Source organism: Nycticebus coucang, chromosome 5 (genome assembly GCF_027406575.1).
Source record: "Nycticebus coucang isolate mNycCou1 chromosome 5, mNycCou1.pri, whole genome shotgun sequence".
Classification (NCBI taxonomy): Eukaryota; Metazoa; Chordata; class Mammalia; order Primates; family Lorisidae; genus Nycticebus; species Nycticebus coucang.
Genome location: NC_069784.1, coordinates 55300905 through 55443911, shown reverse-complemented (window position 1 = coordinate 55443911; position 143007 = coordinate 55300905). Strand labels below are relative to the sequence as shown.

At 44.0% G+C, this 143007-nt stretch overlaps 3 protein-coding genes across 9 annotated transcripts; 2 read left to right on the top strand and 1 right to left on the bottom strand.

Annotated features, from left to right (window-relative positions):
* The first annotated feature begins 15117 nt into the window (after positions 1 to 15117).
* On the top strand, positions 15118 to 15640 carry LOC128586410 (thioredoxin-like). Its single transcript, XM_053592216.1, has one exon. The coding sequence runs from the start codon at positions 15164 to 15166 to the stop codon at positions 15500 to 15502; it is 339 nt and encodes a 112-aa protein (XP_053448191.1). The 5' UTR covers positions 15118 to 15163; the 3' UTR covers positions 15503 to 15640.
* Positions 15641 to 61479: 45839 nt separating this feature from the next.
* Positions 61480 to 126225, top strand: POGZ (pogo transposable element derived with ZNF domain). Of its 6 annotated transcripts, none has more exons than XM_053591958.1 (19): positions 61480 to 61779; positions 81012 to 81136; positions 82230 to 82388; positions 97113 to 97288; positions 98608 to 98716; positions 100165 to 100455; positions 100537 to 100755; positions 104196 to 104302; positions 104952 to 105289; positions 105620 to 105774; positions 116738 to 116838; positions 117444 to 117590; positions 120544 to 120678; positions 120792 to 120964; positions 121129 to 121269; positions 121715 to 121771; positions 121973 to 122085; positions 122353 to 122377; positions 122518 to 126225. In XM_053591958.1, exons 2-19 carry the CDS (start codon positions 81013 to 81015, stop codon positions 124184 to 124186), a joined length of 4239 nt encoding a protein of 1412 aa, XP_053447933.1. In that variant the 5' UTR covers positions 61480 to 61779; position 81012; the 3' UTR covers positions 124187 to 126225. The 6 variants fall into 6 exon arrangements, with proteins under 6 accessions (XP_053447933.1, XP_053447935.1, XP_053447938.1 ...); XM_053591960.1 differs by having other exon boundaries at positions 61550 to 61779; positions 100564 to 100755; XM_053591959.1 differs by lacking the exon at positions 61480 to 61779 and adding an exon at positions 67814 to 67909.
* A 2657-nt stretch (positions 126226 to 128882) lies between these two features.
* Positions 128883 to 131195, bottom strand: PSMB4 (proteasome 20S subunit beta 4). Of its 2 annotated transcripts, none has more exons than XM_053591967.1 (7): positions 131009 to 131195; positions 130613 to 130819; positions 130201 to 130347; positions 129959 to 130040; positions 129386 to 129580; positions 129195 to 129283; positions 128883 to 128998 (listed from the first exon to the last, which is right to left on the bottom strand). In XM_053591967.1, the coding sequence occupies exons 1-7, from the start codon at positions 131146 to 131148 to the stop codon at positions 128986 to 128988; spliced, it is 873 nt and encodes a 290-aa protein (XP_053447942.1). In that variant the 5' UTR covers positions 131149 to 131195; the 3' UTR covers positions 128883 to 128985. The 2 variants fall into 2 exon arrangements, with proteins under 2 accessions (XP_053447942.1, XP_053447943.1); XM_053591968.1 differs by having other exon boundaries at positions 129464 to 129580.
* Between the last annotated feature and the right edge of the window lie 11812 nt (positions 131196 to 143007).

Sequence of the window (143007 nt, the reverse complement as noted above, 5' to 3'; positions counted from 1 at the left end):
GGTGTAGAGACTGCCAATTCACCACTGCTCTCATCTCCCGAGCTCGCTCATGCTCGTTAGGAGAGCTAAATCCCTCCCCATGCCCTTTTCACCAAGGTGTTCCTTTATTGAGCCATAGAGGTGTTTCTTAGAACTCTTACTCCTCCTAGCCCTAGGCTATACGGGCTGCTACAATTGTGTTGCAGGCACCCAGCCAATTCTTGTTGAGTGAAGGTCAAATGCCTGAATTGCCATAGCAATAGGGGAAAGAATAGACTGGCTCAGCGAAGTGTGTGTGCTAGAATCAGTTCTAAGAGGCCAGAGCCCTACCAAAAATGTTTCTTCCATAGGAGGCCCAGAGAACTTCATTTACCTATACCATCAGGAATGTGCTGGTGAGAGAAGTACCAGCATCACCAAGAAGCTCAGTGGTGGCTTTCTCCCGCAGGCCAGAGTTGTCAGGAGAGGAGGCTGCACAGGCTTGGCTCTTTAATAGCAACTAGGTGGTGGAGTCCGGAAGCGATAGAGTCTAAGCAATAGCGGAGCTCTTAAGCACTAGAAGCCTGAGGACGGGATTTACAATCATCCTAGTGACTGGCAAGGTCAGAGTGACAGCCAAGGGGGCTGGACAGGAAGGGTTGTGTGGATGATTATTAGAACGGGGCATCCCTAAGGGCAAAATAGTCGGTTAGTCAAAGCAAGAATATTGTTGGATATAGGGAATCAAAAGAAAGCAAGAATGGATGAGCATGGACATAAGGGTGGAGGCGCCCATAAAAAAGCATATTCCTTGTCTGGTTCCTGGACCTGAGTTAGTTTTCAGGCCTAAAACTCATTGACTATAGAGATGGACAGGCCCCCAAAGACTGGCAACACTATGGTAAGTATATGCTGTAATGATTCCCAGCCCTTCCCAAAAGGGACTAGTAACTACTTACTCAGGTGAATATACACCTGAGCATTTACAGGACTGTTAAACACAGGATTGAATTGACACTGATACCTGGACACCCAAATGTCATCTTTCCCTCCGCTGTTGGAGCAGGTAATAGAATCCTAGCCAAAGTCCAGCTTGTAGCAGATCCACCCATCTCTTAAGCAGTCTGGATTTTCAGGACACCTGCAGAACACTGGTTTGATCCATCACAGCAATGGCATCATGCCTGGCAGATAATCCCTCACATGTCAGTAAAGTTTTTAGGAAGACAGTGCTTAAGAGTCATGGCAGGACATCATTCTAAAGTAAAAAACAGCTTGCTGCATCTTGCAGCCCCTGCCACAAGGAAGGGACCAGAGTACCTGGTGGGTCTCTTCAGTTCTGAAGGCAACACTTCCCACACCAGAAACACTCCTCTGACAAATATACTGGGTGGCACAAAAGATGGCCAGCCCTGAGTGGCACATGGAGCAGGAAAGGAATAACCCCATTTACTATCACTCCCACTGACCAACTGGGGGACTTTGTGCTTTCTCTTCATGCATGCTGGGCTCTGCAGGGTTAGAAATTCTGATCCCTAAAGGGCCATTGTCTTTCTAGCTACGGTCACATTGAATTATATGCTAGGGCTGCCACTTGGAAGCTTTGAAGTCATTGTACATAGAGATCACCAGGCAGGAAGAGACATTACCACGTTGTCGGGATTCACTGATGCTGACCAGAAGAGGCAGGTCTGCAGTTGTAGAGTTGGAGTGGGGAGGAATGTATATGGTGACTCTCTTGGGCATTTCTTGGTATTACTTTGCTTAGTTCTGATCAAGAATGGATAAGTGCAACGGCTAAGTGCCTCAGTCACCCCAGCATTAGGCAAGCCCCTGAGACTAGTAGAAGTGGTAGCTGAGGGCAGTGGATCCAGAATGGAAGGGAACATGAGTACCGGGGACAGCCCTGAGACCAGCTGCAGAAATGGGGGCTGTATAGTATACCACCAACCTGCCTCACTGAACTCTTTTTTTTTTTTTTTTTTGAGACTGAGTCACCCCTGGTAGAGTGCTGTGGTGTCACAGCTCACCGCAACCTCAAACTTGTGGGCTCAAGCGATTCTCTTGCCTCTGCCTCCCAAGTAGCTGGATCTACAGACGTCCGCCACAATGCCTGGCTATTTTTAGAGACAGGTCTCTTTCTGGCTCAGACTAGTCCCCAACCAGTGAGCTCAGACAATCTGCCTGCCTCGGCCTCCCAGAGTGCTAGGATTACAGGCGTGAGCCACTGTGCCTGGCCCCTCACCAAACTTTTTAACAGGAAGAGAGGCCCATATGAACCCTTAACAGTTACGCATGGAGAACTGAACCCATGTGACACTGGGGGGGTGCTGTGGTAATGGAGGTGCCCTGCGTGAATTCCCTTCCAGGAAGAACTTTCTGTTCAGCTGCCAGGAGTGCAGTTACCTCACAGCATCCAACTGCAGCAACTTCGGGATTCACTATTATGTTCAAGTTCAGACTACACACTTCCCAGGTAGCCCTCAGATGATGATTGAGCATGGTGTTCAGACTACAGCCTGGCCATTCCTGCTCAACATGGGACTCCTTTGCCCTAGACCTCCCCACTACATTGACTGAAACTTTGTCAGATCTGCACCATGACATAGGCTCTCCTTGCTCAGTCCTGTTTCCGCTGCCCTTTATCATTTTCTTTTAAGATTTTTTTTTTTTTTTTGAGACAGAGTTTCATTTTGTCGCCCTCAGTAGAATTCTGTGGCATTACAGCTCACAGCAACTTCCAACTTCTGGGCTTAGGCAATTCTCTTGCCTCAGCCTCCCAAGTAGCTGGGTCTACAGACGCTCACCACAATGCCCTGCTATTTTTGTTGCAGTTGCCACTGCTGTTTTAGTTGACCAGGATGGCTTCGAACCCGCTACCCTTGGTTGGTATATGGGGCCAGCGCTCTACCCACTGAGCCACAGGTGCTGCCAAGACTTTTGTTTTTTTGAGACAGAGTTACCCAGGCTTGAGTGCTATGGCATCATAGCTCATAGCAACCTCAAACTCCTGGGTCCAAGCAATTGTCCTCCCTCAGCCTCTCAAGTAGCTGGGACTACAGGTGCCTGCCACAATGCCTGGCTAGGTTTTCTATTTTTAGTAGAGATGGGGTCTCTCTCTTGCTCAAGCTGGTCTCTCCAACTCCTGAGCTCAAGCGATCCACCTGCTTTGGCCTACCAGAGTGCAGGATTATAGGCATAAGCCACCATGCCCAGCCATCCTCTCCCTTTATCTTTCACAGGCATTTTCCCCAATTTCTTCCAGTCCTAACTTTGTCTCAGCATCTGCGTCTCAGAGAACCCTACACATCGGGTAATAAAATAATGTTAAACAGAAAAAATTAAAATTACATATATGTATATATACATGTGTGTACACACACAATACATAAACTTTTTTTTTTTTTCAGAGACAGTCTCACTTTATTGCCCTCAGTACAGTGCTGTGGTGTCACACAGCTCACAGCAACTTTCAACTCCTGAGCTTAGGAGATTCTCTTGCCTCAGCCTCCAGAGCAATTGGAATGACAGGTGCCAGCCAGAACGCCTGGCTATTTTTAGAGACAACGCCTCACTCTGGCTCAGGCTGGTCTCGAACCCATGAGCTCAGGCAATTCACCCACCTCAGCCTCCCAAGTGCCAGGTTTTTTTTTTTTTTGAGACAGAGCCTCAAGCTGTCGCCCCGGGTAGAGTGCTATGCCATCACAGCTCACAGCAACCTCCAACTCCTGGGCTCAGTCTCTTGCCTCAGTCTCCCAAGTAGCTGGGACTATAGGCACCCGCCACAATGCCTGGCTATTATTATTTTGTTGTTGTTGTTGCAGTTTGGCAAGGGCCGGGTTTGAACCCACCACCCTTGGTATATGGGGCCGGCACCCTACCCACTGAGACACAGGTGCTGCCCATGCCCAGCTATTTTTTGTTGCAGTTGTCATTGTTGTTTAGCTGGCCTGGCCTGGGTTTGAACGTAGGTATATGTGGTTGGCGCCTTAGCTGATTGAGCCACAAGCTCTGAGCCAAGGTATTATTTTTATTATTGACTGAGGTCCCAGATATAAGGAAGTTGGTCAGTGAACAAATCTTTATTATTGTACAATAAAGAGTACCTACTGTGTTCAGGTACCATTTGTATGTATTAGTATTCTTTTTTTTTTGCAGTTTTTGGCTGGGGCGGGGCTTGAACTCACCACCTCTGGCATATGGGGCCGTTGCCCTAACCCTTTGAGCCACAGGTGCCACCCTTGTATTAGTATTCTATGGCTGTTATAACAAATTACCCCATGGGCGGCGCCTGTGGCTCCGTGGGTAGGGCGCCGGCCCCAAATGCCGAGGGTGGAGGGTTCGGCCCCCGCCAAACTGCAACAACAACAAAAAATAGCCTGGCTTTGCAACAGGCGCCCGTAGTCCCAGCTCCTCGGGTGGCTGAGGCAAGAGAATCGCCTAAGTCCAAGAGCTGAAGGTTGCTGTGAGCTGTGATGCCATAATACTCTACCAAGGGCGACAAAGTGAGACTGTCTCTAAAAAAAAAAAAAAATTACCACAAATTTAGTGGCTTAAAACAACACAATTTATGGGCAGTGCCTGTGGCTTAAAGGAGTAGGGCGGTGGCCCCATATACCGCAGGTGGTGGGTTCAAACCCAGCCCCGTCCAAAAACTACAAAGAAAAAACACACAAAAAAAACAAAACAAAAAAACCCACAATTTATTATTTACAGTTCTGGAGGTCAGAAATCCTACAATCAAATTGATAGCAGGTCTTGTGTATTCCTTATGGAAACTCTAGGAGAAAATATAGAACTTTTAAAGATTTTTCTGGAAGGGTGGCTCCTGTGGCTCAGTGAGTAGGGCACCATCCCCATATACCCAGGATGGCGGGTTCCAGTCCGGCCCCAGCCAAACTGCAACAAAAAATAGCTGGGCATTGTGGCAGGCGCCTGTTGTCCCAGTACTCGGGAGGCTGAAACAAGAGAATCACCTAAGCCCAAGAGCTGGAGATTGCTGTGAGCTGTGATGCTACATCACTCTACAGTGGGCGAAATAGTGAGACTCTGTCTCTAAAAAAAAATAGATTTTTCTGGAAAATCCTTCCCTTTTCTAGCATCTAAAATCTTCTTCCTTCCTTCGTTCATGGCCCCTTCTAACTTTGAAGCCAGTAGCATAGCCTTGTTAATGAAGTTAGCAGAGTCTGTCTCTAAACTTTGAGTTCCTATCTAACAAACTGCAACCTACCATAGAAGTATAACCATAAGCCAAGTACCAGCCAATCACAGGCAGCCGACCCATCACACCAAGTCCAAATAAGGGAGGTGCCTTGCTACAGCCAATAAGGTGATTTCTGTACTGTATTTCTGTGTCTGGCCACAAAAGCATGCTGCTCTCACTATCTAGTAGAGCTCTCTGAACCTCTTTTGTTTCAGGGAGGTTCAGAGAGCTGATTCGAGATTCATCCTTTGCTCAAACTTCCAAATTTAATTTTGTCTAAAGTTTTTGTTTGGTTGGTTTTTGAGACAGAGTCTCTGTCACCTGGACTAGAGTGCAGTGGCTTCATCATAGCTCACTGCAACCTCAAATTCCTGGGCTCAAGCCATTGTCCTGCCTCAGTCTCCAGAGTAGCTGGGACTACAGGCTCATGCTGCCACACCTGGCTTTTTTTTTTTTTTTTTATATTTTTTTGTAGAGACAGAGTTTCACTTTATTGCCCTCGGTAGAGTGCCGTGGCGTCACACAGCTCACAGCAACCTCCAACTCCTGGGCTTAGGCGATTCTCCTGCCTCAGCCTCCCGAGTAGCTGGGACCACAGGCGCCCGCCACAACGCCCGGCTATATTTTTGTTGCAGTTTGGCCGGGGCTGGGTTTGAACCCGCCATCCTCGGCATATGGGGCCGGCGCCCTGCTCACTGAGCCACAGGCGCCGCCCCACACCTGGCTTTTTTATTTTTATTTTTGTAGAGACGGGGGTCTTGCTATGTTACTCAGGCTGGTCTTGAACTCCTGGACTTAAGTGATCCTTCTGCCTCCTCTTCTCAAAGTGCTAGAATTACAGGTGCGAGCTGCTGGGCACAGCTTGTATAAAGTTTTTCTTTTTTTTTTTTTCTTTTTTTGTAGAGACAGAGTCTCACTTTATGGCCCTGGGTAGAGTGCCATGGCCTCACACAGCTCACAGCAACCTCCAACTCCTGGGCTCAAGCGATTCTCTTGCCTCAGCCTCCCCAGTAGCTGGGACCACAGGCGCCTGCCACAACGCCCGGCCATCTCTTGGTTGCAGTTTGGCTGGGGCCGGGTTCGAACCCGCCACCCTCGGCATATGGGGCCGGCGCCCCACCGACTGAGCCACAGGTGTCGCCCAAGTTTTTCTTTTGAAAATACCTTCAAATGCCTCTTCCACTCTCTGACCACCGCTTCTATCGGCAAATCTTTTCGGAGGCTTCCTCTTATAAGAATTCTTGTGATTATTTGGGCCCACCTGGATAATCCAGAATGATCTCTCCATCTCACGATCCTCAACTCAATCACATCCGCAAACCCCCCGGGATTAGGGTGTGAACATTTCTGGAAGGACATTATTTTCTATTATTGTGGCAATAGATTCATGAACACAGGTGATTTCTATTCCCATGGAGGTTCTATTCTAATATAGGAGAGACCGGTAATAAAAAGGTAAATTAATACTTTCAGATGGTGATAAATTCTAGATAGGCTTTTTTTTTTTTTTGAGACAGAGTCTCATTATGTCACCCTTGGTAGAGTGCTATGGTGTCACAGCTCCCAGAAACCTTCACCTCTTGGGCTTAAGTGATTCTCTCACCTCAGCCTCCCAAGTAGCTGGAACTACAGGCACCCACCACAATGCCCGACTATGTTTTTGGTTGTAGTTGTCATTATTGTTTGGCAGGCCTGGACTGGATTTGAACCCACCAGCTCTGGTGTATGTGGCTGGAGCCCTAGCCGCTGTTTTATAAAAACATTTTAAAACAGTAACATGATGGTGACTAAGTGGAGAGCGGTCAGGGAAGTCCCTTTGGGAGATGGCTTTTGAGCTAAAGCCTGAATGATTAGAAGTAATGACTGGCAGGCACCCTTAGCTTCATTTCCCTGGAGCTGTTTGGAGATTTTTAGTAAATTTGGGGCCTGTTAGTTCAGGAAGTTAGCTGACTTTTACCCTTTCACTCATGAATGAGCTTTATTAAGCAGACTAGTTCCAGTTTACAAAGTAAATATTGATTGGTAATTCCCATCCTAGGGAGTTTCATCTTTAACTATTCTAAATTTCAAGCTGAGGTCAAGAACTAATACTGTAGGATTAAGAACAATACCCAGCACTGTTTTATGCATATTATCTGGCATGAAGGTCCTAGGACTGCAATTGTGGGACCAAATCGGGAGTAATTTACCAGCCACTTAAATTTAATTCCTTTGGGGGGCGGCGCCTGTGGCTCAGTGAGTAAGGCGCCGGCCCCATATGCCGAGGGTGGTGGGTTCAAGCCCAGCCCCGGCCAAACTGCAACAAAAAAATAGCCGGGTGTTGTGGCAGGCGCCTGTAGTCCCAGCCGCTCGGGAGGCTGAGGCAAGAGAATCGCCTAAGCCCAGGAGTTGGAGGTTGCTGTGGGCTGTGTGATGCCACGGCACTCTACCGAGGGTGATAAAGTGAGACTCTGTCTCTACAAAAAAAAAAAAATTTAATTCCTTTGGAAATAATTTCTAAAAGCTCTTCAGAAAAGTTTACAGTGAACTTTCCTCAGCAAAGGACAAAGAAACCAGGCCCTAGATACTTCTATGTGTGTTGTACTGGTGTCTCACAAGCTTTGTAGCATACTGGGGGGCCCTAGGGTCAACAGAATGGCAGGACAACTGGCTTCCTAACAGAAAGTTGTCTTTCTTTTTGGGCTGTGAAAGGGAGGATTTCCTGTAGATCGAAGTAGACACAGACGGGTCCAGGAGAGTCAACCCGCTAAAGAAAGAATTATAAGAGGGAGGAGCCTGTGGCTCAGTGAGGCGCCGGCCCCATATACCGAGGGTGGTGGGTTCAAACCCAGCCCCAGCCAAACTGCAACAAAAAAATAGCCAGCCGTTGTGGCGGGCGCCTGTAGTCCCAGCTGCTCAGGAGGCTGAGGCAAGAGAATCACGTAAGCCCAAGAGCTGGAGGTTGCTGTGAGCCGTGTGACACCACAGCACTCTACCGAGGGCAGTAAAGTGAGACTCTGTCTCTACAAAAAAAAAAAAAGAAAGAATTATAAGAAGTTTACACAAAGAACATAACAAGGCTGGAGCAGTGGCTCACACCTGTAATCCTAGCACTCTGGGAAGCCCATGTGGGTGGACTGCCTGAGCTCATGATTTCAAGACCAGCCTGGGCCAGAGGTCGAGCAAGACCTCGTCTTTAAAAAAACTAGCTGGTCATCATGGTGGGCACCTATAGTCCCAGCTACTTGGGAGGCTGAAGCAAGAGAATCACTTAAGCCTGAGAGTTTGAGGTCGCTGTGAGGCTGTGATGCCACCACACTCTACCAAGGGCAACATAGCGATACTGTCTCAAAAAGTAAAGAAAGAAAGAGCATTACATTCTCACTCCAGTAAGAAAATAATTTTTCCTCCTCAGTTCTGTCCCCAGGAGAGGAATATACTAGTTTATCTGGGTGTGGCTAGAAATTCTACAATAATTCTCTGTATCTAGTCTCCCTAGTCTCCCTAGGCTGTCCTTGTTTTTCCCAAAATAATTACTTGATTTTTTTTTTTTTTTGCAGTTTTTGGTCTGGGCTGGGTTTTAAACCGCCACCTCCAGCATATGGGGCTTGCGCCCTACTCTGTTGAGCCACAGGCGCCGCCCTTTTTTTTTTTTTGAGACAGTTTCACTATGTCACCCTTGGTAGAGTGCCGTGGTGTCACAGGTCACAGCAACCTCAAACTCTCTGGCTTGAGCGATTCTCTTGCCTCAGCCTCCCTAGTAGCTGGGACTACAGGCGCCCGCCACAACACCCAGCTATTTTTGTTGTTGTTGTTGTTGCAGTTGTCATTGTTGTTTTAGCTGGCCTGGGCCCGGTTTGAACCCTCCAGCCTAGGTGTATGTGGCTGGCACCCTACCCACTGAGCTACGGGCACCACCTAATTACTTGATTTTATTTCAAAATGACTCTCTCTTTGATCACAAAGATGAGTTGGATAAATTTATATATATATGTAAGTAAATAAATTAAATATCCAAATTCTGAGATTACAGACAGTTTCTGTTAAGATTCTTCTTTTCCTTTTGGTAAACAGCTTTATTGAGGTATGGCTGACATACAGTAAACCACACAAATGTGAAGTCTGCAATTTGATAGTTCTGACATGTGTGAAATCTTCACCACAATCTAGATGATGAGCATACCCATCCATGGGGCGGGGGTGGGGTGGGTGAATATACCCTCTCTGAGTTTTGACCTCTTATTATCAGCTCACAAATTTGTACTCTGAGTAATGTGACAAGATGAGTCATTCATAAACATTTTTTTTCTACAAAAGGGGGCAGGAAAGTAAAAACAACTTCCCAGACACTTGGCAGTTAATCAGTAGCTCATTAACCGAAATCATGTCACTACACTGTCACTTTTCTTTCATCATTGTGCACAGGGCTCAGTTGAAATGCAAAGGGCTGGGAAAAGCAGCCAGCTGGTGTCGTAAGCCAGCTCTCAGCTGCCAATATGGAAGCAGGAGGGGATTCTGCCCTCGGTGCCCTAACAGGCCTGCCCTCTGCAGGCCACCCTCAGAGTATCCCATTCAGCTCCACGCTGTCAGGCATGAGTTCCTTCCTTATTTCTAGCTCCTCAGTCTTCCCTGAGGTCTAAGAGGAAGATATACTTACCCCTCATTCTAAGGCCAGTCTCCCTGAGTGTGTAGAATAACTCTCCCTCTTCTCCATCCTTACCGATGCTTGTCACACACCTACCAGGTACTAGGCACCGTTCTAGGCTCTCGAAATACATCAGAAGTCAAAACAGACAATACCTTCTACTTCCATGAGTTTATATCCTAGCAAAGTTGGGAAACTAACAGTTAGAATCTAAGTTTCACCTTCTAAAAGTAACTTGTGAGTTACTTTTCTTCTCCCCATAAACGTGCCTGGAAGAACCTTATCCAAACCATCTTGCAGCTCGTAGCTTTGCTCCTATTTCATTCCTTTCTCTTTGCCACTTCTAAACAGTTTGTACCCAGTGCCTCTGCTCCCCACTTGTTCACACTCTTTCCTTCTTGGGTTCTGACACCTGTAATCTTCCACAGCTCCCACCCCTCCCCTTTCTCCTCCTTGGGTACTTCTGTCCCCTAACTTTCTTTTCCTCTGCCCTGCACTCTTCTCCCTCAGTGGCTCATTTACTCTCATGCTTTCTATTGCCTCCTACGAAAACAGACAACTCTCAAATCTCTACTTCCTTTTTTTTTTTTTCTTGAGACAGAGTCTCATGTTGCCCAGGCTAAAGTGCTGCTGGGGGTGAGCACAGCTCACAGGAACCTCAGACTCCTTGATTCAAGCGATCCCCTTGCCTCAGCCTCCCAAGTAGCTGGGACTGCAGGCTCCTGCCACAACATCCTGCTAAATTTTTTATTTTGTTTATTTTTTTATATTTATTTATTTTTTTCGAAGTCACCACGGTATCAAATTTATTATTCCAATGCCACTAACACAGCTGGAGTTGCTCATGTTCACACCACACAGGACTCCCTGCCTTCTAGAAATTATCTACCCGCTGTTCCTTCCTCCTTTCTAGGGGAAAAAAACCACTACAGGCCATTTGCCTAAATATGCCTCTTTTTTTTTTTTTTTTTTGCAGTTTTTGGCCCGGGGCTGGGCCTGAACCCGCCACCTCCGGCGCCCCACCCCTTTGAGCCACAGGCACCACCCCCAAATTCTTAATGAGTTCATTTAAATTTTTTTAGAACATCTGAGTTTCCCTCTGAAGAAATGGAAAAAAAAAAAGTTGCGTGTCCCATCCCTCCTCCCTCTGCTCCACCGGCCAAATCAGTCCCTATAAAGAGGGCATTTCAGCTGTCCCCCCCCCCCCCCCCCCCCCGCAGGCTGGAAATAAATATCAAAAGAAACGGCATCAAGTGTTAACGTTGAGCGATGGCCCCAGAACCTCTTGGGTGGAGCATCACTGGGTCACGTGGGGACAGTCTCGAGGTGTCTGAGAATGTGAGGACATGCTGCTGTGGTCAAACTGGGTTAATTTGTTTTATTTTAGTAGAGATGGGGTTTTGCTCTTGCTCAGGCTGGTCTTGAACTCCTGAGTGCAAGTGGTCCACCTACCTAAGCCTCCACGAGTGTAGGATTACAGGTGTGAGCCACAGTACCTGACCTCAAATTTCCACTTTTTTTTTTTTTTTTTTTTGTAGAGACAGAGTTTCACTTTATGGTCCTAGGTAGAGTGCCATGGCATCACATAGCTCACAGCAACCTCCAACTCTTGGGCTTGAGTGATTCTCTTGCCTCAGCCTCCCAAGTAGCTGGGACTACAGGTGCCCCCCACAACACCCGGCTATTTTGTTTGTTTTTGCAGTTCGGCTGGGGGCCGGGTTTGAACCCGCCACCCTTGGTATATGGGGCCGGCACCCTACCGACTGAGCCACAGGTGCTGCCCCTCAAATTTCCACTTTCAACACTGACCTCTCATTCATGAGCCAAATATGTGTTTCCAACTTTCTCTAGGACTTCTTCGCTTGTGCTTCTCACTATTAGGACACAGATAAGCCAAGCACATTCACTCCCCAATATTTCAGCACTTCTCAACTTCCCTTCCCTACTTACTATAGCCCCCAATATTAGAAGGAGCAAATCCTTGCTTAGAATAGTACTAGCTGGGGTGGCGCCTGTGGCTCAGTCGGTAAGGCGCCGGTCCCATATACCCAGGGTGGCGGGTTCAAACGCGGCCCCGGCCAAACTGCAACCAAAAAATAGCCGGGCGTTGTGGCGGGCGCCTGTAGTCCCAGCTACTTGGGAGGCTGAGGCAAGAGAATTGCTTAAGCCCAGGAATTGGAGGTTGCTGTGAGCTGTGTGAGGCCACGGCACTCTACCAAGGGCCATAAAGTGAGACTCTGTCTCTACAAAAAAAAAAAAAAAAAAAAGAATAGTACTAGCTGGCTCGGCGCCTGTAGCTCAAGTGGCTAAGGTGCCAGCCACATACACCTGAGCTGGCAGGTTCGAATCCAGCCCAGGCCCGCCAAACAACAATGACGGCTGCAAGCAAAAAATAGACGGGTGTTGTGGTGGGTGCCTGTAGTCCCAGCTGCTTGGGAGGCTGAGACAGGAGAATCGCTTGAGCCCAGGAGTTTGAGCTTACTGTGAGCTGTGATGCCACCTCACTCTACCCAGGGCAAAGCTTGAGGCTCTGTCTCAAAAAAAAAACAAAAACCAAAATAGTACTAGCTACAGAGAACACTTACTGGCTACCCTGAGTAAGGGGAAAATTGAAATAAATAAGTACAAAGCAAGTTTATGGGCATATGTAGGGGTGACCTCAACCTTTGACAAAGACTAGAAAGTAGCATTTGGCTCCAGAGACCTACCATTGCTAGGCTGGTCAGAGACCAAAGATAGCATGTGCAGGACACTTGGAGAAGAGAAGGGTGCCTGACAGCCTCAGAGAAGGGACTGAAGCAGGAGGGAGGAGGAGAGAGAGAGTGTATTCGTGGAAAACACACAAAGTGCTTTCTTCATTCTCTCACTCAACAACGATCAACACAAACAGAAGACTTCCAAGACCAGATGGACCAACAAACAAGCAATCAGATCTGCAGCAGATACCAGCTGGGTGTCCTCAGTTCATTTCCAGCACTATCTACCCGCTTTGGGTTCAATTCATTTGCTGGAGCAGCTTGCAGAACTCCAGGGAACACTTAGGTTTTACAAGTTTATTAGGATATCACAAAGGATACAAGTAGAGACTACAGAAAGTGAGGCATGGGGGAGGGGCACAGAGACTCCATGCCCTCCAGGGGTTCCGCTATCTGGAAGCTCACTGAACCCCATTCTTTGGGGCTCTTTATGGAGACTTCACTGGATAGGCATGATTGAAGCATGGACAACAGTGTCAAAATGTAACTGAACAAAAAGGTCATGATGCATCAAGAAACCCAGCAAGACCTGCCTGCTCAGCCCAGCAAGGCTGCCTACGCAGGTTTTTCTGGCCTCTCTGTGCTGCATTCCTTTCTCCAGGGCATGAGGAGAACCTTCTCCGGAATGAGGGTCTTATGACCTACAATCAGATTAGAGTCCTTCCTTGGGCAGGTGAAAGGAGGCCAGTAGAGAACAGAGAAATTCTATGTTTCCTGAAACCTGCTTCTGACCCTGAAGTGCCCCAACTTTATTCCAAAGGCTTGTAAGAAGGGCTGTGGGAGTCTTGAACCAGGAATTGTGTGTGAAAAAAAATTTATACACACACGCATTTCATAATATCACAGATCTACTCTCAACTACTTGTTTATCCTGTATCTTGGGCATGGCTAACAGCCTGGGCCCGTCAAACAACAATGACAGCTGTCAGATAGGGTTTTACTCCCAATAGTTAGTAAATTGATGTAGGATGACGATGATAAAAAGCAGAAACCCCACTGTTAGAGCCAAGAGGAGCCTAAGAAGAGATTGTAAGAGTAATACATAGTGGTATCCTGGATAGGATCCTGGAGCAGAAAAAGGGTATGATATTAAAAGCTAAGGAGGACTCGGCGCCTGTGGCTCAAGCAGCTAAGGCACCAGCCACATACACCTGAGCTGACGGGTTCGTATCCAGCCCGGCCCATCAAATAACAATGACGGCTGCAACCAAAAAATAGCTGGGCGTTGTGGTGGGCACCTGTAGTCCCAGCTACGTGGGAGGCAGAGGCAAGAGAATCACTTGAGCCCAGGAGTTGGAGATTGTGTGAGCTGTGATGCCATGGCACTCTACCCAGGGTGACAACTTGAGGCTCTGTCTCAAAAAAAAAAAAAAAAAAGCTAAGGAGGCTCGGTACCTGTAGCTCAGGCGGATAGGGCACCAGCCACATACAACGGAGCAAACAGGTTCGAATCCAGCCCCAGCCAAAAAATAGCTGGGTGTTGTGGAGGGTGCCTGTAGTCCCAGCTACTTGGGAGGCGGAGGCAAGAGTATCTCTTAAACCCAGGAGTTGGAGGTTGCCATGAGCTGTGATGCCACTGCACTCTATCCAGGGTGACAGCTTGAGACTCTGTCTCAAAAAAAAAAAAAAAAGAAAGAAAGCTAAGGAAATCTGGTAAACTACAGACATTAGTTAACAGTAATGTGTTCATATAGGTTCAATAACTGTGACAAATGGGGTCAGGCACAGTGGCTCATGCATGTAATCATAGGCCAAGGCAGGTAGATTGCTTAAGCTCACGAGTTCAAGACCAGCCTGAGTAAAATCAAAACCCCATCTCTACTAAAAATAGAAAAACTGAGGCAACTCTCACTTGTGCTCAAGAGTTGAGGTTGCTATGAGCTATGATGCCATGGCACTCTTCCAAGGGCAACAAATTCAGACTCTGTCTCAAAATAATAAAAAATAGGCAGCACCCATAGCTCAGTGGGTAGGGCACTGGCCACAAGCTCCAGGGCTGCCAGGGCCACTGGGTTTGATCCCAGCCAGGGCCTGCTAAAACAAAAAAAAATAGCTGGGCATTATGGTGGGCACCTGTAGTCCCAGCTTCTTGGGAGGCTGAGGCAAAAAATCACTTAAGCCCAAGAGTTTGAGGTTGCTGTGAGTTGTGACGCCATGGCATTCTACCAAGGACGATATAGTGAGACTCTATCTCGATTAAATAAATAAATATGGCTCAGCACCTGTAGCACAGTGGTTATGGCACCAGCCACATACAGTGAGGCTGGCGGGTTCAAACCCAGCCCAGGACTGCTAAACAACAATGACAACTGGGTGGTGCCTGTGGCTCACTGAGTAGGGCACTGGCCCCATATATCCAGGGTGGCAGGTTTGAACCCGGCTCTGGCCAAACTGCAACAAAAAATAGCCAGGTGTTGTGGGGGGCACCTATAGTTCCAGCTACTCGGGAGGCTGAGGCAAGAGAATCGCTTAAGCCCAAGAGTTTGAGGTTGCTGTGAGCTGTGACGTCATGGTACTCCACCCAGGGCGACAAAGTTAGACTCTGTCTCTAAAAAAAAAAACCCAAAACAGAAGCTGGTTCCGGCTCCTTGGATCCGCTCGCATCTGTTCTTACGGTGGTTCATGAGAGCTCCAACAGCCAAGATGGTGAAGCAGATTGAGAGCAAGTTTGCTTTTAAGGAAGACTTGGATGCTGCTGGAGATAAACTTGTAGTAGTTGACTTCTCAGCCACGTGGTGTGGGCCTTGCAAAATGATCAAGCCTTTCTTTCATTCCCTCTCTGAAAAGTATTCCAACGTGGTATTCCTTGAAGTAGATGTGGATGACTGTCAGGACGTAGCTTCAGAGTGTGAAGTCAAATGCATGCCGACTTTCCAGTTTTTTAAAAAGGGACAAAAGGTGGGTGAATTTTCTGGAGCTTATAAGGAAAAGCTTGAAGCCACCATTAATGAATTAGTCTAATCATGTTCTCTGAAAATATAACCAGCCCTTGGCTATTTAAAAATTTTTTTTATTGACAAAAAAGTAAGAAGTATGAAGCCTATATACCAAGTACCATCTGATTACAATGATAATAAAATATCGATTCTACCCTTTTTTTAAAAAAAAAAAACCCAAAACAATAACAACAATGGCAACTGCAACAAAAAAATAGCTGGGTGTTGTGGCGGGTGTCTGTAGTCCCAGTTACTTGGGAGGCTGAGGCAAGAGAATCGCTTAAGTCCAAGAGTTTGAGGTTGTTGTGAGGGGTAACGCCACGGCACTTAAAGGAGGGTGACCTATAGTGAGACTCTGTCTGGGAAAAAATAAAAATAAAAATATAAATATAAAAAATAATTGTGATGGGCGGCGCCTGTGGCTCAGTCGGTAAGGCGCCGGCCCCATAATATCCAGGGTGGCGGGTTCAAACCCGGCCCCGGCCAAACTGCAACCAAAAAAACAGCCGGGCGTTGTGGTGGGCGCCTGTAGTCCCAGCTACTCAGGAGGCTGAGACAAGAGAATCGCTTAAGCCCATGAGTTGGAGGTTGCTGTGAGCTGTGTGAGGCCACGCCACTCTACCGAGGGCCATAAAGTGAGACTCTGTCTCTACAAAAAAAAAAAAAAAAAAATTGTAACAAATGTACCATGCTAGTGTATGATGTTAATAATAGGGGAAACTAGGTCTGAGGGCATACAAGAACCCTCCGGACTATCTTTGCAACTTTTCTGTAAATCTGAAACTATTCTTCAACCTTTCATTAAAGCTGGGTGGCACATGCCTGTAGTCCTAGCTACTTTGGAGCTTTACTTGAGCCCAGGAGTTTGAGGCTGAAGTGCACTATGATTGCTCCTGTGAGTAGCCAATGCATTCCAACTTGGGCGACATAGTGAGATCCCATCTCTAAAAGAAAAAAAAAAAAGATAGATAGATAGATAAATATGTAAATAAAAGCAATAAATGATGAATTCTTTTTTTTTTTTTGGAGACAGAGCCTCACGCTGTCACCTGGGTAGAGTGCTATGACATCACAGCTCACAGCAACCTCCAGTTCCTGGGTTTAAGGGATTCTCTTGCCTCAGCCTCCCAAGGAGCTGGGACTACAGGCGACCACCACAACACCCAGCTATTTTTTGGTTGCAGCTGTCATTGTTGTTTGGCGGGCCCAGGCTGGATTCAAAACCTCCAGCTCAGGTGTATGTGGCTTGCGCCTTAGCTGCTTGAACCACAAGTGTTAAGCCAACGAATTCTTTTTTTTTTTTTTTTTGTAGAGACAGAGTTTCACTTTATTGCCCTCAGTAGAGTGCCGTGGCCTCACACAGCTCACAGCAACCTCCAACTCCTGGGCTTAGACGATTCTCCTGCCTCAGCCTCCCGAGTAGCTGGGACTACAGGCACCCGCCACAATGCCCGGCTATTTTTTTGTTGCAGTTTGGCCGGGGCTGGGTTTGAACCCGCCACCCTCGGTATATGGGGCCGGCGCCCTGCTCACTAAGCCACAGGTGCCGCCCGCCAGCGAATTCTTGACTCTAGAGTTTTGGCTTTTTAAACTCACAGGGAAGGACCTATCACCGGGAGGACCCCTGCTGGAAGAGTCTATTAAGGACACTAATATTATTCCAAAACTTGAAAACACTAGGGTTACTTTTTTTTTTCCCCAGGCTGATAAAAGGGTACAAATGATTAGGTTCCTTTGCTTGCACTTAACATCTTTTGTATGTGCCTGGAAGGATTTGGGTTACTTTGTGATGTCTGCCTTGCCCAGATCCTCTATACCTAAGCTGTTATTGAGTGCTGTTGACTGAAATTTAAAATATCCTTCACCTAGAACTCTTAGTGCATAAAATCAAAAGCTTTATTTCTGTATAGGGAAAAAATGCTGCAATTAGAATCAAAAGACTTATAAGTCAAGGATAATATTTATAACTCATGATAAGCAAAGGGCTAATCTCTTTGTTTGTATAAAGAAATACCAGAGATAAACATCCTAAAAAAAAATAAACAAAGGAGGCTGAGCTTTTCCAGGTGGCTCACACCTGTAATCCTAGCACTCTGAAAGGCTAAGGCAGGATTGCTTAAGCTCAAGAGTTCAAGACCAGCCTGAGCAAGAGCAAGACCCTATCTCTACTGAAAACAAGCATTCTGGTGGGCCCCTGTAGTCCCAGCTAGTCGGGAGTCTGAGGCAAGAGGATCACTTGAGCCCAAGAGTTTGAGGTTGCTATGAGGTATGATGCCACAGCACTCTACCTAGGATAACAAAGTGGGACTGTGTCAGGAAGGGAGGAAGAGAGGGAAGGAGGGAGAGACAGGAGGAAGAGGAAAGGAAGGAAGGAAGGAAGGAAGGGAGGGAGGGAGGGAGGGAGGGAGGAGAGAAAAAAGAAAAGGGAAGAGAAGAAAAGAAAAAAAGAAAAGAAAGGCTAGGCACTTGTGGCTCAAGTGGCTAAGGTGCCAGCCACATACTCCTGAGCTGACGGGTTTGAATCCAACCTGGGCCTGCCAAACAACAATGACGGCTGCAACCAAAAAATAGCCAGGCATTGTGGTGGGTGCCTGTAGTCCCAGCTGCTTGGGAGGTGAAGGCAGGAGACTTGCTTGAGTCCAGGAGTTGTAGGTTGCTGTGAGCTGTGATGCCATAGCACTCTACCCAGGGCAACAGCTTGAGGCAAAGAAAGAAAGAGAGAGAGAGAGAGAGAGAGAGAGAAAGAGAGAGAGAGAGAGAGAAGAAAAGAAAAAAAAAAGAAAGGAAAAATGCCTGGCATGGTGGCTCACCCTGTAATCCCAGCACTGTGGGAGGCCAAGGTGGGTGGATCTCCTGAGCTCACTGGTTTGAGACCAGCCTGAGCCAGAGTGAGACTCCATCTCTAAAAATAGCCAGGCTTGTGGCGGGCGCCTGGAATCCCAGCTACTGGGGAGGCTGAGGCAAGAGAATGGCTTGAGCCAAAGAGTTTGAGGTTGTTCAGGGGTGATACTACAGCACTCTACCGAGAGTGACAAAGTGGGACTCTGTCTCAAAATAAATAAATAAAAATTTAAAAAGAAAAAGAAAGGGGTGGCACCTGTGGCTCAAGGACTAGGGCGCCGGCCTCATATATCAGAAGTGGTAGGTTCAAACCTGGCTCCAGCCAAAAACTACAACCAAATAAATAAATAAATAAAATTTAAAAAAAAAGAAAGAAAGAAAATAAACAAAGTGGTATAATGTACACTATTCAGGTGATTGGGTACACTAACATCCCAGACTTTACCATGTAAAATGTACATATCATTGTAACAGAATTCAGTTTGTACCCCCAAATCTATTAAAATTATTTAAAAAGGAAAAAAGAATGCAAGATTTCATGAAATAAAAATAATTTTAATGGTAAAAATGGCCACACAAAGTGGCTCACACCTGTAATCCCAGCACTCTGGGAGGCCAAGGTGAGAGGATCACTTGAACTCAGGTGTTCAAGAAAAGCCTAAACAAGAGAGAGACCTGGCTTGGTGCCTGTGGCTCAAGCGGCTAAGGCGCCAGCCACATACACCTGAGCTGGTGGGTTCAAATCCAGCCCGGGCCCGCCTAACAACAATGACAGCTGCAACCAAAAAATAGCCAGGCGGGTGCCTATAGTCCCAGCTACTTGGGAGGCGGAGGCAGGAGAATCACTTGAGCCCAGGAGTTGGAGGTTGCTGTGAGCTGTGATGCCACGGCCCTCTACCCAGGGTGACAGCTTGAGGCTCTGTCTCAAAAAAAAAAAGAAAAGAGAGAGAGAGACCTGCCTCTATAAGAAAATAGAAAAAAATTACGCTGACGTTAACTATAATCCTGGCAACTGGGGAGGCTGAGGCAGGAGGATCACTGGAGTCTAGGAGTTGGAGGCTGCAGTGAGTTATAGTGATGTCAGTTCATTCTAGCCGGGGTGATAGAGTGAGGCTTTGTCTCAAAATAATAATAATTATTATCCCAATATTTAAATACAAATTATAAAAAAATGAACTAAAATAAAATACAAATTATAAAAATAAACAAATCCTGATTGGCACCTGTGGCACAGTGGTTATGGTGCTAGCCACATACACCAGGCCTGCTAAACAACAATGACAACCGTGAAAAAGAAAAAAAAAATAGCCGGGCGTTGTGGCTGACGCCTGTAGTCCCAGCTACTTGGGAGGCTGAGGCAGGAGAATTGCCTAAGCCCAAGAGTTGGAGGTTGCTATGAGCTGTGACACCACTGCACTCTACCGAGGGTGACATAGTGAGACTCTGTCTTAAAAATAAAATAAAAGAGGCTCGGCGCCTGTGGCTCAAGCGGCTAAGGTGCCAGCCACATACATCTGAGATGGTGGGTTCAAATCCAGCCCAGGCTGCCAAGCAACAATGATGGCTGCAACCAAAAAATAGCCAGGTGTTGTGGTGGGTGCCTATAGTCCCAGCTACTTGGGAGGCTGAGGCTTGAGCCCAGAAGTGGGAGGTTGCTATGAGCTGTAATGCCATGGCACTCTACCCAGGGTGACAGCTTGAGGCTCTGTCCAAAAAAAAAAAAAAAAAAAAAAATTAAATAAATAAATAAAATAAACAAACCCTTAAGCATCCACTATAAAAAGAAAATGCACAAACACTACAGAGGCAGTTCAAAAAAGAGAACAAGAGGGCAGCGCCTGTGGCTCAAAGGAGTAAGGCGCCAGCCCCATATGCCAGAGGTGGAGGGTTCAAACCCAGCCCTGGCCAAAAATTGCAAAAAAACAAAAAAAAAAAGAGAAGAAGAGGGTGGCGCCTGTGGCTCAATGGGTAGGGCGCTGGCTCCATATAACAAGGGTGGCGGGTTCAAACCCAGCCCCTGCCAAATTGCAATGAAAAAATAGCCCGGCGTGTGGCAGGCGCCAGCTACTCAGGAGGCTGAGGCAAGAGAATCACCTAAGCCCAGGAGTTGGAGGTTGCTGTGAGCTGTGTGACGTCATGGCACTCTACCGAAGGCGATAAAGTGAGACTCTGTCTCTACAAAAGAAAGAAAACAAGAAAGTGAACAACAAATAAATACAGAGAAAACAAATGTTCAGCTTCACACATAATTGAATAGATGCAAATTAAAATGACTACAATGTCACTTTTGCCAATCAGATTGGCAAATTTTTTAAGATTTAGAAATTTCTAGAGTTGAGAAAATAGATGTTCGCAAATATTGGTAGGAGTAAAAATCAGTACAAACTTTTTGTCAAGCAGCAACGCAATAAGTATCATTTGAAATACCAATATCCGGGCGGCGCCTGTGGCTCAGTCGGTAAGGCGCCGGCCCCATATACCGAGGGTGGCAGCTGAACTGCAATCAACTGCAATCAAAAAAATAGCTGGGCGTTGTGGCGGGCACCTGTAGTCCCAGCTACTCAGGAGGCTGAGGCAAGAGAATCGTTTAAGCCCAGGAGTTGGAGGTTGCTGTGAGCCATGTGACGCCACGCCAGGGCACTCTACCGAGGGCCATAAAGTGAGACTCTGTCTCTACAAAAAAAAAAAAGAAATACCAATATCCTTTGACTTGACAATAATTCTACAGCTAATGTAGTATATTAATACTCTGTAATTTCAAGGCATGACAAAATGCATGTGTGTGTCCAAAGATAGTCCTTTCAGCATAATTTCTAAAATCAAACATTTATAAAGAATGTTCATCAACAGGAGATTTAATAAATGACGTGTCTATCCAGTTAAAAAGGAAGAAAGTAATTTTCTACAAAAGAAATAAATGCACAACAGTATGATAAACACACGCACTCACGCACGCATGCATACATATAGGGCTAGCTGCATGATTTGTAGCCCAGTGCAAAATGAAAATGGGGGGCCTGGGCGTGGTGGCTCACACCTGTAATCCTAGCACTCTGGAAGGCCCAGGCAGGTGGATTGCTTGAGCTCATGAGTTTGAGACTGGCCTGAGCAAGAGCAAGACTGTCTCTACTAAAAAAAAAAAAAAAAACTGAGGCAAGAGGATCACTTGAGCCCAAGAGTTTGAGGTTGCTGTGAGCTATGACGCTATGGCACTCTACCAAGGGCAACAAAGTGAGACGCTGTCTCAGAAAAAAAAATGATATGGGGTATGGGGCACTTCATTCAAAAGTTAAGTATTTCTTTTTTTTTTTTTTTTTTTTTTTTTTTTGTAGAGACAGAGTCTCACTTTATGGCCCTCGGTAGAGTGCCGTGGCCTCACACAGCTCACAGCAACCTCCAACTCCTGGGCTTAAGCGATTCTCTTGCCTCAGCCTCCCGAGCAGCTGGGACTACAGGCGCCCGCCACAACGCCTGGCTATTTTTTGGCCGGGGCTGGGTTTGAACCCGCCACCTTCGGCATATGGGGCCCGCGCCTTACTGACTGAGCCACAGGCGCCGCCCCAAAAGTTAAGTATTTCAAGACAGCAGCAACAGCAGCGCACAAAAGCAAACCTGGGGTGGTGCCTGTGGCTCAAGGAGTAGGGCGCCGGTCCCATATGCCGGAGGTGGTGGGTTCAAACCTAGCCCCAGCCAAAAACCACGAAAAAAAAAAAAAAGAAAAGCAAACCTGGAGCCCTTCTGAATTTGTGGCCCTCTGCAACTGCCCAGGTCACAAAACTAGGGAGTTGGCCCTCTGTACTCAGTGGATTCTCATTATTTTCTGATTCCAGATGTGCCAATTTACCTACTCTCTAAGGTTTATTTGTAACTCCCAAATTAATCCTTAAGGTGCTTTCATGGTCATCCACAGATATGCACAGAGCAGTAAAAAGAAATTGAGTACCAAAAGAGTCTAAAAAAGGGAATACTCTACTTTCTGTCTCAGCTCTCACACTGTAAACAAGTGTTTTTTCTCTCTTTCTTTTTGTTTGTTTGTTTCCAGAGACAGAGTCTCACTCTGTGCTCTGGGGTGAATGCTGTGAGTGACATCACAGCTCACAGCAACCTAAAACTCTTGGGTGATTCTCCTGCCTCAGTCTCCTGAGTAGCTGGGACTACAGGCACCAGCCACAACACCCAGATGGTTTTTCTATTTTTAGTAGAGATGGAGTCTCACCCTTGCTCAGGCTGGTCTCAACTCCTGAGCTCAAGCGATCCACCTGTCTTGGCCTCCTAGAGTGCTAGGATTACAGATGCGAACCTTGGCACCTGGTCTCTTTTCTCTCTCTCTGTTTTTTGTTTGTTTTGTTTTGTTATTTTTTTTGGTAAGACAGAGTCTTGCTCTGTCACCCTGGAGTGCACCGGCATCATCATAGCTAGAGCAACCTCAAACTTCCTAAGCTCAAGTAATCCTCCTGCCTCAGCCTCCCAAGTAGCTGGGACTAGAGGGACACACCTAGTGTAAATAATAGGATATTTTTGTCTATTTTTAGTAGAGATGGGGTCTCATTCTTTTCTCCCTGAAACAGGGTCTCACTCTCTTCCCCAGGCTAAAGCACAGTGGTGTCAGTCTAGCTCACAGCAACCTTAAACTCCTGGGTTCAAGGGATCCTCCTGCCTCAGCATCCCTAGTACCTGGAACTACGGTTGTCCACTACAACAACCTGTTTCTTTTTCTTTTTCTTTTTGATGATTTAAAGTTTAATTTTTTTGAAGTATATTATTTATTGAAAGCTGTTAATAAAGCACAAAAATATGTGTAGCTAGGATAATATTGCTTCTAAAAAGCTCCTTTGATTAATTTGTTTCAACTTTGACAATGTAACTAAATCTTTTTTTTTTATTGTTGGGGATTCATTGTATTTTTCTATTTTCAGTAGAGAATGGTTCTCACTCTTGCTTAGGCTGGTCTTGAACTCCTGAGTTCAAGGGATTGTCTGGCTTCAGCCTCCCGGAGTACTGGGGATTACAGGCAGGAGCCACCGGGCTGGGCCACAAGCATCTTTTTCATGGTCTATTTAAATTCTACATTTTTCTTTTCTTTTTCTTGTTTTTTTTTTTTGAGACAGAGTCATCTCACTATGTTGCCCTGGGTAGAGTGCCGTGGCATCAGAGCTCACAGCAACCTCAAACTCTTGGGCTTAGGTGATTCTCTTGCCTTAGCCTCTTGAGTACCTCGGACTACAGAAGCCCACCTGGCTATTTTTTTGTTGCAGTCATCATTGTTGTTTAGCAAGCCCAGGCTGGGTTCAAACCCGCCAGTCTGGGTGTATGTGACTGGCACCCTACCCACTGATCTATGGGTGCCGCCAACAGCTTATGTATTGATCAGTTGAAAATACTATGACCAGAGGCTCACAGGAACCTAACCCTGAATTCTCTCAGGAACAAAGGTTCAATATTTGCTAATTCAGTGTTTGTGGCAACTTTATAAAAAATAGTCAACTCGGCTCAGCACCTATAGCTCAGTGAGTAGGGCTCCAGCCACATACACTGAGGCTGGAGGGTTCTAGCCCAGCCCAGGCCTACTAAACAACAATGACAACTGCAAAAAAAGAATAGCTGGGCCTTGTGGTGGGCACCTGTAGTCCCAGCTACTTGGGAGGCTGAGGCAAGAGAATTGCTTAAGCCCAAGAGTTTGAGGTTGCTGTGAGCTATGATGCCACAGCACTCTACAAAGGGTGATATAGTGATTTCTCTGTTTCAAAAAAAAAAAAAGTACTCAACTCGTGTGTGTGTGTCTTTGTAGAGCCAAAGTACGAGTGGAGAAAAGGGTGGCTCTTGTGGCTCAAAGGAGTAGGGCACTGGCCCCATACGCCAGAGGTGGCGGGTTCAAACCCAGCCCTGGCCAAAAACTGCAAAATAATAATAATAATAAAAGTGGGGAAGAGCCGGGCTCAGTGGCTTAGACCTTTAATCCTAGCACTCTGGGAGGCCGAGGTGGGTGAATCCCCTGAGTTCACTGGTTCGAGGCTAACCTGAGCCAGAGTGAGACCTCCATCTTTAAAAATAGCCAGGCATTGTAGTGGGATCCTGTAGTCCCAGCTACTGGGGAGGCTGAGGCAAGAGAATCGCTTAAGACCAGGAGTTTGAGGTTGCTGTGAGCTATGATGCTATGGTACTCTACCGAGGGCGACTTAGTGAGAGTCTGTCTCAAAAAAAAAAAAAGAAAGGTGGGGAAGAAAAGGGAGACTTTTATTTTTCATTTTATACTTTTATGTTCTACTAATTTTTTTGTCACTCTAAGCATAATCTTATTTCTATTTTCTGAAAATCAATTTAATTTTTTTTCAGACAGAGTCTCACTTATGTCCCCCTCGGTAGAGTGCTATGGCATCACAGCTCACAGCAACATCAAAGTCCTGGGCTGAAGTGATTCTCTTGCCTCAGCTTCCCAAGTAGCTGGGATTACAAGTGCTCTCCACAATGCCTGGCTATTTTTTTGTTGCAGTTGTCATTATTGTTTAGCTGGCCCGGGCTGTGTTTGAACTCGCCACCCTCAGTGTATGTGACTGGTGCGGTAACCACTATGCTATGGGCACCAAGCCTGAAAATGAATTTAAAAGCATATATTTTTCAAATTCCTCTCACCTCCTGCATATCTAATACATTAAATCCTTCCCTTGGGTCTCCCTGCTCTTAGATTCCAACCTGCCCTCACCCTCCACCCAACCTTACTCCAGCTGTGCCAGTTTCTGCCTCTAATCCTGTTGATTTCCAGATTTGGGCCACACTTCTGTGTCTACCCAAATCCTGTCCATTACTTGTAAAAGTTACACTACTTCAGTGAAACCATTCTTAATTCTTTTTTTCTATATTTTTTCCCATTTCTAAACACTTTTTATTTCTTTTTTTGAGAAAAGTCTCTCTCTGCCTCCCAGGCTGGGAATGCTGGAATTCAGAGGTGTCACTGCAACCTCAAACTTCTGTTTTCGTAGAGAGAGGGTATTGTTCTTGCTCAGGCTGATGTCCTGGCCTCAAGCAATCCTCCTCCCTTGGCCTCCCAAAGTACTAGGATACTTTTTTTTTTTTTTTTAGAGACAGAGTCTTATTTTATTGCCCTTGGTAGAGTGCCATGGTATCACAGCTCACAGCAACCTCCAGCTCCTGGGCTTAGGTGATTCTCTTGCCTCAGCCTCCTGAGTAGCTGGGACTACAGGTGCCCACCACAACAGCCAGCTATTTTTTTGCAGTTTGGCTGGGGCCGGGTTTAAACCCACCACCCTCAGTATATGGGGCTGGCACCCTACTCACTGAGCCACAGGCGTTGCCCCCAAAGTACTAGGATTACAGGTGTAAGCCATCACATCTGGCCCCAGTTTTGAATTCTTTTTTCTTTTCTTTGTAGAGACAGAGTCTCACTTTATGGCCCTCGGTAGAGTGCCATGGCCTCACACAGCTCACAGCAACCTCCAACTCCTGGGCTTAAGTGATTCTCTTGCCTCAGCCTCCCGAGTAGCTGGGACTACAGGCGCCCGCCACAACGCCCGGCTACGCCACCCTGAATTCTTTTTTCTTAAGACAGAGTTTCATAAGTGATCCCATCTCAGGCTGGGCAAGGGACTTGAAGAGAAACTTCTCCAAAGAAGACAGGCTCATGGCCTACAGACATATGAAAAAATGCTCATCATCCTTAATCATCAGAGAAATGCAAATCAAAACTACTTTGAGATATCATCTAACTCCAGTAAGATTAGCCCATATCACAAAATCCCAAGACCAGAGATACTGGCGTGGATGTGGAGAAAAGGGCACACTTCTACACTGCTGGTGGGAATGCAAACTAATACGTTCCTCTTGGAAAGATGTTTGGAGAACACTTAGAGATCTAAAAATAGATCTGCCATTCAATCCTATAATTCCTCTACTAGGCATATACCCAGAAGACCATAAATCACATTATAACAAAGATATTTGTACCAGAATGTTTATTGCAGCCCAATTCATAATTGCTAAGTCACAGAAAAAGCCCAAGTGCCCATCGATCCACGAATGGATTAATAAATTGTGGTATATGTACACCATGGAATATTATGCAGCCTTAAAGAAAGATGGAGACTTTACCTCTTTCATGTTTACATGGATGGAGCTGGAACATATTCTTCTTAGTAAAGTATCTCAAGAATGGAAGAAAAAATATCCAATGTACTCAGCCCTACTATGAAACTAATTTATGGCTTTCATATGAAAGCTATAACCCAGTTATAACCTAAGAATATGAGGAAGGGGGAGAGGGAGGGGGAGGGAGGAGGGAGGATGGGTGGAGGGAGGGTGATGGTGGGAACACACCTGCGGTGCATCTTACAAGGGTACATGTGAAACTTAGAATATAGAAATGTAGAATATAAATGTCTTAACACAATAACTAAGAAAATGCCAGGAAGGCTGTTAACCAGTGTGATGAAAATACGTCAAATGGTATATAAAACCAGTGTATGGTGCCCCATGATCGCATTAAGGTACACAGCTGTGATTTAATAATAATAAAAAAAAAGACAGAGTTTCCCTCTGTCACTCTGGATAGAGTGCTGAAGTGTCATAGCTCATAGCAATCTCAGACTTCTTGGCTTAAGCAATCCTCCTGCCTCAACCTCCCAAGTAGCTAGCTAGACTACAGGTGCCCACTACAACCCCTTGCTAGTTTTTCTATTTTTAGTAGAGACAGGGTCTTGCTTTTGCTCAGGCTGGTCTCCAACTCCTGAGCTCAAGGGATCCACCATCCTCAGCCTCCCCTAGCTAGGATTACAGGTGTGAGCCATTGGGCCAGTCCTAATTCTGAATTTTTTTTTTTTTTGAGACAGGGTCTCACTTTGTCACCCTTGGTAGAGTGCTCACAGCTCACAGTCACCTCAAACTCCTGGGCTCAAGCAATTCTCTTGCCTCAACCTCCCACCATAACACCCAGTTATTTTTTTGTTGAACTTGTCATTGTTGTTTAGCAGGACCAGGCCTGGTTTGAATCCATCAGCCCTGGTGTGTGTGGCTGGTACCCTACCATTGAGCTATGGGCACTGAGCCATATATCCATTTTTTAATCTTCTGTTATTATTTTTTATTTCAAAATGCTTTAGTCAAGGCTGTGTGTCCATCACCTTTTGGTGGGGGTTTACCCCTTCTCTATTTCCCCTCACCCCTTCTTGGTTTCCAACAATTTTTACTTCTTTCTGTGCCCATGTGTGCTCATAAAAATCAGTAACAAATTATTACAGACTAAATGTGATATTTCTCTTTCCATTCTTCAGATACTTTACTTAAGACAATGGTCTCTATTTTCATCCAAATTGCTGCAAAAATCATTAAATCATTCCTTTTTATAGCTGAGGATAGCATGGTGTGTGTGTGTGTTGTGTACATTTTGTTATATATTCATGAATTCATAGGCACTTAGGTTGATTCCATATTTAACGCATTTTTGCAATTGTGAATTGTGCTGCAATAAACATTTCAGTACAGGTGTCTTTTGGATAAAATGACTTCTTTTCCTGCAAGTAGATACCCAGTAGTGGGGATTGATGGATTGAATGGTAGCTTTTAATTCTTTGAGAAATCTGGGCCGGGCATGGTGGCTCACGCCTGTAATCCTAGTGCTTTGGGAGGCTGAGGCAGATGGATCACTTAAGCTTATGAGTTCAAGACCACCCTGAGTAAAAGTGAGACCCCATCTCTACTAAAAATGAAAAACTAAGGCAAGAGGATCACTTGAGCCAAGAGTTTGAAGTTGCTGTCAGCTATGACACCATAGCACTCTACCAAGGGCGATAAAGTGAGACTTTGTCTAAAAAAGAACAAATAGAGGTTGTACTAATTTGCAGTCCCAACAATAGTGTATAAGCATTCTTTTCTCTCTGTATCCATCTACTGTTTGGCCAATAAAAGCCATTCTGACAGGAGTAATGTTGCGTGACTGGAGACGTGAAAGAACAGCAGCTGTGCTGTGGGTATAAGCTCGCTCCTGCAATTATTAAGGGTAAACAAGAAACAGACTACATAGTATGGGATGGCGTGTAGCGAAGTTCTTTTTTTTTTTTTTTGTAGAGACAGAGTCTCACTTTATGGCCCTCGGTAGAGTGCCGTGGCCTCACACAGCTCACAGCAACCTCCAACTCCTGGGCTTAAGCGATTCTCTTGCCTCAGCCTCCCGAGTAGCTGGGACTACAGGCGCCCGCCACAACGCCCGGCTATTTTTTGGTTGCAGTTTGGCCGGGGCCGGGTTTGAACCCGCCACCCTCAGTATGTAGGGCCTGCGCCTTACCGACTGAGCCACAGGCACTGCCCTGTAGCAAAGTTCTTTATTCAGGGATTTGATTTTATACACTTATAGTCACGTACACACTTAATCTATCATATGTTAGTTTCACCATTACCTCATTTTACCTATCTGAAATTAACTTGTAAGGAAATATCCTGTTGCCACATCAGCACAATCACTTCTGCAGTACATATCCTCTTCTAGACACTGACTAATCTCTTGGGCAGGTAGGTATCTAAATAAGGATCACAAAGAAGAAAGCAGCCACAGGGGAACAGAGTTAATGGAAGAGTACCTTCAAGCATTCACTCAGTTTACTCAGCATGCAGTAACGACTGTGTCTCTCCTCAGGGCAGAGCACCTATAGACCTCTGACAATATGTTTTTAACATACGTCAACCCTCTGGCCCATATCTCTGAGGAAGGGCGGCATGCCCTTTGGCCTCAGGCTTAACGGGGTGCACAGCTTCAGAGAATTAGCTTGTGGAATTTTAACTCCAGGCAAGCTAACTCTGGGCATGTCCCAGGGGGAACCAGGTCCCTTAAGCCTCTGCAAGAATAGCAAGCCGTTTTAAACTCACACTGAGTTCACTTTGGGTGCTTGATGTAGGATATGTTTATTTCTAAATATTATCCTATAAGTAAGGTGATATTTCCTTGTGTTTTTAATTTGCATTTTCCTGATGATTAGTGACATTGAGCATTTTTTCACATTTGTTGGCCATTTGTCTATTTTTTTTTCTTTGAGACAGAATCCCATTTTGTCACCTAGGTAGAGTGCCATGACATCATAATTTATAGCAACCTCAGACTTGTGGGCTCAAGTGATTCTGTTGCCTCAGCCTCCCAGGTAGCTGGGACTACAGGCACCCACCACAATGCCCAACTATTTTTAGAGATGGGGGTCTTGCTGTAGCTCAGGCTGGTCTTGAGCTCAGGTGATCCATCCATCCAGCCTCCCAGGGTGCTGGGATTATAGGCATGTATCTAGCCTATCTTCTTTTGAAAAGCTTCTGTTCATGTCATTTGCCCACTTTTTTGGGGGGGGGGACAGTCTCACTTTGTTGCCCTCTGTGGAGTGCTGTAGCATCACATCTTACAGCAACCTCTAGCTCTTGGGCTTAGGCGATTCTCTTGCTTCAGCCCCCCAAGTAGCTGGGACTACAGGTGCCTGCCAAAATGCCTGGCTATTTTTTGTTGCAGTTTGCCTGGGGCCAAGTTTGAACCTGCCACCCTCCGTATATGGGGCCGGCGCCCTATTCACTGAGCTACAGGCGCCAACCTGTTTTTTGTTGTTTTTTTTTTGAGACAGAGTCTCAAACTGTCACCCTGGGTAGAGTGCTATGATGTGATAGCTCACAGCAACTTGGGCTCAAGACTAATCTGAGGAAAAGAAAGACCCTGTCTCTACAAAAAATAGATAAAATAGCCAGGTATGGTGGCTCACACCTGTAATACTAGCACTCTGGGAGGCTGAGGCTGGTGGATTGTTTGAGCTCATGCGTTCGAGACCAGCCTAAGCAAAAGCAAGACCCCGTCTTTACTAAAAAAAAAAAAAAAAATAGAAAAACTGAGACAAGAGGATCGCTTGAGTCCAAGAGTTGGAGGTTGCTATGAGCTATGATACCAAGGCACTCTATCCAGGACAACAGCTTAAGACTGTCTCTAAATAAGTAAATAAATGAATAAATTTAAAACAATTTTTTTGAAAAAGTATTTTTTTTGGGCGGCGCCTGTGGCTCAGTGAGTAGGGCGCCAGCCCCATATGCCGAGAGTGGCAGGTTCAAACTCAGCCCCGGCCAAACTGCAATAAAAAAATAGCCAGGTGTTGTGGTGGGCGCCTGTAGTCCCAGCTGCTCGGTAGGCTGAGGCAAGAGAATTGCGTAAGCCCAAGAGTTAGAGATTGCTGTGAGCCGTGTGACGTCATGACACTCTACCCGAGGGCGGTACAGTGAGACTCTGTCTCTACAAAAAAAAAAAAAAAGAAGTATTTCTGTTGTTGGTCCTCACTCTTCAGAATCTCATTTCAAGATAAGATTCTGGGCTCGGCACCTGTGGCTCGAGCGGCTAAGGCACCAGCCACATACACCTGAGATAGTGGGTTCAAATCCAGTCTAGGCCCACCAAACAATAATGATGGCTGCAACCAAAAAATAGCCGGGAGTTGTGGAAGGTGCCTATAGTCCCAGCTACTTGGGAGGTGGAGGCAGGAGAATCACTTGAGCCCAGGAGTTGGAGGTTGCTGTGAGCTGTGACGCCACAGCACTCTACCCAGAGCAACAGCTTGAGTCTCTGTCTCAAAAAAAAAAAAAAGCTGGGCGCGGTGGCTCACGCCTGTAATCCCAACACTGTGGGAGGCTGAGGCGGGAGGATTGCTTGAGCTCAGGAGTTCGAGGCTTGTCTGAACGAGAGTGAGACCCCAACTCGTGAAAAAAATGGAAAAACCCAGCCAGGCGCAGCGGGGAGCGCCTGTAATCCCAGCGGCCCCGGAGGCTGAGGCAGCAGGGTGCCCACAGCCGGAGTCTGAGGTTGCGGTGAGCTCCGACGCCACTGCCCTTTGCTCAGGGCATAGGGTAGAACTCTGCCTCAACAACAACAAAAAAAGATAAGATTCTGCTTGGGAAAAATGTTGGAAGGTTTCTTTTAAGTGATAATAGTATAGTAGAGATGTGTTGATGCTGAGGGGCAGGCTGAGTTTGTGGCGTCCAGGTGGATACATGTAGCAAGACATTTGGAAATGTGAAAGTGACTTAGAGGAACAGATGTTGGACTCATTCTCCTTGACAAGACAGATTGCTGAGTGCTGACAGGATGCGATTTGCAAGAAAACAACAGGGCAGCACCTGTGGCTCAAGGAGTAGGGCGCCAGTCCCATATGCTGGAGGTGGCGGGTTCAAACCCAGCCCCGGCCAAAAAAAAATCACAAAAATAAAATAAAATAAAATAAAACAACAGAGTTTCAAACTTTAGGATCTGGAGGAGGAAGTGAAAAGAGAAAAAAAGTGAAAATGAGCTTCATAGATCAGAGAGGAGGATAGTAAGAACAAAGTCAGTAGTTGACAGCCTAGAGCAGCGGGTCTCAACCTGTGGGTTGCAACCCACAGGAACTGTATTAAAGGGTCGTGGCATTAGGGAGGTTGAGAACCACTGGCCTAAAGTGTTTTTATGAGATTAAGGATACTGGTCACCATTCAGAAAAGAGGTTTTGGCACAGAAGCTGGGAGTTCAGATCAAAGTGAATGAAGAAAAAGTGGGAGAGACTCGGCAAGATGGCGGCCGAGTAACAGCTTCTTGCAACTGGGCACAGTGAGTCTGGGGAGACAAGACTCTAGGCATCTGTGGCAGGTGGGTACTGCCCATAAACATCCCTTTGAGGACACAGGGAGTCAGCAAGAGACTGGACTCCAGGAGGAGGACAAAAGCAGTGGAAAACTGGAGTCATCAAAACCATGGTCCAGAGGCATGGCAACTTAAAGAGCAAGAGAAGGTGAAAGGAAAATGAGGGCAAGGAAACAGATAAAAGAAATCACTCATGAGAAAAAGCAGGAAAATCCTGGCAACATGGAAAACCAGTCCAGAGCAACCCCCCAAGGGACCATGAGGTAGCTACTGCAAAGGATTCCACCTATAAAGAAATGTTAGAAATGACAGAAAGGGAATTCAGAATACAAATGATGAAAACAATGAAGGAAATGATGCAAACAACGAAGGAAACTGCTGATAAAGTGGAAAATAACCAAAAGGAAATCCAAAACAGAAGCGAATAAGAGATTAATGATATGGGGCGGTGCCTGTGGCTCAGTCGGTAAGGCGCCAGCCCCATATACCGAGGGTGGCGGGTTCAAACCCAGCCCCGGCCAAACTGCAACCAAAAAATAGCCAGGCGTTGTGGCGGGCGCCTGTAGTCCCAGCTACTCGGGAGGCTGAGGCAAGAGAATCGCTTAAGCCCAGGAGTTGGAGGTTGCTGTGAGCTGTGTGAGGCCACGGCACTCTACCGAGGGCCATAAAGTGAGACTCTGTCTCTACAAAAAAAAAAAAAAAAGAGATTAATGATATGAAGAATATAGAAAGGATATAGCAAAGCTGAAGGAACTGAAGCAGTCAATTAGGGAAATTAAAGATATAATAGAAAGTATCAACAACAGATTAGACCATGCAGAAGAAAGAATCTCAGAGGTAGAGGACAAAGCTCTTGAGATAACTCAGATAATTAAAGAGGCAGAAAAGAGAGAGAGAAAGCAGAACGTTCACTGACAGAATTATCAGACTTTATGAAACATTCAAACATACAAGTTATATGTATCCCAGAACGGGAAGAAGAATGCCCCAGAGGAATAGAAGCCATACTAGAGAATATTATAAATGAAAAATCCCCAAATATAACTAGATTCTGACACACTCCTTTCAGAGGGACCCCAGGTTGCCTCAACTCTAACAGAGCTTCTCCAAGACACATTGTGATGAACCTGTCCAAAGTCAAGACAAAAGAAAAGATATTGCAAGCTGCCAGGAGTAAGCGCCAATTGACCTACAGGGGCAAATCCATCAGGGTAACTGCAGACTTCTCTAAAAAACTTTTCAGGCCAGAAGACAATGGTCATCTACCTTTAATCTACTTAAACAGAACAATTTCCAGCCCAGAATTCTATATCCTGCTAAGCTAAGCTTTGAAATTGATGGAGAAATCAAATCATTTACTGATATACAAACACTGAGGAAATTCGCCACATCAAGACCAGCTCTACAGGAAACACTTCAACCTGTCTTACACACTGACCATCACAATGGATCAACAGCAAAGTAAGAACTGAGAGATTAAAAGACAGAACCTAACTTCCACACTGGTGCAAAAGATAAAACTAAGCAAGATGAATAGAACACTACCATACTTATCAATTATCTCAATAAATGTTAATGGCTTGAATTCCCCACTGAAGGGGCATAGATTGGCTGACTGGATTAGAAACCACAAGCCATCCATTTGCTGTTTTCAGGAAACACACCTAGCTTCAAAAGACAAATTAAAACTCCAAGTTAAGGATTGGAAGACAATTTTTCAGGCAAACGGAATTCAGAAGAAAAGAGGAGTTGCAATCTCATTTTCAGATACATGTAGATTTAAAGCAAGTAAAGTCAAAAAAGACAAATATGGTCACTTTATATTGGTCAAGGGAAAAATACAATAAGAAGACATTTTTGGGGCGGTGCCTGTGGCTCCAAGGGGAGGGCGCTGGCCCCATATGCCGGAGGTGGTGGGTTCAAACCCAGCCCTGGCCAAAAAACGCAAAAAAAAAAAAAAAAAAAGAAGACATTTCAGGGCGGCGCCTGTTGCTCAGTCGGTAAGGCGCCGGCCCCATATACCGAGGGTGGTGGATTCAAACCCAGACCCGGCTGAATTGCAACCAAAAAAAAATAGCCGGGCATTGTGGCGGGTGCCTGTAGTCCCAGCTACTCGGGAGACTGAGGCAAGAGAATCACTTAAGCCCAGGAGTTGGAGGTTGCTGTGAGCTGTGTGATGCCACGGCACTCTACCCAGGGCCATAAAGTGAGACTCTGTCTCTACAAAAAAAAAAAAAAAAGACATTTCAATTCTAAATATTTATAAACCCAATTTAAATGCTCCCAGATTCTTGAAACAGACCTTACTCAGTCTGAGCAATATGATATCCTATAATACCATAATAACAAAGGACTTTAACACTCCTCTTACAGAGCTGGACAGATCCTCTAAACAGAAATTAAACAAAGATATAAGACCCTAGAACAGGGGTCCTCAAACTACGGTCCACAGGCCACATGCAGTGGTGTGATTGTATTTGTTCCCATTTTGTTTTTTTACTTCAAAATAAGATATGTGCAGTGTGCATAGGAATTTGTTCATAGTTTGTTTGTTTTTTAACTATAGTCTGGCCCTCCAACAGTCTGAGGGACAGTGAACTGGCCCCCTGTTTAAAAAGTTGAGGACCCCTGCCCTAGAACAACTGGGCTTGATAGATGCATATAGAACACTCCATCCCAAAGACAAAGAATATACATTCTTCTCATTGCCCCATGGAATATTCTCCAAAATTGATCATATCCTAGGACACAAAATAAACCTCAACAGAATCAAAAGAATTGAAATTTTACCTTGTATCATCTCAGACCACAAGGCACTAAAGGTGGGACTCAACTCTAACAAAAACATTCAACCCCACACAAAGACATGGAAATTAAACAACCTTCTGTAGAATGACACTTATGTGCAGGAATAAATAAAAAAGGAAATCAATAACTTCCTTGAGCATAACAACAATGATGACACAAGCTACCAAAACCTGTGGGATACTGAAAAAGCAGTTTTGAGAAGAAAATGTCTCGCTTTAGATGCCTACATTTGAAAAACAGAAAGAGAGCACATCGACAAACTTACAAGCCATCTTATGGAATTGGAAAAAGAAGAACAATCTAAGCCTAAACCCAGTAGAAGAAAATAAATCTCCAAAATTAAATCAGAAATCAATGAAATTGAAAACAAAAGAATCATTCAGAAAATTAATGAGACAAGGAGTTGGTTTTTTGAAAAAATAAATAAAATAGATAAACCTTTGGCCAGACTAACTAGAAATGGAAAAGTAAAATCTCTAGTAACCTCAATCAGAAATGATAAAGGGGGGTGGTGCCTATGGCTCAAGGAGTAGGGTGCTGGCCCCATATACCAGAGGTAGTGGGTTCAAACCTGACCCCAGCCAAAACAAAAAAAAAAAAATGATAAACTGATGCCACAGATATACAAAAGATCATCTCTGAAAACTACCAGAAACTCTATGCCCAGAAATATAACAATGTGAAGGAAATGGATCAATATTTGGGATCACATCCTCTCCTGAGACTTAGCCAGGAAGAAATAGAGCTCCTGAACAGACCAATTTCAAGCACTGAGATAAAAGAAACAATAAAAAATCTTCCAACAAAAAAATGCCCTGGTCCAGATGGCTTCACACCAGAATTCTATCAAACCTTCAAGGAAGAGCTTATTCCTGTACTGCAGAAATTATTCCAAAAAATTGAGGAGGAAGGAATCTTCCCCAACACGTTCTATGAAGCAAACATCACCCTGATACCAAAACCAGGAAAAGACCTGACTGAAAAGGAGAATTTCAGACCAATTTCATTATTGAATATAGATGCAAAAATTCTCAACAAGATCCTAGCCAATAGATTACAGCTTAATCATCAAAAAAGTCATACATCATGATCAAGTAGGTTTCATCGCAGGGATGCAAGGCTGGTTAACATACGCAAGTCCATAAACGTTATCCACCATATTAACAAAACAAAAATAAAGATTATATGATCTTCTCAATAGATACAGAAAAAGCATTCGATAAAATCCAGTATCCTTTTCTAATTAGAACACTGAAGAGTATAGGCATAGGTGGCACATTTCTGAAACTGATTGAAGATATCTATGACAAACCCACAGATAATATTTTATTGAACGGAGTAAAACTGAAAGCTTTTCCTCTTAGAATTGGAACCAGACAAGGGTGTCCTCTGTCACCATTACTTTTCAACATAGTGCTGGAAGTTCTAGCCAATACAATTAGGCAAGACAAGGAAACGAAGGGCATCCAAATGGGAGCAGAGGAGGTCAAACTCTCCCTCTTTACTGACGACATGATCTTATACTTAGAGAACCCCAAAGACTTGACCACAAGACTCTTGGAAGTCATCAAAAAATACAGTAATGTCTCAGGATTTAAAATCAATGTCCACAAGTCAGTTGCCTTTGTATACTCCAATAACATTCAAGATGAGAGGCTAATTAAGGACACAACTCCCTTCACCATAGTTTCAAAGAAAATGAAATACCTAGGAATATATCTAACAAAGGAGGTGAAGGACCTCTATAAAGAAAATTATGAAATCCTAACAAAGGAAATAGCAGAGGATATTAACAAATGGAAGAACATACCATGCTCATGGCTGGGAAGAATCAACATTGTTAAAATGTTTATACTTCCCAAAGCAATCTACCTATTCAATGCCATTCCTATTAAAATACCAACGTTGTACTCTCAAGATTTGGGAAAAATGATTCTGCGTTTTGTATGGGACCAGAAAAAACTCCATATAGCTAAGGCAGTTCTTAGTAATAAAAATAAAGCTGGGGGCATCACCATACCAGATTTTAGTCTGTACTACAAAGCCATAGTGCTCAAAACAGCATGGTACTGGCACAAAAATAGAGACATAGACATTTGGAATTGAATGGAAAACCAGGAAATGAAACTAACATCTTAGAACCACCTAATCTTCGATAAACCTAACAAGAACATACCTTTTGGGAAAATACTCCCTATTCAATAAATGGTGCTGGGAGAACTGAATATCCACATGTAAAAGACTGAAACTGGACACACATTTCTCCATTCAAAAAAATTGATTCAAGAAGAAAAAGGACTTAAATTTAAGGCATGAAACAATAAAAATCTTCAAAGAAAGCATAGGAAAAACACTGGAAGATATTGGCCTTGGGAAAGACTTCATGAAGAAGACTTTAATGGCAATTGCAACAACAACAAAATAAACAAATGGGACTTAATTAAACTGAAATGCTTTTGTACAACTAAGGAGACAAAAACCAAAGCAAATAGACAACCTACACAATGGGAAAGGATACTTGCATATTTTGAATCCGACAAAAAGCTTGATAACTAGGATCTATAGAGAACTCAAATTAATCTACATGAAAAAAGCCAAAAATCCCATATATCAATGGGCAAGAGACATGAATAGAATCTTCTCTAAAGAACACAAATGGCAAACAAACATATGAAAAAATGCCCATCATCCCTATTTATTAGAGAAATGCAAATCAAAACCACCCTGAGATACCATCTAACCCCAGTGAGAATGGCCCACATCACAAAATCTCAAAACTGCAGATGCTGGCGTGAATGTGGAGAGAAGGGAACACTTTTACACTGCTGGTGGGACTGCAAGCTAGTACAACCTTTCTGGAAGGAAGTATGGAAAAACCTCAAAGCACTCAAGCTAGACCTCCCATTTGATCCTGAAATCCCATTACTGGGCATCTACCCAGAAGGAAAAAAATCCTTTTATCATAAGGACACTTGCACTAGACTGTTTATTGCAGCTCAATTTACAATCGCCAAAATGTGGAAACAGCCTAAATGCCCACCAACCCAGGAATGGATTAACAAGCTGTGGTATATGTACACCCTGGAATACTATTCAGCCATTAAAAAAATGGAGACTTCTCAAAGGAGTAGGGCGCTGGCCCCATATACTGGAGGTGGCATGTTCAAGCCCAGCCCCAGCCAAAAACTGCAAAAAAAAAAGGCTGAAAAAAAAATGGAGACTTTACAGCCTTTGTATTAACCTGGATGGAAGTGGAACACATTATTCTTAGTAAAGCATCACAAGAATGGAGAAGCATGAATCCTATGTACTCAATTTTGATCTGAGGACAATTAAGGACACGGTGGGGGTGAGGGAAGGGGAGAGCATAGAGAGAAATGAGGGAGGGGGGTGGGCTTTGGTGTGTGCCACACCTTTTGGGGGCAAGACATGATTGTAAGAGGGACTTTACCTAACAAATGCAATCAATGTAACCTGGTTTCTTGTATCCTCAATGAATCCTCAACAATAACAAAAAAATAGTGTAGTAGAAAAGGTACAGGGAGCTGCCTCCTAAGTAGTATCTACTCAACAAATGCTAGCTGATTCTGAATCTGAACACCTAAGCCTCAGCAAGGGAGGTCCTTCCTCTGGCCAGAAGTGGGGTGAAGGGGGTCTTTTCTACACAGAAACATCTTTTCTAGGCTAAGATCCTACCTTATTTGTTTTGTGTTAGTGTCTACTGTACCTTGATAGCAAGAAATTCTTCCTGAATTAGAACTTCTGTTCTTTCTGTAGTTTCAGGCTCTCCCCTTTCTCTCAGTGGAGGTAGAAAGTGTGTTGGCATCTGGCAGGGTTGTTTGTGTCAGAGAAAATGGAAAGATGAGTACAGAAAGGGTCATAAATCACTGTCTCAGAACTAAAAGAGAACAGCCCATATGGCTAGGTTGCCTGTTCTTTCAAGGAAAAGAACTGGTCCACCAAGGAAAATGTGTGAAGTCAAGAACTCCCAGCTCCCAGCACCTGGAAGGTGTATTTAATTAGGCATTTCACTCATCTATTGACCTCCCCAGACGCTGAATAATTAACTTGCTCCAACACCCTCCTGCCGGGAGGCAGCAGTGATCTGCCTAAGCCTGGAATCGTCCTCTGACTTGTTTCAAATCACTAAATGAACCTGTGTGAGTAACTGTACCATCCTCCGCTCACAAAGATGTGAAGGGGACTGTTTTCCTCTGAAAAGGAGAATATGATATAAGTTTTTACATAAAATCTCTCTAATCTATAAGAAAAGTTAAGTGAAGACCATGCTGAAGTGAAAAGCATCTTATTAAATTCTAACAAAAGGACACACTCTACTGATATTTATTTATTTTTATTTTATTTTTAAAATTTATTTTATTTTATTTATTTTTGAGACAGAACCTCAAGCTGTTGCCCTGGGTAGGCAGCTCACAGCAACCTCCAACTCCTGGGCTCAAGCGATTCTCCTGCCTCCACCTCCCAAGTAGCTGGGACTACAGGCGCCCGCCACAACACCTGGCTATTTTTTGATTGCAGCCGTCATTGTTGTTTGGCGGGCTCAGGTGTATGTGGCTGGTGCCTTAGCCACTTGAGCGACAGGCGCCGAGCCTTTCATTTTCTTTTTTTCTTTTTTTTTGAGACAGAGTCTCACTTTGTTGCCCTCGGTAGAGTGCTGTAGCATCACAGCTCACAGCAACCTCTAGCTCTCGGGCTTAGGTGATTCTCATGTCTCAGCCTCCCGAGTAGCTGGGACTACAGGTGCCGGCCACAACGCCTGGCTATTTTTTTGTTACAGTTTGGCTGGGGTCGGGTTCGAACCTGTCACCCTCGGTATATGGGGTCAGCACTGTACTCACTGAGCCACAGGTGCCACGCTTATTTTATTTTTTGAGTCTCAGTTTGTTGCCCTTCATAGAGTACTGGGGCATCACAGCTCATAGCAACCTCCAGCTTTTGGGCTTAAGCAATGCTCTTGCCTCAGCCTCCTGAGTAGCTGGGACTACAGGCGCCAGCTATTTTTTAGAGACGGGGTCTTGCTCTTGCTCAGGTTGGTCTCGAACCTATGAGGTCAGGGCAATCCATCCGCCTTGGCCTCCCAGAGTGCTGGGATTATAGTTGCCAAGACTTAGTACTCACCATGCCCAGCCCTTAATTAATTAATTTATTTTTGAGACAGGGCTTCATCAGGGCTAGAGTACTGTGGCAGCAACCTCAAACTCCTGGGCTCAAGTGATCCTCCTGCTTCAGCTTCCCAAGTAGCTGAGACTACAGTTGTACAGGTGGTAACCTTGACTAGCTAATTTTTCTTATTTGTTTTAGAGATAAGGGTCTTGCTTTTGCTCAGGTTGGTCTGGAACTACTAGCCTCAAGTGATCCTTTCACCCCCTTGGCCTCCTAATGTGCTAGGATTATAGGCATGAGTCACTCCACCCAGCCCTATCAGTTTCTTTATAATTTTTTATTTTTTTTGTTTGTCTGTCTGTTTACAGACAGAGTCTCACTATGTCGCCCTCAGGAGAATGCTGTGGCATCGTAGCTCACAGCAACCTCAAACTCTTGGACTCAAGAGATTCACTTGCCTCAGCCTCCCAAGTAGCTGGGACAACAGGCTCGTGCCACAACATCCAGCTAATTTTTTCTGTTTTTAGTACAGATGGGCTTGTTCTTGCTCAGGCTGGTCTTGAACTCCTGAGCTCAAGCAATCCATGCACCTCAGACTCTCAGAGAGCTAGGATTACAGGCGTGAGCCACTGCGCCCACCTTCTTTTTGATTTTTTAATGTGGCTACTAGAAAATTTTAAACTAAATGTGTGACTCTCATTACATTCCTATTAAATGGCACTGTTATAGACTGTAAGAACAGAGGTGTTGCCAAGACTTAGTACTCAATAAGTATGCCTTGAATAAATAAGTAAATTATCAGTCAGGGCACATTCAATTTCTGACTGCTGATATCCATTAATAATTTTGTTGTTGTAGGCTCGGCATCCATGCACAGTGCTTATAACACTAGCCACATACGCCGAGTCTGGCAGGTTCGAACCCAGCCTGGGCCAGCTAAAACAACAATGACTAGCCAGGCGTTGTGGCGGGCGCCTGTAGTCCCAGCTACTCGGGAGGCTGAGGCAAGTGAATCACTTAAGCCCAGGAGTTGGAGGTTGCTGTGAGCTGTGTGAGGCCACGGCACTCTACCAAGGGCCATAAAGTGAGACCCTGTCTCTACAAAAAAAAAAAATAATAATAAAAATAAAACAACAATGACAACTGCAACAGAAAATAGCTGGGCATTGTGACAGGTGCCTGTAGTCCCAGCTACTTAGGAGGCTGAGGCAAGAGAATAACTTGAGCCCAAGAGTTGGAGGTTGCTGTGAGCTGTGACACCAGAGCACTCTACTGAGGGTGACATAGTGAGTCTCTGTCTCAAATAAAAAATAATAATAATTTTGTTGTTGTTATTGAGACAGAGTCCCACCCTATGCCCTGAGCAGAGTTCAATGGTGTCACAGCTCACTGCAACCTCAGAGTCCAACTGTGGACATCCTGCTGCCTCAGCCTCCCAAAGCCTCTGGGATTACAGGTGCTTAGTGCGGCACCTGGCTGGGTTTTTCCTTTTTTTTTGAGACAGAGCCTCAAGCTGTCACCCTGGGTAGAGTGCTATGGCTTCACAGCTCACAGCAACCTCCAACTCTTGGGCTCAAGCGATTCTCTTGCCTCTGCCTCCCAATTAGCTGGGACTACAGGCGCCCACCACAACGCCTGCTATTTTTTGGTTACAGCCGTCATTGTTGTTTGTCGGGCCCGGGCTGGATTCGAACCCGCCAGCTCAGGTGTATGTGGCTGGCGCCTTAGCCACTTGAGCCACAAGGGCCGAGCCATTCATTTTTTTTTTAATGAGTCAAGATCTCACTCTCATTTAGACAAGTCTTGAACTCCTGAGCTCAAGCAATTCTCCCATCTTGGTCTTCCACCGTGCTGGGATTACAGGGGTGAGCCAATGTGCCCAGCGGTGTCCATTAATGATGATGGAGCTTCCATGTAGTTATGTTTTGTTTTGTTTTTGTGGAGACAGAGTCTCACTGTACTGCCCTCGGGTAGAGTGCCGTGGTGTCACACGGCTCACAGCAACCTCCAACTCCTGGGCTTATGCGATTCTCTTGCTTCAGCCTCCCGAGCTGCTGGGACTACAGGCGCCCGCCACAACGCCCGGCTATTTTTTTCTTGCAGTTTGGCCAGGGCTGGGTTTGAACCCGCCACCCTTGGCATATGGGGCCGGCGCCCTACTCACTGAGCCACAGGCGTGGCCCCATGTAGTTATGTTTTGTTTTTGTGTTTTTGTTTTTTGAAACACAGTTTTGATCTGTTGTCTGAGCTAGAGTGCCATGGCGTTAGTCTAGCTCACAGCAACCTCCTCCTGGGCTCATGTGATCCTCCTGCCTCAGCCTCCCAAAAAGCTGGGACTACTGGGCACCCACCATCATGTTTCGCTAATATTTTTAGTTTTATTTTTTAAGTAGAGGTGGGGTCTTGCTATTTTTGCTTTGCTAGCAATGTTGTTATTTGTATGAAAAAACATATGCTTTCTGGACTAGCTAGACCCAAACATTGCCCAAAATTTGGCCAAGAATTTTAGAATACGTTTCACAATTCGTCTACTTATTTCTGAGCCACAGGCGCCGCCCTACGTCTACTTATTTCTAAAATGACAGGATTATTTGTCCTCTTATGAGTGTAGCTCACTTTCAGCTCACTTAATCACTCTGGAAACTGAATGGCATAGATACAGCACAATTGAGACCCATCTTAAGGTGTGCATTCTAAAAACAATTACTGACTAAAAAATAAAACAGAGCCGGGCGCGCTGGCTCATGCCTGTAATCCCCACACTCGGGAGGCCGACACAGATGGATTGTTTGAGCTCACAAATTCCAGAACAGCCTGAGCCAAACTGAGACCCTGTCTCTAAAAAATAGCCAGGTGTTGGGCGGCGCCTGTGGCTCAAGGAGTAGGGCGCCGGTCCCATATGCCAGAGGTGGCGGGTTCAAACCCAGCCCCGGACAAAAAAAAAAAAAATAGCCAGGTGTTGTGGCAGGCACCTGTAGTCTCAGCTACTTGGGAGGCTAAGGCAAGAGGATCACTTGAACTCAAGAGTTTGAGGTCAGCTGTGAGCTGTGACGCCACAGCACTCTACTGAGGGCAACATAGTGAGACTCTGTCTCAAATAAATAAATAAATAAATACCTCCACAGCAAAATCTGTGACAGTTTTGCTGTCATTTTCACCAAATAGCTCAGCACCTTGGCAAAGTCTCGTGCTTTTTCTGAGCTCAGGGTGCCTGAGCAAAAGGAAATGAGTCCAGTGTCTGCAGACTTGGTTGTCCCGGCCAGTCCTCGTCTGAACACTGGGGTGCCTTTGAACACATCAACATGGCTCTTGCATCTCCCCTGCAGCTTTACATGTACTGCGCTCAGCTGTCACGTCACATCAATAGAAAAGTACAATCTTGTGAGCCAGCCGGGGTCTGGCCTGTTGTATCTCTCAGAACTGTATATTAATTCATCTAAGTCTTCAATCTAAGGAAACACCTCAGTAAATCCCTTCAGCAATTTCCACCATACCTGACTAAACAGTGTAAGAATAAACTAGATCTCCATGTTATGCTCAATTTTTTTCCAAACATGCTAAAAACTAAATATGGCCAATGGCAGAAACACAAAGAAAAACCAATCTTTTCTTTTTTCTTTTTTTTTTTAAGATAGAGTCTTACTTTGTCACCCCAGGTAGAGTGCCGTGGTGTTATAGCTCACAGCAACCTCAAACTCTTGGGCTCAAGCGATTCTCTTTCCTCTGCCTCCCTAGTGGCTGGGACTATAGGCCCTCGCCACAACACCTGGCTACTTTTAGAGATAAGGTCTCACTCTGGCTCAGGCTGGTGTTGAACCTGTGAGCTCAGGCCATCTGTCCACCGCAGCCTCCCAAGTGCTATGATTACAGGTGTGAGCCACCAAGCCTAGCCAGAAAATCCAGTCTTAAATCCTCCATCAAATCATGTAATTTGCAAAGCTGCTAGCACACATTTTCCTTATGAGTGATATAATGAAAGCTGAGGGCCCCACTTTGGACACGAATAACCTGAATTACATGTAGAAATCTTTCCCCTCCCTCCCATCTGTGTCAAGTGAGCTTAGTTTTTTCATATTTAGACAAACTTCTCAAGTTCTGCACTGACAAGGGATTAGGCCCTACTAGCTAATTAAGCACACTTTCCCCTAAAAACTTTGAGTGGTCCACAATCCAAGATCAAGAGAGCTTGCATCTGGTAAAAGAACTACAAAATGGACATTTCCACACTAAGGTTCCCTGATGAAATGAAGTCACTGTGTAGAGAAAGCACTCATGCTGGTATTTTCTCTCTGTACTGTAGTATGGGATGTCACATTTTCATTTATTCAACCAGTATCTATTGAATATTTGCCATGTGCAAAACACTTTGGAAGATATCAAGATAAATAGTACTAATAGCTCTCATTTAATGAGTTTCTATTATAATCTAGACCTTTTAAAATGTACAACACTGTAAAGAGTATACATTCATTTTACTGAGAAATTAAACAGGGCCCCTGTATTTAACAAGTTTATTTAAAAAAAAAAGTTTATATTCCACAAAGATTTCTGCTATACAGCTATTTCTGGTACAGACCGTGTGTATGAAATCCTAACTGCTGTTTCTTTTTCTTTCTTTTTTTTTTTTTTTGAGACAGAGCCTCAAGCTGTCACCTTGGGTAGAGTGCCGTGATATCACAGCTCACAGCAACCTCCAACTGCTGGGCTTACGCGATTCTCTTGCCTCAGCCTCCCAAGTAGCTGGAATTATAGGCGCCCGCCACAGCACCCAGCTATTTTTTTTTTTTTTTGTAGAGACAGAGTCTCACTTTACCACTTTCGGTAGAGTGCCATGATGTCACAGGACTCACAGCAACCTCTAGCTCTTGGGCTTTCATGATTCTCTTGCCTCAGCCTCCCCAGCAGCTGGGACTACAGGCGCCCGCCACAACGCCCGGCAGCTATTTTTTTTTTTTTTTTGGTTGCAGCCATCATTGTTGTGTGCTGGCTGGAGCAGGATTCGAACCCACCAGCTCAGGTGTATGTGGCTGGCACCTTAGCCGCTTGAGCCACAGGCAAGGAGCCCTAACTGCTGTTTCTAATGAAATTAGCGAGTATGTCAGATTGTTTAATCTACAGTACCTAACAGCAACCTGAATGTTTCTTGACAGTGCCCAGGGGACAGAGTAAGAGAGTGTCTTTTTATTTTATTTTATTTTTATTTTTGAGACAGAGTCTCACTATGTCGCCCTAGGTAGAATGCTGTGGAGCCACAGCTCACAGCAACCTCAAACTCTTGGGCTTAAGCAATTCTCTTGCCTCAGCCTCCCAAGTAGTTGAGACCACAGACACCCGCCACAACCCCCAGCTATTTTTTGGTTGCAGTTGTCATTGGTGTTTGGCAGGCCCGGACAGGGTTCACGAACCCACTCAGCCCCAGCGTATGTGGCTGGCGCCCTAGCCGCTGAGCTACAGTCGCAGAGCCAGTGGCTTCTAACTGTGCTAAGAACACCATAGCAAACAATACTTAAAGTGCATGTAGCAGTAAAGCAAAATTCCCTAAATCTGAAGAAGGAAGAACTAGCAAATTACTTCCCATTGAAATTTTGTAAATAATCTGAATTAAACCTGGGCTGAGCTCAGTATAATCTTACCCTCTTGAAGCAGGAACTGTATTAATGAAGGTAAACAAAAAATCAAAGTCATTGCCCATGAAAAGTTCATTATTTACCAGGCTGATGTTTTGAAGAGTGGGTCTCCATTGGCAAAATTACACTCTTATCAAAATCTTTATTCTGGTGTGAAGAGGGGGCTGAAGACAGTGCCTGGGATCCTAATCTTGGCACCTATCAAAACAACTAAAATAATCTGAAAGGGGAAAAAGAAGTAAGATAAACTATATTTTAAATACAGCATTTTTTTTTTCCAGGTCACCTCATTTTTTGCATTCATATTGTGATTCCCTAAACGCAGTCTGAAGCCAAGGAAGTGATGGCACAAGAGAACCCAATCCTACTCCCGGTTCAGGAGACCACGGATCCCACCCGACTGCCCAGCAGCCAGCGACCCTCCCAGACGGCGGCGACGGCGCCGCAGAGCAGCGCGGGAGGACACTGCCCTTTTCCCAATTGCAGGGCTTTCTTCTCCCCCAGTCCCTCTCGCCGCTCGTAGCCCAGTAGCCTCCACAAAGAGGCGACGCCTGACGCCGCCCTGGCCATTCGCGGGTGCCCCTTCTCCGCGCTGGCTGCCCGCCCATTCGCACGTCCAACCCCCTCTTCTTCCCTAAAAAGTTTCTAGACGGTAGGGACTACTTTCTTCTCATGTAACCTTCCACCAAACTGGAGGGAAAAGTTACCCGAGGCCGGAGTCCGGCCGGGGCCCTGAAGGAACCTGTTTTGAGAAACTGAAGTCTGTCTTCCTTGAAAACCAACAACTGGGCCCCCAAGCCAGGCTTTTCTTTGTTTGGCTAATGGTTCAAAGTGCATGATGCTAAATAGTTAAGATAGATATTAAATTTTTTTTATATAAAATAGATTCTACTAAGAGAAATGGTTCTTGCTTCAGACCTTGCAGTTCTATTGATTCTCACGCTATCCCAGAGAATGACATCTTAAATCCTAGAGACAAAAGTCCAACTTAGAAATGCTCTTTCAGGCAGTTTGCTGAATTCTATACGTATTCTGGAAAGGTAAAGTAACCCGCAGAAATAGTTAACGATTAGGAAAACCCACTAGACCTATAATTTTCAAACTGTGAGTGGCAAAATCAGTTTGACGAGGAGTATTAGGAAGGCAGAGAGGAAAGAAGGGAAAGGGAGAGGAAGGAAATAAAATAGAAAGATATTGCATTAGATATCATGAAACCTACGCCTTAAAGGAATATAGTGTGTGTGTACGCAGTGGAGATATAGAATACACTTACTGTGGCTTGCTGTTAAAAACCACTGTGAAGCCTGTTTAGGTGGCTCACACCTGTAATCCTAGCAGTTTGGGAGGCAAAGGGGAGTGGTCTGCCTGAGCTCATGAGTTTGAGACCAGCCTGAGCAAGAGCAAGACCCTCTCTCTAATAAAAATAGAAAAACTAGGTGGGCATAATGGCAGGTGCCTATACTCCCAGCGACTCAGGAGGCTGAGGATTGAGCCCAAGAGTTTGAGGTTGCTGTGAGCTGTGATGACACCACAGCACTCTACCCAAGACGACTGAGTGAGACTCTGTCTCAAAAATAAGTAAACTACAATTAACTTTCTTGCTTATCATCATCCCATCACAACATTCACAACATTTGCTATTAATGATTTGTGAATAATTTGTCTATTTAAAGCGATTATTTCAGGCTGGTCATGGTGACTCACACCTATAAACCCAGCACTCTGGGAGACTGAGGCAGGTGGATCACTTGAGCTTAGGAGTTGGAGACCAGCCTGAGCAAAGCCAGATCCACTCTCTAAAAATAGCTGGGCATTGTGACAGGCACCTGTAGTCCCAGCTGCCTGGGAGCGGAGGCAAGAGGATCACTTGACCCAAGAGTTTGAGGTTGCTGTGAGCTGTGATGCCCCAGCACTCTACCAAGGGTGACAAAATAAGACTCTGTCTCAAAAAAAAAAAAAAAAGTGATTATTTCAGTAAAGGAAGCTGTAACTTAAAATATAGAAGTGCTTCTACCAAGCCCCCCTTTTTTCTATGGCTCCTCTTCCACCCTGCAGGTCTTGGCAGCAAAGTATTCCCAATGCCTGGATAGTCCTGCCTCCAATGAGGTCCCAGAGAAGCTCTAAGATTAGAATATCATGAAACCACTCTGCAAGTCTCCCTCTGTGCCCAGGCAGAAGGGAGGGTTATTATGGATGGAGGAAGGGGAATTGCTCTCAGAACACCCTGGTAATGTTTGGAATCCTGTACAAATGTGTGCTGGGGAGTCAGGAAAAGCAAGCACTATGCACTTATTTAGCTGGTTAGTTTCTTCTTAGCTGGCTAGTTTCTTCTTAGCTGGTTAGTTTCTTCTAACCAGCTAAGTTAGAAGGAGTGTTCCGGACTCCTTTTAATGATTGGGGCTGTTATTCGGCTAATTTAACACATTGAGAACCAATCCCAGCAATAAATCTTGCAGTTTTCCCAATTCATAATAGCCAAGACATGGAAACAGGCCAAGTGCTCATTGACCTATGAATGGATTAACAAATTGTGGTCTATGTACAACATGAAATACTATGCAGCCATTAAAAAGATGGAGACTTTGGACGGCACCTGTGGCTCAAAGGGGTAGGGCGCCGCCCCATATGCTGGAGGTGGTGGGTTCAGGCCCAGCCCTGGCCAAAAAAATGCAAAAAGAAAAAAAAAAGATGGAGACTTCGGGTGGCGCCTGTGGCTCAGTGAGTAGGGCGCTGGTCCCATATACCGAGGGTGGCGGGTTCAAACCCAGTCCCAGCAGAACTGCAACAACAAAAAAAATAGCCGGGCATTGTGGCGGGTGCCTGTGGTCCCAGTTACTTGGGAGGCTGAGGCAGGAGAATCTCCTAAGCCCAGGAGTTGGAGGTTGCTGTGAGCTGTGATGCCACAGCACTCTACTGAGGGTGATAAAGTGAGACTCTGTCTCTAAAAAAAAAGATGGAGACTTCACATCTTTTATGTTTACCTGGATGGAGCTGGAAAATATTCTTCTTAGTAAAGTATCTCAAGAATGGGGAAAAAAGTATTCAATGTACTCAGTACTATTATGAAAACAATACATAACCACCTACACACTCGTATGAATGGCAAAACATAACTGTAGTCCAGAAAGTAGAAGACCTCACCTAATGTGCATGATACAATAGTACATTTCAAAACTATTAAAAAATGAGTATAATTGTGATGGATGTGTTACTTAGTTCAATGTAAACATTTCACATTGTATATCGAAGCAGTACCCTGAACCCCATAAATGCATCAATGTACAAAGTTATGATTTAATAAAAAATAATTAATAAAAAAGATTAGTGTTTAATTGAATAACCAGGGAGGGGGTTGGAAATAAATCTTACAGTTTGACATATGAGGGTTATGGGGCAGTAGTTGAAGAAGTATGAAGGAGAGGAACAGGGGTGTAAGCATTTAACTGGGGAGAATTTTAGTGCAATTAAGAAAAGGAATATTTTGAAAAATAGTGTACTTTTCTTTTTTTTTTCCTGAATAAATGACTTTCTCCTTAGTCAGCCTTTGGCAACCAAGTACTTAGGGGAGAAAGGATTTTTTTTTTTTTTTTTTTGGTAGCGACAGAGTCTCACTTTACTGCCCTCAGTAGAGTGCCGTGGTGTCACACGGCTCACAGCAACCTCCAGCTCTTGGGCTTATGCGATTCTCTCGCCTCAGCCTCCAGAGCAGCTGGGACTACAGGCGGCCTCCACAACGCCCGGCTATTTTTTTGTTGCAGTTTGGCAGGGGCTGCATTTGAACCCACCACCCTCAGTATATGGGGCCAGCGCCCTACTCACTGAGCCACAGGCACTGCCCAAGAGAAAAGGATTTTTTATAGAAAGAACGGGACAAAATACTGAGATACTCAACTTATGACATTCAAAAAAGGATTTTACAGCAAGAACTTTGTTAGCCAGGTAGTGGCTTAAAAGAAGATTTCTAAATTTCTTTTAAGGTTAAAAAATTTTTTTCTGGAGGGTGGTGCCTGTGGCTCAAGGAGTAGGGCGCTGGTCCCATATGCCGGAGGTGGTGGGTTCAAACCCAGCCCCAGCCAAAAACCACAAAAAAAAAAAAAAATTTTTTTTCTGTAACTTCCTCAAAAGCCCAGCTTGGAGGACTTGATTTAGGGAGCTGTCCCAAAGGGTAGAAAAATCACACTCTCTCATGTGGCTGCCCAGCTGTGGCCCCTGCTGCTCAGTGGCAAAGGGGCATGGAGGATGAAGGGCAGCCTGTATTTACTGGTTCTGGAGAGAGATTTCTCCTCTCTGGGTTTCTGTCTAGAGATGAAGAGATGCAGCAGAATACTGAGGACTGGTTCCCAAGTGGGCTTCTGTGAGGAGGCCCAGGATGCTCTGGATCTGCCTGCGGCACAGCCCTGCAGACAGAAGTCTGAAGGGGCTGAGTCAAAAGTCTCACCTTTCAAAAAAAAAAAAAAAGTCTCACCTTTCAGAGGTGCTGTTAGGGAGAGCCACAATGGCTGACAGTCTGATTGAGGACTTGCTGAAGGAGGTACCCTTAGTGAGGGAAGGTGACATTGTAGTGAGGACTCTTCCACCATCCCACAGTCAGGGAAAGAGGGGCTTCTCAGACAAACTGTAGAGGGACCTATAAGGGGGGGCTGAAGGAGAGCCAGGAGGCCCGGGCAACCTGGCTCACAAGCTCACAAGTTAGATCCACACAGTCTTTTTTTTTGAGACAGTCTCACTTTGTCACCCTCAGTAGAGTGATATAGTGTCACAGCTCACAGCAACCTCCAGCTCTTGGGCTTAGGTGATTCTCTTGCCTCAGCCTCTGGAGTAGCTGGGACTACAGGCACCCGCCACAGCATCTGGCTATTTTTTTGTTGCAGTTTGGCCAGGGCCAGGTTTGAACCTGCCACCCTCGGTATATGGGGCCGGCACCCTACTCACTGAGCTACAGGTGCTGCCCTAGATTTTTTTTTTTTTAAGAGACAGAGTCTCACTTTGTCACCCTTGGTAGAGTGCTGTGGCATAACAGCTCACAGCAACTTCCAGCTCTTGGGCTTAGGCAATTCTTTTGCCTCAGCCTCCTGAGTAGCTGGGACTACAAGTGCCCACCACAACACCCAGCTATTTTTTGTTGCAGTTGTCATTGTTGTTTAGCTGGCGCAGGCCGGGCTTGAACCTGCCAGCCTCGGTGTCTGTGGCGGGCACTGTAACCACTGTGCTACGGGCCCCAAGCCTATTACGCTATTTGGTTAATTAACATGTGGAAGAAATAATAGGTTCTTGTAAGTGTTTGACTGACTAAGGACAATAAACTACTTATTTCTTAAAAGTGATTAAGCAATTTTATAAAAAAGGCTTGAGGCTAAGACCCAAACTATTTAGAATAGTTATCTTTTTTATTTTTCTTTCTTGAGACAGAGTCTCACTTTGTGCCCTGGGGTTGAGTGCCCTGGCATCATAGCTTAAAGCAACCTCAAATTCTTGGTTTCAAGGGCTTAGGCGATCCTCTTGCCTCAGCCTCCTAAGTAGCTGGGACTTACAGGCACCTGCCACAAAGCCCGGCTATTTTATTTTTTTATTTTTTTTTGTAGAGACAGAGTCTCACCTTATCACCCTTGGTAGAGTGCCATGGCGTCACACAGCTCACAGCAACCTCCAAATCCTTGGGCTTAGGTGATTCTCTTGATTCAGCCTCCCAAGTAGCTGGGACTACAGGCGCCCACCACAACGCCTGGCTATTTTTTTGTTGTTGTTGCAGTTTGGCCGGGGCTGGGTTTGAACCCGCCACTGTTGGCATATGGGGCCGGCGCCCTACCCGCTGAGCCACAGGCGCCACACAGCCCAGCTATTTTGTAACCCACCTCAGCCTCCCAAAGTGCTGGGATATAGGCGTCAACCACCTAGAAGAGATTTTTTTTGGAAACAGAGTTTCAAACCCTCGGTAGAGTGCCATGGTGTTATAGCTTACAGCAACCTCAAAGTCTTAGGCTTAAGCGATTATCTTACCTCAGCTTCCTGTGTAGCTGGGACCACAGGCACCTGTTACAACACCCGGCTATTTTTTGGTTGCAGTTGTCATTGTTGTTTAGCAGGCCCGAGCCAGGCTCAAACCTGCCAGCCTTGGTGTATGTGGCCGGTGCCTTACTCACTAAGCTACGGCTGCAGAGCCAACACCTGGGTATTTTTTGGTTGTAGTTGTCATTGTTGTTTGGCAAGCTGGGGCTGGATATGACCTGCCAGCTCTGGTGTATGTGGCTGGCACCTTAGTCACTTGAGCTACAGGCGCTGAGCCCAAAAGAGATAGCTTTTTTTTTTTTTTTGCAGTTTTGGCCGAGGCCAGGCTTGAATCCGACACCCCTGGTATATGGGGCCAGCACCCTACTCCTTGAGCCACAGGCACCTCCCAAGAAGAGGTAAGAAATCTGGAATAGAATCAGAATAAGGAGACTATTATCTATAAATATAGTCAAATTTTGTCATGCCCCATAAAATATTTATATTATGATATAGAATATCTTAAGAACCAATAATAAAAGCTCATTTGAGAGGTATTGGCCTAGGTCTTTCATATATTTCTCTTTCTTTCTTTCTTTCTTTCTTTCTTTTCTTTTCTTTTCTTTCTTTCTTGGACAGAGTCTTACTATGTTGCCCTCAGTAGAGTGACATGGCATAACAACTCACAGCAACCTCAAATTCTTGGGCTTAAGTGATTCTCTTGCCTCAGCCTCCCAAGTAGCTGGAACTACAGATGTCAGCCACAATGCTTGGCTATTTTTTGTTGCAGTTGTCCTTGCTGTTTTGCTGGCCTGCACCGGCCTCAAACCCACCAGCCTCAGTGTATGTGGCCAGCACCCTACTCACTGAGCTTGGTGCCAGGCACCAAGCTGGCCTTTCACATATTTTATCTATAACAAACCTGTAATGCACGTAATATCTATCCAGAGAGCGTAAGTAAGGCTCTATCCAGTTCACCATGCTATCGCCCATTCTCTTTCTTTATGAGACTGAGTCTTACTCTGTTGCCCTAGGCAATAGTGCCCTGGCATCAGAGCTCACAGCAACCTTAAACTTCTGGGCTCAAGCTATATTCTTGTTGCCTCCTGAGTAGCTAGGACTACAGGTGCTCACCACAACACCCAGCTAGTTTTTCTATTCTTTTTTTTTTTTTTTAGTTTTTCTCAAATTATTTTTTATTATATCATAACTTTGTACATTGATGCATTTATGAGGTTCAGGGTACTGCTTCGATATATAATGTGAAATGCTTACATTGAACTAAGTAACTCATTCATCACAATTATTCTCATTTCTTAATAGTTTTTAAATGTGCCATTGCATCACGCACATTAGGTGAAGTCCCCCCAGATGCCCTTCCTCCTCCCATATCCCCCCTTCCCTCCCCTCTCTCTCCTCTTCCTTTCTATTTCTGGACTATAGTTTGTTTTGCCATTCATATGAGTAGTTTTTCTATTCTTAGGAGAGACAGGGTCTGGCTTTTGCTCAGGCTGGTCTCAAATTCCTGACCTCAGTCAATCCTCCCACGTTGGCCTCCCAAAGTGCTAGGATCATGGGCATGAGCAGTACCTGACCATTAATCCAATATCTGTATTGATGTATTAGTTGATAAAATTAGACTGTTTGGGATTAACAAATTAATCCTGGGAGTGGGGAGGAGTGGGTGTGGTGGCTCACATCTATAATCCTAAACATTCTGATAGTTGGAGGCAGGTGGATTGCTTGAGGTCAGGAGTTCGAGACCAGCCTGAACCTTAGCCAAACCTTATCTCTAAAAATAGCCAGGTGTTGTGGTGGGCACCTGTAGGCCCAGTTAACTTGGGGGGCTGAGGCAAGAGGATTACTCAAGGCCAAAGTTTAAGGTTGTTGTGTCCTATGACACCATGGCACTCTACTGAGAGTGACAAAGTGAGACTCTGTCTCAAACAAAAAATATTAATCCTGGAATTTTAGTGGTATAGCACAAACAGAGGTTTTGTTGTTGTTCTGGTAAAATCCTACATATGCCAGACAACTCACTAGTTCATCTCTCTCCATGGTGTGACTCAGGGATCTAGGCTGCTTCCATACTGTGGTTCTGCCATCTCACTGAAAGGAAAAGAGGCAGCACATCAACCTTGAAATGGTTTGGGCCAGAAGTGTTTACCCCATCACTTACACTTACATTCCTATTTACAAGGACTCAATCTTGAGGCCCTAATACAGCTGCAAAGTAGGCTGGGACATGACAGCACACAATGAACCAGGAAGCCACAGTCAGTGAATCAGTCCATGAAATAAAGCCAGGCCTCCCGGTAGAGCCAATATATTAGGTGGAGATCAGAGATAAGCTCCTTAATCCAATGATGGATGGTCCAATCCAATGGGCTGGACCATCTGGTCATCTTCTGAACTCTGGAGGTTCTTGGACTTTCCTAGATGTTTAAGAACATCTTGGGAAAAGATAAAGGAAGAAATAAAAATAATAATAGTAATAACAACAACAATAAGCTACTTATTAGAACGAGAAGAATCTCTAGTTGTTTGGGTAAGATCACATGACTATTGAAAAATTAATGTATCATTTCTCTGGGAAGACAAGGAATGAAGCATCTTATCTAATGAGGCCAAGGTCTGAGATTCTTTCCCTAGAGTTCAGGGCAGACCCACGAGCAGGAATAAAGCCTGAAAGTGTTTGCAAAATTTTGTGTATATGTACAAATGAACATTTTTCCGGAGCATATAATTCATAGCTTCTATAGAGATTTTTCAGAGTTCATAATGTAGGAAAGGTTACAACTCACTTTTCTTTTTTTCTTTAATTTTTTTTAAATTTTTAAAATTTTAATTTTTTTGTAGAGACAGAGTCTCACTTTACCGCCTTCGGTAGAGTGCCATGATGTCACAGGACTCACAGCAACCTCTAGCTCTTGGGCTTCCAAGATTCTCCTGCCTCAGCCTCGCGAGCAGCTGGGACTACAGGCGCACGCCACAACGCCCGGCTATTTTTTGGTTCCAGTCCAGCCAGGACTGGGTTTGAACCCGCCACCCTCACAGGCACCACCCACAATTCACTTTTCTCAGCTAGGAATAAAGTGTTTGACTAGGAGAAGCAGGGGTCAGAGCCTGCCAGAAAGCAAGGTGCACAGGAAAGAGGACGCTTATATTCACACCTGACACGCACAGCACTTACACAACGTGGCTACATTTACACACAAGCCTAGAAACAAGAATTATCTCCTGGGTGAATGAAGGTTAAATCATTTTACTCCTATAAAATGATTTTTAAATTGTTGAACTTTGACACTTTCACATATAGCACATTTTATTAGCTATAAAGCTAATTCAGGCAACAGAAAAGGCATTAAAAGTGGATCTTTGGCTATCACAGGAGATCGCCTCTTTGCCACCTCTAAGTCCCATTGTTCATACTCAACAATAAGAGAAGACCTGAAAGGGTATGACCATGTATCTATTCCACAAATCTTTCAAACTAAATTCTGAAAGATTCCTCAGTCTGTTCATCTTTTTTTTCTTTTTTCCTATATATATATATTTTTTTTTAGAGACAGAGTCTCACTTTGTCACTGTTGGCAGAGCGCTATGGCATTGGCAGCACAGCAACCTCCAGCTCCTGGGCTTAGGCAATTCTCTTGCCTCAGCCTCCCAAGTAACTGGGACTACAGGTGCCCACCATAACAACCAGCTATTTTTTATGGCAGTTTGGCTGGGGCCGGGTTTGAACCCACCACCCTCGGTATATGGAGCTGGCCCCCAACTCACTGAGCCATAGGCACCGCCCAAGTCTGTTCATCTTTAAAACAATATTAATCCTTGGGCGGTGCCTGTGGCTCAAAGGAGTAGGGTGCCGGCCCCGTATAACAAAGGTGGTGGGTTCAAACCCAGCCTCGGCCAAAAAAAACCCCCAAAACAAAAAACAATATTAATCCTCATGTCCTTCAGATAAACGAATTGGTAAGATATTTACTGTCCACAGTTGCATTCTGAAAATCATCCATGACTGTAACAAAATGTAAACATTTCTAAATAAAAATGAACGTACCCTAAAGAAGAAAAGGAACTTATTACATTTTACTATGCAATCCATTATAATGAAAAAGCTACATATCACACATATTGTCTATATAAGCCAATTCATTTTTCCATGAAGCTTTATGGGATCAATTTAATTACTCGATAATCATACCTGGTCAACTCCACATCAACAAACCTAGATGAAACACATATAGCTTTGCTTTTGGGTGTCTCTTAAATAATATTAATTTAATTCAAAGTTAAATTAAATCACTCTTTCCTATGAAATCATGCAACTCACAGTGAAGTCTTAAAGACTGCTTAAGTTTCTGCTCATGCATTTCTTATAAAACATATTTTGAGAGCAGAGAACTTAACTGCTTCTTGCTAAAAGCTAGTAAGAAACTTTTCTTCTTTTAGAAACCCAGTCTGAAAATTTCCTTGAGATTTTTCTCACTTCCTGCATCTCTAGGAAAGTCCCCAGCTCTTCCAAACATAAAAAGGTAGCAAATAATATTCCTAAATAAAATCTGTCTGCAGCTTCTAAGTTCCCGATTTTTTATTGGACACCAAACATAAATCTCCACTTGCCCTTTATTTCATGACAATTTCTATGTCAAGCTGGGCATCTCAGTAGTCTCCTTTCCAATCACATGGTGACTTTCCTTTCCTTTTCTTTTCATTTCTTTCCCTTTTTTTTTTTTCTTTTTGAGACAGAGTCACCCTCTTAGTCACCCTGGATAGAGCGCTGTGTTGTCACAGCTCACAGCAACCTCAAATTCTTGAGCTTAAGCGAGTCTCTTGCCTCAGCCTCCCAAGTAGCTGGAACTACAGGCACCCACCACAATGCCTGGCTATTTTTGTTGTTGTTGTTGTTGTCATTTTTGTTTTAGCAGGCCTGGGCCTGGTTCAAACCCACCAGCTCCAGTGTATGTGGCTGGCACCCTAACCACTGAGCTATGGGAACAAAGCCTCTTTTTTTTTTTTTTTAAAGATAGGGTCTGTTGCTAAGGCTGGAGTGCAGTGGCATGATCATAGCTTACTGCAGCCTCAAACTCCTGGGCTCAAGCAATTCTTTTGGCTCAAGCTTCTGAGTAGCTGGGACTACAGGCGTGGGCCATCACACCTGGCTAATTTTCTCCTTTTTTTGGTAGAGATAGTTCTGGTCTCAAACCTCTGGCCTCAAAAAATCCTCCTTCCTTGGCCTCCCAAAGTGCTGAGATTATAGGAATAAGCTGCTGCACCTGGTCTGGTGACTTCTTGTGACCTCCGGGCTTTGTCCAATTGACTGTCAATCTTCCCACATGGGAGCTGTTCAGATAGTTTGGAAAGCCAGCTCTAAGAGTAAACAAACCAGAGTGGGAATAGTGGGGAATGAGAAAATAAGACACATAAAATCCAAATATCACACAAGAGATAAAAGTGATGGGGTCAGAGAGTTTGGTACAGCTGATGACTGTAGCCAGCAAGCCAGCACCAAACCAAGTGAACAACTTTATTTATATAGTACCCAAACAAGGTTGCTTATACTGACAATGTTACAAATCAGCAAGGAAACAGAGTGGAAATACTTTCATCTAAAGAGGTTGAGGGAAAGTAATAGTTCATGGGGGTAAAGATTAACTTTAGAGAGAAGGCTGCACTTTTTGGCAGAGGGAGCAAGGAGAAAAGACTTTTGGGTTTTTTTTGTTTTTGTTTTTTGGTAGAGTGCTGTGGCATCACACAGCTCACAGCAACCTCCAACTCCTGGGCTTAGGCGATGCTCTTGCCTTAGCCTTCCAGTAGCTGGGATTACAGGCACCCGCCACAACACCGGGCTATTTTTTTGTTACAGTTTGGCTGGGGTCGGGTTTGAACCTGCCACCCTCAGCATATGGGGCCGGTGCCATACCCACTGAACCACAGACACCGCCTGAAAAGACTATTGTTTTTTAGGAAGGGAGGAGAAGCAGTTTGGGGGACATTCCTTAAAGGCATTTCTCAGGCTGTGGGGGTCTTGTCACCTCACAATCCACACTCCACAAGATAATATAAAGTTCTCCACTGTTTTTCCGACTCTTACATTTTCCAAAATGAGTAGCTCCCTTTGAGTTCCAGCTTCAACCACCTTGAGTGTGTGATATGGAGAGTGAGATGCCTGTTTTTTAAAGAAACCTGGCATTGTTTTCCATGAAGCTGGTATCTGCCTGGATGGACCCCCGATCTAGCCCTCCCCAATTCCCATCCCAACACATACTGTCAACCTCACATTGAACCTGAGGGCTGAGTGACTGGGTCTGTATCTTAGTGAAATGATACCACAGAGGGCATCCACGACTCACTTCTTCTGAAGACATATTGAAATCATTTGTTTCTCTGCCTTGACATCTTCCAAGCTACAGTTGGTTCCAATTTTAAACTCATGGCAGAAACCATAAGCCAAAGGAAGCAAACAAGTGTTTCCATAAACTGTGGAAAAGAAACATTCTCCTGCTACCTAACTGTGAAAAGCCCAGTTTGGGGGACTGCCATTAACCTTTGACATTCTTTCTTAGAAATCCATATGGAGAAGATTCGATTTGTCTAAGTTGGCTACTGAAGACTGGGGTTGTTTTTAGGGGCACCACTGTTAAGGTCCAATTTCTTCAATATGTCAGACTGGATTGGCTTTCAGACTCCTCCCTGTTGTATTATAGAGGCACATGTGAATTGATTTCTAAGGATTTGATTCAGGTTATTTGCTCTACTGCTTTTGTTTCCTATCATTATCAAGATGGCTTACACTACTATCAAGATGGTTCAAACGAGAGACCACAGCTATCGATTCCGGAAATCTGTGTGTTAGCTGATGACTGCAAAATGTTACAACACTATCCAAATTAATATGGGCAGTCCTTCTTTAGCACAGGGAATACATCTCTGGAAATAGGTGTGTTAACTGTAGAGATCCTTTACCAGAGCTGTAAGGTGGCAGAGTTTTCTTCAGATCCTCTGAAGTTATAAAATGCCCTTGCCCATCATTTCTTCCAGCCATCAGTACTTGGTTTTTTTTTTTTTTGTTTTTTTTTTTTGGCCAGGGCTGGGTTTGAACCCACCACCTCCGGCATATGGGACTGGCGCCCTACTCCTTGAGCCACAGGCGCCACCCCAGCCATCAGTACTTGAAGTGTTCATCAGTTTTCTCCACTGTGGCACAGTTAGGTTACCCTTTATGATGTCAAAAGATTTACTCCATTCCCTAGTTGCCTGTTGATCTTCACCCTCTGTTTCCTCATCCATTTCCTCTAAGGTGCCTCCAGAGCCTGCAAAACTCCTATTTTTACATTCAGCATGATAGTCTTCCTTTATTTCTTTGTGACAGGTTTAGCACTATCACTCATTTTGCTAGCCGTTATGGGTCAAAACTGTCTCCCAAGGCATGAACTAAATGACAGAAAAATAGGTTATAGAGGAGTAAGCAACACATCACAGAACTCAAGCAGCTCAAGCAGCAGCTTCACAACTCCCATCCGGACCCAATCTGCAATCACCTCTCAGCTGGATTATTGCAATCGTCTCTTAACTGGTCTCCCTGCATCTTCCCCTGCCCTGCCCCTGCCAGTTATTCTCTGCAAGGAGCCACAGTGATTCTTTAGAAACATCAGTCAGGCTACGTCACTACTCAGCTGTATCTAAATGCTCCAGCAGCTTTGCTTTCACTGTAGTAAAACATAAAGTTTCCTTCACTTTCTTCAGGTCTTTGCCCAAATGTCACCTTAATTATGAGGCCTTCTCCAACCACTTCACATAAAACAGTAACTTCCCCGCCCCTGTACCACACTGCCAATTCCCCCACCCTGCCCTTTTCCTTTCCATAGTACCTATCACTGTATCATATATATTTGTAAACATGTAGTATATTGTGTTTTCCCAAGACAGCCCAAGATTTCCCATTCCACACACTCTCATACAATGTGACAGAGGTGAGGGTCTATGTTCCTCCTTCTCCTTGAATTGAGGTGGGCCTGTAACTGTAATGGAAATGATGCTATGTGACCACTGAGGCTAGGTCTCAAAAAACCCATACCATCTCTGTCTGGTTCTTTTGGGACCCTGGATTTTAGAGCTTAGTCTCTATGATATTAGGAAGCTTGGACCTCATGGAAAGGACACTTATACATGTTCTGGCCTACCCCAGCTACAGTACAAGCCGATAAGTCAGCCTCAACTTCGAGACATGTAAGGACACTTTTGAAATGACTTTCCCAGCCAATGAATAAGAGACTCCAAGTGAGAATCTGTTTAGTAGCCTAATAACCTCCTAGAACCATGAAAGACAATAAAATTGTTTTAAGCCTCTACGTTTTGGGGCCATTTGTTATTTAACAGTTTGTCAACATGTATATTTCATGTCTCCTCCCTTCAAGGGTATTAAGTCCCACAAGTTCAAGGATTTTGTTTTTCTTTGTTGCTGTACTCTCAGCTTGTACAATTTGTGTTTTGTTTAATCCCATAATTTTACCATGGGCTTTCCCAGATTAGGTTTGGAAAGGCTTCAGAAGGATTAGTAATTCCCCCAATTTGAATAACAAAGTTGTCCCTAAGAATGACTAGCTAGAATCACTCATAAGGTTTTGGGATGAAATGGACACTGTGGCTCACCTGTAATCCTAGCACTCTGGGAGGCCAAGGAGGGTGGATTGTTTGAGCTCAAAAGTTCTACACCAGTTTGAGGAAGAGCAAGACCCCCCTATTCCCGCTCACTAAAAACAGAAAAAAAATTAGCTGGGCATGTACTCCCAACGTCCCAGCTACTTGGAAGGCTGAGGCAGGAGGATTTCCTGAGCCCAAGAGATTGAGATTGCTGTGAGCTGTGATGATACCATGGCACTCTACTCAGGGTGAAGAATGAGACTCTGTCTCAAAAAAAAGAGAAAGACAAAAAGAAAAAAAAAAAAGGATGATGTGGAATGAAAATGGGTCGTGGCAGCGTGTGTGGGTGCGCGTGGTGCGCAGACGTTCAGGTGTGTACCTACCTACCTGCCTATTTTCAGAGTCTGGTGGTTTTAACGCAGTGTGTATATAAAGAATAAATACGGTTCTGGAGTCCTCCATTCTTGCACCAAGTACCTTGAATTAGCGTTTGCTTTGGAACAAATTTGTATATTGCTTAAAGAGCAAACATTCTCAAATACTCAAGGAAAATCTTAAAATTTTATCATCTTAGGAGGCAATAAAGAAAAAATTCAACTACCTGGCGAAGAAGTTAGTTTCTTTGGGGGGAAAAGAAGAGGCGGATGATCTTGAATGGACTAATTTATTTGGACCAATCCATCTCAGCCTCAGCAGGAGCAGAAAGCGTATGGGTTTGTCAGAATGGGGATCTCCATCTGTTCACAACAGTATCAAAGCAGTTTCCATCTCTACAATTGCCGTGATAAACAACCGTATGCAACTAACTTCTTTCCAGAATCCAGAAAAACTGGAGGGTAAACATGGGTTTTAAGTTCTTCACGCATGCAAGGCCACCACCGCAGGGCCCCGTGGCTGGGGGTCCTCGAGGTGGGCTGAACGCCTTTTGCTCTCCGTCCCCCAGACAGTGGCTGGGGCCACCGGGCCTCGCATCCGGCCTGTACGTGGACTTCCTCGGTTGGGGAGAAGCTTGGGTGCCAAGTGGGGAGACTTCCAAAATTTCCCTGGAAGGTCTAGCCAAGTAAATTGGGGAATATTTTCTTTGAGGGCTCCATTTTTCTCACCAAAATTTAGATATTGCTTCTGAAGCTAATTATTCTTTTATTATTATTTAAAATACATTATTTCTTTATTTATTTGCAGCCCCAGCCAAACTTGACTAGAAAAGAAGCCCGGGCAGCTGTTTGGATGAGCCCATGACGTACTCTGCGCTGCAGCCAATTGAAGAGCCCCGAAAGGGGGAGGGCGGAAGTGACGAGCCGTATCCCTCCGCGGGGCGAGAGGGTCGGTGGGGGGAGTCGGCGTCTCTCTCCCCCGCGCCAGCTCCCGTACACGGAGCCGCATTCCTTGGCCCCCCCACCCCCTCCCACGGGGCCCCCCCGCCCCCCTCGGGAAAAAAATCCATCCCAAATCACTCGAACCCAAGGGAGGCTTGTTTTCACCCTCGGGGAGACGAGATTTCAACGGTTCCCTCGTCTTCGTCTCCCCCCGAGCCCCTGTTTCCTCCCCTCCTCCCACCCCCTTCTGCCGGCGCCGGGTGCAAGGTCCCTTTAAGGCGACGGCGCCTTCCTCGGGTCAGACTACCGGCGGCGACGACCACGGGAGGTGAGTGAGCGAGCGAGCCTCCTCTCCCCACCCCCTTCTCCCGGGGGTTCCGTTATCTTTTCGCTCGGCGAGGCGTTCCGAGACGAGACAATAAGAGGGGGATGGGACGAGTGGAGGTGGGGGCGGTGTTGCGCGCCCCCGCCCACCGCGAGTGGCGGCGCGGCCCGCGGCAGCTGTGGGGTGCGGCGCGCGCGCGTGTGTGTGCGTGCGTGCGTGCGCCGGTCTGGGGTCCGGTGAGCCGCGCGACCGGCCGGCGGCGGAGGCCTCTGCCTGTCGGCTGGCCGGCCACCCCCGCCCCCGCCCCCGCCCCCCGGCGCTAGCTGCGGCGCGCGGGTGCGCGCACTCGCGTTTCACGGCCCCACACACAGCCCGGCGTCCACACGCACGCCCGGCGCGAGGCGTCTCGGAGGAGTGGGTGGCGCGGGTGCGGGTGGCGGCCCGCTGGGGAAGGGGTGGGGGCGCGGGCGGCAGCTAGACGGTGGGGCGCGGCGGGTGGAGGGGGCGAGGCCGCGCAGGGAAGAAGGCGGGCGGCGGCGGGGTAACGGCCCCCTGGGGGTGGTGCCTCCCGGCTGTCCCACCCCCGCACGGGACAGCAGCGGGCGTCTTTTTTCGATCCGGAGGAGGAAAATGAGTGTTTAGCTGACCCCTTGTGTTACGTAATCCCTGCTCAATCTGATAGTGCATCCTGAGCCTCGGTGTACTGCAGCTAGTTGGCGAAGTCTCCTCCCTCCGCACCCAAATTTCTTTAGGGACGGTGCCATGATTTATAAAATGGGATGGGACGGAGAATATTTGATGGTGATTATGCCCTGCCGCGGTGGGCGCCATGTTTATTTCGGGGACTATTTTGTCCAGATTCTCAGCACCTACTGAACAGGCATAATGTCATCGATCCACCTGCTTCCATTCCTTTCTGCTTGTCCTGATTTCCTTTCTTGCCACACATGAGATTCCCTCATATTGTCAGTAGGACTGGATATCTCCAGGCTCACTTGTCTTAGATATTCTTAGCTCAGAAAATAGAGCTGAAATGCCTTCTATGTCATTTTGCTCCAATCTCATTTTTGAGATGGAAATTTTGATGCAGCCACGGGGCTGCTGCAGATGGTAGCTCTTACCTCCGCGCTCTTTTAAAAAGACCTTTCATCACAGCTCAAAACTCCACGAAAATGGAGTTTTTACTTCTAAAGGAATTTTCCTAAGTAGATGAAAGCGAAACCGTTGGGGTGGGGAGGGCTGCTGCTTGGTGAACAATGAATTTCAGCCGGGTTGCTCTGGGACTACAAGCTTGGACTCTGAATTTAGACTATTAACACAGTCGTTCTTAAGGGTGCATAGAAAGTACCTTGGAGATTGTTAAACCTGCAGTCTGGGGCGGGGGTGGGTGGGTGGCTCAGTCACAAAATTTCTTTGAATTGGGTAAAAGAGGGTAATGTCTCCACATTTTTAATGAACAGTTTTTCAGCTGAGGCTGATTAATGTAACCACCACATTGAATTATTGGTCTGAAATAAAGGTGCTCAAAATACAAGGTTAAAACAACTAAATAGCACTCGATGCCCTTGATTTTCTTCTGCCTTCCGGAGCTGTGTTGGTGATGCATCTCAAACTAAAAGAGCTAACAGAAGGGAGTCTTGGAATGGAAAAGATTTTGTTAGCCTTTCCACTCCATCTTGAACTAGTTTTGGTGATCTAGAAAGGCAGTTCCAAAGTGTTGACAGATGACCGCTGGAGATCCCTGCACACCCTTTTAGAAGAGCCCCTCAAGGACATACCTATTTAAAAGTATAATAAGATGCTATTGTTTTTTTTTCACTGACGTTTGTAATGAGGATTCAAAAGCAATGCCAGGTAAAATTATGGTGGTGCTTTAACCCATAGCAAGGCAGTGGCACCAAACTGTACTTAACTTGAGAATGTCCTTGATGAGGCTGTAAAAATTATTGATAGTAAATCTCAGCTTTTTGTGTATTTTTTTATTTTTAAGAGTTTGATGAAAAGAGAAGCAGGTATAAAACATTTATGCTGCCTTTTGAGATATGGTTGTTTTCATGAGGAAAAGTATTTGTGACATGAGTTGTGTCGTAGAATGGCATTTTTATTTGAAAAAACTACTGACTACAGTTTTTTTGAGACAGTTTCACTTTGTCGCTCTTGTGTAGAGTCCTGGAGTGCCATGTGGCATCACAGCTCATGGCAACCTCAAACTCTTGGGCTTAAGTAATTCTCTTGCCTCAGTCTCCCTTGAAGCTGGGAATACAGGTGCCTGCCACAATGCCCGGCTATTTCTTTTCTTTCTTTTTTTTTTCTGGCTGCAGTTATCATCGTTGTTTAGCAGGCTCTGGTGGGGCTTGAACCTGCCAACCTTGTGTATGTGGCCAGCACCTTACTCACTGAGCTACAGGCGCCAAGCCTTGACTACAGTTTTTCACAGTTGGGTATTTGGAGGATATTTTCTTGAAAATGAATGAAGTGAGCTTGTCATTTCTAAGAAAACAATTGACAGTTTTGTTACCCATGACAGCTTGAGTTTGACAGCTTCCTGGTACTTAAAGACTTTCCTTATACTATCAGTGGTTAATGATCGTGATTTTTTAAAGTAACTGTAAAGTTATTTTACAGTGTATTGCAGCACTCTGGGAGGCCAAGGTGGATGGATTGCCTGAGCTCACGGATTTGAGACCAGCCTGAGCAAGAAGAGACCCCCATCTCTAAAAATAGCTGGGCATTGTGGCAGACGCCTGCAGTTCCAGCTACTTGGGAGACTGAGGCAAGAGAATTGCTTGAGCCCAGGAGTTTGAGATGCTGTGAGCTATGATGCCACGGCACTCTACTTAGAGTGACAAAAGTGAGACTCAAAAAAAAATGCATGGCAGCTAGGCGCCTGTGGCACAAGTGGCTAAGGGGTCAGCCACATACACCTGAGCTGGCAGGTTCGAGTCCAGCCCGGGCCCACCAAACAACATTGACGGCTGCAACCAAAAAATAGCTGGGTGTTGTGGTGGGCGCCTGTAGTCCCAGCTACTTGGGAGGCTGAGGCAGGAGAATTGCTTGAGCCCAGGAGTTGGAGGTTGCCGTGAGCTGTGATGCCACAGCACTCTACCCAGGGTGACAACTTGAGGCTCTGTCTCAGAAAAAAAAAAATGCATGGCATAAGATATGTCATTTGGAAGTTGTGCATGACACAGTAAATCTGTTTTCCAAATGACCAATGCATGATCATGCAAAACCATGATCCTTTCAAAATATAAGATATACCAGTGGATTTTTTTTTTTTTTTTTTTTTGAGACAGAGCCTCAAGCTGTCGCCCTGTGTAGAGCGCTGTGGCATCACAGCTCACAGCAACCTCCAACTCCTAGGCTCAAACGATTCTCCTGCCTCTGCCTCCCAAGTAGCTGGGACTACAGGCGCCTACCACAACGCCCAGCTATTTTTTGGTTGCAGCCGTCATTGTTGTTTGGCGGGCCAGGGCTGGATTCGAACCCGCCAGCTTAGGTTTATGTGGCTGGCGCCTTACCTGCTTGAGCCATAGGTGCCGAGCCGATTTTTTTTTTTAAGAGACAAGAGTCTTACTTTGTCATCCTCGGTAGAGTGCTGTAGCATCATAGCTCACAGCAACTTCCAGCTCTTGGGCTTAGGCGATTCTCTTGCCTGAGCCTCCCGAGTCGCTGGGACTATAGGCACCCGCCACAACACCCCTGGCTATTTTTTGTTCCAGTTTGGCTGGGGTCGGGTTTGAATCTGCCACCGTCGGTATATGGGGCTGGGGCCCTACCCACTGAGCCACAGGTGCTGTCTTTTGTTTTGAGGCAGAGTCTCACCCTGTTTCCTCAGGCCACAGTGCCATGGATCAGGCTATCTCACAGCAACCTCAAACTCCTGGGCTCAAGTGATCCTCTTGCCTTAGCCTCTGGAATAGCTGGGAATACTGGCTCCAGTCACCACACCAAGCTACTTTTCTATTTTTAGTAGAGACTGGGTCTTGTGCTTACTCAGGCAGGTCTCAAACTCCTGAGCTGAAGGGATTCTACTGACTTCGCCTCCCAGAGTGCTGGGATAACAAGGGTGAGCCACAGCACCCTGGGACTGACCCTAATCAATGGACTTTAATGTAACAATACAAAAAGTTCATTGATAGAGTTTTGGATTCTGAGAAGATAACTATCCTTTAAGAAACTACTATTTGTTGAGTTTTAATATTTATTAATGTTCAATTATCTATAAAAGTTACTAAAGTGTTTCTCCCTTTTCATGCTATTTGGGCAAGGCCAGATTTTCATTATATACTTAACCAAAACTACATATAAAACCATGGTGCTTTTCTCACTACTCTGGAGTGAAACAGTGTTGTTCCCCCACCCTCGCAGTTTTTGGCCAGGTTTGGACCCGCCACCTCCGGCATATGGGGCCGACACCCTACTCCTTTGAGCCACAGGCGCCGCTGAAACAGTGTTTTTTATTGAAATGTTATTTATGTTAATGTGTAATGGGTTTGTTTTTTAAATGTACTAAATATTTGAAATTTTTGTTTTAACTTCTAATGTGGTAAAAGATCTTTGGGATCTCCATACAATTTGAGAAAAATTGGATCTGTCCTGGGCTTATCTTCCAAATCTGCCTCTGTTTTGAAACTTACAAAGAATTTACAAATGTTATTTGGAAGATGCAGTGACTTGGGGAATAGTTCCTGTCGCGACCCACAGGAATTGTATTAAAGGGTTGCGGCATTAGGAAGGTTGAGAACCACTGTTCTAGAACAAAACAGTTTAGGGTGAATCCTGGCTGGGATACTTTACTAACTGTAGCCTTGATCTCTGTAAATCTCTGTTTTGACCTTATCTGTAAAATGTAATACTTGACATAAAATTAGTTCTGAGAATTCATTGCCATAATGAATGTAAAATGCTAACAGTGCCTAGCATATCACAGTAAAATAAGATATATTTCTAGATAACATTTTAGTTTTGATTCCCCATATTGTATCCTTTTAATTAATTTTTGTTGAAGGTATATATTTAAATTCCAAATCCTAAGAGCTGGTTTGATGCCTTTTAATTAATTTTTGTTGAAGGCGTAGATTTAAATTGCAAACCCTAGAGCTGGTTTGATGCCTTTGTCATAATACCAGTATGGTAAGACTTCGATAGATTTGTTGGTTTTCTGGTTTGTGATAATTAGGTCATATCCACAAAAACATTTTTACATGTAATAAAGGGGAGGAGAGGGAAAGGGAGAGTCTAACCTATTGGTAGTTTTCAGCAGAGTTAAGTGAAATTGAGGGGGTAGAAATTAAGAGCATATAATTAATAATTTGTGTGATTTTTGATACAAGATTTGGTGCTAGACAAATGGAAAGTATTTTGAGTTTGGGAATGTTAGGTTATTGAGATTACAAAAACCCATATGACTTTTTTTTTTTTTTTTTAAGACAGAGTCTCAAGCTGTAGTCCTGGGTACAGTAGTGTGGCATCATGGCTCACAGCAACCTCAAACTCTTGGGCTTAATCAATTCTCTTGCCTCAGCCTCCCAATAAGCTGGGACTGCAGGCACCCTCCACAAAGCCTGGCTATTTTTTGGCTGTAGTTGTCGTTGTTTGGCAGACCCGGGATAGATTCGAGCCCACCAGCTCCAGTGTATGTGGCTGGCATCCTAGCTGGTTGAGCCATAGGCACCGACCCCGCATGACTGTTACATACAAAGTACTGTTACAGTTAGATGCTGTAAGAGAGAAAACAGGCCATGCAAAAGACAGGATAAATGAAAGCTTCTTGTTGCATATTTAATTAGTTTTATTGTCAGATTAAGTATATAGCCCTAAAGGTTTTTTGGAATTAATCCTGTCTGAAGCCAAAAATTAAGGTAACTTTTTTTTTTTTGTAGAGACAGAGTCTCACTTTATGGCCCTTGGTAGAGTGCCGTGGCATCACACAGCTCACAGCAACCTCCAGCTCCTGGGCTTAAGCGATTCTCTTGCCTCAGCCTCCCGAGTAGCTGGGACTACAGGTGCCCGCCACAGCACCCGGCTATTCTTTTGTTGCAGTTTGGCCGGGGCTGGGCCTGAACCCGCCACCCTCGGCATATGGGGCCGGCGCCCTACTCACTGAGCCACAGGCGCCGCCCAAATTAAGGTAACTTATAACATAAATGCCAGTTGTTTTGAGGATTATTATTGTTTATTTTTCACCCTGGGAACAAGAAACATTTTTGATTTTTAAAAAACATTTTTCCTTTTCCAAATGTTCTTTTTATCTTTATTTTTGGGCAGGTATATATTAGCAGTGAATTGAAAACATTAGGTATTGAATTCTTCATTTCTGAAATTTACAGTTGTGAAAGAACCAGCCAAATTAAAGGATTTCAAAGCTTCAACATCTAAATATGTGGTGGCACCTGTGGTTCAGTGGGTAGAGTGCCGGCCACATACACCCAGGCTGGCAGGCTCAAACCCGGCCCAGGCCAGCTAAACAACAATGACAACTGCAACAACAACAACAACAAAATAGCCAGGCTTGGCGTCTGTAGCTCAGCGGCTAGGGCGCCAGCCACATACACCTGATCTGGCGGGTTCAAACCCAGCCCAGGCCTGCCAAACAACAATGACAATTACAACAAAAGCAACAAAAAATAGCCAGGCATTGTGGTGGGCGCCTGTAGTCCCAGCCACTTGGGAAGCTAAGGCAAGAGAATTGCTTAAGCCCAAGAGTTTGAGGGTGCTGTGAGGTGTAACGCCACAGCACTGTACCTAGGGCAACATAGTGAGACTGTCTCAAAAAAAAAAAAAAATCCAAATATGGCTGGGGACAGTTGTGGTAGGAAACAGATCTTTTCCTAATTTTATTTGAGGTGAAGATAAGTGACATTTGCTGCCCATTAAATATCTCAAAAGTGGACAGGTGCATCTACAGGATTCTTTTTGCTGCTTTTAAATTATATATTATTTTAAAGGATATGTTATATCTAGCCTTTTGAATTATGTTGACCTTTACTGATTAACTGGATATGTAATGTAGGGCCTGAGTGTGAAGTAGACTACCATGTTTGCCAGCATTTAAGATAGGATCCTCTTCTTCCTAGAAAAGTTATTTCTCTGGTACTCCCATGTTGTAGATGGAAGATAGTGCCACAGACGAGAGACTGAGGGTACTGCTGAAAGTCCTGTGTAAGTTGCAGTGTTAAGTAAAACCTCTGGTGCATAGAATTGTGTTACCAGTATGATTACTACTGTAAAAATAACAGAAACCCACTAAGTTACTAAGATGGCAAATAGGAGGTTAATGGGAGAAGATAATGTTCATCTTAACCTTTTACAATATCTCCTTGGTAGCCTATATAATCTACCTTAGATTCAGTTCTTATTTCTTATTTAGTTATTGTGCTACATCTTAAGAAATGTAGCACATTACAAGCTACATGAAAATTGCTCCTAGAAATAGGAATAAGTTAACAGGAAATACAGCCAACAAGACTACCAGTTATTTAGTAAATGCCAAAAAGATAATGGCAGCATGTAGTTATACAGAATATCACAGCTAAAATAAATAGTCCACCCCCAACTTTTTATTAAGAAAAGTTCATGTATGTAAAAAAGAAAGAATACTACAAGGAACACCCACAATGAACCTACCGCCTCGACAAGATTTTTAGTGTTTTGACATGTGCCAAATATATTTTAAAAGTTGGCATATAAGAAATGCTAAAATACCTGTATTATTTGGTGAGCCAATTCAAAGTTACACGGCATTTCCACTAAATATTTCATGCATTTACTGGGAATAAATACCTTCTCCTACATGAATATACCATTATCCTTTGTAAGAAAGTTAAAAATAATTTCTGAATATTGACAAGTATCTGGTCTTATTCAAATGTTAACATTTGTCCACAAAATGTGTCTAATAGCTTTTTATGAATCAGAATTTAGAAAGGTTCACATGTAGCATTTGATTATATCTCTTTAGTTTCTTTTAATCTGAGAGACAGACATTGACATTTTTAAAGAGATTATCTTAGTTTTGTAGAATGTTCCACCTTCTGTTCTTCTATTTCAGTATTTTAGAGACCAGGCCTTTTTTTTTTTTTAGAGACCAGGTCTTGCTCTGTCTCCCAGGCTGGATGCGGTGACCATGTTCATAGCTCACTACAACCTTGAACTCCTGGATTCAGTAATCCTGCTGCATCAGCCTCCCAAATAACTGGGACTACAGGCATGTGCCACCATGCGCTGCTAATTTTTTGTGGGGGGAGGGGAAGAGATGGGATTTCACTGTGTTCCCCGGAGTTGTCTTGAGCTCCTATTCTCTCTCTCTTTTTTTTTTTTTTTTGGCCGGAGCTGGGTTTGAACCTGCCACCACCAGCATATGGGGCTGGCACCCTACTCCTTTGAACCACAGGCAGCACCCTCTTTTTTTTTTTTTTTTTTTGAGACAGCACAGTCTCACTATGTTGCCCTTGGAAGAGTGCTGTGATGTCACAGCTCACAACAACCTCTTGGGCTCAAGTGATTCTCTTGCCTCAGCCTCCCGTTAGTTGGGACTACAGGTGTCCGCCACAATGCCTGGCTATTTTTTATTGCAGTTGTCTTTTTTTTCTTTTTTTTGAGACAGAGAGCCTCAAGCTGTTGCCCTGGGTAGAGTGCTGTGGCATCATAGCTCATAGCAACCTCCAACTCATGGGCTCAAATGATTCTCCTGCCTCCGCCTCCCAAGTAGCTGGGTCTTCCAGGGTCTTGCAGTTGTCATTGTTGGTTAGCTGGCTTGGGTTGGGTTCGAACCTACCACCTTTGGTGCATGTGGCTGGCACTGTAACCACTGTGCAACAGGCGCCGAGTCATTGATCTCCTATTCTCAAGTGATCCTCCCATCTCAGCTTCCCAAAGTTCTGGGATTACAGGCCTATTGCTGTATTTCTTGTAAACTACAAGTTAAATTTAAATGCTTGATTTGGTTTAGGTTACACATTAGTGTCAGTAATACTTCAAAGTATTTTTTGGGCTTTCTTTCTGAGTTTTTTCTTTTTCTTTTTTTTTTTTTTTTTTTTTTGTGGTTTTTGGCTGGGGCTGGGTTTGAACCCACCACCTCCGGCATATGGGACTGGCGCCCTACTCCTTGAGCCACAGGTGCCGCCCCGAGTTTTTTCTTTTTCTTTCTTTTTTTTTTTTTTCTTTCTTTCTTTTTCTTTTTTTTTTTTAAGAAAAAGCCATAGACCAAACAGCTGGTGATCAACATAGATTATTAGTCAATAATTTGGATTTTTGGCTAACATTTTTCTATTAAATTTGTTACTGTCATAACCTGTGGCTTTTTTTTTTCTTAACTTTTTATTTATTTATTTATTTTTTTGAGACAGAGTCTCACTTTGCGACCTGGATAGAGTGCTGTGGTGTCACAGCTTACAGCAACCTCAAACTCAAGCAATCTTCTTGCCTTAGCCTCCTAAGTAGATGGGACTACAGGTGCCAGCCATAATGCCCAGCTAATTTTCTACTTTTAGTAGACATGGGGTCTCACTCTTGCTCAGGCTGGTCTCAAAACTCCTGAGTTCAAGGCATCTCTGCCTGTCTCAGTCTCCTAGAGTGCTAGGATTACAGGTGTGAGCCACCCACCTGGCCACCTTTGGCTTTTGAGGTGTAGAATTACTACTGTATAGCTTTATCTGCCCTCTGCAAAAATGATTTGGAAGTTGAAGAAGTAAGAAGAAAGAGTTGATATGTTAGTAGTAAAAACAATATATAGAGGAATTACATGGACTACAACTAGAATAATTTTAGATATGGTGATTAGACAAAAGGACTTGGAAATTATTTTTGTAAAAGTTATTTGTCAGTCAATACTGATAGTAATAAACAGTCATAAAAAACCATAATTTTAGAAGTCTAGCCTCTAATTGTGATGCACTAGTTTTATCAGGAGAAACTCCGTAGTTGGGCAAAAACAAGAGTGGCTTAAAAGTTTTCAGATGAGGGCGGCGCCTGTGGCTCAGTTGGTAGGGTGCTGGCCCCATATACCGAGGGTGGTGGGTTCAAACCCGGCCCCGGCTGAATTGCAACCAAAAAATAGCTGGGCGTTGTGGCAGGCACCTGTAGTCCCAGCTACTCAGGAGGCTGTGGCAAGAGAATCGCTTAAGCCCAGGAGTTGGAGGTTGCTGTGAGCTGTGTGATGTCATGGCACTCTACCCAGGGCCATAAAGTGAGACTCTGTCTCTACAAAAAAAAAAAAAAAAGTTTTCAGATGAATATGAAGGTAAAATCAAGTATCACGGGTGATTATGAGCTGGAACAAACTAGGTGTATATGGATTTTCTTTTGTTTTCTTCACTTCCGTGGATTTCATAAAAATGTTTTTACTCTACAAGATGTAATCATTTGTACGATACATAGGAGCCTGGTTCTGCTCTATTACAGAGAGGATAAATATTTTTTAAAAAATAGTTCTTGGGCTGGGCATGGTTGCTCACACCTGTAATCCCAGCACTTGGTAGGCCCAGGCTGGTGGATTGCCTGAGCTGAGGGGTTCCAGACCAGCCTGAGCCACAGAGAGATCTGGTCTCTAAAAATAGATGGGTGTTGTGGGGGGCGCCTATAGTCCCAGCTACTTGGGAGGCTGAGGCAAGAGAATCGCTTGAGCCCAAGAGTTTGAGTTTGCCGTGAGCTGTGATGCCATGGCACTCTACCAAGGGTGACATAGTAAGATTCTGTCTCAAAAAACAAAAAATTATTTGTTAAAAAGTTTAATTAAAGTAAATGTGTCCTCTTTGTTTGTTTTTTTTTTTGTAGAGACAGAGTCTCGCTTTATGGCCCTCAGTAGAGTGCCGTGGCATCACACAGCTCACAGCAACCTCCAGCTCCTGGGCTTAAGCGATTCTCTTGCCTCAGCCTCCCGAGTAGCTGGGACTACAGGCGCCCGCCACAACGCCTGGCTATTTTTTGGTTGCAGTTTGGCCGGGGCCGGGTTTGAACCCGCCACCCTCCGTATATGGGGCCGGCGTCCTACCGACCGAGCCACAGGCGCCGCCCAATGTGTCCTCTTTGTTAACCTTTGGTTGTTTCATCATGTTGTCCTTAAAATTTCTTAACTACCTGTGTATGTAAATCCTGCCAATAAGGAAAATGATCTTGGTGTTTTATTGGGGTGTCTATTGAACTGGGTAAGAAAGAGAACAAATACAGTTGGGATAAGATAAGTGTGGAGCTAATGAAAGTTTGATAAATACAAGTTATAAGACTGACACATTTCAAGTAAAAAATTCAGAGCAGGGCGGCACCTGTGGCCCAAGGGAGTAGGGAGCCTGCCCCATATACCTGAGGTGGCGAGTTCAAACCCAGCCCCCAGCTAAAAACTGGGAAAAAAAAAAAATTCAGGGCAAAGAATTTTCTGTTTGTAAGACAAGTATTATTTAGGGATATGAAAATTTTTTAATAGATAACGTAAGAGCAAAATTTGAAGATAGCTACCTAATGGTTTGGGAGTTAGTATGGAGGCAATTTTATATTTAAAATGAGCAAGAAGGGCCAGGCATGGTGGCTCATACCTGTAATCCCAGTACTCTGGAGGCTGAGGTAGGTGGATTGCTTGAGCTCAGGAATTCGCTATCAGCCTGAGTATGAGCAAGACCCCATCTCTACTAAAAATAGAAAAAGAAGAAAATTAGGCAAGCATTGTGATGGGCACCTATAATCCCAGCTACTCAGGAAACTGAGCCAAGAGGATCATTCTAACCGAGGAGTCTGAGGATGCTCTACCCAAGGCAACAGTGAGACTCTGCTTCAATAGAATAGAATAGAATAAAAATAAAGAGCAGGAAGGTCCTTAGCCTTTTTATTTTTTTTCTTTTCTATAAAGCATTTGACACTATGACTCTTAGCCTTTTATTGTGGTCTTTGAAAACCATTCTCCACCATATCATCCATCCTTGGAGCAATGGCTGGTTCAGGGTCTGGGGCAGGAAGTACATGACATAGGCCTGGAACTTCTTGTTTATCAGATAGCAAAGATCTTATCAAACACTACTAGGGTTGTGTCAGAAGTACTCAGAACTAACAGAAGTTCCCACTGGCCAAAGTAGGACATTCTGAGTATCAATAAAGATAACTGCATGGATTAAAACATACCTATGATATGATGATAGTTTAAGAACAAGCTTATTGGTAACTTTGGGGTAATGCTACTAAACCAACTATGTATGTATGTATGTATGTATGTATGTATGTATGTATTTATTGAGACAGAATCTCACTCTGTCACCCTGGCTGAAGTGCTATGGTATCATAGCTCACAGTAACCCCAAACTCTTGGGCTCTAGTGATCCTCTTGCCTTAGCTTCCTGAGTAGCTGAGATTACAGACATCCAGCTAATTTTTTTTTTCTTTTTCTTTTTTCTTTTTATTTTTGGAGACAAGAGTCTCACTTTGTTGCCCTTGGTAGAGTGCTATTGCGTCATAGCTCACAGCAACCTCAAACTCTTGGGCTCAAGCGATTCTCTTATCTCAGCCTCCCGAGTAGCTGGGACTACAGGCGCCCACCATAGCCTGGGCTACTTTTTTTTTTTTTTTTTTAGAGAAGCGGTCTTGCTCTGGCTCAGGCAATCCACCCAGCCTCCCAGAGTTCTAAGATTACAGGCATGAGCCACCACTCTTAGCCCTGGCTAATTTTTCTATTTTTAGTGCAGATGGGGCCTAGCTCTTGCTCAGTCTGGTCTTGAACTCTGACCTCAGGCAATCCACACTCCTCGGCCTCCTAGAGTGCTAGGTTTACAGACGCCTGTTGTATGTGGCTGGTGCTGTAACCACGGTGCTAGGGGTGCCAAGCCTAGTTGATAATTTTTGTAACTGAATGATGGATACATGTCTGACTGCTTTTGTATTTATTTGATTAAAATTTACATATCATTAAAAATAATAGACAAGGGCCAGGTGTGGTGGCTCACGCCTGTAATCCCAGCACTTGGAGGCCAAGGCGGGTGGATTGCCTGAGCTCATGAGTTCGAGACCAGCCTGAGCCAGAGCAAGACCTCATCTCTTAAAAATAGCTGGGAGTAGGGCACTGGTCCCATATGCCGGAGGTGGCGGGTTCAAACCCAGCCCTGGCCAAAACACACACACACACACAATATATATATATATGGTCTCAACGCCTGTAGCACAGTGGTTATGTGCCAGCCACATATACCGAGGCTGGCGGGTTTGAAACCAGCCTGGGCTAGCTAAACAACAATGACAACTGCAACAAAAAGTAGCAGGGCATTGTGGTGGGCGCCTGTAGTCCCAGCTACTTGGGAGGCTGAGGCAAGAGAATTGCTGAAGCCCAAGAGTTTTAGATTGCTGTAAGCCGTGATGCCATAGCACTCCACTGAGGGCAACATAGTAAGACTCTTGTCTCAAAAAATAATAAATAAATAAGGATTGAGTGCCAGCATAATTTTTTTTTAGATGTGTTGAGTCTCCAAACCTATGAGTACATCTATCCTTTACAGCAAAACGTAGGGAAGAAAGGGGGAAATTTTTCCAGTTTTATTCTTTTTCTTTTGAGAATTTAATTTAAAGGTTTGGTATAAAAAGAGTATAGCCTCAATGTAACTTCAAGTGCCATTGACTTATGTTTAAAGAAGGTTTCTTAGAGTCCATATGAAGGGATGTTCCTTTAAGACCCTCTGAGCTGATTAGCAAACTAGTCAAACGGGAGGCAAACTCTGCAAACAGTCTGGCTGTCTATGGAATGTCCTGGAAGGGACCTTGGAAGTGGAAAACAAGATAAGTTGATGAGCATTTCAGTTACATAATGCACCTGTTTTCTCAGACAGACGGCTGAATAAGTGTTTGTGGTCGCTCTGCATGGCTTCTTTGTACTCTTTTTTTTTTTTTTTCTTTTTTTTTTTTGTAGAGACAGAGTCTCACTTTATGGCCCTTGGTAGAGTGCCGTGGCATCACACAGCTCACAGCAACCTCCAGCTCCTGGGCTGAAGCGATTCTCTTGCCTCAGCCTCCCGAGTAGCTGGGACTACAGGTGCCCGCCACAGCACCCGGCTATTTTTTTGTTGCAGTTTGGCCGGGGCTGGGTTTGAACCCGCCACCCTCGGCATATGGGGCCGGCGCCCTACTCACTGAGCCACAGGCGCCACCCCTAGCTTCTTTGTACTCTTATCATATAAACCCTTGGCTGCCAATTAGTATTATTATTCGAATATGTACGTGCAGAACTTAGTGTTGTTAAGAGTATATAAACTTGTAAGAAATAAACTGAGGTTGCTGTATGCTGGAGCGAGCAACTGCCTCCTCCCTTTCAGACATTTGAATGCAGATTTTTTCCTCTGGCACCCGATTCATGCAACAAAAGAGGTTAAATATGAGTGGAATGATAGTTGAGGATCTGTACATTTGCTACTTCATATTCAGTATTTTTTGTCTTTGATCAAAAATAGGGGAAAGGGGACTATGTGACATGGATCACTTGAAAGACCACAGAATGAGAGTGTTTCTTGAGCATTGTGGTAGAAGTATTAAAGACAGTGTTTCATCATTTTAGTGAAGGTATCTTTTTGATAACTGGAAAACTAGAAGGATGTTAAATTTGCATTTTCCATTTCTTAAGGTTTCCAGGCATTTAAGTTGACTTCTCTGCTGTGGCATAGCCCATGTTTTTGACCTTCGAGCTATAGATTCTAAGAAAGTGAAAGGAATTGGTCATATTCTGAGATGACAGATTCTGGGTCAGAATCAAGGACTCGGTGTTTGAAAAACTTGGTCTGAGGGCCAGGGTTGGTGGCTCACTCCTGTAATCCTAGCACTTTGGGAGCCAGAGGTGGGTGGTTCTCCTGAGCTCAGGAGTTCAAGACCAGGCTGAGCCAAAGCAAGACCCCATCTCTCTAAAAAAAAAAAAAAAAAAATAGGCCAGATGTTGTAGGTGCCTGTAGTCCCAGCTACTTGGGAGCCTGATACAAGATCTCTTGAACCCAAGAGTTTGAGGTTGCTGTCAGCCGTGACACCAAGCCACAGCACCTCCACCAAGAGTGACAAAGTGAGACTCTGGCTTAAAAAAAAAAAACAAGAATGAAAGAAAAACTTTCAGAAATGTTTTGAGTGTAAGTCTATGAAATATGCTCAGTAAGCAGTCTTAAATTTGTTTTCTGAGTTGAAAAGCCTTATTGGTTAATTCCATTTTCTGCAGTGCAAAAAACCCCAAAAAACAAAAAAAAGGAAAAATACTTCCTGATGAGCTGGATTTTTTTTTTTTTTCATTTTTAATCTTTTAATTAACGTTGGCTACTTTGGTTAACGTTGGCTACTTTGGTTGTATGTCTTAGCAGTACTTATCCCTGAGGAAAAGAGTTATTTTTCTCACTTGATTGAAAAAGTAGTTAGGAAATAAGCATCTTTCTTTGCCGATTTTTCAAACCTACCCTGTTGAGTTATTTCAGTTTCTTGAAACCTTTTTTTTATGGGAGGAATAATATAATTTTACTTTCATGGTCAGATGGAAGAAATTTTCAGTATTCTTATTAAAACTTACTATTTCACAAAATAAAATATAACTCAGTTTCTTAGGATGTTATAAGTTCTTGAGCTAAAAGGTCAGCCTTTTGAATATGCTATTAAAATAACTACTGGCATGGCATTGAGAACCACCATTTGCATTCAGATAGCTCTACTTATTCCCAAGGAAAGTTGTCTACATAATGTGTGGAGAGTTTGTAACTGTTCGAGACTGAAGGAAGATCCTTAAAAACATCTTGCAGAGGTTATCCACAGTTTATAGTCATCATTCTGAGTGTTTGATACTTATACATTAATCATCTGTTGATTCTGAGCGCCAAGAAGGTACAAAGCAAGGAACAGTGGAGTAAAATTAAGTAGGTGGAAAAAAACATTTAGAATGTCATTTTTTGGGCGGCACCTGTGGCTCAGCGGGTAGGGCACCGGTCCCATATGCCGGAGGTGGCGGGTTCAAAAACCCAGCCCCGGCCAAATTAAAAAAAAAAAAAAAAAAATAGAATGTCATTTTTTTAGTGGAAGTAGACCAGGGGTAGGGGTGTTTTGTGGTCTTTAGCTCGAAGAATCCTCCGATACGGATTTGGGTTCATTTTATTCCAATTTCTGGCTAGCTTTGTCTTGTATATTTATAAGTTAAACATGAAATAAAGAACTTTGGCTGGGCATGGTGGCTCATGCCTGTAATCCTAGCACTCTGGGAGGCCGAGGTGGGTGGATTACCTGAGCTCATGAGTCTGAGACCAGCCTGAGCAAAAAGCGAGACCTCGTCTCTACTAAAAATAGAAAAACTGAGGCAAGAGTATCGCTTGAACCCAAGAGTTAGGGGTTGTTGTGAGCTATGATGCTACAGCACAGTACCCAGGGTGACAGCTTGAGACTCTGTCTCAAAACAAAAAAGAAACAAAAAACCTTAAGTTGATCTCTTAGATCTTTTTTTTCTCTCACCTCCTTTGTGGTTTTGGTTTTGGTTTTGGTTTAGAAAGACAGAAATACTGTGGGTGGCTCACACCTATAATCCTAGCATTCTGGGAGGCCACGGCAGGAGGATCCCTTGAGCTCAGGAGTTGGAGACCATCATGAGCAAGAGTGAGACTCTGTTTCCACTAAAACTAGAAAAACTAGCTGGGTGTTGTGGTGGCACTTGTAGTCCCAACTACTCAGGAGGCTAAGGCAGAAGGATTGCTTGAGCCCAGGAGTTTGAGGTTGCTGTGAGATAGGCTGACACCACAGCACTCTAGCTGGGCAACACAGTGAGTGTCCATCTGAAGAAAAGAAAAAAGGAGGGTGGCCCCTGTGGCTCAAGGAGTGGGACCTCCAGGTTCAAATCTGGCACTGGGCCAAAGACTACAAAAAAAAAAGAGAGAGAAGAGAAAGAAAGTGAAAGAATGGAAGATCAGAGACCAATTAGAATCAAGTTAAATTACTTCCGTGGTTCCCAAACTGCCCCTGGCAGACTCACTGGGGCATTGTGGATATTTTGAATTTTCTAAGGAAACAGTGCCATCTGTTGGGTATTTTGCAAAATACTATCAAGTTGTATGGGACCTGACTACTTAATTAGCAGAATGGTTTTAAGTTGGTTTGGGGTTTGGCTTATGGATGAGAAAAATTACTGAGATACTAAGGATGCTGAGAATCTTTGCAGTAAAACTTTTGTTTGAACATTGAGCAGTAACGCTACTCCCATTCCAAAACAAACTGACCCTTAGCTTAAATTTGGAGGATAGAATAGCAACAGCTCTGTTTGCTTACAGTGCAAGGATGCAGACTTTATATTACTATTATTAAGACAAGAGTCTCAAGCTGTCGCCCTGGGTAGAGTGCCGTGGTATCACAACTCACAGCAACCTCAACCTCCTGGGCTTAAGCCTCAGCCTCCCAAGTAGCTGGGACCACAGTGCCTGCCACAATATCCAGCTATTGTTTTCATTGCAGTTGTCATTGTTTTTAGCTGGCCCAGGCTGAGTTCAAACCTGCCAGCCTCTGTGTATATAGCTGGCACCATAACCACTGAGCTACAGGAGCCACCTAGACTTTATTTTTAAGAGTCATATAACTTAGACATGAAACAGAACTATTTGTTTTCAAATTAAAGGTTGACTCTTATTTATTTATTTTTTTTTAGAGACAGAGTCTCACTTTATTGCCCTTGGTAGAGTGCTGTGGCATCACAGCTCATGGCAACCTCCAACTCCTGGGCTTAAGCGATTCTCTTGCCTCAGCCTCCTGAGTAGCTGGGACTACAGGTGCCTGCCACAATCCCCGGCCACTATTCTACTGTAGTTTGGCTGGGGCTGGGTTCAAATCTGCTATCCTCAGTATATGGGGCCAGCATCCTACCCACTGAGCCACAGGTGCCACCCTTAAAGATTGACTCTAAATTATGGCGGTATAGCTTCCAGAATTGCCTACATTAGAATAGGTAATAGGGCTAGGAGTAGAGTATAACAAGTGAGGTTCTCATCTTAGATGCAAAATTTAAATGAGCACATGGCTGGGTGCGGTAGCTCATGCCTGTAATCCAAGCACTCTGGGAGGCCAAGTCGGGTGGGTTGCCTGAGCTCAAGAGTTCAAGACCAGTCTGAGCCAGAGCCAGAACCTGTCTCTACTAAAATAGCCAGATGTTGTGGCTGGCACCTATAATCCCAGCTACTTGGGAGGATGAGGCAAGAGAATCACTTGAGCTCAAGAGTTTGAGATTGCTGTGAGTTGTGACACCATGGCACTCTACCCAGGGCACAGAGTGAGACTCTGTCTCAAAAAAGCAAATTATAAATATTCATATTTTGTGAAATGGTTTCTGATATTCAAGAATAAAAGTTGTAATCTGAATCCTTAGACATGGGGAATGCCAGGGGAAGTGTTAGAAGGAGTCCAAGGGGGTGGTCAAGGATCTGATTCTGTATTATGTGTAAAACTGTTTCTCCTTTTTTGGTACAAATTTATGGGGTGCATAAGAAATTTTGTTACATGTATATAATGTGTAGTGATCAATTCAGGATACTTGGAGTGTCCATCTCCCTATTATATTATGTTTCTGTTTAGCTATAGTCACCCTACTCTCCTATCAGTGAATTTTTTTTTTTTTTTGGAGACAGAGTCTCACTGTGTCACCCTCAGTAGAGCGCTGTGAGCATCACAGCTCACAGCAGCCTCTAACTCTTGGGCTTTTTTTTTTTTTTTTTTTTGAGACAGAGCCTCAGGCTGTCTCCTTGGGTAGAGTGCTGTAACATCATAGCTCACAGCAACCTTCAACTCCTGAGCTCAAGCAATTCTTCTGCCTCCACCTCCCAAGTAGCTGGGACCAAATGTGCCAGCCACAATGCCTGGCTATTTTTTGGTTACAGCCGTCGTTGTTTGGCAGGCCCGGGCTGGATTCAAACCTGTCAGCTCAGATGTATGTGGCTGGCACCTTAGCTGCTTGAGCCACAGGCACCAAGCCTAACTCTTGGACTTAAGTGATTCTTTTGCCTCAGCCTCCCCAGTAGCTGGGACTACAGGCACCTGTCACAACACCCGGCTATTTTTTTGTTGTTGTTGTCATTGTTGTTTAGCTAGCCCGGCCAGGTTCAAACCCGCCAGCCCCAATGTATGTGGTTGGTGTGATGCTCTAACCACTGGGCTATGGGTGCTGAGCCAAACAGTGAATTTTTTATTTATATCTAACTGTATGTTTTGTACCTTTTAAGTTCTCTTCATTATTTCTCTTATTCTTAGGTCAGTATCTTACTTAAACTTTTTTCTTGTAGCATGGCGGACACCGACCTGTTCATGGAATGTGAGGAGGAAGAGTTGGAGCCATGGCAGAAAATCAGTGATGTCATTGAAGACTCTGTAGTTGAAGATTATAATTCAGTGGATAAAACTACTACAGGTAACAGAAGCTATTCTGATCTTAGATTGTTACTTGAATTAATGAAGTTGAATGACATTTTGGTTCAGAAAGTGTTAAATGGAAAAGGACTTTAAGAATCCAGTGATGGATTTGTCATCGTGGCACTGGTGCTACCTTCTTTTCCCATGCTTTTTGGCCTGTGAAAATCTCAGTTTCCGTATCAATAATGCTATAAACAATATACTTAATTTATTAGAAACATCAAGAAGTTGGATTAACCAGTGTTTATCAAATACCTACCAGTCCTTACCAAATTATGCATGAGCAAGAATTCAAAGTGGTGGTGTGTGGCAGTGTACCCAGTCAAAACGATTCCTATAGTCTTGTTTATTATTTTTGATATTTTGGATTTGTTTTTTTTTTTTAACTTGATTTCCTTTGTGAGCGAAGTAGAAATTGCTTTGTGTCTGCCTTCATGAACAGTTTATAGATCTAGGCTTGTTAGCTTTTCTTTCATTAAGGTGATATTGCGAGGTCAAATTCTAGATTGCCCTGGATTCAGAATGTGGGCACGGGCGGTGCCTGTGGCTCAGTGGGTGGGGCACCGGCCCCATATGTCGAGGGTGGCAGGTTCAAGCTCAGCCCCGGCCAAACTGCAACAGAATGTGGGCGGAAGTTGTTTTTCTCCTCTAAATTGTACCAGTTGCTCTCTATTTTTATCTTCCCTGCCTTGAGACCTAAAGATAGCATTGGTTTAGGCTGAAACGGGACACAGTTCAGGGTCTTGTGAAGGGCTTAATGTGCATGCATACCAGTAGTGGTGATAATAAACCTTTGAGTCCTAGAAGTTTGCTAGTGCTGTATAAACTAAACATTAAAATCCTGATTCTGTGGGCTCAGTGATGAAACTTCAATTAACTAGGAGATTTGAGATACAGAACGATTGTGTCTAAGTGGTGGACTAAAGGATCGGTAGGAAGGAAAATCAGATGAACAGTTGGATTTATGAATAGAACAGGAAACTTTCTGGCTATCGAGACCCACAATAAGATGGAAAGGGAAGGTTAGAGCAGTATCCTTTAGTATCATCTGTCCCTGTCTCCCGAGTGACTGTGCCTCCCCTTCCCCACAGTTTCTGTGAGCCAACAGCCAGTCTCGGCTCCAGTGCCCATCGCTGCCCATGCTTCTGTTGCTGGGCACATTTCTACATCTACCACCGTTAGTAGCAGCGGGGCACAGAACAGCGACAGTACAAAGAAGACTCTTGTCACACTAATTGCCAACAACAATGGTAAGTGGGATTCTTGGGAAATCGTTCCTGGGCTAGAGGGTAAGAGAATAAAAGAGGTCTTAGGGACATCAGTACCTGTTTAGTTAGGTACTGACATGGTTCTACTAGTTGGAGAGTGAATTTAGTAACTCTATCAAATGGAAGTGATTCTGTAGGTAGTGCTATTCCTGTTAAGTTAGTGCTGAATTGATGGTGGTGTTTCAGGTCAGAGGGCAGCAGACTCTTGCTACTGATAATTTCTAGGAGAGAAAATGTAAACCCCAAATTCCTATTATAGAGATTGGGGCTTTTTTGTTTGGTTTGTTGGTTGTTTTGTTTCTTTAATTAGAAGAGCCCCTTCAGTCTGGTAAGAGTTTTCCCAGGGCAGTTTTGTTCTGTATTTTCTCTGGCAGATTCGTTTGGTTATAGGTTTCTGGGTGTGGGAATGGAACATAGGACAGGGATGTTGTCCACATGAAGAAAATGCTGAAAGAATAGTAGTGTTTTTAGTGTATTTATTGAGTAGAGAGGCTACAGAGTAGTGGTTTCTATTTTATTTCTGATGACTGTTTCTATACACTGAAGATGAGTTATTGGCAAGTTATATTTCAAGATTCATGACTAAAATAGGCACTTTGATAGAATCATTGCATTGCTGCAAGAGACTTGTTAATTATTTTATATTTTTCCTTTAAAAATAGCTTTATCACTGTAAGAATAATGTGCATCATAGAAAAAACTGGAAAAGAAAAAAAATTGGGAGGCCGGGTGTGGTAGCTCATGCCTGTAATCCCTACTTGGAGGCCAAGGCAGGTAGATTGCCTTTCACAGATTTGAGACCAGCCTGAGCCAGAGCAAAACCTGGTCTCTAAAAATAGCTGGGCATGGCTCAGGCCTGTAGCTCAGTGGCACCACATACACCAGAGCTGGTGGGTTCCAATCCAGCCTGAGCCTGACAAACAACAATGATGACTGCAACCAAAAAATAGTCAGACGTTGTGGCAGGTGCCTGTAATCCCAGCTACTTGGGAGGCAAAGGCAGGAGAATCGCTTGAGACCAGGAGTTTGAGGTTACTGTGAGCTGTGACACCAAAGCACTCTACCAAGGGTGACAAAGTGAGACTCTGTCTCAAAAAAAAAGACCCTCGTATATATAAAGGTTAGTGTCCAGTTATGTAGCGAATCCTCTCCTTTTGTAGATGTGAAAACTCAGGCCTAGAGAGTCTGAATGATTTGTTTAAGTGACTAATAATTTATGAAATAGCCTGTAGTCCTAGCACTCTGGAGGCCATGGCAAATGGATAGCCTGAGCTCAGGAGTTTGAGACCAGCCTGACCAAAAGTGACACCTCATTTCTACTAAGAGTAGTAGAGCAGTGTGGCAGGTACCTGTAGCTACTTAGGAGGCTGAGGCAGGAGTTTGAGGTTGAAGTTCAAGTTCACCACCTGAACCAAGGACTTTGAGGTTGCTGTGAGCTATTATGCAACAGCACTTAAGCCTGGGCAGTACAGTAAGACTTTCTATCAAAAAATAAATAAATTGGGTGGTGCCCATAGCTCAATGGGTAGGGCACCAGCCACATACACCGAGGCTGGTGGGTTCAAACCCAGCCCAGGCCAGCTAAACAACAATGACATCTTTAACAAAAAAAAAAAGAGCAAGGTGTTGTGGCAGGTGCCTATAGTCAACAGCTACTGAGGCTGAGGCAAGAGAATCTCTGAGCCCAAGAATTTGAGGTTGCTGTGAGCTGTGACGCCACAGCTCTCTACCCAGGGCAACATAGTAAGACTCTGTCTCAAAAAACTAAATAAATAAAATAATAACTTAATAGTTGATAAGTGACTAAACTGGATTTGAATTATTTGGACTTCAAAGCTTGTGATATTTCCATTGTATTTTTTTTTTCTATTGTATTATTTATACTGCTTTCCCATGTTTCTGTTAAGACTGTCAAAGTTCTGTTAGCAACCAGTTTAGTTAAACTTTTCTTTGATCCGAGTGTTCCAAGGCCCAGTCTCAGGTGTCTGAGCATCTCATGACAAGCTGAGATGACCTGGTCTTGATTCCTTGAATGGACCCTTCATTCCTGAGCTTGCAGAGGGCCAGTTTTTTATTAAAAATGTATACATTTTATTGCAAAGCCTGTAGTATTTAAATTAAAATGTTAATCCATAATCCATGTTTATGAAAGAAAAAAGGGAGACTAGTCTTTTGTATGTTCCAAAAAATTTCATGCATAAACATAAATTAAGTGGTCCAATTTGTCTTGCTTTGCTTTTTGTGTATGTGTAATACATACAATTCTGTAATTTTTTCTTTTTCTTTTTTTTTTTTTTTTTGTAGAGACAGAGTCTCACTCTATGGCCCTCTGTAGAGTGCCGTGGCCTCACACAGCTCACAGCAACCTCCAACTCCTGGGCTTAAGCGATTCTCTTGCCTCAGCCTCCCGAGCATCTGGGACCACAGGCGCCTGCCACAACGCCCGGCCATTTTTTGGTTGCAGTTTGGCCGGGGCTGGGTTTGAACCCGCCACCCTCGGTATATGGGGCCGGCGCCTTACCAACTGAGCTACAGGCGCCGCCCCAATTCTGTAATTTTTTCATCAGATACTACTGAAATGTTAGTCTAACTGAAGGATGAGACTTCAGAATAGAGTGAACAAGAAATACTCCCTGTTACAACAAGTTTCCCTTTAAACCTTTAGTATAGTTGTTTTGGTATGTTATGGTATAGTGTCCATTTACTACATTAATAACAGAGCAAAGGAGAGTAACTTCGAAGCAGTTCAGTATTGTTCCACTTACTGGACTAGGTTCTTCAGACTAAAGTAAAAAAGTTTTCTTTTTTTCTCCCTATTTCCTACTTTCCTTTTAAACCAGTTTTAAAACCAGTCTAGCCCCTGGTTCTTGGTATCTACCTCCTCCAGTATTATATTTTAGAAAACTATTCTTTTTTTTTGTGCACTTCTTTACAATTTTCCCATTTCTCTTATTTTCCTTGCACTCTCTCGACAAAAAACATTTCCTTCACTCTTGATCTCAAAGAAGATTGTATTTGTTCCCCACCCCAGCCTTATTAAGGTATAGTTAGTTGACAGGCTCAGCGCCCATAGTTCAGTGGTTAGGGCACTGGCCACATACACTAGGCCGGAGGGTTCGAACCCCACCTGGGCCTACTAAACAACAATGACAACTACAACAAAAAAATAGCCAGGTGTTGTGGCAGGCACCTATAGTCCCAGCTACTTGGGAGGCTGAGTCAAGAGAATTGCTTAAGCCCAAGAGTTTGATGTACACAGCTGTGATTTAATAATGATAATAAAAAAAAGTTTGAGGTTGCTGTGAGCTGTGACATAACGGCACTCTACTTTTTTTTTTTGAGACAGAGTCTCACTGTGTCACCCTCAGTAGAGTGCCGTGGCATCACAGCTCACAACAACTTCAAATTCTTGTTTAAGTGATTCTCTTGCCTCAGCCTTCCAAGTAGCTGGGACTACAGTTGCCTGCCATAATGCCCAGCTAGTTTTTGGTCGTAGTTGTCCCTGTTTGGCAGGCCCAGGCTGAGTTCAAACCTGCCAGCTCTGGTGTATGTGGCTGGTGCCCTAGTTGCTGAGCTACAGGCGCCAAGCCCCACAGCACTCTACTGAGGGTGACATAGTGAGACTTTGTCTAAAAAAAAAAAAAAAAACTTTTAGAAGAAAATAATGACTTTTATCTCAGAACAGAGAAAGATTTCTTAAATACAAAAAAGAGCTAACCATAAGCCTAAGGTTGATAAATAGAACTATGTCAAAGACATGATTTAAAAAAAAAAACTGAGGCAACAAGCCCCACACCGAAGGGTGTTTGCAGCATATATTAACTACTTTATAAAGAATTAGTGTCCAGTATAAAGAATGTATAATAAAACAATAAGCAGCTCAAGAGAAAGATGGGCAAAAGGCACGGACAGGAATTTCACAGAACAAGAAATAAGAATGGCCCATAATCCGTGTGAAAAAACGTGCAGCTTCCTTAGTAATCAGGTAAATGCAGGTTTCTACTCCACTAGGATACCATTTTACACCATTTTTACTAGATTGACAAAAATTAAGAAATCTGACAATTCGACCTCTTTGCCTTTTGTTGATCATGACAGTGGAGGGCTGTCTATGCTGAGCATATTTTGCTCTGTAAGCCTATACCTGGTTCTTAACCTCTGTAAACCTAACTCCTCTTTCTCAGTGAACTTTGTTTCATGCTTGCCTTACTTTGGGGCATCTGGTCATTTTTCCACCAAGAGCACTCCCAAGAACTAAGGACCCGGGCAGCTACCCGAAAGCTTATGTTTTAGATTTTCAAGAAGCAGCTGGTACCCTTCAAAGTTGTGTATAGTTAATAAACCTTCCTTTTCTTGCTAAAACTTAAGAAAAAAAAAAAGAAATCTAACAGTTTCATGCATTGGAGAGGGATATAGATACTGTTCATGGAAATAAAGTATTAACCACTTTGGAAAATGATTTTGTATTATTTTGCAAAGGCAAATGTGCACATGCTGTAACCTAGCAGGTCTTCTATTGGTACACTGAGAAGTCTTTGGACATGTATGTGCGCAAGGAGATATGTCTAAGAATGTTCATAGCCACATATTTGGAATAGCAAAAAACCCAGAAACAGGTGGCGCCCATAGCTCAGTGGGTAGTGCGCTGGCCACAGACACTGAGGCTGGCGGGTTCGAACCTGGCCCAGGCCAGCTAAAAAACAACAACGACAACTGCAACAAAAAAAATAGCTGGGCTTTGTGGGGACACCTGTAGTCCCAGCTATTTGGGAGGCTGAGGCAAGAGAATCGCTTAAGCCCAACAGTTTGAGGTTGCTGTGAGCTGTGACGCCATGGCACTCTACCCAGGGTGGCAGCTTGAGACTCGGTCTCAAAAAAAAAAAAAAAAAAAAAAAACAGAAACAACTCAAATGATCATCAATAGAAGAGTGGATAATTAAATTATGATGAATGCATAAAATAATTATATGGCTGTGTAAATAAATAAATTATAACTATTGGCGGCAACCGTGGCATAGTGGTTACGGCACTGGCCATGTAAACCGAGGCTGGTGGATTTGAACCCGGCCTGGGCCATCTAAAACAGCAATGACAACTGCAACAACAACAACAACAAAAAATAGCCAGGCGTTGTGGAGGGCACCTGTAGTCCAAGCTATTTGGGAGGCTGAGGTAAGAGAATCACTGAAGCCCTAGAGTTTGAGGTTGCTGTGAGCTGTGACACCATGGTACTCTTACTTACTGCCATAGCCATAGTAAGACTCTGTCTCCAAAAGAAAAAAACAAATGAATAAATTATGACTGTGCACAGCACATTGCTAGACATAAGGTTGAATAAAATGACTGTATTTGGGTGTGCTCCCACTTAAGGAACACAATTTTAGGGGTATGGCACACCTCTTAGGGGGCGAGACACAGTTACAAAGAGGTGCTCTACCTAACAAATGCAATTGTAACCTAATTCTTTGTATTTGCAAATTAATCTGAAAGAATTTTAAAAGTGACTGTGTTTTATGGATATATTATGCCATTATAATAAAGTTCAGAAACAGATATTACTGAAATTATTATGTATAGAAAATATGGGTTTTTCGATGTGTGTTTGTTTTTTGGAGAGTCTAACTTTGTCATCCTTGGTAGAGTGCTGTGGCGTCATAGCTCATGGCAACCTCCAGCTCTTGGGCTCTAGCAGTTCTCTTGCCTCAGCTTCCTGAGTAGCTGGGATATAGTTGGCCGCTCCAAAGCCCAGCTATTTTTAGAGACAAAGTCTCGGCTCTGGCTCAGACTGGCCTTGAACCTGTGAGCTCAGGCAGTCCACCCGCCTCGGCCTTCCAGAGTCCTAGGATTACACGTGTGAGCCACTGCACCTGGCCTTCTTATGGAAAATATGTAATAAAACTGTTGGACAGTCTAATTCCATCACCCTGGGTAGAGTGTCCTGGTATCATCCTAGCTCATAGGAACCTCAAACTCAGGCTCAAAGCAATCCTTTTGCTTCAGCCTCCCGAGTAGTGAGGACTATAAACCCATGTCACAAGGCCTGGCTAGTTTTTCTATTTTTAGTAGAGACAGCATCTGCCTCTTTTTTAGGCCGGTCTTGAACTCCTGAGCTCAACGAATCCCCACCTTGGCCTCCCAAAGTGCTAGGATTACAGGAATGAACCATCACAACTAGCTTAAAACTAGTTTTTTTTGTTTTTTTTTAAACTAGTTTTTAAAAAAGCAGGCGCCAGGTGTGGTGGCTCATACATGTAATCCCCGTACTTTGGGGAGGCTGAGTCAAAAGGACTGCTTGAGTCCTGGAGCTCAAAACTAGCCTGAGTAACATAGCAAGACACTATCTCTGTAAAGCAAAACTTCTAAAAAAAATTAGCCGCATGTAGTCCCAGCTACATGGAAGGCTGAGGCAGGAAGATTAGTTGAGCATGAGAATGAGCCCTGGCAACAGAGCAAAGACCCTGTTTCCAAAAAGGAGGGAGGGGCAAAAGAATGATAGACGCAATCATAAATTCAGGAGAGTAGTTCTGGGAAGAAGGCCAGGGATTGGAAAAGAGCAGGATCACATAGGTAGTACTTAAAATTCTCCAGTTCCAATTTTAAGCAGGATGGGATACTCAAGGGCTGTGGTTCCCAGCCCCCAGGGCCTTGGACTAGTACTGGTCTGCAGCCTGTTAGGAACCAGGCCATATAGCAGGAAGTGGGTACGGAGCAAGCTAGCAAAGCTTCCCATCACTTGCATCACTGCCTAAGTTCCACTGCCTGTCATGTCAGTAGTGGCATTAGTTTCTCATGGGACCATGAACTGTGTGTGAAGGATTTAGGCTACATCTTAATGCCCCACCCCCACCCCAGTTTGTGGCAAAAATGTCTCCTCTGAACCAGTGCCTGGTGCCAAAAAAGGTTGGGGACCACTGCTCAAGAGTACTTGTTCTGCCATTATGGTTTACAATTTAAATTTATAATATTTTATATATAGATAGCTTTTTAAAAAAGAAGTGATGAGGTAAAGAAGGAGTTCAATTTTGTCCTTTTTTCTGAAATATGTGTTTTTCCATGGAGGATGTTAGGGTTGGTTAAAAAATAACAATAATCTTTTTCTAGTCAGTTAGACCCAAGCATACAGGAAAATACATTTCAGTACACCATGATGCCCAATTTCTGTGCTGGTTAGATAGAATAATTTTCAGACATTTATTTTGAGGAACAAGACAATGTATGAAAAACAATGCTTATAGGAAAGTGTCAGGAATAACCAGAAAGAACATAAGGAAGAATAAAGTTGGAGGCCTCACAATTTATGATTTTTGATTTAACTACAAAGTGATAGTATTTGAGAGAGTGTGGTATATATAGGTTTAAGGATAGAACAATGGAATACAAGTGAAAGTCTAGAAATAAACATTTATTTTTATAATTAATTGATTTTCAGCAAGGGTGCTAAGACAGTTTAATGGGGGGAAAAGGATAGTTTTTTTCAACAAATGATACAGAGACAATTTGATACTTTGTCCATATGGAAAAGAATGAAATTGCACCTGTACCTCGCACCATATATAAAAAATAACTCTTACGTAGGTCAAAGACCTAAATGTAAAAGCTAAAACTATCAAAATTTTAGGAGAAAACATTGATGTTTCCCATAGCTTTAGTGGGTAGGGCGCCGGCCTCACACACCAGGGCTGGCAGATTCAAACCCGGCCCCAGCCAGCTAAAATCAACAATGACAACTGTAATTAAAAAAATAGCCAGGCATTGTGGCAGGTGCCTGTAGTCCCAGCTATTTGGGAAGCTGAGGCAAGAGAATTGCTTGAGCCCAAGAGTTTGAGGTTGCTATGAGCTGTGATGTTACAGCACTCTACTGAGGGTGACTCTATCTCAAAAAAAAAAAAAGAAAAAGAAAAAAAGAATGAAGAAATTGGTACTGTTAAAATTGCTAACGAAAATCTAAAATGGAAGGCCAAGCATGGTGGTTTACACCTGTAATCCTAGCACTCTGGGAGGCCTAGGCAGGCCCATCACCTGAGCTCACAAGTTTGAGACCAGCCTGAGCTAAAGTGAGACCCCTTCTCTAAAAATAGTTGGGCATTGTGGCGGGTGACTATAGTCCAGCTACTCGGGAGGCTAAGGCAAGAGAATTGCTTCAGTCCAAGAGTCTAAGGTTGCTGTGAGCTATGAAAGCAAGACTCTTGTCTCAAAAATAAATAAATAAATAAAATAAAATGGTATGGGCAGTTTCTCAAAAGTTAACAGTTACCCTTTCACCCAGTAGTTGTACTCCTAGCTATATACCCAAGAGAATAGAAAGCATATATTCACACAAAAACGTGTGCACAAATTTTCATAGAAGCACCGTTTCACTACAGCTAAAAAATAGAAACACCACCCTGGGCAACACAGTCAGACTCCATCTCCACAAAAAAATTAAAAATCAGCCAAGTGTGTTAAGTGCATGCTCGTAGTCCTAGCTACTCAGGAGGCTGAGGGAAGAGGATCGCTTAAGCCCAGGAATTTGAGGCTGTGATCATACCACTGTATTCTAGCCCGGGAGACAGGGTGAGACTTTTGTCTCAAAAAAAGAAATAGAAAAAAAAAAAAACAACAAAAAAAAGAAAACATAGAAACCTAATTGCTTATCACTTGATAAATGGTTAAACAAAATGTGGATAGCCATACAGTCGACTATTATTTGGCCATAAAAAGGAATAAAATACTGTATGTGTTGCAACCCTGAAAACGTAATGACTAAGAGAAAGAAGCCAGACATAAAAGGTCATATATTGTATGATTCCAGTTATACAGACTCAGAAATAGTATGTGCCAGAGACTGAGAGGAGTAAAGAATGTGGAATAACTTCTAATGGATACTGGCTTTCTTTTGGAGACAAGGAGAATGTTCTGGAATTAAGTAACATTGACAGTTGTACAGCCTTGTGAACATACTGAAAAGCCACAGACTGGTACATTTTAAATGGGTGATAAAGCTGGGCTTGGGGGGGCTTTGTGTTTTGTTTTTAGAGTGTCAGGAATAAAACGTTAGGACATTTTTATTTTTTATTTTTTTTATTTTTTATTTATTTATTTTTTTTTTTTTGTAGAGACAGAGTCTCACTCTATGGCCCTCGGTAGAGTGCCGTGGCTTCACACAGCTCACAGCAACCTCCAACTCCTGGGCCTAAGCAATTCTCTTGCCTCAGCCTCCCGAGTAGCTGGGACTACAGGCGCCCGCCACAACGCCCGGCTATTTTTTTGGTTGCAGTTCAGCCGGGGCCGGGTTTGAACCCACCACCCTCGGTATATGGGGCCGGCGCCTTACGGACTGAGCCACAGGCGCCGCCGTTAGGACATTTTTACTCTTCTTTTTGATCTTTAGAATTTACTTTTCAGTATTTAGGAATTATTCTTATAGTTTTGACTAATCATATGTTTTCCTAGCAAAGAAATATCATGAAGTGAAATAAACTGTTGCTTAATTCTGAGCTGTTAATGAGAATGTAATGTTACTGATTTCTTGTTGCATAACTAATTATGATTTTTAATTTCTATTTAGCCCGCTTTTCTCTGGGCTTTCAGGGTATAAAAGTAAACTTAAAAGAATGAAGGAAAAAATCAAGAAAGACCTTCAGATATGTAAAACAAAGGATATATTGTGGGAGAAGTTGCTGAATCTCCTTCTTTTATTTATTAGTTTATTGCCTGGTTTATATGAGAACAAACTTAGACACAAGGAATTGGTTGGATAGTTCTTTAATTTTTTAATGTGCTCACTTACCATTTTTATGCCTGAAGAAAGCTCATGGAATTCATTGTCAAACAGGTGGATTGTTTTGTTTTGTTGAGATGGAGCCTCACTGTGTTGCCTGGGCTGTTCTCGAACTCCTGGGCTCAGCATTCCTCCTACCTTGGCCTCCTGAGTGCTGAGACTACAGGTACACACCACTGCACCTAACAGGCTCCAGACTTCTGATTGCCTCTTTCATCCTTTAAAAATAGAATCTTTTAAGACATTTGAATTGTCAATTTCTTTGAGCCTTATTAAGATTGGAGAAATCATTAAACATGCTTCTAATATAAAATTAAAATGCTTCTAAATAAATAAGTATACTTTAATTTACCTGGTGTGACTAGCCATTGAATTGTGAACCTAATCTGGGATTAGAAACCAGTTTTTTGGTTGTACTATAGTTTTGGAAAAATTTTTAACAATCTACCAACATTTAAACATGACCCTGACGTGAGAAAATATTTGCAGAAAAAACTGTTAACTTTCTTTATAAGAGTAGAGTATATATAGATTTCATGAGAAACTAGCCTGCTTTAGAGACTTGCTAATACTGGTTGATTTTATATAAATACAAAAGAACTAGGCTCGATGCCTGTAGCTCGAGTGGCTAGGGTGCCAACTACATACACCGGAGCTGGTGGGTTTAAATCCAGCCCGAGCCTGCCAAACAAAAATGACAACTATAGCCAAAAAAACTGGGCATCGTGGCGGGCACCTGTAGTCCCAGCTACTTGGGAGGCTGAGGCAAGAGAATTGCTTCAGCCCAAGAGTTGGAGGTTGCTGTGAGCTGTGATGCCACATCACTCTACCCAGGGCAACAGCTTGAGACTCCGTCTCAAAAAAAAAAAACCTCCCATTTTTTCCTTCCTGTTTAATTGGGATGTTGAGCCAGTTATTATCTTAAGAATTTTTAGGCATGAAGTAAATAGGAGATAATTGATTTTCTTTTGTCCTAGACGTAGTTAAAAATTATGACTAGAAGGGCAGCGCCTGTGGCTCAGTGAATAGGGTGCCAAACCCAGCCCTGGTCGAACTGCAACAACAACAACAAAAATAACCGGGCATTGTGGTGGGTGCCTGTAGTCCCAGCTACTCTGGAGGCTGAGACTTGCTTAAGTCCAGGAGCTAGAGGTTGGATTTTTTAGTTTGTTTATCTGTTTACCCTCTACAAGAGAATTGCCTAAGCCCAGGAACTGGAGGTTGCTGTGAGCTGTGATGCCACAGCACTCTACCGAGGGCAACAAAGTGAGACTCTGTCTTATAAAAAAAAATGACTAGAAAATATACATTTTTGCTTAGTATTTTTGAGCCACAAATATACTAAAGAGCTAAAATGAGATGTTTGGGCAACCTATGGATTAAAGGAGACTTAAGAGTTCTATCCATCAATTGTAGTTTGTAGCCCTTTTGCAACTGGATTCAAACAAACTTTTAAAAAATACAGACAGTTGGGCCAGGTGCCATCTCACGCCTGTAATCTAGCCCTCTGGAAGGCCAAGGCAGACAGATGGCCTAAGCTCACAAATTGGAGACCACTTGAGCTAGAGTGAGACCCCGCCTCTAAAAAATAGCTTGGCATAGTGGTCGGTGCCTGTAGTCCCCAGTTGCTTCAAAGGTGGAGGCAAGAGACTTGCTTGAGCCCGAGAATCTGAGGTTGCTATGAGTTATGGCGCCTGGCACTCTACCGGGAGAGGGCAACAAAATGTGACCCTGTCTCAAAAAAAAAAAAAAATACAATTATAAATTTGAGTCCTGACTAAATATTTGATATTGAAGAATTATTACAAAGTTTAGGAATGATAATGGTAGTCTGATTTTTTTTTTAAGTTCTTACCTTATATAGAGATACATATTAAAATATTTGCAGATGTTATGAACCAGAACTTGTTTCAAAATAATCTGGAAATTATAAGTGGCTAAAAGATAATAGATGAAGTAAGATTGACCATGAATTGATTATTGCTGAAGATGGTTGATGAGTAAATGGAGGTTTATTATAGTGTTCTATTTTTGTGTATGTTTGAATTTCTTCATAATACAACATAAATTTTAAAATAATGGTCAATAAACTGCTATATAATTAGGAAAAACAGAACTTGTTGGGATTTTTTATTTTGTTTATCCATTTACCCTTTACAAGCACTAGTCTGCTGGCTCATTAATGAAGGTCTGTCCACTGAGCAGTTCTTAGTGGGAGAGTGTAGGACGAGCAACTGTAGGCCCATTAAAAGCCATGTACCTACTCATTCTTTCATGGTCTAGTTTTAGCATTTAATGACTCCATTTGTCAAGTGGAACATTCATTTCAGAGAGGCCCATTCCATTCTTGTGTTCAGGATAAAAATTTGAGGCAGCCTTTTGGTCTCAGTAGTGGCTGGGCTGAGCCAGTGGTGCCCACTCTCTGGCTCTTTGGCCATTCTGCTGCCTGCCCAGCCACCATGACAGAATAGGCTATCTCCTTTCCTAAAGACTTCCTGGTCAGAGGTATCACCATCACTGTCCACAAGATGGTCATGGCTCCCATTGAACAGGTCATACTGCTACTGCAGGTGCAACATGCCAACAAGGAGATCATGGTCCACAGGCAGTACATAGGCATCATGGATGGCTTTCTCGGCACCCCAGGAAGGCATGCTGTCCTCCAGAGGAGCAACTTGGCCAGTGTCATTTGTTACTTACCCACGCAAGCTCTCAACTTAGCCTTCAGGGATTAGCACAAACAGGATTTCCTGGTGGGGCCTGGATAGGTACAGGTAGCTCTGGAGGTATTTTTCAGGCAACCTGGCCTCCAGAGTGGTGGCCTGGGCCACCTCGCTTTACTCTGTCTGCCTGCTGGGTTTCACCAGAACTTGCCTGGCCGCCAACGTTGGGGAGCCAGGTACAGACTTCAAAGGTCTGGGATACTGGTGAAGACCACCATGTCTGACAGGATCTGGGGCCCATATCAGCACTTCAGCGTTTTGGTATAGGGTATTGTCCTCTATAGGGAGGCCTGTACATGTATAGGACACAGCCAGAAGCATGCTCCTTGATCCCAAGAACACCCTCATGGTGCTGAGCTAATAGCCAAACCATGACAGCTCTTGCTTCCACGAAGTCCCACCCCTGAGACATGCAGCAGAGGATAAAGATGTAGTCTGGCCAGAAAGGAGCTGATGTCACGTACACAGGGAATGTTTAGAGACAAAGGCTGCAAAACCTTCTTCAAGGGTGTGTGGTGCAACATCCTCAGAGGCATGGGAGGAGCTTTCCTGTTGCCAGTCCTATACCATGAGCTGAAGAATTTTTTTTTTTTTTTTTTTTGTGAGAAAGTGTCCCACTTTGTCGCCCCTCATAGAGTGCTCTGCCATCATAGCTCACAGCAACCTCAGACTCTTGGGCTCTAGTAATTCTTTTGCCTCAGCCTCTGAGTAGCTGGGACTACAGACACCCACAACGCCTGGCTATTTTTTTTTTTTTTTTTTAAGAGATGAGAGTCCTGCTCAGGCTGGTCTCAAACTCTTGAGCTTAGGCTATCCATCTGCCTTGGCCTCCCAGAGTGCTGTGATTACAGGCATGAGCCACCATGCCCAGCTGAAGAAAATCATCTGTTTCTGTCTCCCCAGTGGGAGAAATGGGGACCATGGTGATGATGTAGAATATTTAACTCTCCAGAACTATTGACCTTCAAGAAATTGTAGTCATCTGTCCTGGCCAAATCATGTCTGTAGAGGTTCTGGGGAAGGCTCTAGAAAAAGGGCTCCCTGTGAGGTTGTCTGACCATTGGCAGCTGATTCTGTGTATTGATTACTAGGGGGAGGGAAATCATAACTTTACTGTGGGCCTACAAGAGAGGCATTTCGCTGCTCAGAACTAGAGTCCAAATCATTATAGGAGCCGAGTTGTGTTTATTTATGTAAAGCAAAAGAATCACGTTCCGCATTTGTACTTAAGCACTAGCTTCTTCTTTGCCCACCTGAATATTTGCAATTATGTTCGGTGTTAGGCATTCTGCTGTAAAACAATAAAAACAGGACACTGAGAACAAAAAAAGGTTAAGGCAGTATTTTGCTTGAATCTAGCTTAGATTTGTTAGTTCTCTGAAATTTTCTATCTGATTTTAAGTATTTTTTGTAAATCAGGAAACTTAGTATTATTAATAATTTTTTAAACCAAACATAATAAAATAGAGGACTTAAAAAAATTGTAAAACTTTTTTCACAAATGAAAATAATATATTTCAATACTAAGTAGCACAGTTTCATTAATCTTTATTCACAAATGAACCATTTTCTAAAGCCATATCGTTTTCCTTTGGTGTGGGTTAGTTTTTGACCAGGTCTTAATTAGAAAGAAGGTCGGTAGACTGTCAGTCTCTGTGTTCCCACACCTATCAAAGACAATGTTTGCTTAGAGTCTTTATTTACATTTCTCAGATTTGACTCACTAGGAAGAGATAACAATCTCTTTTGCATATACTGAATTGATATTTGTTGATGAATATTCCTTTTTTAAAAAAATTGGGATTCGCTAACAACAAATTATAATCTGACAAAATAGGTATTATCTAGTTATAAAAGACAGAAAAAGAGTTACATATTCTTTTGCTTCTGCTGATTTGGTATAGGGAGGTTATGTGTGGTCACTTCAATCATCAGAGTCAAGGGGATGGTCAACACGGAAGTGTTAATGTATCTTTTATCCCTAATTAAAACATACAGGTAAGATGTTAGTGAACTCTCTCGCCTGCCTGTTTTCTGTTAGTTCTAGATTTGAGTGAGGCTTAAATTTTTGATGAGCTTGATGACATTAAATCTGAGGCAAATGGCGGTTTTGGATATTTTGATATCTGGAACACTATTTATTAACAAGATTATAATGTTTCTTACAAAATGTGGGTTTAACATTGTTTCTAACATTTTTTTCCCCTTCCTTTTATCTTTTAGCTGGCAGTCCTTTGGTCCAGCAAGGTGGACAGCCGCTCATCTTGACCCAGAATCCAGCCCCAGGTCTGAGCACGGTGGTTACTCAACCAGTATTAAGGCCTGTCCAGGTCATGCAGAATGCTAATCATGTGACTAGTTCCCCTGTGGCCTCCCAACCAATATTTATCACTACACAGGTGAGTAGGACTATGAATTCTAGGATTGGTGGAGGAGAGAAAGAACCTCTGGAGGTTCTGACTTGGGATCATTGGGAATAGTTCTGAGTGCAGTGGTCTTTACAACTAATTGATCACAGTCAGTTACAGATGCCTTTATTCTTTCTTCACTCTCTCTGCTTCACTTGACTAGCCTTTAAAAAAAATTAAAAAAGAAAAAAAAAAAGAAGGAATGGTTCTAAATTTTGTCTTGTGGCCTGGCTTTCTCATTTGCTGTTCTGTAATTTGATGCTGACTGTAGAAATCCCAATAGTATCATGACTAGGTAATTTCCTCTTCATACCCCTTACAAGTTTATTAAGTGGGCTCAGTGCCCCTAGCACAGTGGTTATGGCGCCAGCCACATATACCAAAGGTGGTGGGTTCGAACGCAGCATGGGCCTGCTAAACGACAATGACAACTGCAACAAAAAATAGCCAGGCATTGTGGCGGGCACCTGTAGTCCCAACTACTTGGGAGGCTGAGGCAAGAGAATCTTAAGCTCAAGAGCTTGAGGTTGCTGTGAGCTGTGATGCCACGTCACTCTACCGAGGGCGACATAATGAGGCTCTGTTTCAAAAAAAAAAAAAGAAGTTCATCAAGTGATTTGATTAAAGATCTAAACAGAAATTAACAGCAAAGCTTGGATTAGGAAGCCTTAACACTTGGCTTTCACAGCTACTCATCCTTTGGACTGCTTTTCTTCACACGGGGTAAGTTAGTTGACTTTTGGAGCTTTGTATGTGAAACTGGTGAAGTGCATGGAGATCTTTGGAAGGTAAAAAAGATGACTTATTTGGTATATAGTATGGTAAATTGAAGTTGAAAGCCCAGGGTTCTAAATGTAGACTCTAAAGGCAAAGATTTACAAACTCTTCTCATAAATTTGCCAGAGATTTGTAGTCTTTGAAGTAGACTTTGGGAACAATTTCTTTATATCTTAAATCATTCCAGTTAATACTGTTAATGTCTTTATTTTTATTTTTTTCCTTTCTCTGATTTTAGCAGTTTAAGGGGCCAGTCTGTGAATGAGGTTTTTTTAAGCTGAGGCTCTAAGTCAGGAAGTAATTTTTCCTTTTTGCTCATATGTACTAAAGCCTCCTCTCTAGTTTTGATACTTTGTCACTCAAAAATTTGATGAAATTTCCTAAATTTCTCCATCTCAGTCATTAAAAGCTCTGACGCTAGAGAGAGAACTATTAAATAGTAGTATGGGAAACTTTTTGGACGTAAGTCATACTTAATCTCTGCTAGTGTTAGTTGGTCTCCATGTTAAAGATTCTTTTGCTTCTTAACACAGGGATTTCCTGTGAGGAATGTTCGGCCTGTGCAAAATGCAATGAATCAGGTTGGGATAGTGCTGAACGTGCAGCAGGGCCAGACGGTCAGACCCATTACCTTAGTCCCAGGTAAGGAAGCGTGTCTGTCCATTTAGAATGAACTGGCATCTGGAAGATTTGTTTTTACTGCTTCAAATACTCTAGGTCATTTAAAAAGTGTACTTAAAACTTCAAAATATAAAATCTTAATGATTAAAGCCCAATTTTTAATAAACTATTTCTAATATTTGGCCAGGTTGATGTAGTGGGTTTTATTTTTCTGTTTACCTTTTCACTACCCTTCATTAGATAGTAAAACAGAATTTGTAGTCACTTTTCTGTAACTGGTAGTAACCAGCTATTGGGCTTGTTATCCTGAAGGAACTTCTAAATTCTGTGTTCCTTACACATCTACTCATCCCCATGATCGGATTGTGAACTTTATTTTACTATAATTGTATAGTACAGATTTTTAAGTATAAATTAAACAAATGACATACCCTTTGTGTGGATATACTACCAATGATTTAGGTTTTTTTTTTTTATTTCAAAATATTAAAGAGATATAGATGTTTTTGTTACATGGGTAACTTTTGTAATGCTTGTGTCAGGGCTATCAGTGTGCCTTTGTCACCTGAATAGTGTTCACTACCTGTTAGGTAGGCTTTTACAAACCCTCTCCACCCCTCTTTCTTAATTTCCAGTGACTTTTACTTCCCTCTGTGTCCATCCAAATTATTAGATAGCATTTTATCTTTTAGAGATTCTGAGAAGGATAATTTTTAAAATCTTGTAATTTTCCCTCATTTTTTTATTTAGTGTATATCAGTTTTCTCACTCTGTTGCCTGGGCTGGTCTCAAACGCCTGGCTTCAAGTAACACTCTGCCTCAGCCTCTGGGCCTTTTGAGTAGCTGGGATTACAGGTATGAGGCACCACACCTGGCTGGTTGTTGGTTATTTGTACTCAGAGCCCACAAGGGTTTTGGAGGGCTACAGTCTGACCAGCTTACCCTATCACATTCTGGTATTTCTTAAATACTTCTCGGTGGAATTGCTTGAGTCAGGAGGCATTCTCCTTTGAGACATCTTAGTAGAATGGTATAGTCTGTCTTCACTGGAGTTTATAGAAAAGAATGGAAGGCTCTTTTAGTATTCTGAAAAAGAAGAACTCTTTTTTTTTTTTTTTTTGGACCAAGATTGCCATTTGACACCCACACTACCTCCCACTCTTTCTCTTCTGGTGTCAGGGTCAAGCTGCTGATTGTAAAAAGGCAGTATGATAAGTTTTGGGGGGGAAGAATTGATAGAAATCCTGAATTTACTGTTTTAGGTTACCTAGACTAATTTCTATTGTCAGTTTGGATACCTGTTGCTTTCTTAGACCTAGAATCTTCCCTATTCTTGGTAATCTCTGGTGATTACCCATCTGTTTGGAGAAATAATCTTTTCCTATTCTACTATTCCCAATAGAGGCAAGGAGAATGTATTATAGGTAAGTTCACTGACCGAGGTTTGGTACTTTGTCTCTCTTTTAAAGCCCCAGGTACCCAGTTTGTTAAGCCAACAGTTGGAGTCCCACAAGTGTTCTCTCAGATGACCCCAGTGAGGCCAGGCTCTACAATGCCTGTGAGACCCACCACCAACACCTTCACCACTGTCATCCCAGCCACTCTCACCATTCGAAGTACTGTCCCACAGTCCCAGTCCCAGCAGACCAAGTCCACTCCCAGCACGTCTACCACCCCAACTGCCACGCAGCCAACCTCACTGGGACAACTAGCTGTTCAGCCTGCAGGCCAGTCCAGCCAGACCACGAACCCTAAGCTAGGTAAGGCTTGGGAAGAGGAGATGGCAGAGCTAGGATGGGGTGGTGGGCAGAGAAGAGATGATTTTCACTTGGTCATCCTAGCTCCCTCTTTCCCCTCTCCACCTGCAGTGAGTATTGCCAGCTTTGTCACGGTGAAGCGACCTGGCATTACAGGTGAAAATAGCAATGAAGTGGCCAAATTGGTGAATACCCTTAACACCATTCCTTCCCTGGGCCAGAGTCCTGGGCCAGTGGGGATATCCAACAACAGCTCTGCCCATGGCTCTCAAAGAACCAGCGGACCTGAGTCTTCAATGAAAGGTACAGTAACCTGAGAGACCCTGAGCAGCCAGTAATTCAAAAATATTAATAAATTATTTTGGATCAGAACTGTATACCCTAAAATAAGGAAATAAAGTAGAATATAGTTGCTATAATCTGTTCTCACAGAAACTTTAGTGAAGCACATAGGATAGCCATTCATGAAAAGTGTAACTGAATCAGCTACAAGGAATTCTGTGTGTAACTGTGCTTTTGGTATTAGTGAAATGGATTGACTGATTGGAGACGGCTAGGATAATTACAGATAACTTCATGGGAAAGGTGGATTTCTGAACAAAGTTTTAAGGCCGTGATATGGTAGAGAGTACTTATAGGTAGGGAAGAATATGAGACATGGGGGTTTTTAATGGTTTAGGGCAGGGGCTGGTAAAGTTTTCTGTAAAGAGAGCCAGTAATAAATATGTACGATTATAGTCTTCATCATAGCTACTCAGCTGTGCCGTTGTAGTCTGGAAGTAGCCACAGATAACATGTAAACAAATGAGCATGGCTGTATTCCACTAAGATAATTTATGGACTCTGAAATTTAAATTTCATATTTTCATGTGTCAGAAAATTTTATTCTTCTATTTTTATTTCTTTTTTTCTTTTCTTTTTTTTTTTTTTTGAGACAGAGTCTCACTTTGTCACCCTCGGTAGAATGCAGTGGCATCGTAGTTCACAGCAACCTCCAACTCTTGGGCTCAAGCAATTCTCTTACCTCAGCCTCCCAAGTAGCTAGGACTACAGGTGCCCGCCACAATGCCCAGCTATTTTTAGAAACAAGGTCTCGCTCTGGCTCAGTCTGGTCTTGAACCTGTGAGCTCAGACAGTCCAGTCTACCTGGCTTGGCCTCCCCGAGTGCTAGGATTACAAGGATTACCTTGCCTGGCCTTTTTATTTTTATTTCAACCATTTAAAAACAAAAACCTTTAACAGATGGTATTGGGAAAACTGGATATCCACATCCAAAAAAATGAAGCTAGCCCTTTACTTTATACCAAATACAAAAATTAACTCAAAAGTGCATCAAAGACCTAAGCATATGAAATAAAACTATGAAATATCAGAAGAAAATATAAGGTATTAGATTTGAGAAAATATAAGGTATTAGATTTGACAGTGATTTCTGGTTCTTAGATATACCAAAAGCACAGGCAAGAAATGAAAAAAATAGGTTAGTTGAATTATATCAAAATTTAAAACTTTCATCAGAGGACATTATCAACAGAGTTAAAAAGGCAGCCCACAGAATGGGAGATCTTATTTGCAAAGAATGTATCTGATAAGGGGTAATATCCAGATACATAAAGAACTCCTATAACTCCACAACAAAAAAAATCCAAACAACCCAATGTAGAAATGAACAAGGGACTTAAGTAGATATTTTTCAAAAGAAAATTACTAAATGGCCAGTAAGCTCATGAGAAAATGCTCAACATCACTAGTTAATCATTAGGAAAATAATAAATCAAAACCACAGTAAGATACCATCTCATGCCCATTAGGGTAGAAAAAACTTATTAGTGAGGATGTGGAAAAAGTGGAACTCCTCTTATGCACTATTAGGAATATGAAATGAAGCAGCCACTTTTGAAAAAACAACATAGTTGGGCAGCACCTGTGGCTCAGTGGGTACAGTGCCAGCCCCTGGCCAAACTGCAACAAAAACAGCCAAGTGTTGTGGCAGGTGCCTGTAGTCCCAGCTACTCTGGAGGCTGAGGCAAGAGAATCGCATAAGCCCAAGAGCTGGAGGTTGCTATGAGCTGTGATGCCACCGCACTCTACTGCGGGCGATAAAGTGAGACTCTGTCTCTTAAAAAAAAAAAAGAAAACGTAGTGATTCCTCAAAAAATTAAACATGGAATTACCCTATGTTCCAAGAATTCCTCTTCTGGGTATATACACAAAAGAATTGAAAGCAAGGACTAGAATAGATTTTTATACATGGTCACAGCAGCAGCTTTCACAGTAGCAGAAAGGTGAAAACAACCCAAGTGCCTGTCAGCTGATGAATGGATAAAGAAAATGTTGTTTTTTAAAAAAAAGAATGCTACCTGTGGTTCAGTGGTGGTAGATTTGAATCCAACCCCAGCCAAACTGCAACAAAAAAATAGCTGGGCGTTGTGGCGGGCGCCTGTAGTCCCAGCTACTTGGGAGGCTGAGGCAAGAGAATTGCTTAAGCCCAAGAGTTCGAATTGCTGTGAGCTGTGATGCAACAGCACTCTACCGAGGGCAATAAAGTAAGACTGTCTCTAAAAAGAAAATGTTGTATGCACATATAGTGGTATATTGTTCATGCTTCAAAAGGAAGGAAATTCTGACACATGCTACAATATGGTTGAACCTTGCCATTTCACTAAATGAAATAAGCTAGTCACAAAAGATCAAATACACTCAATGAGTCCACTTACTTGAGGTACTTAAAGTAGTTGAATTCATAGGGACGAGAAAGTAGAATGGTGGTGGACAAAGCATGGGAGGAGGAAGAAATGGGGAGGGGGTTTTTAATGGGTAGAGAGTTTTAATTGTGTAAGATGAAGAGTTATAGAGATTGCTTGCCTGAGATTATGAATGAATTTAATAATACTAATGTGCAAAAATGGTTAAGATGGTAATTTTTTTTTTTTTTTTTTTTGAGACAGAGTCTCACTATGTCGCCCTGGGTAGAGTGCTGTGGCATCACAGCTCACAGCAACCTCAAACTCTTGGGCTTAAGTGATTCTCTCGCCTAAGCCTCCCAAGTAGCTGGGACGACAGGCGCCGCCACAACGCCTGGCAATTTGTTGTTGTTGTAGTTGTCGTTGTTTGGCAGGCCTGGGCCGGGTTAGACCCCTCCAGCCCCAGTGTAGGTGGCCCGGTGCCCTAGCCACTGAGCTATATGTGCTGAGCCAAGATGGTAAATTTTTTTATGTAAATTTTACTACAGTTTTTCTTAACCTTATAAAAGTCATTTTTAGTTTATCAGCCAGATAGAAACTGGCAACTGGGCTGGATTTGGTCTGTTGGCTGTGGTTTCTCGATCCTTGGCTTAGAACTAGAAAAACAGTAAAAGAGGGCGGCGCCTGTGGCTCAGTCGGTAAGGCGCCGGCCCCATATACCCAGGGTGGCGGGTTCAAACCCAGCCTAGCCGGGCGTTGTGGCGAGCGCCTGTAGTCCCAGCTACTTGGGAGGCTGAGGCAAGAGAATCGCCTAAGCCCAGGAATTGGAGGTTGCTGTGAGCTGTGTGAGGCCACGGCACTCTGTCGAGGGCCATAAAGTGAGACTCTGTCTCTACAAAAAAAAAAAAAGAAAAACAGTAAAAGAAATGTGTCTCTTAGCTCCTGCTTTCTTAACCCTTTGATACATCTCTCAGGGAGTGTTTGATCTTATCCCAAAGGTTAGTGACTTTTTCCCAGTATCATTGTATTAATCTTATCAGTTCTTCTTGCTTCTTCCAGTGACCTCTTCTGCCCCAGTGTTTGAACCCCAGGATGGAGGACGGAAAGTATGCCCCCGGTGTAATGCTCAGTTTCGCGTTACTGAAGCTCTGAGAGGCCACATGTGTGTAAGTGATGATACTGCTGATAGTGATCCAGCTTAAGCGAGCTCTGTGTATACCTCCCGTGATAATCGGAAACTCTGGAAACAAGGGCTCTGAAATGACTTGGAAGCTTTTTAGAGGGTTGATTTCTCTCTTGGTCTATGTACTTGAGAATATGATAGGATACATTTTAGACTCTCTAATATATGAGCTTACTACCTTAGCATGGTAGATTTTGAAACCACACAGGAGAGCAGTTTGTAGATAATAACTCAAATCACATCGGCCTTGGTTCATTTTCTGCTAATTGTGTCATTGAATAAATCAAGAGCTGTTACCTGGTTCCCATTTTTTAGCCTTTTCATTTTTTTGGTATTAGTCCTAATGCAAAGGTTGGAACCTCTTTTTGCCAGGGAGCTCAGAGCCAAATTTTACTAGTAAGTGTTAAGGGATTAGGGTTAGGGTAGGAGAGAGAAGTACAAGGTATGGTGCTTGGGGTAGCATATGGTTGTGGGCGTATACTAGGAAATGCGTGAAACATGGATATGTTAGAAAACTGAAGAGTGAAAGCTGCATGAGAATACCTAGAACCAAACTTAGCAAGGAATTTAGTGAACTTAAATATATTCTAGCCTCCAAGATAACCAGAATGATCAGATGTCTGTCTTTATAGTACTGTTGCCCAGAAATGGTTGAATACCAGAAGAAAGGAAAGTCTCTGGATTCAGAACCCAGTGCCCCTTCGACAGCAAAGCCCGCATCACCTGAAAAAACAACTCCTATTGCTTCCACACCTTCTTCTACACCAATTCCTGCTTTATCACCACCAACCAAAGTACCAGAGCCAAATGAGAATGTGGGTGATGCCATCCAGACCAAGCTCATTATGCTTGTAGATGACTTCTACTATGGACGGGATGGTGGCAAAGTAGCCCAGCTCACCAACTTCCCTAAGGTTGCCACATCTTTCCGATGCCCACATTGTACCAAAAGGCTAAAAAACAACATTCGGTAAGTGTTGAAGAACTTTTCTCTTTGTAGAATGGACCCTTATATAGTCTTGCTGGGGGTTATTAAATCAATAGCTAGTCCTCTAGAAGGAGATATTATGGTAATATTGGTAGAAGATAACTCTGAGTAAGGGAAACCAGTACACCTCCTTCCAGAGGACTCTCTTGTTTCAAGAACCCATTATCTTTCTGAGCTCAGAAAAGGACTATCCCAAACAAAGGAAATTTGGGGGTGGAGAGGAGCAGATGATACTTATTCTGTGATTCTACCACTGTATTTCTTGAAGGCTACTGATTTTTTATGTTTTCTGTACTTTGTGCTATGCAACAGATTCATGAACCATATGAAACACCACGTAGAGCTCGATCAGCAGAATGGTGAGGTGGATGGTCATACTATCTGCCAGCACTGTTACCGTCAGTTTTCTACTCCCTTCCAGCTCCAGTGCCACTTGGAAAATGTTCATAGTCCCTATGAATCTACTAGTAAGTTTGGAAATGCTTAAACTCTAGGGGGATATACTTTTCACTAATTGAATGGTGCTAGGGGGAGCACATTGTATTTATTTGTATATGGGTAACAGTGTAGCGGAAGTACTTTACGTATTTGTAACCACTTCTGTACTTCACTAACTGTATGAACCTCCATCTCTTGGGCTTAGGCGATTCTCTTACCTCACCCTCCTGAGTAGCTGGGACTACAGGCACCCGCCATAACACCCGGCTATTCTTTGGTTGCAGTTTGTCCAGGGCCGGGTTCGAACCCACCATACTTGGTATATGGGCCCGGCGCCCTACTCACTGAGCCACAGGTGCCACCTGTGGTGTTTAAATTTTTAGAGTCTTCAATAAAAGTTTAGTTTAGATAGATAAAAATTAGTACTTTTAGGGCAGCACCCATAGTTCAGTGGGTAGGGCGCCTGCCACATACACCGAGGCTGTTGGTTTTGAAGCCATCCCTGGACAGCTAAAACAACAATGACAACTGCAGCAACAACAACAACAACGAAAACAGCTGCCAGGCATTGTGGTGGCCGCCCATAGTTCCAGCCACTGGGGAGTTTGAGGCAAGTTTGAGATTGCTGTGAGCTATGACACCATGGCATTCTACCCAGGGCAACATAGCGAGACTGTCTCAAAAATAAAAAAAAAGAAAGAAATTAGTACTTTTAGGTGATTGGTAATAGCATGATCAAAAGCATAAAGAAAAATATATATTGGCTTACGCCTGTATCTCAGCTGCTAGGGCACCAGCCACATACACTGGAGCTGGCGGGTTCGAACCCAGCCTGGGCCTGCCAAACAACAGTGACAACTACAACAACAAAATAGCCAGGCATTGTGACAGGCGCCTGTAGTCCAGCTATTTGGGAGGTTGAGACAAGAGAATTGCTTAAACCCAAGAGTTTGAGGTTGCTATGAGCAGTGATGCCACAGCACTCTACCAAGGGTGACATAGTAAGACTCTGTCTCAAAAAAAAAAAAAAAAAAGGGAGGGCGGCGCCTGTGGCTCAGTCGGTAAGGCACCGGCCCCATATACTGAGGCTGGCGGGTTCAAACCCGGACCGGCCCGGCCAAACTGCAACCAAAAAATAGCCGGGCGTTGTGGCGGGCGCCTGTAGTCCCAGCTACTCGGGAAGCTGAGGCAAGAGAATCGCTTAAGCCCAGGAGTCGGAGGTTGCTGTGAGCTGTGTGAGGCCACGGCACTCTACCGAGGGCCATAAAGTGAGACTCTTGTCTCTACAAAAAAAAAAGGAAAAAGTAAAATATGCATATTATCTGAGTGCGTTTGCTACCAATGAGAATCTTTGACTAGCCAGGAACGGTGGCTCACACCTGTAATCCTAGCACTCTGGGAAGCTGAGGTAGATAGATTGCTTGAGCTCAGGAGTTTGAGACCAGCCTGAACAAAAGTGAGACCCGGTCTCTCTCTCTTTTTTGTTTTTTTGGGTTTTTTTTTTTTGAGACAGCAACTTTGCTGCCCTTGGTAGAGTGCCGTGGCATCACAGCTCACAATAACCTCAAACTCTTGGGCTTAAGCAATTCTCTTGCCTCAGCTTCCCAAGTAGCTGAGATTACAGGCGCCCACCACGATGCCCAGCTATTTTTTTAGAGATGAGGTCTCGCTCTGTTTCTAACTCAGGCTAGTCTCAAACTCATGAGCTCAGGAATCCACCCTCTTCAGCCTCCCAGAGTGCTAGGATTTCAGGCATAAGCCACCTCTCTCAGCCTGAGACCCCATCTCTAAAAATAGCCGGGTGTTGTGATGGGCACCTGAAGTTCCAGGTACTTGGAAGGTTTAGGCAAGAGGATCACTTGAGCCCAAGAGTTTGACGTTGCTGTGAGCCATGGTGCTGTGACACTCTTCAGAGGGTGACAAGATGAGATTCTGTCTCAAAAAAAAAAAAAAAAGGAAGTAGTGGGCGGCACCTGTGGCTCAGTGAGCAGGGCGCCGGCCCCATATGCCGAGGGTGGCGGGTTCAAAACCAGCCCCGGCCAAACCGCAACAAAAAAATAGCCGAGCGTTGTGGCGGGCGCCCGTAGTCCCAGCTACTCGGGAGGCTGAGGCAGGAGAAACGCCTAAGCCCAGGAGTTGGAGGTTGCTGTGAGCTGTGTGACGCCACGGCACTCTACCGAGGGCAATAAAGTGAAACTCTGTCTCTACAAAAAAAAAAACAAAAAAGAAGAAGAAAAAACCTTAACTGCATGTTGCGGCAGGTGCCTGTAGTCCCAGCTACTCAGGAGGCTGAGGCAAGAGGATCGCTTGTGCCCAAGAGTTTGAGGTTACTGTGAGTTGTGACACTGTGGTACTCAGGACATGGAATAAGACTATCTCAAAAAAAAAAAAAAAAATCCTTGACTAAAGATGAAATAAACAAGACATCTGTTGTATCATTTAAGCGGAAGATCTAGAAGTGGAACAGGCTGCAAGCTAGACCTTGACAATTCTCTTGTCTCTAGCTTATAGCAGGTGAATACATTAGTCATAGGCACTATGTCCAGACACAAAATTGTCTAAACAAAAAAGAGACCTTATCTTCATCTTTGTTGCTTTCTTAAATTTGTTTCTTATGAGTGAGGATTGCTTTCACTTCATGCATAGAATCTCCTTAGCCATAATAGGCCCATTCTTAAACCAGTTATTGTCGAGGGAAATGGGATTGCTATAATAACTTAGGCTAGCTCTGGTCAATAGACATATAAAGTGAACTTAAAGTTTGTAACTTGAGGTTTTTTTTAGTCACTTTTTTTTTTTTTTTTTTTTGAGATAGAGTCCCAAGCTGTTGCCCTCGGTAGAGTGCTATGCCATCACAGTTCACAGCAACCTCCAACTACTGGGCTTAAGCGATTCTCTTGCCTCAGCGTCCCAAATAGCTGGGACTACAGGCGCTCGCCACAACACCCAGCTATTTTTTGGTTGTAGTTGTCATTGTTGTTTGGCAGGCCCAGGCTGGATTCAAACCTGCCAGCTCTAGTGTATGTGGCTGGTGCCTTAGCCACTTGAACTATAGGTGCTGAGCCTTTTTAGTCATTTTAAATACTAAGGGGAAAATACTGTTTTCCCATTATCCAAGGTTTTACTTTCCATGGTTTCAGTTACCCTTACAGTTACCTTCAGTCAACTACAGTCCAAGAGCAGGTATAATGTGTGCAATAAGATATTTTGAAGGAGAAAAACCATATTCACATAGCTTTTATTACAACATATAGTTTATTTTTTTATGAGACAGAGTCTCTGCTGTCCTGGGTAGAGTGCCATGGTGTCAGTCTAGCTCACAGCAACCTCAAACTCTTGGGCTTAAGCGATTGTCTTGCCTCAGCCTCCCAAGTAGCTGGGACTACAGATGCCTGCCACAACACCTGGCCATTTTTCTGTTGCAGTTGTCATTATTGTTTAGCTGGCCCGGGCCGGGTTCGAACCCACCAGCCTGGGTGTATGTGTCTGGCACCGTAACCACTGTGTTACGGGCACTGAGCCTAATTTTTCAATTTTTAGTAGCTATGGGGTCTTGCTCTTGCTCAGGCTGGTCTCCTACTCCTGAACTCAAGCAATCCACCGTGCCTTAGCCTCCCACAGTTACAGGCATGAGCCACCACACCCAGCCAATATTTGTATTTTTGTAGAGATGGGGTCTCACTTTGCCCAAGCTAGTCTCAAATCCTGAGCTCAAGCAGTCCTCCTGCCTTGGCCTCCCTGAGTACTAGGATTACAGGCATAAGCCATTGTGCCTGGCCTTTCTTTCCGTATTAAAAAATAGGTTTTTGTTTTGTTTTGTTTGAGACGGGGTGTCATTCTGTTGTCCAGGCTGGAGTGTCGTGGTATCATCCTAGCTGTTAGCAGCTTCATACTCCTGTACTCAAGCAGTTCTGCCTCAGCCTTCTGAGTAGCAGGGACTACATGTGCCCACCACCACACCCAGTTCATTTTTCTGTTTTTAGTAGAGATGGGGTCTTTATCTTGCTCAGGATGGTCTTGAACTTCTGAGCTCAAGCAGCAGTTCTACCTCAGCCTCCCAAAGTGCTAGGTATAAGTGTGAACCACTGTGCCCAGCCAACGGACAGATTTTTTGAAATACAAATCTTAATTTGGGCTTATCATATTTCAAGTGTTCACTAGATACATATTGTTGATGGCTATCCAATTAGACAGTGGAACTTTGGACTAATCATTTGGGAGTAGAACATACGTTGGAATCAACCATCATGACACCATATTGTAGTGCCAGGGTAGCCTTCTTGGTCTTCTTCACTGTCAGTTACATGAAATTAGAGTAATCCACCCTAGTAAAAACACCTAACTCATTTTTATGTGGGATCTGGTACGTGAGGTTTTGTCATTCCATTTGTGTATGAACTCCACAGAGAGAAGGTAAGTTTTTCCTTATGGAAAGGAGTAGACAGTGTACACCACTATTGTTATTTTTCTCTTGACTTCCTGTTCTATTATCCCTGACTTCTAATGTTTTAGTCTTTTATGACTTAAAGTTTATACTAATCAAAAATCACTTTTCTCTGGAATATAACGTTTTTTGTTTTGTTTTTAGAGACAGAGTCTCACTTTGTTGCCCTGGGTAGAATGCTGTGGCATCACAGCTCATAACAACCTCCAGCTCTTGGACTTAGGCGATTCTCTTGCGTCAGCCTCCCAAGTAGCTGGGACTATAGGCACCCACCACAACGCCCGGCTATTTTTTTGTTGCAGTTTGGCCGGGGCCAGGTTTGAACCCGCCATCCTTGGTATATGGGGATGGTGCCCTACCCACTGAGCCACAAGCACGACTCATAATGTAACAGTTTAATCTTAGATTCCATCATAACTACCTTTTTTGCACCCTTGACAGATCCTGCATAAAAGTAGCTTATTTTTTTATCAGACAAGATGCTGCAAGATGAAGAAAGTAACTTATTTCTTAATTGATGTGTAATAGGTATGCATAGTTTCAGGATACATGTGATAATACATTCATATAATTTGTAAAAAGCCAATCAGTTTACTTAGGATATCCATCACCTTAAATATTTGTTTTTGTACTAGGAACATACAGATTATTTTCTAGCCATTTTGATACAATATAATAGATTATTGTAAACTAGTCACCCTACTGATCTAACAGAGCTTACTTCTTCGATCAAATCCTGTATTTGTACCCATTAATCATTTCCTCTTCATTTCTTCCTCCCCCTAATTCTTTCAAGCCTCTGGTCACGTACTCTCTCTCTTCATGAGAGCCACCTTTTTAGCTCCCACATAGGAGTGAGAACATGTGATGTTAGTCTTTTTGTGGTTGTCTTGTTTTACTTGATATAACATTCTCCAGCTTATCCATGTTGCTGCAAGTGATAGGATTCCATTCTTTTCTTATGGCTTAATAATATTTCATTGTGTATATACACCACTTTTTCCTTTTTTTTTTTTTTTTTTTTTTTTTTTTTGAGAGAGAGCCTCAAGCTGTCACTCTGGGTATAGTGCCGTGGCATCACAGCTCACAGCAACCTCCAACTCCTGGGCTCAAGCAGTTCTCCTGCCTCTGCCTCCCAAATATCTGGGATTACAGGCGCCTGCCACAACGCCCAGCTATTTTTTGGTTGCAGCCGTCATTACTGTTTTTGGCGGGTCCAGGCTGGATTCAAACCCACCAGTTCAGGTGTATGTGGCTGGCGCCTTAGCCACTTGAGCCACAGGCGCCAAGCCTCTTTCCCTTTTTCCTTTAGAGACAGGCTCTCATTTTGTCACCTGGTACTGTGACACACTGGTACATCATATTTCACTGTAACCCTGCACTCCTAGGCTCAAGCAGTTCCTCCTGCCTTGGCCTCTCAAAACTCTGGGATTGGGCGGCGCCTGTGGCTCAGTCGGTAAGGCGCCGGCCCCATATACCGAGGGTGGCGAGTTCAAACCCGGCCCCGGCCAAACTGCAACCAAAAAATAGCCGGGCGTTGTGGCTGGCGCCTGTAGTCCCAGCTACTCGGGAGGCTGAGGCAAGAGAATCACTTAAGCCCAGGAGTTGGAGGTTGCTGTGAGCTGTGTGACGCCACGGCACTCTACCGAGGGCGGTACAGTGAGACTCTGTCTCTACAAAAAAAAAAAAAAAAAAAAAACTCTGGGATTACAGGAATGTGCCACTATGCCCAGCTGTACCACATTTTGTTCTTTTATCCATTGACGGTTGAGTCCGTATTTTGGATGTTGTGAATAGTGCTGCAGTAAACATGGGACTAAAGATATCTTTTCCAAAAGGAGCTTATTTTTTAATGTTAATATGTTGGGACCTATTGCTTTCTAGTTTTTTTTTGTTGTTGTTTGTTTGTTTGGCTGGGGCTGGGTTTGAACCCGTCACCTCTGGTATATGGGGCCGGCATCCTACTCCTTTGAGCCACAAGCGCTGCCCTAGTTTTTTTTTTTTTTTTTGTAGAGACAGAGTCTCACTTTATGGCCCTCGGTAGAGTGCCGTGGCCTCACACAGCTCACAGCAACCTCCAACTCCTGGGCTTAAGTGATTCTCTTGCCTCAGCCTCCCGAGTAGCTGGGACTACAGGCGCCCGCCACCCTCGGTATATGGGGCTGGCACCTTACCGACTGAGCCACAGGCGCCACCCAGTTTTTTTTTTGTTTGTTTGTTTGTTTTTTGAGATAGTCTCACTATGTTGCCCGCGTAGAGTACCATGGCATCACAGCTCACGGCAACCTTCAACTCTTGGGCTTAAGCGATTCTCTTGTCTCAGCCTCCCAAGTAGTTGGGACTACAGATGCCTGCCACAATGCCCAGCTATTTTTTTTTTTCATAGTTGTTGTTTAGCTGAACCAGGTAGGGTTCAAACCCGCCAACCTCCGTGTGTGTGGCCAGTTCTGTAACCACTGAGCTACAGGCACCAGTCTATTGCTTTCTTCTTATTTTATTCATTTTTATTTTTATTTTTATTTTTTTGAGACAGAGCCTCAAGCTGTCACCCTGGGTAGAGTGCAGTAGTGACACAGCTCACAGCAACCTCAAACTCTTGGGCTTAAGTGATTCTCTTGCCTCAGCCTCCCAAGTAGCTGGGACTACAGGTGCCCACCATAATGCTCGGCTATTTTTTGGTTATATTTATCATTGTTTGGCAGGCCTGGGCCAGATGTGAACCTGCCAGCTCTGGGGTATGTGGCTAGCACCTTAGCTGCTTGAGCTACAGGCACCAACCACCCCATTGCTTTCTTTTTAATGTGGTAGAAAATTGTTTTCGTTTTTCTGAAGTGTTTCTTTTTTTTTTTTTTTTTTTAGAGACAGAGTCTTACTTTATCGCCCTCAGTAGAGTGCCACAGCATCACAGCTCACAGCAATCTCCAACTCCTGGACTTAGGAGATTCTCTTGCCTCAGCCTCCCGAGTAGCTGAGACTACAGGCACCCACCACAACGCCTGGCTATTTTTTTTTGTTGCAGTTTGGCTGGGGCCGGGTTTGAACCCACCACCCTCAGTATATTGGGCCGACGCCCTACCCACCGAGCCACAGGTGCCGCCCTTCTGAAGTGTTTGTTAATTGTAAACATCATGATATTTCACCCCTGAATACTGTGTATCTCTAAGAAAGTATATTTTTCTGTACATAGCCATAGTTCCTTTGTTAAGACCTAATAGAATTAACCAGAAATCCTTAATATCATCCAATATCTAGTTTATTTTCACATTTCTTTTTTTTTTCTTTTTTAGAGATAGAGTCTCACTTTATCACACTTGGTAGAGTGCTGTGGAGTCACAGCTCACAGCAACCTCCAACTCCTGTGCTTAGACAATTCTCTTGCCTCAGCCTCCTGAGTAGCTGGGCTATTTTTGTTGTTGTTGTTTTTGTTGTTGCAGTTTGGCTGGGGCCAGGTTTGAACCCACCACCCTCGGTATATGGGGCCAGTGCCCTACCCACTGAGCCACAGGCACTGCCCTATTTTCACATTTCTGAGTTGTCCTCAGAATATCAATGGTTCATTATATTGTGATAAAAGTATAATCTTAATAGCATTTATTTTTTTCCCACTTGTTTAAGGGCAGTGCATGACTAGATTCTGTGTGGCCCTAGGATTCTTTCATAAGTTTGCTTAATGCTGATCCATAGTCTTTTAATTTATAGCTAATGTAAAGATCTTTTGTTGTTGTTGTTGCAGTTTTTGGCCAGGGCTGGGCTGGATTTGAACCCACCAACTCTGGTATATGGGGCTGGCGCCTTACTCCTTGAACCATAGGCGCCACTCATGTAGAGATCTTAATGTGCTTGGTTGTTAGGTTTTCTATGAACCCCTTGAAATCATAAACAAACTTTGCATATGTTTGCAGTGCACTTTTCAGGGAGAAATTCCATAGTTTTCATAAGTCTTAGGTTCAGGACTCAATAAAGTTTAAGACTATAGGTTCTTATTCCTATTTCCGTAGTGACTATCTTTAGCTATATTTCTTTTTTTTTTTTTTTATCTTTAGTTATATTTCATCAAATATTCTAACATTGTTCCTCTGGCATCATTACCCCACCTCCTTAGCACACAATTAGAGGTAAAAGATATGGGTTACTATTCTTATCTTTCAAAAAATCTTACCTTGGTAGAAAGGAGAAAGAACACTAGACTGAGGAAGACCTAGGATTGAGAGAAGGATGCTGTAGAAGGCTTAACCTGTTCAGTGTCAGAAGAAGGAGCTTTTGGGGGAAAAGATTCAAAAGAGGCAGAACTAATACATCACCAAGTCTTGGAATGTGGAATGATGAGGTTGGATAAGCCTTAGAGAGGTATAAGGATCTATTCTTCCATAATTTTTTTTTTTTTTCGAGACAGAGTCTCACTATGTTGCCATGGATAGAGTACTGTGGTGTCACAGCTCACAGCAACCTCCAACTCTTGGGCTCAAGCAATCTTCTTGCCTCAGTTTTTCTATTTTTAGTAGAGACAGGGGTCTCTCTTTTTGCTCAGGCTGGTCTCGAACTCCTGAGCTCAGGCAATCCATCCTCCTCGGCCTCCCAGCATGCTAGGATTACAGGCGTGAGCCACTGAGCCCAGCCTAGTTTTTCCATTTTTAAATCTTGGATCTGTGAGCTCAGACCGGTTTCAAACTTCCTGAGCTCAAGCACTCATCTCCCTCAGCCTCCCAGAGTGCTGGGATTACAGGTGTGAGCCACTGCTCTGGCCTCATCTTTATTTCTTGATTCCGTCTCATAAATCCTAGTTTTTTGAAAGTTCAGCTTATATATCTTCTTAAGGCAGAATTTATCTATGTCTGAGTAACAATGTGCCTTTTGGCAGTGGTTCTGATTGAGATGGCAGACCCCGTTGAGAAGACACACAAAATGTAAATTCTCCTCCTAGAAAAATACGCATTTTACTCTTTTGCAAATAATTTCAAGGGATACCTAGTTTCCCTGAGGCCTGTTCATGGACCCCAAATTAAGAACCCCTTTTGTTTGTTTATTTTACTTTAAAGAATTATTCCAGCTCAGTACCCTGTAGCTCAGGCGGCTAAGGCGCCAGCCACATACACCAGTGTTGGCGGGTTCAAATCTAGCACGGGCCTGCCAAAACAACAATTTTGGTTGATAACTACAACCAAAAAAATAGCCGGGCGTTGTGGTGGGCGCCTGTGGCCCCAGCTACTTGGGAGGCTGAGGCAAGAGAATTGCTTAAGCCCGGGAGTTGGAGGTTGCTATGAGCTGTGATGCCATGGCACTCTACCCAGGGCGACAGCTTGAGGCTCTGTCTCAAAAAAAAAAAAAAAAAAAAAAGAATTATTCCAACTTTATTCATTGGGGTGGGGGGGGAGTATTGGACATTTTACAATAAATGCTTAAAGCTTTAAGTTTACAGTTTTCATATTTGTAAAACCTTGAAACTAACTCCAATGTAAAATACAAATAACTATCTTATTTTTGGCCATACTGTATAATTGGAAATACATAGTAATTAAAATTTTTATGAAAAATTTAGAATTGCAGACTCACAAGCTTGACAAATGGAGAATTTCAAAGTAAAATTATCTTGAATGTGTTAAGATTTTTAAAAAATGGTAACTCTTTAAAATAAGGTAAGAATTTTGGTGGTTGGGTGGTGCCTATGGCTCAAAGGAGTAGGATACCAGCCCCATATGCTGGAGGTGGCAGGTTCAAGCCCAGCCCTGGCCAAAAACTGCAAAAAAAAAAGAATTTTGGTGATTGTTGGTCTTTTTAGGGAAAATTCATACTAATACTCAGGTGTTTAGTAAATGTTTGTTGAATTATTTGTAGGAGATAATTATGGTCTGTCCTTGAGCAGAGGAATGAAGTCACATAGTATTTAAAAGAATTCATTTGCCAGTGGTGTATAAAGAATAGCAGTACATAAGGTTATCGGAGAGATAAGGAGGTTCTGGGAGCCAGCTGATTAGCAGTAGGAAGTCATATGGGTTTCTTCCTGAGTTTCTGCCTGTTGGAACAGAGAAGCAATAGTTCCTAGAGGCATTTTGAAATGATGGTGGCAGAATACAGGGTTTAGAGTCTGAGACTAGTGTGTAAGTTTTGAGCTCAAGAAGATAATGGAGAAGTAAGACAGGAACAATGGTAAGCAGGAGGATGCAGAATTAAGTTAGAGTTGATAAAGTATCCCATTTAAAATGTCTTGTAGATAGTTCAGAATCCAGAATGGATAAATGTTTTGGCACAGTAACTGAGATAACGCCGGAAAGGCTATGTTAACCACTGTGATAAAAATGTGTCAAATGGTTTATGAAGTGAGTGTATGATGCCCCATAATCATATCATTGTATACAGTTATGATTTAATAAAAAAATTAAAAAAAAAAAAAAAAAGAATCCAGAATGGAGCTTTGAAAAGTCTGAGCTAGAGAGGTAACAATATTTGTTCTGAGCAACACAAATGGAATTACAGAAGTTAGAGAAAATTAAAGTCAGCAGGACTTTGGTCTTATTTTCAGGTAGATTTATTGATTATTTTTCTTCTTACAGCCAAGTGCAAGATCTGTGAGTGGGCATTTGAAAGTGAACCACTGTTTCTCCAGCATATGAAGGATACTCATAAACCTGGAGAGATGCCTTATGTTTGCCAGGTATTGCCTTTTTCTCCAGGAGGTTTTAGCCATTTACTCTCAGGCTGACTACAAGGAATCCCCTAATGAATATTGCTGAATACCTGTTGGTCGCACTCAGTTTAAGAAATCTGACAAGGTACAAAAGAAATAGTAAACACAGTTCCTGTCTTTAGGATTTTCCATGCAGGAGAAAAGTACAAAAGAACATATCCTGAAGTATAATACTTAGCCCAGCCAGAAATACAGGGTGTCCATCAAATTTGTGTGCAATTTAAAATAATTGTCTATATCCAAAAGTATAATACTTAACCCAGCCAGAAATATATCCAAAAGTATAATACCCAGCCAGGGAACATGGATATGCACTAAGGGAGTGTCTCTTGAATTTGATCATTGGAGCTGGACAGAAAAAACTTCATTCCTCTTAGTTATGTAATATGGATTGTTCTCAGACTTAAGTAACAGCTAAATTTACCACAAACATAGTCCACACAAAAATCAAAAACATGACTTGATTTCTGTGCATGTAGGGCGTTGCCTGTATTTTCCAGTTGTTGCTGCCTCTCGTGAAGCCTCAGCTGTCCACTTCATTCTTAGCCTGTTTTCCCTCTCATGTGACTCAGGTGTGTCAGTATCGCTCTTCACTCTACTCTGAGGTAGATGTCCATTTTCGGATGATCCATGAGGATACCCGGCATCTGCTCTGCCCTTATTGCCTGAAGGTCTTCAAAAATGGCAATGCATTCCAACAGCATTACATGAGGCACCAGGTACTAGGCACCAAGCAATTCCCATATTCTCCCTTTTTTTAACTTACCAATGCTGGGCTGAGCTAGACAAAAAAATTTGATAGGTAAAATAATATGCATGCATTTGCAAAAATTTATTGAATTTCATTTATGTTCCTTATAATAAGCTAGAAATTTAGTAACAAGCAAGACAGAGTACAGCAAAGTATGAAGAGTATTGTTTTAGGGGTTAATGTAGAAATAGGAAAACATACACCTATTTTGGGTGCCTAGTAAGACTTTTAGGATGAAGGATGAATGAGAACGGGCTGTATGCAATAGGACAGAGAACAGTGTGCCCAGGCACACTTGGAGCAAAGGGGTGGAGGTTACAGAAATCGAGAGTTGTTAAGTGCAGAGTGCAGGATACAAAGGGAAGAGGGGAGGACAGATCTTGTAAGCCATGAAAAGAATTAGCTTCACTAAAGATTAAAGGAGATTAACAATAGAGTTGGAAGACTAGCCAAAAAGTTTTTCAGTAGTTCAGGTGAGAGATGATAGTAGTTGCCTACTGACTTTTGAAATAAAAAGAGATTGGAGTTGAGATGAGAAAATATGTGATATTTATGGTTTAGGGATAGATTAGACCAGGGTAGCAAAATAGTAGTTAAGAATAGTGCCTAAGGGGCGGCACCTGTGGCTCAGTGAGTAGCACCAGCCCCATATACTGAGGGTGGCAGGTTCGAAACCAGGCAACTGCAACCAAACATAGCCGGGCGTTGTGATGGGCGCCTGTAGTCCCAACTACTTGGGAGGCTGAGGCAAGAGAATTGCCTAAGCCTAAGAGTTTGAGCTTGCTGTGAGCTGTGATGGCACAGCACTCTATCAAGGGCAATAAAGTGAGACTTTGTCTCAAAAAAAAAAAAAAAAAAGGGAATAGTGCCTAAGATTCTGTCCTGGGCAGTTGGATGAATGATGAGACTATTTACTGAGATGGAAACACCAGAGAAAGTAAATTTTAGGAGGGGGATATTTAGGAGGTTTGAATATTATCAGTTAGCAGTATTCGTGGACATCAAATGTAGTTGTAGTTGTTGGATAACAGGTCTGAAGCCTGGGAGAGAAGTCTGGGTTATAGAAAAGATTTATCAATCATTATATAAATCTAGTAGATTTTAAATGATCTGAGAGTCCATAGCCCTCCCAACCCTGTCAAGAATAAGATTAAGGCTTAGGATCCTTTATCCATTTGGATGTAGTTTTTATCCTTAAAACCAGCGCTGTGGTCCTAGAAGGAAAACCAGAATAGTCTTGACATCAGGAAACCTGAGGAGAAGAAACTGTTTTGAAAATAAGGGTGTGATCAAAATGTCATATGTTTACAGGAAGGTGTCAAGCAAGATAGAAACTTAGAGGCAAATCTTAATCTAGCAGCATTGAAGGAGCCATTTTGATGTTTAGTAGGCTAGAAGTCAAATACCAGTAGAAGCATTGCCTGAGAGGCAAGAAAATGAAGACAGCTTATTTTAACCCTTTGACTGCAGAGTGCTCAGAAGAGAAATATGCCCATAGGTGTCATTTGCAAAAGTTAAGAAGTATGCTGATGAAGGAGAGGACCCAAGGAGATAGAATCGGGGGAAGAAATAGCAAAGGATAACTTTGGTTGCTTTCGTTGCATTTTATTTTATTTTTTATTTTATTTTTTGAGAGAGAATCTCACTTGTTGCCCTCAATAGAGTTCTCTGACGTCACAGCTCACAGCAACCTTAGTCTCTTGGGCTCAAGCAGTTCTCTTTGCTTCAGCCTCCCAAGTAGCTGGGACTAGAGGCGCTCACCAGAGCACCTAGCTATTTTTAGAGATGAATCTTTCTCTTCCTCAGGCTGGTCGGAACCTGTGAGGTTGGGCAGTCTATCTGCCTTGGCTTCCCAGAGTGCTAGGATTACAGGCGTGAGCCACCGCACCCGGCCTATTATAGTTTATTTATACATATAGATATCTAGATGAAGATACGACATTGTTTTAAAATGTTCCAACAAGAGATGCTGTGGATGAGGGTGAAGGTATGTAAGTGAGGATACAAAATGGAGAGCAAACTGGGCGCACACACATGGACACACACACCCTTACACTTTCCTCTTCTTTGCCCCATAGAGACTACTGGTAATCTACCATAAATGTGTTTCTAAATAGGAAGGTGAAAATTTCCACTTAGCCTCAAGTTATAGAGCTTTGCTATCCTAGTATAGAAAATCATAGAAATGGGTGCTATAGTACAAGACAGATTGAACTCCCAAAATGATCTCACAAGGAGACACCTTTGTTTATATTAATGCAGTGAGTGAAACAACAGCACACTAAGGGCAAGTGTTTATTTATAAACGATAGCACTTGCCCTTAGTGTGCTGTTGTTTCTGTTAAAAGAAAAAGGAAAACAGGAAGGTCATGATAATGAATGGTTTTTTTATATAATTACACATATGTTTATTAGACTATCTATGATAGCGTGCTCAGGAAACTGTCAACAAGTTGTTTTTGTGGAAAGGGACTGTGGGTCAGAGTTGCAGACACACTTAAAGAGTGCAGGATGAAAAGTAAGAATTATTTTTTTTATTACCATGCATATTGTCTTCAAAAAAAAAAAAGAACAAATGTCTAGGAGTAGGTAGCACGGTCTGCAGTATATGAAGATATAGCAGGAGCAAGTAAAGCTTCGGTCACTCGATCCAAATTGTTAAAGCAAGTTCGTTGAGGACATAGTTACCTTGGCCTGGAATTCACTGTAATTTGGGACCATGGGAGATAACGATTCTCAGTGATGGGTTTGTGGTTGTGTTGTGTGTTTTTTTCTCTTACTGTTACCAACAGAAGGGTGGGAAGAATGATAATAGTTGACATTAATGTACCATCTTCTTAAAGAAAAAAATTCATTGAGAACTTTTAAGGGATTTTGTCTCTTGTTTTCTTTTTCTTTTTTTTTTTTTTGGCCTCCTATAGAAGAGAAATGTTTATCACTGCAACAAATGCCGGCTACAGTTTCTCTTTGCCAAGGACAAAATTGAACACAAGCTTCAGCACCATAAAACCTTCCGTAAACCCAAGCAGCTAGAAGGCTTGAAACCAGGCACTAAGGTAAATAAAGTTTGCCAGAGTTTCTTTTATAGACCCAGGGAGAGGACAAATGGGGATTTTCAGTGTTGTGAGGTTTATTGTGAGTAATGTCTGTTTCTTCTTTCAACACTCAGGTGACAATCCGGGCTTCCCGAGGGCAGCCACGAACTGTTCCTGTGTCCTCCAGTGATACACCTCCCAGTGCCTCGCAGGAGGCAACACCACTGACCTCCTCAACAGACCCTCTGCCTGTCTTCCTTTATCCCCCTGTCCAACGCAACATCCAGAAGAGAGCTGTTAGGAAAATGTCAGCGCCTTCTCCTAAGTGCTGGGCGGGTGGGGGCTGGGGAGGCAGGATTATTTCTAATAGCCAGTGCCATCTGGTAGCTTTTAGTAGGATCTGTTGTCTAAAATCCTACAATATGGGGACCCCTGAAGCAGTAGTGAGAATTTCTTTTTCTTTTTTGACAGGAGTGTCATGGGCCAGCAGACATGTCTGGAGTGCAGCTTTGAGATCCCAGACTTTCCTAATCACTTCCCCACCTACGTGCATTGCTCTCTGTGTCGCTATAGCACCTGCTGCTCTCGAGCCTATGCCAACCACATGATCAAGTGAGTTGTGATGAAGCTCATCTTTCTTCTAGTAAGTTTAGATGCTCAAGAACTCATTTCATTCCATTCCACATAGGCTTCTAGTATGTTTCCTCTTTAATTCTCAGAGCTGTTTGTCCATCTCTCCTAGCAGGGTAAGAGGCCCAATTCCTGTTCATTTGATTTTGATAGCCTGGGCTCTAGTTTTGAAGGACCTTGCTGCTCAAGGACCAGCAGCATTTGATGAGAGCTTATTAGAAATGTAGATTTGCAGCCCCACCCTAGACTTCCTGAATCAGAACTGAACTTTAATGGATCTTTAGGTGATTCATATTAAGGTTAAAGCAGCATAGTGATAGGGAAACTGGCTTGGGTTGAGATTAGGATGCATTGAAGAGGCGTTTCTCTTACCAGGTCATTGTCATTGACCTCTAGCCACTCATGCTATTTCCCTTGTCTTTCTCAGCAATCATGTTCCACGGAAGAGCCCCAAGTATTTGGCCTTGTTTAAAAATTCTGTGAGGTAAGAAAAAATTCATTGCTAGTCTCTTAATTTTTCAAGGTTTTACATTAAATCCTTATAATTATTTGAGGGGGAGTGGCTATGTGAATTAATTTGAGAAAGAGGAGAAAGAAGAGGTACCTTTCTGTTAAGCCTCAAAGCTTAACTCTGAAATGTCACTGTTGTATCTGTCTTACACGTACTCTGGATTTTCTTTCTTAGTGGAACCAAGCTGGCCTGCACTTCATGTACCTTTGTTACCTCTGTGGGAGATGCCATGGCCAAGCATTTGGTATTCAATCCCTCCCACAGATCCAGCAGCATCCTGCCACAGGGTGAGTAGGCAAGATGGGAGTTAGTTAAGCAAGGCGGGGAAGATAAGAGGGCCTACTACTATATGAGTCAGGTGCATTCCTGTCTGGCCTCACCCATTCATTCACTGTAACCAACTAGAAACATTCTAACCAGAAGTTTCTATAAGACTGGGAAGGTAGATCACTGTGAAGAGTCTGTGTATAATTGGTTGCAATTCCAGGACACTGTCTTTGAAGGGCTTGTTTCTTCCCTGAGTTAACATTTTTTTATTGTTCTATTTTCCATAGGACTCACCTGGATATCTCACTCAAGGTAACAAAAACTCTCACTTCATCGTCTAATCTCTATTTTATAATGTGTTTGCTCTTTATTGTTATTATTACTATTCTCTCAATTTCCTAGTTTATCTGAGCTTTCCTTCTCTCTCTTTGCTCCACACCCCACCCCTTTAGGCATGGCCAGGCTCGTGACCGAATGCATGACCGGAACTTGAAGAACATGTACTCTCCTCTATCCTTTCCCCCTAACAAAGCTGCCACTGTGAAATCTGCAGGGCCCACCCCAGCTGAGCCTGAAGAGCCACCAACTCTTGTGGCCCAGGCACTCCCCTCACCAGCCTCAACTGCAACCCCACCACCAACCCCCACTCACCCACAACCTTTAGCCCTCCCACCCCCTACAGAGGGGGCTGAATGTCTGAATGTTGATGATCAGGATGAAGGGAGCCCAGTTACCCAGGAACCTGAGCCAGCAGCAGGTCTCAGTGGTAGCAGTGGGGTTGGCAAGAAGGAACAGCTGTCTGTGAAGAAGCTTCGAGTAGTACTGTTTGCCCTGTGCTGCAACACAGAACAGGCAGCTGAACACTTCCGAAACCCCCAGCGACGTATCCGGCGTTGGCTTCGACGCTTCCAGGCCTCCCAGGGGGAGAATCTAGAGGGCAAATACCTGAGTTTTGAGGCAGAAGAGAAACTGGCTGAGTGGGTGCTGACCCAGCGAGAGCAGCAGCTACCTGTAAATGAGGAGACATTGTTCCAGAAGGCCACCAAAATAGGTCGTTCTTTGGAGGGGGGGTTTAAGATCTCCTATGAGTGGGCTGTGCGTTTCATGCTGCGGCACCACCTGACCCCCCATGCTCCGCGAGCTGTGGCCCACACCCTGCCAAAGGATGTGGCAGAGAATGCAGGACTCTTCATCGAATTTGTACAGCGGCAGATTCACAACCAGGACTTACCCTTGTCCATGATTGTGGCTATTGATGAGATATCCTTATTCCTGGACACAGAGGTGCTAAGCAGTGATGACCGAAAGGAGAATGCCCTGCAGACAGTGGGCACAGGGGAACCTTGGTGTGATGTAGTGCTGGCCATTCTGGCAGATGGCACTGTCCTTCCTACCCTGGTTTTCTACCGAGGACAAATGGATCAGCCTGCTAATGTGCCAGACTCCATATTGCTGGAGGCAAAGGAGAGTGGCTACAGCGACGATGAGATCATGGAGCTGTGGTCAACCCGTGTGTGGCAGAAGCACACAGCTTGCCAACATAGCAAAGGCATGCTGGTGATGGACTGCCACCGTACCCACTTGTCAGAAGAGGTACTGGCTATGCTCAGTGCCTCCAGCACTTTGCCTGCAGTAGTCCCAGCAGGCTGTAGCTCCAAAATCCAGCCATTAGACGTGTGCATCAAACGAACTGTGAAGAACTTCCTGCACAAAAAGTGGAAGGAGCAGGCTCGGGAAATGGCAGACACTGCATGTGACTCTGATGTTCTTCTCCAGCTGGTGCTGGTCTGGCTAGGCCAGGTGCTGGGTGTCATTGGGGACTGTCCAGAGCTGGTTCAGCGGTCCTTCCTGGTGGCTAGTGTTCTGCCTGGCCCTGACGGCAACATTAACTCACCTACAAGAAATGCTGACATGCAGGAGGAGCTGATTGCCTCCCTGGAGGAACAGCTGAAGCTGAGTGGCGAACAGTCTGAGGAGCCCTCAGCCTCCACTCCTCGGCCCAGGTCATCTCCTGAAGAGACAGTTGAGCCTGAAAGCCTTCACCAGCTCTTTGAGGGTGAAAGTGAGACGGAGTCTTTCTATGGCTTTGAAGAAGCTGACCTAGATCTGATGGAGATTTGAGTATTGGGGTCAGGAAGGGGTGTGTAGTGGGGGTGGGAAGGCGTGAGGGAGGGTAGAGGGATTTAGGGAAAAGGAGGTATACCACGTGGGGCATTTGGTTTATATTTCTTAATTTTACGCCACCACTCCCCCCAATGACATACTTCTCTGTGGATTTGTGGATTATTAGGAAAACCAATAGTGATCACGTCTGAGCCCAGGAGCTGGCCCATTGGTCATTCACTTCTGCTAAGAACAGGTTTTTGTGACTTTTTTTAACATTTAAATCACTGTTTGGTATTTTTCTGACAAAATCAAGAAAAAGCAAAAAAAATTATTTGTGGGCAAATGTTAAATTTTTTTTTGTTTCCCCGTTTACCTCAATTGTATCATAGTACTTCTAGGTTTTTTATTTGTTTTACTGTGTGGCCAATGTCTTTGGGCATGATGCTATATAACCATTGTCAATGTGAGAACATTTCTGAAGATGGGAAAGACAAAAATATGTAGCTCAAAAACTGGTTTCTTATATATATATGGATAAAAAACTTTTTTCATTGTGGTCTTAACACTTTTATATAAAAATGAAAATGGAAAAAAAAAATCCCACTGAACTCTCTCTTCTCCTTTTCTTTCCTTCCCTCTCCAGAGATGTTGGTTTCTACAGCAACTCTAGATATAAAATTGTGGCTTTAAAAATGCATGAAACCACCTTTAATCATACAGATGATGAATAGATTTGTCTTTTCCTTACCACCCTCACTCCAACAAAAACAAGGTTTTGTTGCACTTGCAATCCTTGGCCCCTTTGTGCATTCTCACACCGTCCATCACTAGCAAGCCAGAGGTACTGAGGGTTCAGAGCGTTAGGGTGGAAGCTGTTCCCAGTTTGAGTCTTCATCCCACAAGCCCCCAGAGGTAGTCCCTGCTTTACTGAACTTCACCCTGTTAAGTGGAGAGCATGCCTTCAAGAGATTGCAGGTCCAACAGCCTGGAGCTGAAAGTTAAGTGTTGAAAAAGAAAGAACACTTTGAATCCAGCTTATCCTGTGGCTGTCTCCTATTTCTCTTAATGCTTAGAGAAGAATTTTGACACAAAGAAATGCACAGGGATGTGCACAAAGACAAGAATCTTTATTTTTCACTGCCAGCTTCAAGGAAAGAATTTTTTTTCTACAATTTGCATGAGTAATTTTTTTTAAATTGTACATACTCATGGTCGTAAACCAAAATGTACCATACAGAGAAAAGAAGCAAAAAACCAAGTCCACTTTTCTCACAGCTACACCACCCTTTTGTCCATCCTGAGACTTTGGCAACGTTTACCTCCTGTGAGCCAAGGAGGCAGCCTGCACAAGCTTGTAAATGGTTCATCTTAAAAAATGTACATAAATGGAACATTTAATAAAATGAGGGGAATTGGATTTATAAACTTGGTTTTTTTTTTTTTCTAGCTTGACTGTTTAGGGGACTTTCACAGACTGGGAAATGTTCAAGATGTGAAGGGCCTGGTGATACAAGTGTGACATTTGTTACCACCGTTTTCTTCCCACCCAACACTTTTTTTTTATTTTTAACCCCCAGCACACTATAATATAGTGAACTGGAGTGACCCCCTCCCAGAAACAGCTTGGCCAGCCTTGTGAACCTACGGCGTCTGAAAGTGAAGTAAGAATCCATCTCTCTTCTTCTGTTCCCAGATTTTTGTCTGATGCCATTTTATTTACAGACTATGGACTTTGAAGTCAACTCTTTTGCCTTTAAGAAAGTTCAAGAACTATGATTGGTCTCTCCTGTCTAGACAACCTAATCCTACTCTCTGGTGATCTTTGCAGCAGCCACAGCCTTAGCACACTAGCTGGGTTCCTGATCTCTACACACCATTGGACTTTCTGATGGGTGATTTTTCTTAAGGTCATTAATACCAACAGTGCATCAGCTGGGTTTGGCCAGGAAGTTGTCTTTGTGGACTCTGCCTGCATGGCTTAGTAGTAGAAGGAAGGTTTTTTTGTTTTGTTTTTTTATAATTCAGTTTAATCAATAAACATGTATTTATTGACTACCTTCTGTGTTGAGGCTGTATCGATGTTTCTTTTTTTTTTTGTAGAGATGAGTCTCACTGTACCGCCCTCAGGTAGAGTGCTGTGGCGTCACACGGCTCACAGCAACCTCTAACTCTTGGGCTTACGCGATTCTCTTGCCTCAGCCTCTGGAGTAGCTGGGACTACATGCACCCGCCACAACGCCCGGCTATTTTTTTGTTGCAGTTTGGCCGGGGCTGGGTTTGAACCCGCCACCCTTGGCATATGGGGCCGGCACCCTACTCACTGAGCCACAGGGGCCACCCTCGATGTTTCAAATTGAAAGCTCATGGTTTTCTTTTGCTTAAATTTACAAGGTTGTTACAATCATGGATAATAGGAATGGAGAAATGGTTTGATTTCTCCCTCGGTTCTGTAATAGTTTGCTGCCTATACCAGTTTCTCAAAAAGAGGTTTAGAAAAGCTATGGTGACAGTCACTCAAGGCATTCATTTTAAAAATTCAGGTTTAGAACCACTCCAAGGATGGCTGATGTCCCAAATGACTTTAATTCATAGCAACACTTGTAACTTTTTTGAGACAGAATCTCATTCTGGTACCCTTGTTACAGCTCACACAGCAACCTCAAATTCTTGGGCTCTTGGCTCAGCCTCACAACACCTGGCTAGTTTTTCTATTTTTAATAGACACATGGTCTGGCTCTTGCTCAGGCTGGTCTTGAACTCCTGGGTTCAAGCAATGACCTCTGGAGGCCACCTCGGCCTCCCAGAGTTACGATTACAAGTGTGAATCACCATACCTACCCAACATTTGGGACTTTCTAATGATCACACAATGCTTGTAAGTTTTCTGACAAAAAAAAAAAAATTTAAATATTTAGGCTTGGCACAGTGGCTTATGCCTATATTGCTAGTACTTGTGGAGGCCAAGAGTTCAAAACCAGCTTGACCAAAATAGTTACACACCTCCTACAAAATACGGAAAAATTAGCCAATTTTGGTGGCACACACCTAAAGTCCCATTTGCTGAGGAAGGAGTATCACTTGAGTGTAAGCAAGAGTTTTTTGGGCTTTTTTTTTGTAGAGACAGTGTCTCACTTAATCGCCCTTGGTAGAGTGCCGTAGCATCACACTGCTCATGTCAACCTCTAACTCCTGGGCTTATCTTATCTTCTTGCCTCAGCCTCCCCAGTAGCTGGGACTACGGGCACCTGCCACAACGCCCAGCTATTTTTTTTTTGTCGCAGTTTGGCTGTGGCCGGGTTTGAACCCACCACCCTAGGTATATGGGGCCGGTGCCTTACCCACTGAGCCATAGGCACCGCCCCTAAGCAAGAGTTTTAAGGTGCCAGTGAGCTATGTCGACACTACTACACTCAAGCCTAGGCAAGAAGGGCAAGACCCTGTCTTAAAAAAAAAATGTTTACATGGGCGGCACCTATGACTCAAAGGGGTAGGGCGCTGGCCCCATAAGCTGGAAGTGGTGGGTTCAAACCCAGTGCCGGCCAAACACTGCAAAAAAAAAGTTTACATTAGAGGCAGCGCCTGTGGCTCAGTGGCTCAGTGAGTAAGGCATGGGCCCCATATACCAAGAGTGGCAGGTTCAAACCTGGCCCCGGCCAAACTGCAACAAAAAATAGCTGAGCTTTGTGGCAGGTACCTGCAGTCCCAGCTACTTGGGAGGCTGAGGCAAGAGAATCACTTAAGCTCAAAGAGTTTGAGGCTCCTGTGAGCTGGAACGCCACTGCACTTTATTGAGGGCAACATAGACTCTATCTAAAAAAAAAAGATTCCGGAAGCTAAGGTGGGAGGATTAACTGAGCTCAGGAGCTCAAGACCAACCTGAGCAAGTCTGAGACCCCCATCTCTAAAAATAGTCAGGCGTTAATGGCAGTCACCTGTATTCCCAGCTTCTCGGGACGCTGAGGGAAAAGGATCACTTGAGCCCAAGAGTTTGCGGTTGCTGTGAGCTGTGACACCATGGCACTCTACCCAGGGTGACAAAGTGAGATTCTGTCTCAAAAAAATAAAATGTGTTAGCTGGGCGTTGTGGCGGGCGCCTGTAGTCCCAGCTGCTTGGGAGGCTGAGGCAAGAGAATCGCGTAAGCCCAAGAGTTAGAGGTTGCTGTGAGCCGTGTGACGCCACGGCACTCTACCCGAGGGCAGTATAGTGAGACTCTGTAAAGAAATAAAAAATAAGCAACGAAATGAAATAAAGAAGACAAAAAAAAAAAAATGTGTTAATGAAAATCACATTTACAGGGTGGCACCTGTGGCTCAAAGGAGTAGGGCGCCGACCCCATATGCCGGAAGTGGTGGGTTCAAACCCAGCCCCAGCCAAAAACCACAAAAAAAAAGAAAAAAGAAAATCACATTTACCCAACATTAACCAAATCTGTATTCTTTTCGAACCCAGGGCAGTGAGGAGAAATGCTGAAAAAAATTTTAAATACAAAAGCCGATTAAGTTACTACACAAAGATTTAAATCTAACTTCTGCATGAAGATGCCTTTAGGGGAGCCCCAAACATAAGACACTAGTAGGTCTTCTGTATTGTCATGCAGAGAATTCTTTCTTGGTTTGCTTAGGAGAATAAGAGCCTCTGACCAGGAAGGTAGAGGGCACATGGCAGTTTTGCTCTTGGTGTGTCCCAGTCAGAATAAAACCACTCAGCAAGCATTCTGAAGGATTTATTTAATACACAAAAGATTTAACTTTGAACTTGGCTGGTTCAAAAGTAAAGGAGTTTTAACTTCAGTTCTGGAGACTGCGTCTGCATTTCATTCAAAGCCACTAAAAAAGAGGAAATAATAAAATTTGGGAAGCATAAAGGAATCATTTCATAAAAACGGGTCTACTCTCCAACCAAAACCACCTCTACAAAGAGAATTTTCCTGGTTGAGCCTACCAGAAAAGCCCAGCTTAGTGCAAGCCAAAGAACCTCCTGACTCTTTTACCACCTATTTCCTCTTACTTTAATTTTAATCACCTGATCATGTGGGCAATATCCCAGTTGGTCTCTGCAGACAGTGGTCCCTCTATTTCAAAGCCTTTTTCGGTTACAGTAGCAATTTGAAACTGAAAGACAGCAGAGCTTTCAATGATTATATCCATGAGGTTTTCCCCAATCAGAAAATAGGAAACAGAGAAAAAGCAATCTGTTCCTCAAAGCAAACAGACCCACTGGGTTTCTTTGGACCCAAGTCTCCAGAGCCTGCAAATTAGGTTCCTGGCATTTTTATTCTTCACACTCCTCACCCGGTTGTAAGAACGGGCATCTCGATAGTACAGCACTCGCATGCAGCGTTCTACTAGCTCTCGAGCCTCGGTCTGGCTCAGCTCTGGCTGCTTCTCCAGAACTTCTCGAAGCAGAGGCTAGAGAGAGTGAGAGAAAAAACATGGGAGGTATCAGGGGCTAAATAACAGGCTAGTTGTCTCTAATCTGTGATGTAATGAAGAAGCACAGATGAGTGAAAGCTGGCCCTCTACCTGCTGCCTCACCAGGATGAACTCGACTCACTGAGTTGCCACACACCTGAAGGAGCAGTTCTAGTGTTCACTCTTTACAGATGCCCCCTTGTCACCGGAATCCAAATGTCAACACTAACAGCTTCCAGACTCCAAAGAAAACCACTTTCCCAGCAATAGGCATGCCAGTCTGTATCTCATGTCAGAATTCCAAGGGGTGAACAAGCAACCACTAAACCCATTCCTTGTCTCCCCTCTCACCTGGCTCTAGACTCAACTACTTACCTGAGCCAAGTATGCACCATAACCAGTGGCCAGTGAAGGGGCTTCATAGGCTACACCAAGCATGTCCACATAACCGAGGAAGCTAACAGGATACAATGGATCAAAGAACTCATGTCACCCTAGGTTTCTTAGCTGAAGAATGGGACCATGGGTCTGAGTTAAGTGGGATTCACTTGGGGGGAGAGAGAAGAGACACTCCACAGGCACTTATTACACAAGGAACTAAGTTATTTGTACTCAACCTCTCTCCATCAGCATAGCCTCCAATGACCATGGTGTTCCACAGAGGGTTCATCTTTGAGCGGCGGCTGTACATGGCCCTGGTCAGCCATGAATGAATAGCTTTAGGACTGTAGCTGTGCCCATCTCCCAACAACTCCTCATCAATTCTTAAAAGGAATTGGTTGTGAGGAAAAGGAGAGAATGTAAGTTGGGATATCCACTCATTCCCCCAAAGGAGTTACCGTAATCATCTCAATTTTACACCCCCTACTGCCAAAAACCATGTATAAACACAATTCTCGAATCTTCCACCCTCAGCAATTCTCCCAGTGCTCCGCTGCTACAAGTATCCCCATCTCCTCTAAGGGAATAAAAAAGAGGGGATTCCCCCTCCTCGTTTGGACAGTACTCTCTATTCTCTGGATGACTTACACCATCTGGCCGAGCACTTGCTTCAAATATTGGAAATCAGCGTAGTCTCCAGAAGCTCCCAGCATGGTATTGTCGTTGACTTTCATGATCCGAGAGATGTTGCGGAAACGAGCCAAAGAGCCGTAGGAGCCCAGCATGTCTGCGGCAATCACCACTCCGCCCTCGAACTTAACGCCGAGGACCGAAGTCCCGGTCACCATGGGGTTCCTGGGGCGAAAGCAAGACGGGAAAGGCGCCCTCGTTCCGTGTACCAGGCCCCGCTTCTGATTTTCTACCGCTCCTTCCCATTACTCCGCAGCCTCCCGCACTCCGCGCGCCCCTCCTCGCCCTCCCGCTCTTCCCTACCCGCGGCAGAGCCGCCCCGCTCTCCCCGCAGGCTCAGCCGCCTACGCTTACAGCGTCCGCGTAATCGGACCCCGGTGGAGCGCCGATGCCGGGTCCATGGAGGAACTGGGAGTGCACGGGATGCGGTAAAACTGTCCGGGTGCCGGACCCCCAGCCCAAAGTCCAGACCGCGGCTCCAAAAACGATTCCATCTTAGTCACGGTAACAAAAACCGAAAGTCCTCAAGCCAACGGAAGCGGAAGTGAGTCTACAGTGCCACAGTTTTCTCCTTCCCGCAAGCACGTGCCGGCGGCCATGTTGGTGAGGTCACAGCCGCCCGTCTTGGGTGGTTAGGGCTCCGGGTGTGTTTTTTCTCTGAAGCAGTGGACCTTACCTAACCCATTCTGAGAACACTCACAGCCAGGAGTGCCCAGAAATGACAGAGTTTACTCGTCCTGCTCGGTTCCCTCTCTTCCTCTCACCCCCGCCTCCAAGAGTTCACAGCACTGCGTGACTCCCACGCTCTGGCTTGGATAGAGGAGATTTCATGCTCAGCCGCCCTACCCTTCCCAGGCCAGAACAGCCTGCGGGATTGTTAAGAGACAGAGATCCAATTACAAGACAAGGAGGAGTGTCAAGGGATTTATAAAAAAAGGGTTTTTAGTTGTTTTTTTTCAGGAGAACAGAATCGGCCTCAAATCTATCTCTTTGAATAATGGAGAATATGAGCTTTTAAGAAGAGGCTGTGTGCTTTGAGACAGGTTATGTAGACATTATCGAAGGCTGTGTGCCTTGTGGCATTTTGGTGAGAGATGTTGAGTCTTGGTGTCAGAAAGGGGCGCTGGCTCAGAATCTCTGCTCCTTCTTCCAGAAATTGTCATTCTGGAAAACAACCCAGAAAAATCATCAAACCCTGTTGGCCTGAGAATCTAAAACGTGAGCGGGAAAAGATTATAAAAAACATAATACGGATCACTGAAAAGCGTTCATACACCTCCCTCCAAGCAGAGACTGGCAATTAAGGGCAATTTTGACATGCTTCCTGCCGAGAACAAGCTCCAGAGTCCTTGTCCTTTAGTCACTGTGGATTAGAGTCAAATTGTATATCTATAGGCAAAAGCCAGTAAGGTTTGAGGCAAGGATAGTATAAGAAAAAAGCTGGCTCGGCACCCATGCTTAGTGGTTAGGGCGCCAGCCACACAACACCGGGGCTGGTGGTTCAAACCCAGCCTGCGCCTGCTAAACAACAATAACAACTGCAACAAAAAAATTGCTGGGTGTTGTGTCAGGCCCCTATAATCCCAGCCGCTTGGGAGGCTGAGGCAAGAGAATCACTTAAGCCCAGGAGTTTGAGGTTGTTGTGAGCTGTGATGCGACAGCACTCTACTAAGGGCGACATAGTGAGACTGTCTCAAATAATAATAATAATAGAAAAATTGAGGTAAGAGGATTACTTGAGCCCAAGAGTTGGAGGTTGCTGTGAACTACGATGTGACAACACTCTATAGAGAGCAACAGCTTGAGACTCTGTTTCAAAAAAAAAAAAATGGCGGCACCTGTGGCCCCATATACCGAGGGTGGCGAGTTCAGACCCGGCCCCGGCAGAACTGCAACCAAAAAAATAGCCTGGCGTTGTGGCGGGCGCCTGTAGTCCCAGCTGCTCGGGCGGCTGAGGCAGGAGAATCGCCTAAGCCCAGGAGTTGGAGGTTGCTGTAAGCTGTGTGAGGCCACGGCCCTCTGTAGAGGGCCGTAAGGTGAGACTCTGTCTCTACAAAAACAAACAAACAAACAACAAAAAAAAAAGTGATGGCATCTGTGGCTCAGTGAGTAGGGTGCCAGCCCCATAGATCAAGGGTGGCAGGTTCGAACCCAGCCCCAGCCAAATCGCACCAAAAATATAGCTGGGCATTGTGGCGGGCGCCTGTCGTCCCAGCTACTCAGGAGGCTAAGGCAAGAGAATCGCCTAAGCCCAAGAGCTGGAGGTTGCTGTGAGCTGTGATGCCACTGCACTCTACTGAGAGCAATAAAGTGAGACTCTGTCTCTAAAAAAAAAAAAAAAACAGAAAAGCTTAGGTTGTTACATGTACACATTTGGAAATAATAAAATATTAGCAAATTGAGTCCAGTATATTAAATAATCCATTAAGACCAAACAGAGTTTATCTTAGGACTCCAAGGTTAATTCACTATTAGGAGACTTACCAGGCGAGCCTAATGGTTCATGCCTATCCCAGCACTTTGGGAGGCTGAGGTGGGAGGATTGCTTGAGACCAGGAGTTGGAGGCCAGCCTAGGCAACATAGAGAGACTCTGTTTCTACAATAAAAAAAGTTTTTTAATTAGCTGAGTTTGGTGGCACACTGTCATCCCAAGTACTTTAGAAACTGAGGCAGGAGGATTGCTTGAGCACAAGAGGTTGAGGCTACAGTGAACTATGATTCTGCCACTGCACTCCAGCCCAGAGAACAAAAAGAGACACTATCTTAAAAAAAGAGAGAGAAAGAAAGAAAAAAGGAAAAGGAAAGAAAAGGCAACAGCCCATTGCCTAGGCTGGCCTCCAACTCCTGGCCTCAAGAAAAGGAAATTTGTCAATTCACCACAATAAAAAAGAGAGACTATACAGGGTGGCCATAGCTTCATGAGCAATTTCAAATAGACAGCTATTTTTTTTTTTGTAGACAGAGTCTCAAGCTGTCACCTTGGGTAGAGTGCCTTGGTATCACAGGTCACAGCAATCTTAAACTCTTGGGCTTCAGCCATTCTCTTGCCTCAGCTCCCCAAGTGACTGGGATTACAGGCGCCCACCACGATACATTTGTTGTTGTTGTTGTTGCAGTTGTCATTAGTCTAGCAGGCCCGAACTGGGTTCAAACCCGCCAGCCCCAGGGTATGTGGCTGGCGCCTTAACCACTGAACTACCCGCACCACCCTAGACAGCTATTTTAAATTGCACACGAACTTTATGACCACTCTGTATAATTATTTCAATAGAAGCAGAGAAAGAATTTGATAACATTTCACAGCCATCTATGGAAAGAATGTAAAATTTTTTTCTTTTTAGAGACAGAGTCTCACTTTATCTCCCTTGGTAGAGTGCTGTAGCATCACAGCTCACAGTAACCTCCAGCTCTTGGGCTTAGGTGATTCTCTTACCTCAGCCTCCCAAGTAGCTGGGGCTGCAGGTGCCTGCCACAATGCCCAGCTATTTTTTTGTTGCAGTTTGGCTGGGGCCGGGTTTGAACCCTCCACCCTCAGTATATGGGGCTGATGCCCTACTCACTGAGCTACAGGCACCGCCAGAATGTAAGATTTTTTTTCTTTTTTTTTTTTTTTTTGGTTTTTGGCCGGGGCTAGGTTTGAACCCGCCACCTCCGGCATATGGGACTGGCGCCTTACTCCTTGAGCCACAGGCGCCACCCAGAATGTAAGATTTTTAAATAAAGTTAAATAGCGATTTCTTCTTCTTCTTCTTCTTTTTTTTCTTTTGCCAGGGCCAGGTTTGAAACTACCACTTAAGGTATATGGGGCCTGCACCCAGCTCCTTGAGCCCCAGACCCCACCCTGAATAGAGATTTCTTTTTTTTTTTGGTTTTTGGCCGGGGCTAGGTTTGAACCCACCACCTCTGGCATATGGGACTGGCGCCCTACTCCTTGAGCCACAGGCACTGCCCAGAGATTTCTTAACCCAGGTAAAGACTGTCCACCAAACTCCTATAAGAAATATTAGTGGGCCAGCATGGTGCCTCACACCTGTAATCCTAGCACTCTGGGAGGCTGAGGCAGGTAGATTGCTTCAGCTCATGAGTTCAAGACCAGCCTGAGCAAAAGTGAGACTGCGTCTCTACTAAAAATAGAAGAGAACAAGAGGATCACTGGAGCCCAAGAGTTGGAGGTTGATGTGAGCTATGATGCCACGGCACCCTGACCAGAGTGACAGCTTGAAACTCTGTCTCAAAAAGAAATAAGAAATATTAGTGGTAGCTTGGGTACAGGTCGTTCCTGACTGCAATCTCAGCACTTTGGGAGTTGGAGGGGAGAAGATATTTTGAAGCTACATGTTTAAGACCACCCTGAGCAATATAGTGAGAACCTACCCTCTACAAATAATTTTTTTTTTTTTTGTAGAGACAGAGTCTCACTGTACCGCCCGAGGGTAGAGTGCCGTGGCGTCACAAGGCTCACAGCAACCTCCAGCTCTTGGGCTTCCGCGATTCTCTTGCCTCAGCCTCCCGAGCAGCTGGGACTACAGGCGCCCGCCACAATGCCCGGCTATTTTTTTGTTGCAGTTTGGCCGGGGCTGGGCTTGAACCCATCACCCTCGGTATATGGGGCCGGTGCCCTACTCACTGAGCCACAGGCGCCACCCAATAAAATTTTTTTTTTTTTTTTAATTACCCAGATGTGGTAGCATGCACTTGTAGTGCCAACTACTCTGGAGGCTTAGGCAGAAAGCTCACTAGGAATTTTTTTTTTTTTTTTTTTTGAGATAGAATCTCACTATGTCACCCTTGGTAGAGTGCTGTGGAGTCACAGCTCACAGCAACCTCAAATTCTTGGGCTTAAGCCACCAGTTCTCAATCTGTGGGTCGCGACCCCTTTTTAACAATGAAAATACATTATGGCATTAGGAAGGTTGAGAACCACTGGCTTAAGAGAGTCTCTTGCCTCAGCCTCCCAAGTAGCTGGGACTATAGGCGCCTGCCACAAAACCCGGCTATTTTGTTGTTGCAGTTGTCATTACTGTTTAGCAGGCCTGGGCTGGGTTCGAACCTGCCACCCTTGGTATATGTGGCTGGTGCCGAGCCTGAGCCCAAGAATTTGAGGTTGCTGTGACCTATGAAGACAATACTGCATTCTACCTAGCCCAGGCAACAAAGTGAAACCCTGTGTCCAAAAATAAAAAATAAAAATAATTAGTATAGATGTAGTCCCATAATGTGCTTAAAGAACAAAATAAAGAAGATCATTATCACTGCTTCTGATGGACTGTCAATGCCAGCCTCATAAATAAGACAAAAGATAGGAAGGAAAGAAGGGGAGGAGGGAGAGGAAGAAATAAGACACATAGAGAGGCCAGGCTCAGTAGCCGACACCTGTAATCCTCACACTCTGGGAGGCTGAGGCAGGTGGATTTCCTGAGCTCACAGGTTTTTGTTTTGTTTTGTTTTTTTTAGAGACAGAGTCTCACTTTGTCGCCCTCCGTAGAGTGCTGTGGCATCACAGCAGCCTCCAGCTCCTGGGCTTAGGCGATTCTCTTGCCTTAGCCTCCTGAGTAGCTGGAACTATAGGTGCCCGCCACAACGCCTGGCTAAAGCTCACAGGTTTGAGACCAGCCTGAGCCAGAGGGAAACCTCATCTTCAAAATAGCCTGGTAATATAAACTGTAGGAGAATATATAGGGAAGTGAACTTTTCTAGACTGCTGATGGGAGGGTAAGTTGATGTAGCCACTTTATAAACCACCTGACAACGTTTAATGAAATTGAAGAATACGCATGCTAAATGATCCAGTAAGCTATAACCTAGAGACACTTGCATAGGCACATTAGGAAACAGATTGAAGAATGTTCATCGGAGTCAGGTGTGGTGGCTCCTGCCTTTAGTAATAGCAGCACTGTGGGAAGCTGAGGCAGGTGGATCTCCTTGGCTCAAAAGTTCAAGACCAGCCTGAGCAAGAGGTGACCCATCTCTACTAAAAATAGAAAAACTAGCTGGGTATTGTGGCAGGACCTGTAGTCCCAGCTACTCGGAAGGCTGCGGCAAGAGGATGTCTTGAGCCCAAGAGTTTGAGGTTGCTGTGAGCTTTGCTGACACCATGGCACTGGCCTGGGCAATGGAGTGAGAGTCTGTCTCAAAAAGCAAAGAATGTTCATCAGAGCATTATTTATAATAGCAAAAAATTAGGCTCGGCACTTACAGCTCAACAGCTAGCCAGCCAGCCACATACACTGGAGATGGCAGGTTCAAACCCAGCCTGGGCCTGCCAAACAACAATGACATCTACAACCAAAAAATAGCTGGCATTGTGGTGGGCTCCTGTAGTGCCAGCTACTTGGGAGGCTGAGGCAGGAGAATCACTTGTGTCTCTGTGCCTGTAGCTCAAGTGGCTAAGGTGCCAGCCACATACACCACTGCTGGCGGGTTTAAATCTAGCCCAGACCTGCCAAACAACAATAACAACTACAACCAAAAAAAAAAAAAAAAAATAGCCGGGCTTTGTGGCTGGCCCCTGTAGTCCCAGCTACTTGGGAGGCTGAGGCAAGAGAATCACTTAAGTCCAAGAGTTGGAGGTTGCTGTGAGCTGTGACATCACATCACTCTACTCTACCCAGGGCAAGCGTCCTCAAACTTTTTAAACAGGGGGCCAATTCACTGTCCCTCAGACCGTTGGAGGGCCGGACAACAGTTTTTAAAAAAAAAAATATGAAGGGCGGCGCCTGTGGCTCAATGGGTAGGGCGCCGGTCCCATATGCCGGAGGTGGCGGGTTCAAGCCCAGCCCCGGCCAAAAAAAAAAAAAAAAAAAAAATATGAACAAATTCCTATGCACACTGCACATATCTTATTTTGAAGTAAAAAAACAAAATGGGAACAAATACAATCACACTGCCTCATGTGGCCCGCAGGCCACAGTTTGAGGACTCCTGACCCAGGGCGATAACTTGAGGCTCTGTCTCAAAAAAGAGAGAGAGAGAATCACTTGGGCCCAAGAGTTTGAGGTTACTGTGAGCTGTGACGCCACGGCACTCTACCCAGGGAAACTAGTGAGACTCTGTCTCAAAAAATGAAAATAAAAGAATTTTTTAAAAAAGCAAAAAATTAGAAAGAGTCTAAATACTTATCAAAAGGAGAATGTATAAGAAATATGTCGTATATTACACTGGCGTGGTGGCTCACAACTGTAATCCCAGCACTCTGAGAGGCTGAGGGCGGTGGATTGCTTGAATTCATGAGTTCAAAACCAGCCCGAGCCAGAGCAAGACCTCTAAAAATAGTTGAGCAAAGGACAGGGCACGGTGGCTCACACCTGTAATCCTAGCACTCTGGGAAGCTGAGGTGGGTAGATTGCCCTGAGCTCACAGGTTTGAGACCAGCCTGAGCCAGAATAAGACACCCTCCCCAACCCCACGCCTAACCCCTCCACTCCCGCACCTATCTCTAAAAATAGCCAGGCGTTGTGGTGGGCACCTGTAGTCCCACCTACTTGGGAGGTTGAGGCAAGAGAATCTCTTGAACCCAAGAGTTTGAGGTTGCTGTGAGCTATGACACCACAACACCACAACACTCTACCAAGGGCGACAAAGTGAGACTATGTCTCAAAACAAAACAAAAAAATGCATTATATTATTACAAAGGGAATCTAACATATCTAACACATTGTTGAATAAAAAAGGCAAACCACACAGTGACACATATGATGTGACACCATTTATGTTTTGTTTTGTTTTTTGAGACAGAGCCTCAAGCTGTCGCCCTGGGTAGAGTGCTGTGGCATCACAGCTCACAGCAACCTCTAATTCCTGGGCTTAAGTGATTCTCTTGCCTCAGCCTCCCGAGTAGCTGGGACCACAGGTGCCCACCACAACGCTTGGCTATTTTTTGGTTGTAGTTGTCATTGCTTGGCAGGCCTGGGCCGGATTTGAACTCAACAGCTCTGGTGTATGTGGCTGGCGCCTTAGCTGCTTGAGCTACAGGAGCCACCTGGTTCTCATTCTTTTATTTTTTGCCGTTTTTGGCCAGGGCTGGGTTTGAACCCACCACCCCTGTTATATGGGGCCAGCGCCCTACTCCTTGAGCCAAAGGCGATGCCCATCTCATTCTTAAAACCAAGTTTTTGGTGGGCAGTGCCTGTGGCTCAAAGAGGTGGGGCGCTGGCCCCATATGCTGGAGGTGGCGGGTTCAAACCCAGCCCTGGCCAAAAACCGCAAAAAGAAAAAGTTCTTGGGCAGCGCCTATGGCTCAGTGGATAGGGCGCCAGCCCCATATACCGAGGTTTGCGGGTCAAACCAGCCCAGCCAAACTACAACAAAAAAATAGCCGTGCCTTGTGGTGGGCGCCTGTGGTCCCAGCTACTCGAGAGGCTGAGGCAGGAGAATCGCCTAAGCCCAGGAGTGGAGGTTGCTGAGAGCTGTGTGACTCCCCAGCACTCTACCCAGGCCAATGAAGTGAGACTCTGTCTCTACAAAAAAAAAAGTTCTTGTAAGCCCATTGTTCTCATTTTTTAATTAAATTTTTTATTTTGTAATAATTATAGATTCCCATGCAATTTAAGAAATAATACAGAGAGTTGGGCCTGACCCCCGCTCCCCAGGTCGGCGAATCGGCAGGCAGTGGTCGGGACGAGGCCAAGGGCGGGATTGGACTCGGCTCGGGCGCGAGACTGTGGCGGCCGCTGTGAGGGGCACCAAGCAGAACCTGTGGGCTGAGCTGAACCAGCGTCTGCCAGCCCTAAGTGTTGAGGAGCGGCTCCTCCAGTCCCATCTACTGACCCAGAAGCGGGACTTGATCTCATCTTCATGCTGGGGATTGAGTTTGACAAACACGGCAACCGACTGGGGAGGGGCAAGTGCTACTACGACGCCTACTTGAAGCACTGCTTGGAGTATGGAGGGGGTGGGTGAAGCCCTACACCCTGGCCCTGGCTTTCAAAGAACAGATTTGCCTCCAGGTCCCAGTGGATGAAAATGACATGAAGGTAGATGAAGTTCTTTATGAAGACTCCTCAACATGTTAAATCCCCCAGATGACCACGGCCCAATAATCAGTGTTGTATATGAGAGTAAAATAAAATGTGTATTTTTCCATTGTCAAAAATGAGTTGAAATTGGACATTCATGTGAAATGGACTGCATTTTAAAAATGTGATTATAAAATACCTAACAAAACTATCTTTAAAACTTAATTAAGTATGGATAGTGGAATGTTAATTAAAATGGAAGCTATCACCAAAAAAAAAGAAAAAAAGAAAAGGAAAGGGAATAATACAGAAAGATCCAGTGTATCCTTTACAGTTTCCCCCAAAGGCAACATCTTGCAAAACTTTGGTGCATCATCACAATCAGGATATTGATATTCATACAGTCAAAATATAGCACAGAGCTGGAGGTGGTGGTAGCTACTGGGCAGGCTGAGGTGGAAGGATCAGTTGATCCCAGGAGTTCCCAGGCAACATAGTGGAAAGGGCGGCAGAGATCTCACAGATCACCAAGGCTTGTAGGAAAGGTCTTTATTGGCGAGGGAAGGATGCTGCAGAGCAGCACCAAGGAGGAGAGAAAAGAACAGGGAATCAAAAGAAGAGCGCACCTAATCTTGGTCTATAGAAAGCAGGAAGGGGCTTTCTGGGGAAGGGGCTTTCTCTGGGGCAATTACCTAAGATTCCACCCTTCTTGATATGTTAAAAATAGGAGGTTGGCCTTGGGATAGGGGACCTTGAGTTCTCTCTTCTGTAGCTTCTTACTGCTGAGAGGGGCATGTAGTTTTAATTGGCCAACTAGAGGACGATTATGATTTTTTTGCTGGGAAGATGTAAGTTATTCCCCCCACCCCCAATTGCCCATATAGTGCTGGCTGTTTAGAAGTGGTATTCAGGAAGGTCTTGTGGCCTGGAGTAGAGTGTAGCCCATTCACAAAGAACAGTTTCTTTTTGTTGTAGGTTGGGAGCTGTATCTGGGGTGTAGATTTGGAGTATCAACTGAGTAGTTACCTATTGAGACAATTTTGAGAGTTCAGTTTGAATAAAACGAGTTATGCATGGAGCCACAGCCACCAGCCCAAGGATGACAACCATAGGTGTGAGGAAAGGTAGAGTGCAACCCAGAGTGGTTTTAAGTGAACCAAGAGGAGAAGTCTAATGACTCTGATTCACATTGTTTTTTTTGGAGTTCAAGGCTTTCTTGGAGTGACTGAACTTTGTTAGTGATGATTCTAGACTCATTAACATAGAAAAACCATTCCTCTTGGAGTGCCAAACAAAGTCCCCTAGCCTGGTGAGTTGGAAAGTGTGGGAGATGAGACTTTGTTTGCGGGTTGGAGCGCTGGCAGATCTCACAGGATGATGTAAGTTGATTTAGAAATTCTGAATCTATCTGTGAGAGAGGAAAGAAAGCCTTGAGAAATTGTAGTGAAGTCTGAGAGTTGGGGTGAAATAACTTGTGGAGATAGATGAGGAGGTCACGAGTGGAAGGTTGATTCGTTTCCTTTACTGTAGCAGCAATAGGAGCAGAAACCAGCCAGGAGGTGAGAGGAGGTGTCAGGAGATGAGTGTTGGAGAGCAGCTTCACGTGCTGCACAGTCGGCTCACTTGTTACTCTTTTATATAGATGAGTGGTTAGATTGATGTGAACAGCAATGGACAATGCCTATAGTCTTAGGCAATTCCGAAGCTTTTAGTAGTTTGATAATAAAGTGAGAGTTAATAGGGTTATTTTTGGTGTTACATAAGTCTCCCTCTTTTTATATAGCTGCATAGGATAATAATATGTGGAATGTGTACTTAGAATCATTATAGATAGTGAGAGATTTATCTCGTGCTAGGGTGAAGGCTCTGGTTAGTGCTATTATTTTTGCTTGTTGGTTAGTGGTGGAAGAGGGAAGAGAGTGTGCCTCAGTGATCTCATTGGAGGACACAATTGCATATCCTGCTCTATGAGTTCCCTTATACATAAAGGAACTGCCATCCAAAAACCAGAGAAGATCAGTATCAGGAAGAGGTCCTTCTTGTATGTTGGAGAGGCAAGGGAGAAGGGTGTCTAGTGTTTGAAGGCAATCGTGAGTGGGTGACGAGTCAGAGGGAGTAGGCAAGAGGGATGCAGGATTTAGTGTGGGACGTGTGTTAAAGATAATGATGGGTCAGATAAGAGAGAGGTTTGAAGATTAAGAGTGCGGTATGGTGGCTGAGTTTGAAGATTTTTGTATGTCAAAAGATCAGATAGAGAATGAGGGGATAAGACAGTAGTAGGGGAACCGAAAGTGAGTTTCTTCAATTCTTGTATTGGAGTAACTGCGGCTGCCAATGCCTTGAGACAGGGGCCCAACCTCGTGTGATCTAATTGTTTTGAGAGATAGTCAACTGGAGCAAATGTGGGGCCTAGCTGACGTCCAAGCAAGCTGAGAAAAAAACCTACGGTTTTCTGTGACATGTAGGAGGAAGTGGCGAGAAAGATCAGGAAGGTGGAGGGCTGGAGCTTCTAATAAAGCATGCTGTAGAGATTTAAAAGAAGTGGAAATGGAGGTTAGGAGAGGTTCATTAGGGTCACCTCAAGTACCATTATATAAAGGAGCAGCTAGGAGAGAAAAGTTGGGAATCCATGCTCTGAGGTATCCAGCTAACCCTAAAAAGGAGAGGAGTTCTTGTTTTGTGGTGGGTAGAGGAAAGTTATGAAGAAGGCTTTTTCTGTCTAGGGTGATAGCTTTGAAGCCTGGGGACAAAAGGACACCAAGGTAAGTGACTTCTTGTTGAAATAATTGAACCTTTGAGGGAGAGACCCAATATCCCCTATGTGCAAGGAAATTAAGGAGGGAACAGGAGTTTTGCTTCGAGTCATGTAAGGTGGGACTACAGAGCAGGAGGTATAGACATACTGAACTAAGGTTGAAGGAGAGGGATCGTAGGACTGGAGGTCTCGTGATAATGTCTGGCCAAATAAGTAGGGGCTGTCACAAAATCCCTGGGGGAGTACAGTCCAAGTAAGTTGGGAAGAAGTCTGAGAAGTAGGGTCAGTCCATGTGAAGGCAAATAGGTTCTGGCAATCAAGGTATAAGGGAATGGAGAAGAAGGCATCTTTGAGGTCTAGCATTGAGAAATAAGTGGTTTGAGGTGGGATGGTTGATAGGAGGGTGTATTAGGGACTACTGGGTGTATAGGAATTACCACAATGGTGATGAGTCTTAGATCTTGTACTAAGTGATAAGTGCCATTAGGTTTTTTAATTGCTAGCATGGGAGTATTACATGGTGAGTGGGCAGGTTGCAAAAATCCTTTTCCTAGGAGATCCTGTATAATAGGTTGAAGTCCCAAGAGACTAGATTGGGGAAGTGGATATTGACGTTGAGAAGGAAAAACTGAGGGGGCTTTTA

Bases quoted from the DNA above. Each gene is read 5' to 3' on its own strand.
- PSMB4 (XM_053591967.1), bottom strand. From the start codon at position 131,148: ATGGAATCGTTTTTGGAGCCGCGGTCTGGACTTTGGGCTGGGGGTCCG. The intron at 130,820-131,008 runs GTAAGCGTAGGC...CTTTCGCCCCAG, and splicing joins GGTCCGATTACGCGGACGCT to GAACCCCATGGTGACCGGGA. The intron at 129,284-129,385 runs GTCTGTTTGCTT...GCTGTCTTTCAG, and splicing joins GGTCCAAAGAAACCCAGTGG to TTTCAAATTGCTACTGTAAC.
- POGZ (XM_053591958.1), top strand. From the start codon at position 81,013: ATGGCGGACACCGACCTGTTCATGGAATGTGAGGAGGAAGAGTTGGAG. The intron at 100,756-104,195 runs GTACAGTAACCT...TGCTTCTTCCAG, and splicing joins ACCTGAGTCTTCAATGAAAG to TGACCTCTTCTGCCCCAGTG. The intron at 122,086-122,352 runs GTGAGTAGGCAA...TATTTTCCATAG, and splicing joins CAGCAGCATCCTGCCACAGG to GACTCACCTGGATATCTCAC.
- LOC128586410 (XM_053592216.1), top strand. From the start codon at position 15,164: ATGAGAGCTCCAACAGCCAAGATGGTGAAGCAGATTGAGAGCAAGTTT.